The sequence below is a fragment of the Pelobates fuscus genome, chromosome 7 (assembly GCF_036172605.1).
Source record: "Pelobates fuscus isolate aPelFus1 chromosome 7, aPelFus1.pri, whole genome shotgun sequence".
NCBI lineage: Eukaryota > Metazoa > Chordata > Amphibia > Anura > Pelobatidae > Pelobates > Pelobates fuscus.
This window is the reverse complement of record NC_086323.1, coordinates 199,825,709-199,952,569: the sequence shown is the minus strand read 5'-3', so window position 1 is coordinate 199,952,569 and position 126,861 is coordinate 199,825,709. Positions and strand designations below refer to the sequence as shown.

The 126,861-nt window shown below is 44.8% G+C and overlaps 1 protein-coding gene across 3 annotated transcripts; it reads left to right on the top strand.

The window, feature by feature from the left end:
- Nucleotides 1-16,576: 16,576 nt before the first annotated feature.
- On the top strand, nucleotides 16,577-105,412 carry LOC134568451 (oocyte zinc finger protein XlCOF7.1-like). 3 transcript variants are annotated; one of them, XM_063427045.1, is made up of 2 exons: nucleotides 16,577-16,679; nucleotides 103,395-105,412. In XM_063427045.1, exon 2 carries the CDS (start codon nucleotides 103,445-103,447, stop codon nucleotides 105,323-105,325), a length of 1,881 nt encoding a protein of 626 aa, XP_063283115.1. In that variant the 5' UTR covers nucleotides 16,577-16,679; nucleotides 103,395-103,444; the 3' UTR covers nucleotides 105,326-105,412. The 3 variants fall into 3 exon arrangements, with proteins under 3 accessions (XP_063283115.1, XP_063283118.1, XP_063283119.1); XM_063427048.1 differs by having other exon boundaries at nucleotides 16,577-16,689; XM_063427049.1 differs by lacking the exon at nucleotides 16,577-16,679 and adding an exon at nucleotides 102,582-102,818.
- The last annotated feature ends 21,449 nt before the right edge of the window (nucleotides 105,413-126,861 follow it).

Here is a 126,861-nt window from a genome sequence, read left to right as displayed (position 1 = left end):
ATTTGATGATAGCTGACTTACAATAACATGCTGTCTATTAATCAGCCAGGATTTATTGATCACAAGTCACATATTATGTTCGATCCCTTTGTTGATATACACATTCCTGCTGTAACATACACCCAACATGGCCGAACTCCATACACACACTGGGAAGAGAGAGCAAATCTAGGGGGTGTATCCATCCCAGCATGCCTTGCACACTTACTACAGGAGCTGGCTAGGGACAAACTATGCTTTTGGACTGCTGGTATACACCACAGTATCCACATAATAATTCTGAGTATTTATAAACTAATAATACATATGTCGCCCTGTATAATAAAACCGAGTATCTATACACTGATAATAAACATGTCGCTCTGTATAATGATGCCAAGTATCTATACACTGATAATAAACATGTCGCTCTGTATAATAATACTGAGTATCTATATGCTGATAATAAACATGTCTCTCTGTATAATAATACCGAGTATCTATACACTGATAATAAACATGTCTCTGTATAATAATACTGAGTATACACTAATAATAAACATGTCGCTCTGTATAATAATACTGAATATCTATACGCTGATAATAAACATGTTGCTCTGTATAATAATACTGAGTATACACTAATAATAAACATGTCGCTCTGTATAATAATACTGAATATCTATACGCTGATAATAAACATGTCGCTCTGTATAATAATATTGAGTATCTATACGCTGATAATAAACATGTCGCTCTGTATAATAATATTGAGTATCTATACAGTGATAATAAACATGTTGCTCTGTGTAATAATACCGAGTATCTATACGCTTATAATAAACATGTCGCTCTGTATAATAATACTGAGTATCTATACACTGATAATAAACATGTCGCTCTGTATAATAATACTGAGTATCTATACGCTGATAATAAACATGCCGCGCTGTATAATAATACTGAGTATCTATACGCTGATAATAAACATGTCGCTCTGTATAATAATACCGAGTATCTATACCCTGATAATAAACATGTCGCTCTGTATAATAATACCGAGTATCTATACGCTGATAATAAACATGTCGCTCTGTATAATAATACCGAGTATCTATACGCTGATAATAAACATGTCGCTCTGTATAATAATACTGAGTATCTATACGCTGATAATAAACATGTCGCTCTGTATAATAATATTGAGTATCTATACACTGATAATAAACATGTCGCTATGTATAATAATACTGAGTATCTATACGCTGATAATAAACATGTCGCTCTGTATAATAATACTGAGTATCTATACACTGATAATAAACATGTCGCTCTGTATAATAATACCGAGTGTGATCAAAGGAAGGTGAGGAAATTGACCTCACAAGAAGCTAAATCCGGATTGGAGGATGTGACGAAGTGCCCTTCGCCCCTTGGTCCTGGAGAGGCCTGCTTGCCAGCCTCCTCCCCTGTGACTATGACTCTTTGATGTATTTGGCTTCAAAGCCCCTATTCTACGTTCAGACAGACTATTTATGTAGGTTGCTTTATTTCTCTTATGTTTTAGTCACCCTGTACCCATTATAGATGCAGGGTGTGTGTAATGTAATTGTTTATAGTGTGTGTGTGTGCTGTGAAATGTATTGCCTGCTCTCTTGTACTGCTGAGGATTGCTACCAATTAGGTGGGTTTGGCTGTGGAGCTTGTCTAGTGCCCTCTGTTAGTAGCAACAGCAATATGCACTACCTGAATAGCATAGAATTTGCATATTTGGGTAGATTTGCATATTGCTAATTCTGCAGGCACGTGATATATATTCTGTTGAATATGCCATTGTGTTATAATAAGTCACTGTATGTTGCCTGCTATGATTTGGCTGTTTGTATTTGTAGCGGATGGCATGGGACTGTCCGTCTGGATTATATTGTAACAGACTGTTCGTGTATTTAAACTACTGTATATTGAAAATGGTATGTATATTTGTGTGTTGGTTCGGTAGTTTCATTCATAGTTCATACGAATGGAAACTACCGACTCCATAGACCACCTCAGAGAGAAGTGTGCACCTCGTTAAACCTTTCTCACTTCTCTAAACGCAGTTAATTGATGTTATATTGCCGCATCTTACGCACAAACTCTCAGCGGTGTTTGGTCGTCGAGTGTCTGGAACTAAAATCGAACACTCAACTGCCCGAACACCGCTGAGACCTCCAGAGCTCCAGAACTCACGAACAGAGAGGCAAATTAACTCCTCATTCGGTGAGTTCAATCTACTGAACCAAGGGATTCGGGCGAACACTGTATTATCTATGGATGGCAGGGATTTATAACTGTTTTACCTCCCGAACGTAGACCGACCGCAAGGCCAAAACACATGGAACTCTTTTCGGCTACATAGCCGTGTGCGGTTGGTCAAATCGTTTATTCCCCATAACTCTCGAACCCCTGGTCTGATCTGGGTGAATTTTGAGTATGTTGGTCACCCAGATCAGAGCTACCAGGGCCACTTAAGTCCATGTACGCCACAGTTTTGGGGTACATCCAAGAAACATGAAAAAGGTGCCAGCATTAAGTGGATTAAGTGTCACTCTGAGGAGAGGGAAAGTAGGGGAGGGAACCTCTGTATTATTGGTAACTGTCATAATTACTGGAAATCCCTCCCTTGCATGGGAGAATCCTTTATAAGGAACTGCTTTGAATAAAAGTTTAGTTCTGCTCCTGATGCTGTGTGTCGTCCAGTCATTGGGATTGCGATTGGGGATATTGTTGGAGTCTTTCTGCCTGCTGGAATTATTACTCTGTGGATTTATTATACTTGTTCCTGAGCCTTACTGGGATCTAAAGTGGAGATAGGCTGTGTAATACCAGCTCTCCGCTACATTGGTTGGCAGCGCTGGGATCCAGACTCACAAGGGAACAAGGACTAATGGAATACGGATGGAGAGTGATTATGCTAAGCTGAAAAGATCCACGCTAAAAGATCTCTTAGAAGCAAAAGGTATTGCAGCAAGCAACAAAAGGAAGGCAACCCTCATTGCAGAGGTGATGGCAGAATATCAAAACGAGGACAGGGCAATCCCTGAACAGCAGAGTTCAGCAGATGGATCTGAACAAGAAGAGTTTCAAAGGCAGCTGCAGTTTTATGGAGAGAATCCAACGGCGGATAATATATCCAGGACAATGACCGAGGTGCAGGAGTTTATACTACTCCAAAGACCACTACAAAACGCAGAAAGGAATACAACCACAACTCCCATCACACAGGGTAAGACAAAAATACCCTACCAAGCATTTAAAACATATGTAGAGGCAGAGGAGGACAGAGATGCATTTCTCCAAGATTTTGAGAGACTGTGTGCACTGCATAATAATAGTCCAGAAGAGTGGGTACATATTTTGGCAGTTAAGCTCACTGGGAAGGCCGCTGAGGCATACAGAACTGTACCAGATGAGGAAATTTGGGACTACCACAGGGTTTAGGCACCTGGACATGGACAAAGTTCTCCTCTACCCAGGTGTAGTAACCATTTATTGTGGGTGGGCTGTATTACTGATTGTGTTTTGTGGGTGGGCTGCTGCACTAACAAGGGCAGTGACCAGCAGGAGGTCAGATACCCTGTTAGTCTGTTTGGAAAAGGGGAGAAATGTGACGAGACCAATCTCGCCACTGTGCATTGGAGGAGCCTGGTTGCCCGCCTGCTGCCTTTAGACTATGGCCCCATGTTGAAACGCTGGATTTTCCCCTGCGAAGACACGAAAGGGGGTCATTCGGTGCTGGCCCTGTTTGAGCGGTGATACCCCAGATAGCTATGCCATGGAGCCCATTCGTATAATGAAAGACTATGGGAAAGACTTTGGCTCCATGGCAATTGAACTGTATGTATGTGATCTGAGCGCCATTCAGTCATAATGTGCACTCAGATCTGAGCTATCTGGGGATATGCTGAATGTACCTGTTTTGTGCAATGGCTGCACAGTTATATATTTTTAAGTGTTTTATTGTATTTTGCTGTCATGTGTTCAATGGAGTTTTGCCTCTGTCCTGGGAGATAATTGGATTACTTCCCAATTATCTCCAGGATAGAAGACTCTGTGGAACTGGTTTTGGGCAGAAAAGCCATGCTTCATTTGGTCACAAAGGACTTCGATCTATCTTTTGAACCAATGGACCAATTTGGATGATTTTGGCATATGTTTGTATTTGGAGTATGCTGATTCTGAAAATGTGAATGTGATGCATACTTTTCAAGTTATGAATAATGTGGAAAAACGGTATTTCTCTGCCGGTGATAATTACATTACCCATTGTGTAAGGTAATTATATCACAGGCAGAGGGGAGGATTTTGTGTGGGAGTGTCTGAGTGTATTGTATGTGTTTATTGGTTGCTTTCCAAAACCCTGTGGGTGGTAATAATGTGTATATAAGAACAATAAACCCACAGCTCTGACTGTTCACTGCTTGACCCACAACACCGAGCTTTGTCTCGTTCTTGGGGGGATTTACTGTATGCTGTTAGAGACTGATTGCCAGGAGTGTAAGCCGCTTGGGTGCTTTTCCTGTTCAGCTGGTAGCAGCTATTCGTGAGGTTCCAGTTCGGGAATTTGGAGTGCTACTTGGTATCCTGTTCGGGAGTTTGGGGTTCTGCAGTAGCTGTGCCTGTGTCTCTGGAAGGGGAAAATCTACTAAACAGCAGTTTAACCCTTTTATGCTGAGGGTGCCGTTACAATTAATTCCTAAATATAAATGAAGAAGAAAACAGACAATGAAAAGTTATTGAACAGTTATGAGTATTAATACCAAAGGAGTATTTATAAATGTGTAACACATAAAGTAAAATTATGAAATGATAGTATTATGAAAAGAACTATTATATTATAACCTATACATAAGATAAGATGAGAAGTATCAGAGGTAGATAGAATATGAAGTTGATAAAATAAGGATCATGGTTACTTATTACTACAAAGATTGAGTGCAATAGGATTTCATAGATTCACAAGAATGAGTAATTTGTTTATATCGAGGTGAAGTAAAACAAACAATGGTAGCAAAAGGAAGAACACTAAGGAAGGATAATTTATATTAATTAATGTGAAGAAATCCCCTATTCCCTATGTTATTCACTTATTGCATTCTCTTTTTTACCTCTATTATCTGCCTATTGCATTCGGTAGATGGAACTACCGAACCAAGACCACCCCTCAACTTTTTTTTCTTTTTTTTGTACAATGAAATTTAGCATTTATTTCAAAAGATATCCTTAAAAAATAGTGCAAATACACAGCATGCAATGCACCCTACAATGCAAAATAAAGAAAGAAAGCATACGTCCCCAGAACAGCCGCCTAACGCGTTTTGTGCCACATGGCACTTAATCCTAGACACAAACAAGCTGCGAAACCACATGGATATTTAAACCTCTGATTAACAGTCAGGTAATTAAGATGATGAGTTAACTAATTCAGAGAAGTACACAACACCTAAAAAAAAACAAAATCCCACCCAGTGAAAAGCAAAATAACATTAGAACAGATGAGTGTTGCAAAAACAAAATATTACAATAAAAAGAAGAATTGCATAATAGGAAAAAAGGCAGACAATGTTTCACATGTATGTGCTTTTTGGAACATTAGTGTGACACCAGTGCAGTATATCTTTCTGTTATATTATTAAAAAGACAATCTAAGAATCATAACAAACTATACTCTTTGACAATGCTATTGTGCATGGTTTGCAGATTTGCTGAGCTATAAGTTCACCTGTCCGTGACAGGCATCACAGGATGAAGTTTTGCTTACTTCTTTAACCGTACAAGTTCTTGTAGAGTTTGTACTGATTTATAGAAATCTCTTCCTCTTCTTACCGGCTCCTTTAAATCTTAAAGAGGCTGCAGCCTCTTGAAGGTCCTGTAGCTTCTTACAACTAAACAAATAGTAGGTATCTTTTTATTTTACATTCCATGTGTTTCAGTATTTTTGGATAAGACATCCATCTATACAATAGATTAAAAATGGTACTCAAATAGATTTAGACTTTCTTTTTTTTTTATATATTTTTTATTTTTTGCCTTTATCTTTTTCAGACACAATACATATACAAGGTATAACATTGTAGTAAACTGTGTGATTCATGAATTTACATGAAATATATCAAATATAGGTACATGTCATGAAGATGTTGAGCAAAGTTTAACATATTAAACAATACATATAGAATTGTAAGTAAATAGTAAAACATAATAACTTAACATTCTCCTGAGTAAGATATGATCTATGAGGTCTAATAGCTGTGGTAGATATATATAAGAGCCCTAGCAGCTCACTTTAAGTTGTGCGCGAAGATTCCTCCTATGGTGTCAGTGTGCCTGTCAGAAACCGTTTCCATGGTTGCCAAATATCTTGGTATTTGGGGTATTTATCTAACGCTCCCCACCTTAGTTCTTCCATCGTGTGGAAATGTTCGATTTTACTGTACCATTCTTTTTTGGCTGGGGTTATAGGGGTTCTCCAGTTGTTCACTATTGTATGTTTAGCTGCCGTCAGCATGAAATACGTAAGAGACAGGGCCGTCTATAATATGAATAGGACCCTGGGCAAAGCATTTTCTTGGCCCTGCCCCTCCACTCCCCTCCAATTACGCCCAACCCCAATCACACTGACAGACCTTCTGACACATACAGACAGACAAATATATTAAAACATTCGCAGATACATACTGACACACATACACTGACACACAAATATATACTTATATCCATTCAGACATACTGACACACACACATACATACATACAAACACACACAGACCCATACACTGACAGATATACTGAAACACACACAGACACATACACTGACAGATGTATTGACACACACAGACATTCTGACACACACACAGGGATACTGACACACACAGACATACTGACACACACAGGCATACTAACATACACACCGACAGGCATGCTGACACACACACACACACACACTGACATACACACAGACATACTGACATACACAAACACACAAAAATACTGACACACACAGGCACACAGACATACTGACATACACACACACTGACATACACACACACACAGACATACTGACATACACACACAAACATACTGACATACACACACACAAACATACTGACACACACACACACACAGACATACTGACATACACACACACACACATAGACATACTGACACACACACACAGAGACACTGACATACACACACAGACATACTGACACACACACACAGACATACTGACACACACACACAGACATACTGACACACACACACAGACATACTGACACACACACACACACACACACACACAGACATACTGACATACACACACACACACAGACACACTGACACACACACACACACACACATACATACTGACACACACACACAGACATACTGACACACACACACACAGACATACTGACACACACACACACACACACATACTGACACACACACACACAGACATACCGACACACACACACACACAAACACACAGAGACATACTGACACACACACACACAGACATACTGACACACACACACACAGACATACTGACACACAAAGACACATTTAGCCACCCTCCAGGTTCTTACCTTTTCCTGGAGGGTGGTTTCCCTGGGGTCCAGTGGCAGGCTGAGGCAGATGGGAGTTCTCCTCTGGAATTCCCCTCCTCCTGCCTTTCTCCTCCCGCGCGGCTATTATCTCCGGTGGGAGGAAGTGACGCGCGGCACTCACTTCCTGCCAGCCGGTACAGGAAGGGGCCCGGTCGCGCTGTTTAAGCGTCACAGCGCCCGACCGGGCCCCTGCTCACACATGCTTACCGGGTGGCCCTAAGTGCATGGGCCACCCGGGGGGCCTCCTTAGTTGGCGGGCCGGTGCGGCCGGGTACATGGGGGCTGCGCAAATCGCGGGGCCCACGGGGCAGCTGCTCTGGGGCCCCCCAAGAGCAACTGGGCCCGGGGCAGCTGCCCCGTTTGCCCCACGTTAAAGACGGCCCTGGTAAGAGAGTACCTGAATTTGTCTTGTGGCGTGTGTAAATGTAGCAAGAGGAGTGCTTCTATGCTAAATAGAATGTTTAAGCTAGTTCCTAGGCGTACTGCATTCCACACCACTTTCCAGAATCCTGTAATCAGAGTGCATGACCACCATATATGTTGGAATGTACCTCTCTCAAGTTTACATCTCCAGCACTCGGGAGACTTAGTCGGGTCGTATCTATGTACATCTACCGGTGTAGTGTACCAATTTGATATACATTTGTAATTTATCTCCTGTAAAGGGACACTAGAATGTGCATGGAAACTGGTCTTAAATATAGTGTTCCATTCTGCCTCCCCTAGCTCGGTGTGTAGGTGTGTTTCCCACGTTCTGTGAAATAAGGTAGTCGGGTGTGCGTTTGATCTTGGAGCAATTCGTAACATGTTTGTTTGGGTGGGATTTTGTCTTGCAGGCATAGTTGCTCAAACTTCGTCCTCTTCCTAGGGGTCCAGCTCAGTAGGGCCTGTGCTCTTAGAAAGTGTCGTAGTTGTTCGTATTGGAAGTTTTGCATTAGAGTAGGTGGTGTACTGGCCATCAGAAGAGATAGATGGGCTAATTGTCCATCTGCTATGACCTCAGCTAATTTTATAGGGCCCGCAGGGTCCATGCTATTTTGAGGTTTTAATACTAAACCGCTTTTCCCAGCCGGGAAGTTCGGATTGCCTGTTATTGGGTAGTGTGGTGAGGGAGTTGGAGCTATGTCTTTACCGGAGAGAATCTTCTCCCATACTTTAATGGTGGGAGATATGGTTGGGTGGTTTGGAACTTTCCAGTCATTGGGAGCAGTTAAAAGCCATGGCAGCGTCCGGAGTGATATCCCTAACTGGGCCTGTTCTATAGGTATCCATAGCTTGGATGGTAACTGGTGTGACCAGTCGATTACGCGGCCCATATGTATGGCTTGATAGTACAGCCAAACGTCTGGAAGACCTATCCCTCCTTTGTCTTTAGGCCTAGTAAGAATAGTATAACGTAGTCTTGGCCGTTTGTTAGCCCATATGAATTTGGTAAAAAGGGTCTGTATTTTCTTGAAAAACATGCGCGGAATGGAAATTGGGAGAGTGTTTAAAAGATAGAGCAGTCTTGGAAGCCCCTCTGGCTAATTTAACATCAAAGTTTGGGTGAAATTGCTACTGTAATGGATCACCTGGCATCCCGACTGGGTACCTCCGTTGAAGGATACTCCTAGCACTTCCTGAGGACTCCAAGCACTGCAGCAGACCCCACAACCATAAGAATGAATTCTCTCAAGCATATAAATGCCGTAAGCAGCTGAACAGGAAAAGCATACAATCAGCTTACACTCCTGGCAATCAGCATACAATCCAATTCCATCAATAACGAGACGACACTTCGTTTTGAGGTCAAGCAGAACTGACTGAGCTGTGGGTTTATTGTTCTTATATACACATTAGTACCACCCACAGGGTTTTGGAAAACAACCAATAAACACGTACAATACACTCAGACACTCCCACACAAAATCCTCCCCTCTGCCTGTGATACAATTACCTTACACAATGGGTAATATAATTATCACAGACAGAGAAATACAGTTTCATAAAACACATCACAGGGACCCCAAAACATGCAATAACCACATGCAATAAATATATCCTTGGAACCGGGGGATCTGGGTGAACCACATATCCAAAATTCACCCAGATCCGTTCAGTACTTTGGAAGATACAGCTTAATGCAGATTCCACAGAACATATGCAGGCTATATGAAAAACAATTACTGTATAATGTGTCCCCTGTTGTATAGTCCAAAACCACCGCACGATGTCTCTGTGCACCAAATACTGGCGAGATGGCACCGTGTTGAAAAGTCCAAACAGTGTCTGTGAGTTAAAATGGCCGCCATCCATTGTTCTCACCATGTGCTTCATCCATTGTTCTCACCATGTGCCTCTGATACATGAAATGGTGGCCACCCAGTAACTCCACAGTATGTCCCAGATGGTTCTTAAAGGGCCAGCAGCAGCACAACGCAAATCCATTATGCCCAAATCATGTATTTAAAGGGAAATACATCCCAGGGGCCATAGTCACATGGCAGGAGGCTGGCAATCAGTGTTTTCCAATGCCCAGTGGTGAGGTCAGTTTCGCCATAGCTAGCCCTGTCTCTGCGGCCAGCGTTCGTTAGTCGAACGCCACGTGGCAGAGAAAACCATGGCCATCTTTGTTCATGCGAACAAAGGCAGCGGGACCTGGTCATCAAGTGCATGGAACTGAAAACGGGCACTCGACTTCCCGAACACCGGTCCCAAACAGAAGAGCACTATTTGGTACTTTGGTGAATTCGACAGAGGGGAACGAACGCTGCTAGGAGCCAGAGGGATCCATTCGGTATTTTTATTAATTTTTATGTTTTTTCAGTCACAAGAGACTTCCATAAATTTTGCGAACCCCTGAACCGATCTGGATGAAATTCGGATATCTTGGTCACCCAGATCAGGGCTATCAGGGGACACATAATGAATTATCTCCTGGGCTAGGGGAGGGAATTGTAGGTGTGTGTTAACGTTTTATGGCCTGTCATTGGTTATTGTTTGTCCCTCCCTGAGGGCTGTCCCCTTGCATGGGGACTTGCATAAAAGCAGTGTGTACCCATTAAAGGAAAGTTCATTTTGTACCCTTATTCTTGACTTCGGCTGATGTTTGGGGATTTGTGTGTTTCACCAAGGGAATCGTCTTGTGGAACTGGGGGAATTACTATTGAATTTGTCTACCTGATCTACCGAACAGAGAGGTATAATCACTAGGCTCTGGCGGTTCGGGAGGAAACTACCATATAAGGTTTAAATACACTTGGTTTCCTTACAACTGGTGGCAAGCGGCGGGATTCGAATCCCGAACGGACGTTCCAAACAAGCAAAGGAATGAATGGCTCAGCAGTACCAGCGACTTAAGAGAACCACGCTGAAAGACAGGAAGCCTAAAACTGTGGAGGAAGCAGCCATATTGGCAGATGAGCACCAGGATAACAGGAGGCGAGAACAAGGGGTGAGCCAACCTGCTTTTAAGCTCCCCTACCCAGCACCAGCAACTTCTGCACCACCTAGAGCTCCCCTAAGTAATCCACCACACAGCTCAGCAGCAACACCACGACCTCCTGCAGTGTGCCATTATTGCAAACAACCTGGACACTATAAAAACCAGTGCCCTCGTTTGAACCGGGGAAGCTGGGAAAGGCAACCTCCACAGCAACAACCCAGGGCCGCTGCTCATTGTGTACAGCAGGAGAGTGCACCTTTTGTTCCTAACCATGAAGAACAGTGGAGTGTGTTACACGAGGTCAACCCCATGCAAGCTGGAGGCGACAACCGGGACCACCACCGTCAGTGAATTACAGTAGAATTACAGTAGATGGTGTGGGGGCCCGAGTTTTGAGAGACTCTGGGGCCACCCTAACCATGGTACAACCACACACAGTCAAGGCCCAGACTCGCACCGGTCGCACTGTGGCTGTAAGAGTAGCCAGAGGTGCCATCCACAGATTGCCTACAGCAAAGGTCCTTGAGGATTGGGGTTCAGGGTCGAAACAATTGGAGGTTGGCATTATGCAGGAGCTGCAAGCCGAAGTACTGTTGGGGAATGATGTGGGCTGTTTAACCTCCCAATCAGCACGAGACACTTCGTCCGAAGCATACCTGGTTACCACCCGAGCTCAAGCCAGACTGGACAGGCTACCTGACCCCCCTTCCACTTTCTTGGACATGCCCCAGGGGATTGAGCAGGAACAGAGAACAGACCCCACTCTAGACGGGTATAGGAAGACAGTAGATGGTAATAAGGGAGACAACCCACACGAAAGGTTTGAGTGGCACAAAGGACTGCTGTATAGGGTGACAGAAGGGGTGGGACATGGGACCACGCAGGTTACTAAAAGGCAGCTATTAGTACCCCGCAAGTTTAGAGCCGAGTTATTAAGGCTCAGCCATGATATTCCCCTAGCAGGACATTTGGGGGTTAAGAAAACCAGAGACCGGTTGACCCAAACATTCTTCTATATTCTATACTATATATTCTTCTATACTCAAGATCTTAAATATTACTGTAGGACATGTGACATTTGCCAAAAGATAGGGAAACGGGGTGACAACCAGAAAGCTAAACTCCACCCGTTGCCCATTATTGAAGAACCTTTCCACCGAGTAGCGGTAGACTTAATAGGACCCCTCAGCCGGCCCAGTCAGTCCGGCAAAAAGTTCATCTTTACCGTAGTGGATTATGCCGCTATGTACCCTGAAGCAGTAGCCCTTCCCAATATAGAGGCAGAGAACGTGGCCGAGGACCTAGTCAAAATATTTTCCCGGGTAGGTTTTCCCCAGGAGATCCTATCCGACCGGGGGACTCAGTTCACAGCTCTCCTGACGCAACAACTGTGGCAGAGCTGTGGAGTGAAAGCCCTATTTAGCGCTCCCTATCACCCCCAGACCAATGGACTCTGTGAACGTTTTAATGGCACGCTCAAACAAATGCTGAAAACGTTTGCAGAGTCCTGCAGGAATTGGGAAAAGTATCTTCCCCATCTTCTGTTCGCCTACCGTGAAGTGCCCCAGGCATCCACGGGGTTTTCCCCCTTCGAACTCCTGTTCGGGAGAAAAGTTCGGGGCCCCCTGGATCTCGTACGGGAACACTGGGAGGGCAACACAGATGATGGGGGAGTCCCTATCGTTCAGTACGTCCTGGAGTTCCGAAACCGACTGCGGACACTCACCGAATCTGTTCGGGAGAATCTGCAGGCGGCTCAGGATTACCAGAAGTGGTATGACAGGGGTGCCCGAGATAGGGTCTTAGACATAGGCCAGAAAGTGCTAGCCTTGAGACCCGCAAAGAAAGATAAGCTGCAGGCGGCCTGGCAGAGGCCCTTTAGGGTGGTAGAGAGGATAAGTGATACCACCTACATTGTAAGTAAATGTTCAGATTAAAGGCTGACCAAAGCCTTTCACGTAAACATGCTCAAACCTTACTACTAGAGAACTGAAGATGTGGGCGCAGTATGTGCTCCCTCCATGGAAGATAGTGAGGGACTCCCCCTCCCCGATCTGTTAGACCCCTCGCCTTGTAGCATTGACCAAGTCAGCTTGGGTCAGAACCTTAACCCCCTAGAGCGAGGGGAAGCATCGCAGCTGCTCCAGGAATACCATGTTTTCAGCCATCCCAGGCTATATCTCCGCTGCGGTACACCGGGTAGAAACCCAGGGAGAAACGCCGCTACGGCAGCAGCCCTATCATATTCCTGAGGCAGTTCACGAAAGTATGCTCGCTGAAATCAGAGATATGCTCAAGTTAGGGGTAATAGACCCCCCCCCCCCAAAGTCCTTGGGCTTCGCCGGTAGTCCTAGTACTGAAGTGCGATGGCACCACGCGCTTCTGTGTAGACTATCGGATGCCCAGAATAGATGAGTTACTTGACTGTATGGCTGGGGGGAATTACTTGACCACCCTGGACTTGTGCAAGGGGTACTGGCAGATCCCCCTGGAGACTGCAGCCATACCAAAGTCAGCATTTGTCACTCCTTTTGGGCTATACAAATTTAAGGTTATGCCCTTTGGGATGAAGAATGCTCCAGCTACCTTTCAGCAAGGAAAGGAATGATGTATAATACTTCTGTAGGAGAATTAACTTGTCTAGGGCAAAAAGCTTATGATGATGATACAAAGAATACAACTTGGTGGTCGGCTTCAAATGTCTCAGAACCATCTAACCCGTTTGCTAGATACGCCAATTTAAAGGATGTGTGGTTTGATCTATCCATCACATCTACCTGGAGAGCCCCAGCAAATTTGTACTGGATCTGTGGTAAGAAAGCCTATTCGGAGTTGCCACAGGACTGGGAAGGGGCATGTGTGTTGGGTATGCTCAAACCATCCTTCTTCTTGTTACCGATTGAAACAGGTGAGACTTTAGGTGTTAAAGTGTATGATGTGAATCATAGGAAGAAAAGGGGACCCATAGAGATAGGTGCCTGGGAAGATAATGAATGGCCTCCCCAGCGTATTATAGATTACTATGGGCCAGCCACGTGGGCAGAAGATGGTACCTTTGGTTATAGAACCCCTATTTATATGCTCAACCGTATTATAAGACTACAGGCGGTGGTTGAGATTATTACTAACGAGACATCACAAGCGAAGCATAATACCAGGATGAGGACAGCAGTCTACCAAAATAGATTAGCCTTGGACTACCTTTTGGCAGTAGAGGGAGGTGTATGTGGGAAGTTTAAGCTGAGCAATTGCTGTCTTCAAATAGATGACGAAGGGCAAGCAATAGCTGAGCTTACTAGCCATATGGTTAAACTAGCGCATGTGCCTACTCAGGTATGGAAAGGGTATAATCCAAGTAGTTGGTTTGGTAGCTGGTATGAGTGGTTTGGAGGGCTTAAGGCAGTGGTAGGTGGAGTCCTACTGATTTTAATGTTGTGTCTACTCCTGCCGTGTCTTATACCCTTAGTAGTTAGGTCTGTGCAAAGCCTGATAGAAAATATAGCAGAGAGGAAGGCTGCTGCACAGATAATGGCAATTTATAAATATGAGGCTCTAGATCAGGGAGAACCAATGCAGGAAGATGAGTGTTGAAGATTCACATCATAAGTTAAGTCTGGTCTGGTTCAGGGTAACTTGCGGTGTATGCAAACTAAGGTTAAGTGATGCCTCAAGTAATTGTGAAATATCAAGAGGCATCAAAGGGGGGAATGTGGTGGAATCTCGGTAAAAATAAATTTAGTAGGCCGAGATTACCACGTGGCATGTGTACGTGCATATGCTGACGTATCGATCAGTTGGTTGCACGAGGCAAGATATGATCAGTAGTGTACGGAGCATGTGCAAGAATACAGGATGTAGTATTCCCCTCCTCCATTGTGCTGGACAAGCCATGCGGTCAAGCAGAAAGTTAATTCTTACTTGTATTGATTGGTCAAGAGAATGTGCGGGTGGAGTTTAATATGGGAGGAGTTATGTGCCTATATAAGGAGCCTGCACTATTGTCCGGGGCTCAGAACTTGTGGTATTTTGGTGACGTTAGTCCCTCTGAGTCCCGATCGGTGATCCAATAAAGAATATCTTCCTTCCTGAAGAAACCTGTGTCCATCTCTCTGTGCTTCGCTTCCGTCAGTTTCTCCGGTATCATTATTATACAGAGCGACATGTTTATGATCAGTGTATAGATACTCAGTATTATTATACAGAGTAACATCTTTATTATCAGCGTATAGATACTCAGTATTATTATACAGACTAGTGATTACATTATTATGTGGATACTGTGGTGTAAACCAGCAGTCCCCTCTAGGGAAGCTTTGCACAATGCACAGTTTTTCCCTAACCAGCTCCTGTAGTAATTGTGCAAGGCATGCTGGGATGGATACACCCCCTAGATTTGCTCTCTCTTCCCTGTGTGTGAATGGAGTTCGGCCATGTTGGGTGTATGTTACAGCAGGAATGTGTATATCAACAAAGGGATCGAACATAATATGTGACTTGTGATCAATAAATCCTGGCTGATTAATAGACGGTATGTTATTGTAAGCCAGCTATCATCAAACATAACAGCTACTCGGTATCATTATACAGAGCAACATGTTTATTATCAGCGTATAGATACTCGGTATTATTATACAGAGCGACATGTTTATTATCAGCGTATAGATACTCAGTATTATTATACAGAGCGACATGTTTATTATCAGCGTATAGATACTCACTATTATTATACAGAGCGACATGTTCATGATAAGTGTATAGATACTCAGTATTATTATACAGAGCGACATGTTTATTATCAGCGTATAGATACTCAGTATTATTATGCAGAGCGACATGTTTATTATCAGCGTATAGATACTCAGTATTATTATGCAGAGCGACATGTTTATTTTCAGCGTATAGATACTCTGTATTATTATACAGAGCGACATGTTTATTATCAGCGTATAGATACTCAGTATTATTATGCAGAGTGACATGTTTATTATCAGCGTATAGATACTCAGTATTATTATGCAGAGCGACATGTTTATTATCAGCGTAAAGATACTCTGTATTATTATACAGAGCGACATGTTTATTATCAGCGTATAGATACTCGGTATTATTATACAGAGCGACATGTTTATTATCAGCGTATAGATACTCAGTATTATTATACAGAGACATGTTTATTATCAGCGTATAGATACTCGGTATTATTATACAGAGCGACATGTTTGTTATCAGTGTATAGATACTCAGTATTATTATACAGAGCAAGATGTTTATTATCAGCGTATAAATACTCAGTATTATTATACAGAGTGACATGTTTATTATCAGCGTATAGATACTCAGTATTATTATACAGACTAGTTACTACATTATTATGTGGATACTGTGGTGTATACCCGCAGTCCCCTTTAAGGAAGCTTTGCACATTTCACAGTTTGTCCCTAACCAGCTCCTGTAGTAAGTGTGCAAGGCATGCTGGGATGGATACACCCCCTAGATTTGCTCTCTCTTCCCAGTGTGTGTATGGAGGTCGGCCATGTTGGGTGTATGTTACAGCAGTAATGTGTATATCAACAAAGGGATCGAACATAATATGTGACTTGTGATCAATAAATCCTGGCTGATTAATAGACGGTATGTTATTGTAAGTCAGCTATCATCAAACATAACAGGTACTCGGTATCATTATACATAGCGACATGTTTATTATCAGAGTATAGATACTCAGTATTATTATACAGAGCAACATGTTTATTATCAGCGTATAGATACTCATTATTATTATACAGAGCGACATCTTTATTATCAGCGTATAGATTCTCAGTATTATTATACAGAGCGATATGTTTATTATCAGTGTATAGATACTCATTATTATTATACAGAGCGACATCTTTATTATCAGCGTATAGATTCTCAGTATTATTATACAGAGCAACATGTTTATTATCAGTGTATAGATACTCTGTATTATTATACAGGGTGACATGTTTATTATCAGCGTATAGCTACTCGGTATTATTATACAGAGTAACATCTTTATTATCAGCGTATAGATACTCAGTATTATTATACAGAGCGACATGTTTATTATAAGTGTATAGATACTCAGTATTATTATACAGAGCGACATGTTTATTATAAGCGTATAGATACTCATTATTATTATACAGAGCGACATGTTTATTATCAGCGTATAGATACTCAGTATTATTATGCAGAGCGACATGTTTATTATCAGCGTATAGATACTCAGTATTATTATGCAGAGCGTCATGTTTATTATCAGCGTATAGATACTCAGTATTATTATACAGAGCGACATGTTTATTATAAGTGTATAGATACTCAGTATTATTATACAGAGCGACATGTTTATTATCAGCGTATAGATACTCGGTATTATTATACAGAGCGACATGTTTATTATCAGCGTATAGATACTCAGTATTATTATGCAGAGCGACATGTTTATTATCAGCGTATAGATACTCTGTATTATTATGCAGAGCGACATGTTTATTATCAGCGTATAGATACTCTGTATTATTATACAGAGCGACATGTTTATTATCAGCGTATAGATACTCGGTATTATTATACAGAGCGACATGTTTATTATCAGCGTATAGATACTCAGTATTATTATACAGAGAGACATGTTTATTATCAGCGTATAGATACTCCGTTTTATTATATACAGAGACATGTTTATTATCAGCGTATAGATACTCCATTTTATTATACAGACGGACATGTTTATTATCAATGTATAGATACTCAGTATTATTTTACAGAGCGACATGTTTATTATCAGTGTATAGATACTCCGTATCATTATACAGAGCGAGATGTTTTTATTATCAGTGTATCACTACTCAGTATCATACAGAGTGATATGTTCATTATCCGTGTATAGATACTCAAATTATTATACAGAGCGACATGTTTATTATCAGCGCATAGATACTCAGGATTATTATACAGAGCGACATGTTTGTTATCAGTGTATAGATACTCAGTATTATTATACAGAGAGACATGTTTATTATCAGCGTATAGACACTCAGTATTATTATACAGAGCGCCATGTTTATTATCAGTGTATAGATACTCAGTATTATTATACAGACTAGTTACTACATTATTATGTGGATACTGTGGTGTATACCCGCAGTCCCCTTTAAGGAAGCTTTGCACATTGCACAGTTTTTCCCTAACCAGCTCCTTAGGAAGTGTGCAAGGCATGCTGGGATGGATACACCCCCTAGATTTGCTCTCTCTTCCCAGTGTGTGTATGTAGTTCAGCCATGTTGGGTGTATGTTACAGTAGGAATGTGGATATCAACAAAGGGATCAAACATGATATGTGACTTGTGATCAATTAATCCTGGCTGATTAACCCCTTAACGCCGTTACGCCGTTCTATGTCAATACCATTTAAATGGGCTTTAAAGCCGTTATGGCGGCATAGAATGCCCCAAGGTCTCTCTGCCCCAGGAGCCTCCAGCTTCTCGCCTCCAACGCGATCCTATTCGGGAGGACTGCCTGAGAGCCCAGGCAGCCCTCCCCCGGCAAATATGGCAGTGGATCTGCCAGCTGGGTGACTGTCTGAAATGTCACAGTCTGGTGGGAAGAATAATAAAAACAAATTATTACACATGTTAAAATTAAATAAAAGTGAGTGTGTGTGTGTGTGTTTGTATATTTATGTATATATCTAAAATATACATCTTATATATGTAATGTGATACGTAATGTATTTTAATGTTAATATAAGTACGTATATTAATCTTAAAATACACTTAGAATGATGTTACATACATATATATAATATATATTTATGTTTTGAGAAATAAAAAAAACGGGATGCACTCACATATCTTCATATAGGTGAAAAATTGTGCTTTATTAATACATGAGGTGTATACAAAAATCGACCGGCGTTTCGACTCTGCCGGGTCTTTTTCAAGATCACTGAATACAAGTCATAAATGTGCTTATATATAAAATATGAAAAGTAACACTTACCAATAGTGATGTCGCGAACTTGCCGCGAACGGTTCGCCACGAACCGTTCGCGGTGAACTCCGGTCAGCTGACACATCCCTGCCAATCTCCGGCAGACCCTCCCTCCAAGACCCTTCTACTTCCTGGACAGCATCCATGTTGAAGGCAGCTTCAACATGGATGCTGTCCATGAGGTGAGAGGGTCTGGGAGGGAGCGTCTGCCGGAGATTGGCAGGGATGTGTCAGCTGACCGGAGTTCACCGCAAACAGTTCGTGGCGAACCGTTCGCGGCAAGTTCACGAACGGTTCGGGACATCACTACTTACCAATCAATAAGGTGAAGTGAAGTGTCTCTGCCCGTTACCACCCGGAAGTGAATGGAAACCGCTGGTGACGTCACGTAATCTAGACGCACGGCGGGGTTGTGTGGTTACCATAGTGACAGTATAGAAAACTGTGAACGAAGTGATTATTGGGTATAAGAAGACCACTATGGAGGAAGAAAATCGATATGGTATAAAAGAGAATAATCATGGCAAATAATGTAAAATAAAAAAAAAATTAATAAATAAGAGTAGACTAAAATCCAGTGAATGTGAAAAAGTGCAAAACATGACAAAATAAAAATGATCAAACCATCTCGTGCGTAGTGGCTTAGTGAAAAAGGGCATGTGAAGTCTACTCGAAAATAAATCAAGCGTATTCAAAAAAGAGAATCATAATACATGAATAGGTTACGACTAAATAGTACAAAATGCTAGAACAGGTAAGACAAATCAATTTACATCTTGCAAAAATCAGTCATAGGCAAGACACAATGATATTGTGAATTAAACCAGTCCATAATGAATGCGGCGGCGAGGCTCATCTTCCTGTCCGCCCGCACCTCCCATGCCTCACCCTTCTGTCAGTCCCTACATTGGCTTCCTATAAAATATAGAGCTCAATTTAAAATTCTGGTTGTTGCTCTCAAATCTCTACATAATGCTGCTCCCACCTATCTATCCTCCCTTATACACAAGTATGTCCCATCTAGGCCCTTACGATCTGCTGAAGACTTACGTCTATCGTCTGTTCGTACACCCACCTCTGATACTCTCCTTCAAGATTTCTCGAGGGCTGCACCGTTCCTGTGGAACTCGCTTCCCTCCTCCGTTAGATGTTCACCCAGTCTCCACTACTTCAAAAAATCGTTAAAAACCCACTTCTTCATAAAAGCGTATCAATTAAACTGTTAATAGCTCCTAACTGATTCCTCTTCTGCAACTGTCATTAGTCTAATACTATCCTTACCTTTTTGTGTCATTTTACCCCACTCCCTCTAGCATGTAAGCTCATTAAGCAGGGCCCTCAACCCCTCTGTTCCTTTGTGTCCAACTTGTCTTGTTACAACTACATGTCTGTTTGTCCACCCATTGTAAAGCGCTGCGGAATTTGACGGCGCTTTATAAATATAATAATAATAATACACTTACATGACATTCTATATATATCTATATATAATATACAAATAACTGCAAATATTTCTATATAGATAAATATATATAATTACATAAATAACTACATAAGTATACACGTAGAATTTAAATACATATATATACATACAACCCAAGGTATTGCAAATGGGGTATGTCCAGTATTTTTTAGTAGCCACTTGGTCATAAACACTGGCCAAAGTTAGTGTGAATATTTGAAAATGCAAAAAAACAATTTGAACGTCAATTTTGGCTAATGTTTGTGACTAAGTGGTTACTACAAAAGACTGAACATACCCCTGGATTGTCTACTATTGCAAATGGTATGCCATCATGGCGGCCTAGGTCTAGAAGCTGGGGTAAAAGGAAGTCTCTTCCCTGGCGTCCTCCTCTTCTCCGCCTGGGTTCTCCATTTGGATCTTTGGGGAACAGCCTGTGAGGGACCCTGGGGCCACGGGTCATACCAATTTTGCATGTCCATCTGTGGAATATCAAATAACTTGAGGAATTCGGGTATATCACGCACCGTTGTAATGCAACCTTGCGTTCCATGGTGCGATGCTGTAAGGGAGAATGGATATCCCCAGCAGTATCGGTTCTCTTTCGCCTGTAAGGCTTGTGTGATCGGTCGTAAGGCCCTCCTTCCCTCCAATGTTTGCCAAGCCAGATCAGGTAATATTTAGATTTTTGTGGGGGTTGTATTCAGAGCTGGAGAGTTTCATGCTTGGCGTAAAATATCTTCTTTTAAATTGTAGTAATGTATTCTACAAATAATATCTCTCGGAGCTTATTGTGAGAGACCCCGTGGTCTCACTGCTCTATGAGCTCTGTCCATTAATATGGGTGTTTCAATAGGACGTTGTAGGATATAATTGAATAGAGTTTGTAGTATTTCTCTGATATTTTCGGGTTCCCCTTGTGTCTCTGGAATACCCCTTATACGGAGATTATTTATTCTGCCTCTATTATCGAGGTCTTCTGTGTGGCGTAACATTTGCACAATTTTTGCGTCTTGTGCATCTTGTCTCTGTTTTAAGTTATATATTCGCAACTGGATGTTATCTCTCTCATCTTCTAAATCTCCTACCCTCTTCTCCAATGCCCAGTGGTTAGGCTGGTTCCGCCACATTTCTCCCCTTTTCAAAACAGACTAACAGGGTATCTGACCTCCTGCCGGTCAGTGCCTGGTTAGTCCAGCAACCCACCCACAAAGCACAAACAGTAAGACAGCCCACCCACAATACATGGTTACTACACCTGGGTAAAAGATTAGCTTGTCCATGTCCAGGTGCCTCACCACGGCTGTTTGGGGTACTGATAGGCTGCCTTGGTGGGTTGCTGAGTGGGCAGAGACCCGCGGTACTCTGCCCTGGTGCCAGCGCTACCACGGGATTAGCCTGGTTGGAGCCATGCTGAAAAGAAGAGTTGGTAGGCTCCTCTCTCAGGATCTGGAGGGGGAGACCGACTGTCTCCCCTTTGGTTACATAGTCCTGCTGCTGGTGGACAGGCCGACTGTCCCTACCCCCAGTGGTGCATGTGCAGAGACCACAGTCCCATCTGCGCTGTTGTGGAACTTACTGTCTCCCCTTGGTGGGCTAAGCTGCCGCTGGGGAGAGGGGATAACAAGCTCCTCTCCCTGACACACTCTCTGCTGTTGGAGAGGGGGACTGACTGTCTCTCCTTTCAATATATTGTCCCGCTGCTGGGGAGCGAGACCGACTGTCTCTGCTCCCTGCCGGAAACACTTCTGCTGGGGAGGAAGGACGGCACCTTCGGCTCCCTGGGACTCGCTTGACTGCTGGGGAGAGGGACTGACTGTCTCCTCTCCGAAGAACTCACTCTGCCATTGGGGAGGAAGGACGACACCTTTGTCTCCCTGTAATTCATTGGACTGCTGGGGAGAGGGACCAACTGTCTCCTCTCCTAAAGACACACACTGCCACTGGGGAGGAAGGACGACATCTTCAGCTCACTGTAACACACACTGTCGCTGGGAAGAAGGACTGCACATTCGGCTCCCTGGGACTCACTGGACTGCTGGGGAGAGGGACCAACTGTCTCCTCTCCTAAGGGGACACACTGCTGCTGGGGAGGAAGGACGGCTCCTTTAGCTCCCTGGGATACATACTGCCCTTGGGATCTGGGCTGACTGCCCAGCACCCCTGTAGGGCCGGTAGAGAGACCTCGGTCCCATCTCCACCTGCCAGCTGGGTGTCTTCACAGGACAAGTCAATAAGGTCTTTGCGGCTGTAACGGATCACCTGGCACCCTGACAGGACTCCAAATTGAGGGTGAATTAGAACTATCTAAAACTTTATTTTACTTGGGACTAGCCCATATGGTCATTACATTAACATTGCTGTGAAAACTCAATAAAATTACAAACAGTCAAATCATAGCAGGCAACATACAGTCACTTATTATAACACAATGGCATATTTTTAAAGAGGTGGAGGAGACAATAATTTACAGAAAATACCTCAAGTGCCTGCAGAATTAGCAAATTGCAAATCTACCTGAATATGCAAATTACCAGTCGTGCTATTCAGGTAGTGCATATTACTGTTGCTACCAACAGAGGGCACTACACAAGCTCCATAGCCAAATCCACCTAGTTGGTAGCAATCCTCAGCAGTACAGAAAAGCAGGCATTACTGTAGCGGAACACCAATATTAAATCCACGAATTCCGCTGGTTCAGGAAGTAATCCACAGTCAAGCGCTGGAAAAAGCAAGGCAATATCCCAACACCTCCCAGTAACCGGACGAAACACAGTTCTGAGAGTCAACTGAGGTCTTTATTTTCAGCTCCACAATTTATACAAGTCCCCATGCAAGGGGTTTCCTGAGTCCCCTCCCAGGGGCATTCCCAGAGGGGACTACATGGGGGACTTACAATACAGAGCATTTCTCCCATCAGGCACTGCTGCACGAGAGGGATCCTCCCACAGGAATGTACCGTTAAGTGGATTATCCCTCCGTGCAGCAGAACTGACAATTTATATTAAAATGCATAACTGTGGTAATATACGTTCATTTAAATGGACGTTCGGTAGATAGCTGGGGTCTGAGCGCATCATTCGTGAGATTACCGCTCAGATCCCAGCTAAACCAACCGAACGCCGCACGAAAAACACATTCATTAAAAGACATGTTCAAAATACCGATTGCCTTCCAGGGAACCAAATACCGAATGGCCTGGAAGCTCAGCGGTGTTCGCGCCGTCGAGTAGCCATTTTTAGTACCATGCGCTCGATGACCAAACACCGCTGAGGGAACAAAGGATCCAAGATGGCCGACCGCCACATGGTCGGTAGTCGAACGACGGCCACCTTGGATAGCCTCTAATTACCGATTGCAACATTGTTGCAGTCGGTTAACAAGCGCCACACGTCGGTTAACAAGCGCTATTAAAGGATAGTTCATTCGGTTCACGAACGGCCCGCAAAGGTGCCGTTCGTGAAACGAAAGGAAATCAGATATCTGCTTTTGGCAGATAACCAATGCAGGCAATACAGTGTTACACAATTCACATTACATTATACTCTGGAACATACATATCACGAATATCATACAGGCAACCTTTAAAGCGACAGTACTTAAATAATGTCCAAGTGGCTAGATTTGCCACAATGCCCCCCCAGAACCAAGCCGGCATACACGGTCTGATCCCAACGGATCGGCTTGGGGATGTCCGGAGGAGGGCTCACAGATCACTTTTCCAAGTCAGTTTGTCGCGATAACCCGTCGGCGTTACCGTTTTGTTTCCCGGGGCGATAATGAATAGTAAAGTCAAAAGGTTGCAGCTCCAAACTCCAGCGCAGCAGCCTGGCATTGTCTCCAGCGCCAAACTCCAGCGCAGCAGCCTGGCATTGTCTCCAGCCACACAGTTCAGCCACACCAACGGGTTGTGATCTGTGAGCAAGGAAAAGGGTTGCCCGTAGAGGTAAGGTTGCAATATTTTCAGGGCCCACACCATGGCCAGGCATTCTTTTTCGATGGCGGCGTAGCTCACCTCCCGGGGTAACAGTTTCCGGCTTAAATACGCTACGGGGTGTTCTCCGCCATCTGCCCCAACTTGGCTCAGTACTGCTCCCAATCCAAACATTGAAGCGTCTGTGTGGACAAGAAAGCGTTTAGTTAGATCAGGAGCAGCGAGTACAGGTGCGTTAGTCAGAGCCGTCTTAAGTTGGGTAAATACCTGTTCACACTCTGGGGCCCAGATAACTTGTCTGGGTAGGTTCTTACGTGTCAGGTCGGTCAGGGGTTTGGCCAGGGCACTGTAGTTGGGTACGAATTTCCTGTAGTACCCGGCGGTACCCAGGAATGCGAGGACTTGGGTCTTAGTCCTAGGGGTGGGCCACTGCGCTACGGCTTCATTTTTTGTTTGCTCAGGCTTTTGTTGCCCACTTTCTACCCGGTGGCCCAAATATTGCACCTCCGCCATCCCTATGTGGCATTTACTAGGCTTCAGGGTTAACCCTGCCTCTCTGATGCAATCTATTACAGCCCCTATGTGGCGTAGGTGCTCGTCCCAGGTCTGGCTATAAATGGCGATATCATCCAGGTATGCTCATGCATAATCCTGGAATCCGGACAGTAGCCGATCTACCATCCGCTGAAATGTTGCGGGGGCGTTCTTCATCCCGAATGGCATGACTCTAAACTGGTACAAGCCAAACGGGGTGACAAACGCCGACTTGGGTATGGCATCCTCGGCTAGTGGGATTTGCCAGTATCCCTTACACAAATCTATCGTAGTAAGATACTGGCCTCTGGCCATCCTATCCACAGCTCGTCTATCCGGGGCATCGGGTAGGCGTCAGACACTGTTTTGTCGTTCAGCCTCCGGTAGTCCACACAGAATCGGGTCGTACCATCCTTTTTGGGGACCAGGACTACCGGTGATGCCGGTGATGCCCAGGGCTATCTGAGTGCTCGATAACCCCTAACTGCAACAACTCCTCAATCTCCTTCCTCATATGTTCCGGTACGGATTCCGGAATCCGATATGGGGTCTGCCGCATCGGTAGCTGTCCAGGAGTTTCTACTCGGTGGGTGGCTAGTGGAGTGTACCCAGGTAAGTTGGAGAAAGTGGCGCTTTTCGACGCTATCAGCTCCTGTACTTGGGTTAGCTCTTGAGAGCTTAGCCGCTCCCCCCGTTGAACCCCCTTGCAGGGCTCTTCCTGCTCTAGCAGATCAGGGAGGGGCAGATTCTCCTGATCTTCCGAGGCGGGCGTGCATATGGCAGCCACGTCCTCGGTCCGCTCGTGGTACGGTTTGAGCATGTTCACATGGAGCATGCGTCGCTTCCCTACCCCGGAGCATGGGCCGATCACATAGGTGGTGTCGCATCTCTGCTCTACCACCTGGTATGGGCCCTGCTAGACGGCCTGCAGTTTGTCTGTGCGGACAGGTTTGACGATCAACACCTTTTGTCCCACTTGAAAACTACGGTCTTTAGCCCCCCTATCATGCCAGTGGCGCTGCCGTTGCTGGGCGGCCTGGAGGTTAGCTCGTACTGCCTGGGTCAATTCCTCCAGGCGGTCCCTGAACGCCAGCACATATGGCACAATAGGGGTTCCATCTGCACTACTCTCTCCCTCCCAATGCTCTCTAATCAGGTCCAACGGTCCCCATACCCGTCTCCCAAACAACAGCTCAAATGGAGAAAAGCCTGTAGATTCCTGGGGTACTTCTCTATCCGCAAACAACAAATGGGGAAGGAATCGTTTCCAGTCCTTATGGGTCTCTCCGAACGTACGGAGCATCTGTTTTAGGGTACCATTGAATCTTTCACATAATCCGTTGGATTGGGGATGATAAGCAGAGTTTATGATTGGCTTAATGCCACATATCTTCCATAATTGCTGCGTGACCTCGGCTGTAAATTGGGTCCCTTTGTCAGAGATTATCTCCTGAGGAAATCCTACCCTAGAGAAGATTTTCTTCAGGGCCTCCGCTACTGTTTCAGCATGTATATTAGATAGGGCGATAGCTTCCGGGTACCTGGTGGCGTAGTCCACCACGGTTAGGATATACTGCTTCCCAGAGGGACTAGGCTTGGGTAGCGGCGCCACTATGTCTACGGCCACACGGCTAAAAGGTTCCTCAATGATGGGAAGGTGGCACAGTTTCGCTTTGTGGCGGTCCCCCCTCTTACCTACTCGCTGACACACGTCGCAGGAGGTACAGTAGTGCCTCACGTCCTTGGAAATTCCCGGCCAGAAAAAGGCGTGTGTCAGCCGGTACCGGGTACGGGTCATACCTAAATGGCCAGAGAGAGGAATATCGTGAGCTATCCTCAACAGCTCCGGTCTATATTTTTGGGGAACTACCAACTGCTTGGTCTTCACTGTGACAGAGCCCCCTATCACCCTCTCGGCTATCCTGTACAATAGCTTTTTCTCCCAAATGTACCGCTCCCCCTCCAGCCCGGCCTGATCATTACTTACTCTATCCCTGTATACCTGTAACGTGGGGTGTGTCTGGACCTCGGCTTCAAAGGTGGTCGGGGTGTCCCAGGTCATATAGGTTAGGGGTGAGTCATGGTCTCTTACCTGAGCCTCAGAGTGTGTTGGTGGAACCATGGTGCGAACCTGTTGTCGAGTAGTCACTGGGTGTGCCTCTTGCAGAGGGGCCTGAGGTACAAATGCAGACGTAATTCGGCCCAAGTAATTCCCCAATACGACATCCGCGGGTAATTTTTTCATAATAGCCACTTCCACGACCCCCTCCCCAGCACCCCAGTTCAAATGTACCTTCGCAGTGGGTAGGCGGTACATGGCTCCCCCCGCCACCCGGACTGCCACAGATCCGCCGGTGTGTACGCGGTATCTGGTACCAAATGAGGGGCCACCAGGGTCAAGGTAGCTCCCGAGTCCCGTAGTCCCTGTTCTTCTTCCCCCCCCACAAACACAACTTGGCGATGATGCTGCCGGTTGTCGGTGGCTTGGACGGACATCACTTCATATAAAACGCCCAGGGGTTCCTCGGTCTGAAGACTCAGCAACTCTTGGGTGTCAGGTTCCACCTGGTAGTGATGTGCAGCTGCCCTTGGGGTGGTGTTCTGCCTCACTTGGTTCCACGCTTGTCTGCTCCTGTTCTGGGTGCACTCTCGGGACATATGCCCCAACTGCCGGCAGGTATGGCACTGAATATTTGATCTGCCGTTGTAGCAGGAGATGGGTGGCGGGTTCCCTTGTGCTGGCCTAAATGGAGTGGAGTTAACTGGTGCGGAGGGGATCATGTGGGGTGGTGCAGGTGGTCTCGGGTAACTCTTACTAATGTTGGTCCGCCAATCTAGCGGCTTCCGGTAGGGTGAGAGATTTGCGGTCCCTCACCCATTCTTGCGCTTCTGGGGATAGTCCATTAAAAATTGTTCTAATAGCATAAGTTGGCACAGTTCCTCCATGGTGGTTGCTTGGCTTGCCTGAATCCACCCCTGCTAGGCTTGGTCCAACTTGTGCGCCCATTCTGGTTTTTTTTTTAACCCTTACACTGCCTGGGTGGCCGCCGCGTGGGGGCAATAGCGAGATATAGTAATAAGAATACAAATTTATTTCCCTACTTTTCTTGATCAGCTCATCAGCTCTTTTGGCTTCTGATATCACTACTATGTGGAAGACTTGCAAATCTAGCGGTCATCTCCTGATCTCTTGCCATCCCTCTTGACTTGTTTCTGACTGCCTCTCTGCTATTTCCAACCAGGTGGCTTTTCACTTAATCTCTCCAAGTCAATGGCCAGAGTTTAGAAGAGGAAGAATATGAAACAAATGATAAGGTAATTAATGGAAAAAGAAAAGTTTAATAGAAAAGCATAGTAGTGAGAAAGGGGGGTGGACACAGTGAAAAATTAAGTTGGTATTCCTCCAAGCTAGCAAGCGCAAGGTGAGGACCCAAGTCCCCAAAGATTACCCATGTGTAAATCAATCAGGCCAAAGGAGTGGGGCACCATATTATTAGCCTGGTCAAAGCCAGCAAGCCCACAGGACAGCCACTGTGTCTAGTGTAACCAGATGGAGTTTGACAATTATGCAAAGCTGACTGAATCTGCATGTATGGAATGGATATCTTCAACTCTTTGAATCCAATCTTGAGGAATATAGCTTCAAACTGCACAGACTGCATTATATTTAGTTACATAGCTGAAAAGAGACTTGCGTCCATCAAGTTCAGCCTTCCTCACATATGTTTTTGCTGTTGATCCAAAAGAAGGCAAAAAACCCAGTCTGAAGCGCTTCCAATTTTGCAACAAACTAGGAAAAAATTCCTTCTTGACCCCAAAATTGCCGTTAGATGTTTCCTTGGATCAAGGAGCTATTACCCCACTAATTAGAAATTATATCCATGTATGTTATGTTTTTGCAAGTATTTTTAATCATCTGTATGGATAAAACCACCTCTTCAGGCAGAGAATTCAATATCCTTATTGTTCTTACTGTAAAAAAAACTTTTCTTTGCCTTAGATTAAATCTCCTTTCTTCCAGCCTAAATGTGTGTCCTATGTATTTATGAATAGATTGTCAGATAATTGTTTATACTGACCCTGAATATATTTGTATAATATCATATCCCCTCTGAGGTGCCGGTTTTCTAAACTAAAATGCTCCATTCCTTTTATCAATTTTGTAACTCGTCTCTGCACTTTTTCTAGTGCCATGATATCCTTCTTTAGAACAGGTGCCCAAAATTGCACAGCATAATCAAGGTGTGGTCTTACCAGTGATTTATGAGGAGGCAAAATTATATTTTCATCCCACAGAATTTATGACCTAATTTATACATGACACAACCTTACTGGCCTTAGCAGCTGCAGATTGACATTGCATATTGCTACCTAATTTGTTGTCTATGACAATTCCCAAATTGTTCTCATGTGTGGTGTGGCAAACCTAGCCACTTGTAGGATGCTTGACTATATGTATCAAAAGGTTGTCTGTACTAACCGCTGTAAAATATGTGTAACCTGGATCTATACTGGCTTTTTGCATAGAATTCGTATGCTTGCAGCTGAAAGCCGCTAGCATTCATGTCTTTCGTTTCACGAACAGCCACTTTACGGGCTGTTCATGAATCGAATGAGCTACCCCCTAATAGCCCACACATAGAGGGACGTGTGGCACCCATTAACCGATTGCAACAATGTTAATTAAAGACTTTCCTAGGTGCCCGTCGTTCGGCTACCGACCACGCGGCGGCCTGCCATCTTGGATCCTTTGTCTCACCAGCGGTGTTTGGTCGTTGAGCGTGTGGAGCCGAAATCGGCTACTCGATGGCACGAACACCGCTGGACTTCCAGGCCATTCGGGAGCTCCAGTCTTTCACTATTGCGGTTACCCATCGGTGTTTGGTACTTTTAGGCGAACTCAATGGCAAATTGTATTTTGTGCGCCGTTCGGTTGTTTTAGCTGGGATCTGAGCGGTATTCTCACGAAATGTGCGCTCGAATAAATAACTCGAATATTATGAAAGTTATGGATTTAAATGTAAAATGCTGTTCCTGCTGCACGGAGGGATAATCCACTTAACGGTATATTCCAGTGGGAGTATCCCTCTCGTCCAGCAGTGCCTGATGGGAGAAATGCTCAGAATGTTAAGTCCCCCATGTAGTTCCCTGTTGTATTACCCCTGCTATGTCAGTAGGGAAACCCCTTGCATGGGGACTTGCATAAATACTGGAGCTGTGAATAAAAACCTCAGTTCCACAGAACTGAACTGTGTTTCGTCAGGTTACTCGGGGGATTTGGGATATTTCCTCACTTTTCAGTGCTTGACTGTGGAAAACCTTCTATACCAGCGGAGATCGTGGAAATTAATATTGCTGCTCCGTTACATGTGGGTATCCCTAATTCACTACAATTTAGTGTATAAGTTGCTTGTGCATTCTTGACCCCGAAGTGCATAACTTTGCATTTCTCTACGTTAAATTTCATTTGCCATTTTAGTGCCCAGTCCCCCAATCTATCTAAATCCCTCTGCAGCAATTCTCACATTTTATTACTGTACAAAGTTTTGTGTCATCTGCAAACACTGAAACATGGCTTGCAATGCCTATTGCAAGATCATTTATAAATATGTTAAATATAAGCGGTCCCAAAAAAGAACCCTGAGGGGACACCACTTACCACTTTTGTCCAGCCTGAAAATGTACGATTAACGACAACTCGTTGTACTCTATCCTTAAACCAATGTTCTACCCAAGAACAAGAATATTCATCTAGACCAAGCATGTCAAACTCAGTCTGGATCGGGCCACATAAACAAGGTTTAAGTTAATGTGGGCTGCAAAAAAACCCCATAAATTTTCATTAAATGTAGGTTTATTTAAAAGAAAAGTACAGTATAACCCCCAGCATCCCCCTCTACTAAACCACAACACCCCCTTTAATAAAACCACAGCCCCTCCTTTACCACCCTGTGCCAAATCTGATCCTCCCGCTGACACACACACACACATTCACTGACACACACATTCACTGACACACACATTCACTGACACACACATTCACTGACACACACTGACGGACACACACATACAGACACACTGACGGACACACACATACAGACACACACACACACACTCACTGACAGACACACACACATACTCACTGACAGACACACACACATACTCACTGTAACGGCAACCCCAGGCATAAAAGGGGTTAACAGCCATTTAGGAGATATTCCCTTCCAGATATACAGGCAGCTACTGTTGACACCAATCCACCGAACCAGAGAAGCATACGGTTGCTCTCAAACATACGAATGCTGTAAACAGCCGAATAGGAAAAACCATATGAAAGGTTTACACTCCTAGCAGTCGAACTGGAACAGCATCCCTTTCTCCACCCCCACCCCCCCCCCCCCCCCGCAAGAACGAGACAAGGCTCTCTCCAAGGACAGAGGCAAAACTCCATTAAGCACATGGCAGTAAAAAATACACAAGGTTACACTTATTACATAAAATATAGACATGCAACATATCTCCAGATAGCTTAGGTCTGAGCGCACATTATTACTGAATAGCGCTCAGACCACACACATACAGTTCAATTGCCATGGAGTCAAAGTCTTTTATTACACGAATAGGCTCCATGGCATAGCTATCTGGGTTAAATGAGTTAATTCAGTAAATCCGTGAATGAACTGGCAGCGTTTGGCTGCCATCCAGTGTTCAGGATGCGTAGCAGCGGCCACCCAGTATAGTCAATTAAGCTGTGGTTTACCGCAGCTACTGGGTGGTTAGTTGATGGCACACGCTTGTTAAGCCGCGGCTTCTGGGCAGTCAATTGGCGTTGCTCGCAGGCTTCTGTGCGGCCAATTAACGGCACCTGCCAGCTAACCGCGCTCCAGGGAGGCCACTAGATGGCTGTTTGTTCGGTAGATAGAATCTACCGAACGCCCGGCAGAAATACACGAATAGACCTTTCTTCATAGGAAAATAAAGTATTTAAATGCCGGTCCAAAATCAAAAGGCAGCAGGTAGGCAACCAAGCTCATTCAATGCACAGTCACGAGATTGATCTCGTCACACTCACTGAAAGACACACAGAGACACACATTCTTTTCTTTATTGTCCCTTACCTTATGGAGCCGATGTGGAGCATCCTGCACCTCACTGCTCCCTCGCGCGGTTGTGTAATGCTGGATGCCGAAATATGACGTCTTATTCCGGCGCCCGGCTTCACCTCAGACAGCGTGCGTAAGGGAGCAGGAACACTGAGCTACCTCGCTGGCCCTCCTCCCCAGCTGGGTAAGTTTTAGCAGAGTAGGCAACTGCAATATGGGGAAAGCAGGTGCCTACTCTGCTCTAACACCAGCATACACTCGCGGCTCGCTGGGCTGCAAAGATGGTCCTTGTGCTTGATTTAGACCAATTTCTTTTAGTTTGAAGACTAACCTATTGTGAGGAACCGTAACAAATGCCTTGGCAAAATCCAAGTAGATCACATCCACTGCAACACCCTGATCTATACTTCTACTTATTTCTTTGTAGAATGCAATTAGGTTAGTTTGACATGACCTATGTTTCATAAAACCATGCTGATTATTGCTAATTACAAAGTTATTTCCAATTAATTCCTGAATATTATCCCTTAATAGCCCTTCAAATATTTTCCCAGTCACCGAAGTTAAGCGCACAGGTCTATGATTTCCAGGCAAGGACTTTGAACCCTTTTTAAATACAGGAACAACATGTGCCTTCTTCCAATCCTCCGGTACAACACCAGAAACAAAAGAATCTTGAATGGTTAAATACAAAGGTTCACATATTTACCCACTTAGCTCCTTAAGAATACTGTCCGGCCAGGAGCTTTATTTACATTAATTTTCTTTAACTGCTGTAGCAACTTGTCTCGAGTTATCCAATCATAAGTTATCTGCAAGTTTTTTTCCAGCAATAATTTGCATATATCTTTACATTTACATATTAATATATACTGAAGAAAAATAGTTATTTAAAATTTCTGCCTTTTCCATAGAAACATAGAATGTGACGGCAGATAAGAACCATTCGGCCCATCTAGTGTGTCCAATATTTCAAAATACTTTTAATTAGTCCCTGGCCTTATCTTAAGTCTAGAAGAGCCTTATGCGTATCCCGTGCATGCTTAAAGGACCACTATAGTCACCCAGACCACTTCAGCTTAATGAAGTGGTCTGGGTGCCAGGTCCAGCTAGGGTTGACCCTTTTTTTTTTTTTATAAACAAAGCAGTTTCAGAGAAACTGCTATGTTTATAAATGTGTTAATCCAGCCTCCAGTGGCTGTCTCTTGACAGCCGCTAGAGGCGCTTGCGTGCTTCTCACTGTGAAAATCATTGTGAATGCTTTCCTATGGACTGGCTGAATGCGCGTGTGGCTCCTGCCGCGCATGCACATTCAGCCGAAGAGGAGGAGGAGAAGAGGGAGGAGAGGAGGAGGAGAGCTTCCTGCCCGGCGCTGGAGAAAGAGGCAAGTTTACCCCTTCCCCTCCCCAGAGCCCCGGAGGGAGAGGGTCCCTGAGGGTGGGGGCACCCTCAGGGCACTATAGTGCCAGGAAAACTAGTATGTTTTCCTGGCACTATAGTGGTCCTTTAAACTCCCTCACTGTGTTAACCTCTACCACTTCAGCTGGAAGGCTATTCCATGCATCCACTACCCTCTCAGTAAAGTAATACTTCCTGATATTATTTTTAAACCTTTGCTCCTCTAATTTAAGACTATGTCTGCTTGTTGTGGCAGTTCTTCTTTTAAATATAGTCTCCTTTACTGTGGTGATTCCCTTTATGTATTTAAATGTTTCTATCATATCCACCTTGTCTCATCTTTCCTCCAAGCTATACATGCTCAACAAGCTATAACAGATCATCTGGCACCCTGACTGGGTACCTCAGTTGAAGGATGCTCCTAGTGCTGCTTGAGGGCTCCAAGCACTCCACTTGACACCGTAAGTATTGCAGACCCCACGAACCGCCGTAGCTTGGTTGGGGTCTCGCCGTCTCCTATTCACCCTGGACCCACGACAAGGCTCCAGGTTCCAGTGGGTGAACCTCTCTTTCCCCAGAGAGTGAAGGAACAAGCTGCGTGATTATGCAAGTGAATATGCAGAGCATAGCAATACCTTGTAGCAGATTCCCCCAATAAGAGACAGGACTCTAAATTGAGGGTAAAGTAGAACTGAGGTTTAATGACACATACTCTGCTTTAATGCAATTCTCCCATGCAAGGGAGACACCCACAGACAATTAGGAATTATCCAATCACCAACTGGTTACAACCCACACATCCTCTCCCCTTAGCCTGAGAGATAACATAATTAGCCATACAGTTTAAGCACACACTTTTACCCAATTTCTCTAACTTTAAAACTATACATCACATTTGCATACAACCTACATTTTCTGAATCAGCATTCATGGGGAACAAACAACCAAAAATCATTGAAATTCCTTCAGCAATTCGGGAGTTAGCTGGAAGTCCTATTTTGACCAACCGCACGCACATTTTCATGCCCAAAACCGTTCCATAGATTTGGACTGTGCAGCCGGTCTATTCATCCCAATGCAAATGTCATTTGATAGCATAAACAGGTGCCATTCGTGCAAATACCAGTGTTAATGCGGCGTTAGAATTGTCGAACGCTGTTTGACTCCATTCGAATGGGAAAGTTCCAAAGAAGGTAAATCGTCAGCTGTGTTCGTGTCGTCGAGTATCCGATTTTAGTTCTATGAACTCGACGGCAAAACACAGCTGACCGCGTTCAGCTGGATTAAAATGTCTGCTGCCACGTTTTCGTTTGTCAAATGGCGCCCACTTCGACTACTTCGGCACTTCGGCTGCATCCGAAGTGCCAGCTTAAAAGTATAGATCCTTTCTAAATGCTAAACTTGGCAAATTATTCCACCTTCATGTATGGGATGTGGAACTGTATATTTCCTCAGCTAAATATGATTTCAAAGGTTTGAAATCCGATCAGCATTATCCAGGTATATTTCTTCTTTTATAAAAATGTATTAATGTAAATTAGATTAAATTAAACCAGCATGTTTATCACCTCTCGGTAGAAATTCTTTAGGCTTGGAGCAATAATCCGTGAATGGTGAATGCAAGAGTGTGTTTAAATGGAGATTGCGTATTTGAAAAAAATCTGATTAGGGGGACGGGGCCTGACTGGCATGGTGGACGTTCACACTCTGCAGGAGCTCCCTACTAACCTACTCTCTCAAGCGACTCACTGGGACTCCTGCCGCACACAAACTGACCCAACTATGGGCTTACCGACCTTAGATGACGGCTGGAGTGTTCTGTCGTGGATCAGCGGAAGGCCAACTGTCGAAGACTGGGTGCGGCCTAGCGGAGGCCTCGGGCGGAGGAGGCGGCCGACCTTCCATCCCTTGTCTCCCCTGCTGACAGGACCACTCGGGGCCCCGCACTCCCCCCCACCGGACCGGGGGGGATATCCAGGTCCATCACACACAACATGAGGCTGGTCACGAACCACACACAGGCGATTACCAGAACCGAATGACTAAGGGGGCAGTGCAAGCCACGTGGACACTCGGCAAAACAGCGGCTGAACTTGGATACGAGGCCAGGCTGGAGAGACTCTTTCACGAACTATGGCGCAAACTAGAGGTACTGATGAACCGTCTGGCCCAAACCCACGTAAAAGCCAGCCTCCCACATGAGTGCCTGCCCGACTCACGACGAAGAAACAAGCGACCTGTGACAAAACGAGTCCCAGCATATCAGAGGGGTAAAACAAGCCTGAATAAGGCGGCACCCCAATCTTGCACTCTTGAGGATTAAGCAAGACGACGGTGCCATCTATTCCATCCTACTGGACCACGCTATGGACCTACCTAGCAGCGGCATAGGCGGCATAGGCTAAACCAGCCTCTTGGACTGGCAGCCCGATTTGTAACACTCACTACCAAGGACTTGGGGGGACCTGGCCCAATTGGCTTGCATGAACTCCCCTCATTGGACGTCCACCCACGGACACACTTAGCACATGGCTCGCAGTGTTTGGCAGGAATGTGGTGGCCACATACATATTGGCTAACACATGATATGTTTAGGCAGTCAACTGTTATGACTCTCGATTGACTAATAGGTCACATGTGTAAAGCACTAGGTTATTCTTATACTTCTCACTCACATAGTCAGCCAGCACAACCTATGTTTTACCAATTACAGTGCTACCGTTTCACTGACCACTACCTTGTTCAAGCCTGATGTCTCTAATGTAAAAATGTGCTTGTTGTTTACTTTTTTCTTGTTTTAAATGCACATACATTTAAACAGCTAGCCTGATTTACACCCTAGGCGCAATTCGCAATGCTCTATGTGTGTCTGGCTTCACAAAAATTGAAGCTAGACAAATATACATATATTTTAAGCACCCTGTCAACGTAATCCGAATGGGCCTATTACCTCAGCAAGTTCCGGGCGTATGTCCTAGCATACCATCTTAGGAATCAGCTAGCCACTAGTGACCCTGAACCTTATGCCTGCTCTGTGTTAAGCCTAACCTGCCTAGGCCGCATGTTTCTAATGTTAGATAGGACTGCCCAGTATGTTTATTTACAGTTATCTCATCTTTTTTTTTTCTGCTTTTGTGTTCCAAACATGTGCCTTACTGACCCCCTTCCTGCTCAGATAACAGACGTAAATGTCAGTACCATATGTAGTTGGGACATGCAGGCTGAGATATATAATTGCTCTGTTCATATATGTTATTACGCTACTTTAAACAAAAAATAACAGTGCAATATGCTTTGAATTTTTATACTCACTAACATTGTCTTATGTCTATTACCGATGTACCTATGCTTATCCATACCATTGTCAAAGGATGTACTCACTACTACACTGTCAAAAATAAAAAATTAACAACAAAAAAATATCTGATTAGTAAAGAATTTTAACAAAGTCCTCGATTAAGATAGAAAAGATAGAATGTTAGGTTTTCAAAGTCCCAGAAATTCATTTGGAAAAGACAGATGTGTCCAGAGTTTGCCTTTAGCTGGGTCTTCCTCCTTTGCTTTTTGCTTATTGTTTTGCCCCACCTCCACTCTTCTTAATTTAAAGAAAACCTTATCTTACGTTTCTTTACATCACTAATTTAAAGTGACCACTGGGATTAGATGGGTGTACCTTCTTCTACTGATTGTCTTATAGACTTTGATCAATAGATGGCATTGTAGCATCACAAAAATGTATCCTTACAAATTCCCACTACCACTTTGTATAATGGGTTAATGTAATTTCATGATGTATTTGACGTCACAGTTGTCTTATCACTATGACACATCAATCAAACTAACTACCAACTTCACAGGGATGTTGGTCTTTTTTAGCAGACTGAATGTCTCCTTTTTGCGCCATGAAGTATGATTTTAACGCATCTGGACTTTGGTCAAATTTTATCTTACCTGGTTCCTTCTTGTAGGTGTACATTAAATTTAAAAAGTAAAATTAATTTCTTAAGTATATATCTAAAATATATATATAAAATGTGTATGTCTGGGCTGTTTCTACTCCCTTGGTGTGTTTCATTTGGTGTCTGGCTGTTGCTAGATGTGTAGTGTTAGTGGCAATTAGTGCACCTAGGGAGATATTAAAATCCCCACTTATGAGTAACGTACCCACTGTATTATTTTGTACTAAGGACATTATGTGAAATGTTTCATATTGGTTTCTGTTTGGGATGTAAAGTGCGACAAATGTTATCTGGAAAGAACCTATAAGACCCAGCAGTATAATGTACCGGCCTCGAATCGTCTGTAAAATGCTCTGTGTAGGTGAAGGGTATGCGAGACCCTATTAGGATAGCTACTCCCTGTGATTTACTTCTGGAAAAGTTGTTGTTGTAAATATGAGCTATTTTTTTCCCCTCAGGTGTGTTTCTTGGACAAAGACAACGTCAGCCTTTAGCCGTGTTATTTTTTCCAGTGAATGAACGCCTCTGACATTGTATGACCTAATGTTAAGGTAACCTATCTTGTAGACCAATTGGGCAACCACCCCCAGCGAGACTGACACACAATGAACTATATAAAGCGTTATAACTTAAAGTAAAATAAAATAGGTTAAGACACAATAAACTGTGATTCACTGGACTGAAAGAAAATAAAATAGAACAAAATAAATAAGGCTCTGGCAAAATGTACCGATTTTGTGGAACCACCATCCTCTATGCCTAAGGTGAGCAAGAGTGCACCCCAGGACAAAAAAGGACAAGGTGAGGCTTAATAGAAAGCAGTTGTTGTTTGGGTATTCTATCTTAAGAGGTGTAGAGTTGAACAATAGTGGCTTTGTGAGATGTCTTCTTGGAGCTACTGCTCACATAGACAGGAGACGTATTTGTAATATTGTTAAGCAAGCAAAGCAGGAATGGGAATTAGATGTATTTGTCCATCTTGAGAGAAATGATTTGGCTTGTGTGGCGAAACCAACTTCGCCACTGTGAACTGGAGAAGCCTGGTTGCTAGCCTCCTGCCCTGCGACTATGGCCCCTGGACATATTGCACTGTAAAAACTATATTTGGGCATGTAATAGTTTATATTACTGCTACTGTGCCTTTAAGGGCCATCCGTGGACATATTGGGACTTTTGGGACTACTGTCCCTTTAAGACTGTGGAGCATATTCCAGTATACTGCCTTTAATATTACATATGTATTTATGTGTTGAGTTTAACCTGGGATATGTATGCAGCATTCAACTGATTGTTCGGTAGAATCACTCCCTTCAGTATATTGAGTGAAACTACCGAACAACCAGACCACCCAGGAATAAGTGTGCCTCCAATTACCGGTTGCAACAATGTTGCAAACGGGTAATTGGCAATCAGTGTAATATATTCTTTGTCCTCTGGGTGGCCGCCATTCGGGAAACTAACACGTGGCGGCGGCCATCTTAAACTACCGAACAGCGGTGTTTTGCCGTCGAGTGTCTGGAACTAAAATCGGACACTCGACTAGGCAAACACCGCTGAGACCTCCATACTTCCAGAAATTTGTATAGAAATTACCGAATGGCCCGCCGTTCGGTAGAAAGAACCCCACAAACAAGGGAATTCATTCAAACCCTCTCCAGGCTCTATAACACAGGCAATTCGCCTGTTTCTATTCCCTTGTTTGTGACCGACCGCAGGGCCAAAATGCATGGAACTGTTTTCGGATACTTTACCCATGCGGTCGGTCAATACTTTAAAGTCCCATAACTCCCGAACCGTTTATCCGAATGGGCTGATTTTAACGTATGTTGTTCCTCCAGACTAGGGCTATCTGGAGATATTGGATTTGTGGATGTACCCCAAGTATTTAGGGTACATCCAAAACTTGGGTAAAACTATGTCCCTGTTAATTGTGTTAACAGATATGTTGGAGGGAGGAGATGTGTGGGTTGTACCTTAAACTGGATTGGTGTACTGTAAACCCCTCCCTTGCATGGGAGAATCTCATATAAACCTGTGTGTGAATAAATCAGTGTTGTTGCTGTTTAACCCTGAAGCTGGAGTGTTGTCTCTTTCTTGGGGGAAAGGGGACTGTATGCCGACTGCCAGGAGTGTAAGCTGTTCGTATTGCTTTTCCTGTTCGGCTGCTTCCAGGGTTCGTGTGTCTGCTGTTAGAGAGTTGGTGAATCCGGGTGTTTCCAGTTCGGGAGATTGGTGCTTACAGTAGCTGCTGGTATATCTAAAGGGGATTATCGCCTAAATGGATTTTATTCCCTTTTATGCTGAAACGGTCCGTTACAGCTTGTAATGAGGCTTCTGAGGTAAAGGAAGGGTTTTGTGTTCTTGCCAATGATATACGGCAGGTTGCTTCCACACTGTCATTCTCTGAAGTTCTGCCTGTGCATAACACTAGGAATGACAGGTGGATGCGTATTAGGGACTTTAACTTGTGGCTTGGTGAATGGTGTCGGGAACAAGGATTTGGCTTTATTTCTCATGGTAGCTCTGTTTGGAATGGAAATAAACTGTACAAAAAAGATTGTTTGCATCCTTCTGAAAAGGGAATAAAGGATTCTCAGCGAGCAGTTCAGAGGTTTTGCTAGGAAGTATTTAAACTGGGGGGGAGGCAAAAGGGTGACAACACATCAATCCAATTGCCCCCAAAAACAAAAACAGAAAGTAACTGTAACGAGTGTGTTAAAAAATGATATGCTTAGAGTCATGTCTACAAATGCTCGCAGTTTAGAGAATAAGATCCATGAACTTATATTGGCAATTGATAATGTAGATTTAGTGGCTGGTATGAGGAAAAATGACTGGGATATAGCAATACCAGGGTACTCTTTATATAGAAAAGACAGAGAGGGCAGTAAAGGGGGAGGGGTGGTCCTGTATGTTTAGGATAGCATAAAATGTAGCCTAATAAAAGTTAGTGAGGCGAACATAGTCTGTTTGGGTTGTATTAGAATTTGGTAATCACACAGTAAGCTGTCAGAGCGAGCACATGTGCTGCAGGGACTTACCATCCACCTCCCTGCACTTCCGGGTTCTGTGTGAAGTGCAAGGAGACGGATCAGTGATGATCTGCTCCCTGTAAAAAAAATAAAGTTTAGATAAACTCCCACCCCCCTTTATACATTTTAAATAAAAATTAACCCCTTCACTGTAGTCAGTGATCAATTGGCAGGGATTACATTTTACTGACATCTGATTTTTTATTTTAACCCCTGAGTTTTATTTTGTATTTTTTTTCTAACCCTCAGGGGTTAAATTTATTTGATTAATTTAAATATTTTAAAATTTATATATTTAGCTAGCTGGGGTGGGTGGAAGTTAGTGGGGAATTGGGGGATTTTGGTATTAGGCCAACTAGGGGTTAATGTTAAAACTAAGTTTTAAAATAAGCTTTAAAAAGTTAAAAAAAATTCACAAATGTTTTAAGAACGTTTAAGTAAAAAACCAAACAAAAAACACACACTTTTATCCAGTCCAAATAAAAATAAACCCCTTCCCTGCCAGTCGATCAGTGATCAAAATACAGATCACAGCTAATTTAACAGACGAAAACGGGAGCACACGGGCAGTTACCTTCCCTGCAGCTGGTCACAAACATATGGGCCAGAAAACAAAGGCGGATCTGGCACCCCATTAAACCAAATTCCTGCTTGGCCCTCAATACAGAGCCTCGTCTCGTACTCGGGGGGGGGGGGGGGGGGGGGGGGTTTATTCATATGGCTTTACCTGGTCGGCTGTGTGGAGTGGGTATTATTATTATTGTTATTATTATTATTGCCATTTATATAGCGCCAACAGATTCCGAAGTGCTTTACAATATTTTGAGAGTGGGGATGTAACAATAAATAAGACAATTACAAGAAAACTTACAGGAACAATAGGTTGAAGAAGACCCTGCTCAAACGAGCTTACAGACTATAGGAGGTGGGGTATTAGAAACATTAGGACAGGAAATATCAATTAGGAGTGAAGCAGAGCTGGAGGAGAGAGCAAAGCACTGTCCCATAGGAGAGAGCAGGAGACCGGTATGTAAGGTAGAGATTACTCTGGGAGGCCATAAGCTTTCCTGAAGAGATGGATTTTAAGGGTATCATTCGTATACTTCCTGTTCGGCTGATTGGAGTGTTCGTAGCTGCCTTTATATTCGGGCAGGGAGCATCTTTGGCGGCTCTAACCCCTTCTATTAACCCAAACTGAACCGGTTTTAAAAAGTGTAACACGTATGATAATAGACATCTTAGAACTCAGCAGCAATCACCAAATATGTGTAAAACAATCCAATATCCAGAAAAATATGTATTGCTTTAGAGTATTACTATGTGTATATAGTAAGCCTATATTTCACCAGTAAACCTTCATAAAAATCATCTGAAAAGATACATATATAGACAATATAGTGCAGACCATCTGATTTTAAAATATTCTTGCAGTGCACACTTAAATAGAAAATTGGCAGTTCACACTTACATTTTCCAGAGCCTAATGAACCCTGGCTCTGGGTGGGATAAGCTTCGATGGAGAAGGAAATATTCCCACAATCTGGTTCCTTGGAGACACCAAACTTTCTTCTGCAGCACTGTATGGGAAACCGAACCAGCAGCACACCAATGGCACAGTATAAAAATATATATTTATTGTGAAACAATTAAAACCGCTTACTCAGCAAGATGTGGGCTTGTGACAAACAAGTTCCCACTAAAAGCGCTTGTTTAAAAGTCAATTGCTTCTGTCACTTCCTTGTTCCTGATCCTGGCTCTGCCCCCTTATGACATAACACGTTTCACCAATGTGACCTGGGCTTCCTCAGACTCCTGATTGTGGATTCACACAGCTTGGAAGTCGCTCATCTCTTGCTCACATTTGTTCATCCTAATGTAGCTCTTATGATTCTAACCAGTTACAGCTCACCATATATACATCTCATCCATTAACATAATAAGTATACACATGGAAATAAAGAAAAACATAATTATTCTTTAGATAAGTACATTGTTCTCTACCGTATATTGCAGTCACCAATCTTATATTAACATTTGTCTTTTCTTCTTATATTCCTATTGGCTTTAGGGTATTGTCATAGATGGGCATATTGTATTTTTTCAATTTGTCGCTATGAGATTTCTGGCTGCCAGGGAGATTAATGCTATAATTTGTTGGTGGATTGGTTGGACCTTAGCATCTGGTAGCATTAATATGCAGTTGGAGATGGATGGCGAGAAGGCTGGGAGCCCCAACTGCCTCAAAATTGTTTGGACATCCTCCCACAGGGGTGTAATGCCCGTACAAGACCACCAAATGTGTATCATCGTACCCTACTCCGTCCCACATATCCAGCACAAGGATACACCGTTGGATATTGTCATGCCAAAAGCATGAGTTGGTGTTTGATGTGTGTTGAGATATGTTGAAAGTTGTTTTTTTGTAAACCTTGGGATGACATTTATTGTGGTCTTTGATCTTGCACCAGGCTTAGACCATAAAACATCTAGATAGCCATCACCAGAGTTGGACACAAGGAACTGCATAGAGTGGGCAATAAACTGCCAGACCAACCCCCTCTTATAGTTTTGATATATAATGAGGGTGCTGGACTATCCAGGGAGTTCAGTTATTCATTTTGTTTTGTCAGCAGCTTCTAGGAGACCTATACCATCTGAGACCCCCACATTAATTCTATATTGGGTAACTACATGTAATTAATTTCTTGTGTTTTCTCCTATTTTATTTTATGTACTGTTTTGCAATTTGTTATCTGTATGCCATTTACCGTATTTTTCGCTCCATAAGACGCACTTTTTTTTCCCCTCAAAAGTGAGGGGAAATGTCTGTGCGTCTTATGGAGCAAATATGAAGCTTTACTTACCTGTCTTGCAGCGTTGGCCGGCAGCACAGGGCGCACCGCGATAGTGGAACTTGAATTTCATGTTCCGGTTTCCGGCGGGACTGAAAGGAAGTGTGCACAAGCTGAGTGCGCACTTCCTTTCAGTCCCGCCGGAAACCGGAACATGAAATTCAAGTTCCACTACCGCGGTGCGCCCTGTGCTGCTGGCCAACACTGCAAGACAGGTAAGTAATTATGGGACAAGGGGAGGGGGACAGTATGGGAGAGAAGAATATGGGGAGGGGGATGAAGTCTATGGGGAGGGGGGGAGATGAAGTCTATGGGGAGGGGGGGAGATGAAGTCTATGGGGAGGGGGGGAGATGAAGTCTATGGGGAGGGGGGGAGATGAAGTCTATGGGGAGGGGGGGGGATGAAGTCTATGGGGAGGGGGGGAGATGAAGTCTATGGGGAGGGGGGGAGATGAAGTCTATGGGGAGGGGGGGAGATGAAGTCTATGGGGAGGGGGGGAGATGAAGTCTATGGGGAGGGGGGGAGATGAAGTCTATGGGGAGGGGGGGAGATGAAGTCTATGGGGAGGGGGGGAGATGAAGTCTATGGGGAGGGGGGGAGAGGAAGTCTATGGGGAGGGGGGGAGAGGAAGACTATGGGGAGGGGGTGGTTGAAGACTATGGGGAGGGGGAGATGAAGTCTATGGGGAGGGGGTGGATGAAGTCTATGGGGAGGGGGTGGATGAAGACTATGGGGAGGGGGTGGATGAAGACTATGGGGAGGGGGTGGATGAAGACTATGGGGAGGGGTTGGATGAAGTCTATGGGGAGGGGTTGGATGAAGTCTATGGGGAGGGGGTGGATGAAGTCTATGGGGAGGGGGTGGATGAAGACTATGGGGAGGGGGTGGATGAAGACTATGGGGAGGGGGTGGATGAAGACTATGGGGAGGGGGTGGATGAAGACTATGGGGAGGGGGTGGATGAAGACTATGGGGAGGGGGGGAGATGAAGTCTATGGGGAGGGGGGGAGATGAAGTCTATGGGGAGGGGGGGAGATGAAGTCTATGGGGAGGGGGTGGATGAAGACTATGGGGAGGGGGGGGGATGAAGACTATGGGGAGGGGGTGAGTGAAGACTATGGGAGAGAGGAGAAGACTATGGGAGGGGGGGACACTATGGGACAGGGGAGAAAAAAAATATTCTGTACAAACTGTCCCATAGTAAGAAACATTATGGGACAGTTTGTTCAGAATATTTTTTTTCTGGGTTTCTTCCTCTAAAAACCAGGTGCGTCTTATGGTGAGGTGCGTCTTATGGAGCGAAAAATACGGTATTTCTGTATTTTGTACTCAGCACTGTGAATCTTTTTTTTTTGTCAGATTAAATGTTTACTTAATCAGCTTATGTCTCTGTTCTCTATGAGCTTCACTCTCCAGAGGAACGCTCAGGTAAACACGTTACCAAAAAGAGTTAACTATATGTGTTTGATCAGTAAAAGTAGAACTGTGATACTATAATTCTCCTGTGTGTGGAGTAACCTAAGACGCCCGGGTTTAAAAGTCTTGGTGGTGGCAGTAAAGTGTGTACTAGGGGGTTAGTGTAGAAGGGATTGCAGGGGTTAATTGAGTGGTTGCTGGGACTAGCAACAGGTAACCAGGGGTCTGGTGTCATTAACCCTGTCACTTCCACACTCTCCCCACTGTCTCGGCTGGGCCTATAGCCCACCCTTGTGACAAACTGGTGGCAGCTGGTGGGATATGTTTAGAGATTTTTAGTGCTTGCTAGATTTTACCTGTAAAGGGAGTTTTAGCACTAAAAGAAATTGCATACTTGTTTTTGTGTAATTTCCAAAGACCAAGCTCAGTGCTGATTTAAAATACATACAAAGTGCAAAACAGTTCTCCCCTCCCATCTCTTGTTTTTCTTTATCTATCCTATTTGTGAATATGGAGGCCTATCGCAAACAATCGAAAGAGGCCTTGGAATTGTTATGCCAGGAAAAGGATTTACCAACTTTTGGCAAAAATAAAGCACAACTTATTGCTGACATGTTTTCCAGCCAGAGACGGACACTGAAAGGGTTACTGAGCTCCCTACTACTGCAGGATTGTTGCTCACTGGAATGCCTGGTGGTTGTACCCCTCAAACCATTAAGGACATTTGCTCAACGGATTTATTTCGGCAACTGATGGCTGCAAATCCTCAGGAGGCCCTGCACGTGATGATCCAACAGCAGGCTGCAGAAAGAGAATCGGCAGAAAGGGAGGCGCAAAGGAGACATGAGCTGGAACTTGCTAAACTGCAATTTACCCTTCAGTCCTCACTGAACAGCAATGCATCAGAGTCCAGCACACGTAGGCTCCGTAAGGAAGATTTTCCTTCCCTCGAAGAAGGGACGGATTTGAATGTATTTTTAAAAGGTTTTGAGAAAGTATGCAGGCAGCATCAACTACCCTCAGACCAGTGGGGCAGATATTTAACTCCACAATTGAAAGGTAAAGCCTTGGATGTGTTTGTGTCCCTTCCCCCAGAGACTGATAACAACTATGAGGCAATCAAATCTGCATTGCAAAAAACTTTTAACCTTACTCCTGAGTCTTACAGGAAAAAGTTTAGGAGTATGCAGCAATGCCCATCATCCAGCTGCATTCTATATGTTGCACAATTAGAAACCACGTTCCGGCAATGGGTAACAGGAGTACAAGCTACTACCTATGAAGCCCTCAATGACTTAATGGTCCTGGAGCAGTTCTTGCAGACCAGGAGCCCTAATGTACGAGAGTGGATTTTGGAAAGAAAGCCAAAAAATGCTAGGGCTGCTGCAGACCTGGCAGATGACTATGCCGACATCCATGCACCCACATCCAGGCGTGGACTTGTGTCAGCTGCTACTTTGACCTGGAGAGAAGCTACAGTTCAATCACCACCTGTAAGATCTGCAGTGAGAACTTCACCGCAGACTGCCAGCGTAGCCGGGGCTATGTCAAGTGAGTCAGATGCCCTCCGTTTTCGATGCAACCAGATTGGTCATCTGAGCAGGACTTGCCCCACTAGGAATATACCCTCACCAGCCCGTGGGAGGGGCACCATCAGTTTTGCTTGTGGGTTGGCATGTGGGTAAACGAGAGGATAACCTGCAGCGTGTAATTGTGGGTGATCAAGTGACCATGGGACTGAGAGATTCTGGAGCTTCATTCACCCTGGTGCGCCCTGAAGTGGTGAATACGGAGGACATAATCCCTGGAAGAACCATGTCCTTCAAAGGAATTGGGGGTGTTCGCCCCGCTGCCTTTGGCACGTGTGTACCTTGATTGGGGTGCGGGCAAAGGTTTGCGGGAAGTGGGGATTTCGGAGGATATCCCTGTTAATGTTCTGTTGGGGAATGATTTGGGCAGGATGCTCTGTCACTATGCTCCAGAGGATACTGTTCGTGAGCCTGAAGGGCTGACTGCTCCACCTAAGGTATTGTGTGAAACTTTGGGAGACATTGTGAACTGTGATTGCTGGGAGGGAGAGCAGGGTGTGGATAAATATCTACCTGTAACTGAACCAGTGATGTCTACCAAATGTGAGATGGGGTGAGTAGTGATGTGCCTGTATCAAAATACTGCGAGGCTGGGATGTCAGAGAGTAAGGGGGAGGAGGAAGGTGAGAGCCAGGGATGTGTACCACTAGTCGCAGTGGTAACAAGTCAGCAGTGGGTTAGGGCGGCAGCAGGAGAGTCTCAGGGGCTATGTGAGATTGTGAGAGGATGGCCTGCCTTGGAGAAGAGATTAGGTGTGTGTGCAAAATTCTGTATCTGATCAAGGGGGGTCAAATGTGTCCTGTGAAAATGTATGGGAAAATCCTTCCAGCGAGAGGGGGCTGAATGAATACATGTGCCAATATGTGCCTGCAGCAGATGTAGGTGATGCACTGGGTGAAAATCTGAAGGGACAGCAAGGCTATGAGGGAGGGCAGAGGGTGTGTGAGCTTTACTCTGCGCCAGACTTAGCCAGTTTCCAAAGTTCTGTATGTGTGATGACCTGGAGTGAAAGTGAGGGGCACGGACAGTTTATCACAACTCACGCATACACCTAAGCAACTTTCTGATTGTGAACCAAAGGTTCAGAGTCTGATAGTGCAACAAGCCCAGCAGACAGACCCCAAAATTAAAGAGATGATGGGTGTTGATACAGCACATCTATCCTGGGAGTTTTCTCTGTCTGCTTTTTTGTGTGCTTACCGGGGAGTGCTGCAGAAATCCATTGGTTTCTTCCCCTTACAACTACTACATGAGCGCAGTGGGTGTGGTTTAAGGGATGTTACCAGAGATCGATGGGAAATTGAAACGGGCAAATCAGGCATGTTTGTTGAGGGCGTAGCTGTGATATGGACTGATCACAACCTGCTGGTGTCAGGTAACAATGATAAACTTCTCCATTGGAGCCTTATCCTCCAACAATATAATTACACTGCCCAGCACAAAAAGGGCAGCTTGCATGGGAATGCAGATGGCCTGTCTCGGCAACTAGAGGGTTAATGGTAGACAGCCTGTGGCTGAATTTTTCGGTCCACCATCTTAAGGGGGAGGTGTCATGCCAAAAGCATGAGTTGGTGTTTGATGTGTGTTGAGATATGTTGAAAGTTGTTTTTTTGTAAACCTTGGGATGACATTTATTGTGGTCTTTGTTCTTGCATCAGGCCTAGACCATAAAACATCTAGATAGCCATCACCAGAGATGGACACAAGGAACTGCAGAGTGGGCAATAAACTGCCAGACCAACCCCCTCTGATCCCGTTTAATCTTGAATTGCCTGCAGCACTAGGGGGCTGGACTTCACCTGGCTCAGACCTGTCAATCACTCTCCAGCTGAATCTGATACCTAATCAACAAGGTATAAGACACTGCCCCTCCCTAAGGGCAGTGTCAGTTCAATGACTCTGGTTAGAGTATTGCTATTCCACGTTCCAGTATTGTCCTGACCTTGGATTGCTACTCGTTTGTACCCTGATCTCTGGCATACCTTGACCTCGGCTCGCTACTCGTATCTCCTGATTTCTGGCATCCTCTGACCATTGGCTTACCTACGACTATTCTCCTGGATTTCCTTTTCAGTACTGCGACTTCAAGCAATCACCTGCACAGCCCCCGTGCACAGATTCACAGGCCAGGTGAGTTCTACCTTGACCACCTTGGCCTGTGTCTAATTGCAAGGGTGAGCATATCTCTGCATATTGGACTCCCAGCAAGGTAAGCCTGACATGGACTATCCAGGGAGTTCAGTTATTCATTTTTTTTTGTCGGCAGCTTCTAGGACAGTGATGGCGAACCTATGGCACGCGTGCCACAGGGGGCACGCCGGGCCCTCTCTGTGGGCACGTGGCCATAGGTTCACCATCAATGCAGAGTAGGCACCTGCCTGCCTGTTTTGGGTAGGCGCCTACTCTGCTTCCGTGTCGGGAGGCAGGGGGAGGGATCTGTGAAGCAGCTCCCCTATCCTCCCGCACGATGCTGTGTGGAGCGTTGCCGAGCATTACCGTGGCAACGGGGGGATACTGACACACAGCACCCCTACCCCCCCAGAAGTACCCTTACCCCCAGAAGTACCCTTACCCCCAGAAGTACCCTTACCCCCAGAAGTACCCTTACCCCCAGAAGTACCCTTACCCCCAGAAGTACCCCTACCCCCCAGAAGTACCCCTACCCCCCAGAAGTACCCCTACCCCCCACAGCACCCCTACCCCCCCCCAGCAGTACCCTACCCCCCCAGCAGTACCCCAACCCCCCCACAGCACCCCTACCCCTCCACACACAGTACCCTACCCCCCAGCAGTACCCCTACCCCCCAGAAGTACCCCTACCCCCAGCAGTACCCTTTCCCCCCACCGCACCCTACCCCCCCACCGCACCCCTCCCCCCCACACAAAGTACCCCTACCCCCCCCCAGAAGTACCCCTAACCCCCAGCAGTACCCCTACCCCCCCTCAGCACCCCTACCCCCCCACACACAGTACCCCTACCCCCCGGCAGTACCCCTACCCCCCAGCAGTACCCCTAATAAATATAAGCTTAATTTTATCTATTTATATCATTATTTGAAATTTGTATCATTGAACTCTCTGTGTTCTTTTAAAACAAAAGTTATTAGTTCGGACAACAGTACGAGTTGTTTTTTTCTAAACTTGGCGCTGGGGAGCAGCGCCAATGGAACCAAAAACCTGTCAATTCTAGAATAACAATGGTGTGCTGCAGAGTGGCACGGAAAATCTACATAGTTATGTACCATGAGAATGCGCCTAATGTGAGCAATTAGTTTCCCACTTGCTTTGATGGTCTGTCTTTGCAAGGATTTCTGGTGTGAGGAATCTAAATCACTATCTAGTAAAAACAATTGGTATCTCCGCCTGCTATTACCTCTCCAAATGCATGTTTCAAACACAACATTAAAAAGCAATTCCAAAAACTCAGTTTGTCGATCATTAGGGTTATATACATTAATAAACGTATATGGGTGGTTATTTTTTTTTTTTTTTATATTCTTTATTTTTGATAGTGCATAGCATAACAATTAGCTAGATAATGACAAGAGTATAAGTATAAACATTGCATAAGCGGATAGTGGTTAGGAAATGTCAGCATTCAGCACATTTTTTATTTTAGATTTAAACCGGCGGAATCATAGGTCTGCGCTTAAGTCCTGAGAGAGAAGTGCTCGCAGATAGCAACCAAGCTTGCTCAATTTTTGAATACGCTGACATAGTGTCTAGGCACAAACTTATACATTTCTATGTTTCTAGTGCAGCCTGGGGTGTGTACTAATCTAACTGGGTCTAGACATGGGATATGCTTTTTTTGTTATAAGATAGGTGTTCAGGCTCTATATGTTGTAAGCTGTACACATTCAAAATATACAGGCTGTGTCAGTGTGCCTGAGCTTAATGCCACTGGGTCATAAAGGCAACAAATAATAACGCCATTGGGTTGTGAAGGCAACAAGTAGTAAGAGAAATCATTTGTAACTAAAAAAAAAAGAACAAAAAAAAAACATGAGGTATCAAACATTCAGTCCACTCTGATCAGCCGATGCCGGCTCTGGAGGCTTGACAGGTGGGCCAAGGGTAGTAGCAGAGCTGGTGCCTCGGTAAGATTCAATCTCCGATGGGCCCTGGAGGGGCTCTCAGTCTGCGTCTTTCACCGGTAGGAAGCTGTGCTGCATCCCGGTGAGCTTCGTGGCTGCCTGCATGAGACCGTGAGTGCGGGATTGCGCTTCGCTGGTCGGAGGATTCCATATGGGCCGGCATCTGCGGGCCGCGGGCATGGAGGCCTCTGGAGTCCCAGTACTTCCCCTTTCGGGGGGTACGGAGTGCCTTGTTACTCCTGTGCCTTTTGCGGCGGACAGCCCTCCGTCTGAGCGGGTGATGCTGTAGGGTTGTGCCCCTGGCGGCCCTCGGCCCAGGTGGGCTACTGTAAGTGAAGGTGGTTCCCGTGTTGAGGGTTCTGCCTGAGGGGGATCTGCTCACCTTTTGTCTGGCTGTCAACTGTGTACTCTTATGATGCAGTGTAGCAGAGTCCGCCGGTCTCTCGCTTCTCCTGTACCCTTTTAGGTTCTGTTGTGCAGTAGCTGACTGGCGTGCCTCCAATGTTTTCCAGAAGCGCTCAAAGATGTCGTCGAGCCTTTGCATGAGGTAATCTGCGGCATGCGAGTGTCCCAGGACAGATGAAGGCTTTGGCAGAGTGGTACTGAGTTCAGACGCCATCTTGTGTGATAGTGCCTTTTGGGGCTTAGTGAGTGTTGCCGCTGCGATGGTGCAAGCTTCTTGCCAGTGGGTGCCGGGATAACCCCCCGGTCCGGGGGGGGGGGAAACGGGGCTGTGAGGTTAAAGCTTGAAGGCGCAGTGGTCCTCAGGTCGGGAGAGCGGCCGCCTCTTCCGCCGAGTAACTCCACCAGGCCTCTCCTAGATTACCGCGATGAGCATGGAACAATATCAGAACGGCCGGCTCAGGATTCATCTACCAGCTCCTGGGACGGGTAAGTCCCGGTTTTAGGCTTTGAAGTGGGATGTTTAGCATAAAAGTTAGCTTAGAAGGGAGATCAAGCCCGGAGCTCAGCCAAAGCACGTCCAGCCGCCATGAGGCTTCAAGCCCCGCCCCCTATATGGGTGGTTATTGATGTAACATTGTAGCACTACATATCTACCTTTCTTGTCCCCAATCTTGCGGACTAATGAGAAAGCCACGTCTTTGCTTATTAAAATGGACACTCCTCTCTTTTTTTTTTTTTTTGCGTAGCAAGCATGAAAATCTATTGGGTATGCTATTGAATTAAATTGTGTGTGATGGCCCAATGTGCGTTTCTTGGAAAAGTGCCACATGAGCATCTAGGGATTTGACCTCTTTTAACGCCAGGCGCCTCTTGTGTGGAGAGTTAAGCCCCTTGGTATTTAAAGAACAAATATTAAGCACCATGGTTTATGGTTATTGATCTCGTGTCACAGGAGGGAGGGATAAGGTCTGTAAGTGTCCCTTGTGTCCCTGGGTCACCCCATAGTCTGTGAGTACCTTAAGAGGGCCCAAGGGCCAACAGCAGTGTTTTAGTATCCGACCTAGGTCTTGAACTGCAAATCTGACACCCAGGGTATATTGATTAACGGAGTGGGGAGGTGACCCATGCGTCTCTGGAATTGCTAGCATAAGCCTTATAGACATGACATATAGGCGTAGCTGTCAAAAAACAAAAATAAAGGAGAAAAGATAAGCATAAGAAAAAACATGCAAACTATGTACATAAAACCGTTGCCCGAAAAAAAAACCTGTTACATTTGTGGCTCATACTTAAGCCACCTAGGGGGGTGGGAGACCAGTGTCAGATTCTCTAGGTCTACGTACAGTGATAGGTCCGTATTGGATTAGGTACTCCACACGGTGTTACATCTGCTATTATCTAAGTAAGGCGTTAAAGATTGATAATCCTCTTTCTAACATGGAACAAATTAGCTTGTAGAACACATATTAAACATTGCACATGTGTATACGTATTACCCCTCCGCAGAGTTCAAGGAGATTTGTGTGAGCGGACATGCATCACTTTAGACCAGTCTCTATTTAGTTTCACTGGTGATGCTTTAGAGTGTGGTATGGAAGTTGTCTTTTCAGTGAAAGGAATGTCCCAATCTTGTAACATCTTCTTTCCGTCTTCTGGAGACAAGATGCTGGAGTCTGCCCCATTCTACTTGAATAAAAGTCTGGTTGGGAAGCCCCACTTATATGGGACATTCCCTTCTTGTAGCGCTGCTGTGATGGGGGCAAAGGCTTTCTTCTTCATCATTGTTGATGCAGTTAGATCTATGAATAGCTTTATTTGTTTAAAGCACCCAGGTGGGGGAGAATTCCTTTGTGCCGTTTGCATGACTCTGTCTTTAGTGGTAAAATAGTGTAGCTTGGTGATGACATCCCTGGGAGTTAGTTGGCCCAGATGTTTTGGCTTGGGCAATCTGTGGGTTCGATCAAGTTCTGCCAACTCTGGTACATATACCTTGAATATTTCCTGTACATAGGATTGCAGCTCTTGAGATGTGACAGATTCCTGTATCCCCCTTAGCCTGATATTATTGCGCTTTTCCCTATCTTCTTGGTCGGCCATTTTGTCTTCCGACCTCTTGAGATTGTTTTCTAGCTCTGTATAGGCTTCTGCCAGAGTATTGTAGGCATCTGTTATTTTGTCTGCCCTTTCTTCTAGTTTGGCGGTTCTGTCACCCACATGTTGAATACCTGACCTTATATCTGAAGCCACTTGCAGCAGATCTGTATGGAAGGTGTATTTCAGGTCCGCAAGTAGTGATTTGAGAGTGGCTGTTGTGACTGGAGTAGTTAAGTCAGTTATGCTGTGAGCAGTGTCACTTCCTTCTGAGACAGAAGCTGGTGAGCTCGGGCCATCGGCGCCATCTTGTCCTGTCAACTCCTGCGTGTTGGTTGAGGTAAGGTGCATTGGAAGGATTTTTGCTTAATTTTTTGGCAGGTTTTTGCAGTTATTTGTTTCCGTGGGGCAATACAAATATACCATGCAGTTTCTGGGCCGTTTGTGGCCAGGTAGATGCTGTAACTTTGGTGAGAACACAGTGTACTGGAGGAGCTCGGCACTCACACGTCCGTTCTTGTCTGCCTCTAGGACATGCCCCTTAATATTTACTATCATTATTTTTATACAGGCTTTTTTTGCTTTTGACCACCAATTTTTGGTTATACTTTGGGGTTGGTTTGATAAGCATTTATTTATCTATCTCTTTACAATTATTTTCTTTTGCTAATTTAGATTTCCAGCTGACACTCTGTAACGGACCGTTTCACTTACAAGAGGATAAAACCCAGTTTAGGCGATAATCCCCTTTCCAGATGCACAGGCAGCTACTGCAAACACCATTCTCCCGACTGGAGACACACGAACACTGGATCCGAGAAACCTTTTAAATTCTCCCAAGCATATGAATGCTGTAGACCATTGAATAGGAACCATACGAATAGGCTTGTACTCCTAGCAGTCAACTGGAACAGCATGCAATAAATCCTTCCCCCCAATAATGAGACGACACATCACTTTGAGGGTTAAGCAGGAACTCTGGACTGGGACACCCAGCCTGGCTTTTATTACAATAATCCACATACAGGCCACACCCAGGGGGAGGCATAAAATAACCAATCACATACATGGGTTCAGCTCACACATCCCCTCCCCTCAGATAACATTAAACCCAATTATCCGGTACACTTTTCCAGCCAAGTTCTGGATGTACCCCAAAAACAGGGGGTACACCTTTAAATCCAGCATCGCTGGATAGCCCTTATTCAGGGGGGAAACATATCCAAAATTCAAGTCATTCGGATGAACAGTTTGGCAGATATGGGTTTCCAAAGATTTGACCGACCGCATGGGTAAAGTATCCGAAAACAGTTCCATGCATTTTGGCCCTGCGGTCGGTCACAAACAAGGGAATGAAAACAGACGAATTGCCTGTGTTATAGAGCCTGTAGAGGGTTTGAATGAATTCCCTTGTTTGTGGGGTTCTTTCTACCGAACGGCGGGTCATTCGGTAGTTTCTATACGAATTTCTGGAAGTATGGAGGTCTCAGCGGTGTTTGCCTAGTCAAGTGTCCGATTTTAGTTCCAGACACTCGACGGCAAAACACCGCTGTTCGGTAGTTTAAGATGGCCGCTGCCACGTGTTCGGCTCCCGAATGGCGGCCACCCAGAGGACACAGAATACATTGCATAGATTGCCAATTACCTGTTTGCAACATTGTTGCAAACGGTAATTGGAGGCACACTTATTCCTGGGTGGTCTTGTTGTTCGGTAGTTTTACTCAATATACTGAATGGAGTGATTCTATCGAACAATCAGATGAATACTGCATATCTATATCCCAGGTTAACTCAACATATAACTACATACAGGATATTAAGGCAGGGTTAAAGTACCATGTTCCACAGTCTTAAAGGTACAGTATCACAAAAGTCCCAATAAGTTCACGGATGGCCCTTAAAGGCCCAGTAGCCGTAATATAAAATATAGTTTGTATAGAGCAATATGTCCAGGGGCCGTAGTCGCAGGGCAGGAGGCTAGCAACCAGGCCTCTCCAGTTCACAGTGGCGAAGCTGGTTTCGCCACATTTCTCCCCTTTGCCAATTAGACTAACAGGGTAACTGACTTTCTGCCGGTCAGTGCCCTGGTTAGTCCAGCAACCCACCCACAAAACAAAAATAACAGAGCAGCCCTCCCACACTAACCGGTTACTACATCTGGGTGAGGAAGAATTTTGTCCAAGTTCTGGTGTCTCACTACTGCTGTGTGGGAGACCGGTAGGCTGCCTTGGTGGGTTGCTGAGGGGGCAGAGACCAGCGGTACTCTGTCCTGTTGCCAGCACTACCACGGGAGTAGTCTGGTGGGTGCCGGGTTGCTGGGGACTGACTGTCTCCCCTTTAGGTGCACATCTCGGCTGTCGGAGGGAGAGACCGACTGTCTCCCCTTTGGATACATCACTCTGAGGCTGTGGAACATGACCGACCGTCCCTACTCCTTGTGCTTTAAGTGCAGAGACTACGGTCCCATCTGCACAAGTGTGGGGCTTAACATCTCCCCTGGGTGGGTTGGGCTGCCGTAGGAGAGAGGGTACAACAAGCTCCTCTCTCTGGACGGTGAACTGCCGCTGGGGAGAGGGTTTAGCAGGCTCCTCTCCCTGACACTCTCTCTGCTGGTGGAAAGGGAGACCAGCTGTCTCCCCTTTCATTCCCTTGTCCTGCGGCTGGGGTGCGAGACTGACTGTCTCTGCTCCCTGCAGGACACACTGCCGCTGGGGAGGAAGGACGACACCTTCAGCTCCCTGGGATACCCACTGCCGCTGGGGAGGGAGGACGCTGCTCTCCTCTCCCTTCACTTCACACTGCCTTCCTGGCACATCACTTTGCTGCTGGGGGGCAAGAACAACAACCTCTGCCCCCTGTAACTCAGCCTGCCGCTGGGGAGGATGGACGACACCATCAGCTCCCTGGGGTACACACTGCCGCTGGGGTGGAAGGACGACACCTTCATCTCCCTGGGGTACACACTGCCGCTGGGGAGGAAGGACGACACCTTCAGCTTCCTGGGGTACACACTGCCGCTGGGGAGGAAAGACTGCACCTTCTGCTCCCTGGGGCACACACTGCCGCTGGGGAGGGAGGATGCTGCTCTCCTCTCCCTTCACTTCACACTGCCTTCCTGGCACATCACTTTGCTAATGGGGGGCAGGAACAACAACCTCTGCCCCCTGTAACTCAGCCTGCCGCTGGGGAGGATGGACGACACCATCAGCTCCCTGGGGTACACACTGCCGCTGGGGAGGAAGGACGACACCTTCATCTCCCTCGGGTACACACTGCCGCTGGGGAGGAAGGACGACACCTTCAGCTCCCTGGGGTACACACTGCCGCTGGGGAGGATGGAAAACACCATCAGCTCCCTGGGGTTGCTCACAGGACCAGTCTAGGAGATCTGCTACCTCAGGTACTGCTGGTTGCTGTTGGGCAGGAGGACCGGTTGTCTCTTCCCAGGCCTCATTGATGAGTCGCAGGTAATCCCCCTCCAGGTTCCATTCCTGGGTAACCAAATATAGTAGGTCTGCCTCGAGGTCAATAGCGCCAAAGAGACCCAGCATGTTCTCTCGGACGTCGTCCAGGTCCCAAAAGTGAGAGTCGGTCACTTTCCCAAAGTCCATATCGCCACTATTATCCCAAAATAGGCCGGGGCCAGTGTAATCTCCGCCTTCTGGGAACTCATACTCTGCCATCCTGGGGACACACTGAGCCGCGTACCACTGTAGCGCCTGGTACGCGTCGTCGAGCATCAGTTCTGCGTATACTAGAATCTCGAGTCTAGTCACCCACTTTTCCTCGGCCTGTGTTCTCAGGAGGGGCCTCCGCTCTGCCATTCTAGCCAGGATTCGCTGCCTTCTGCTGCGGCGCCGATCCCCTCGTGAATACTGTACTTCTTCTAGGGCTTCGTCCCATAATCTGGCTCTGGCCGTCTCTCTGTACCTCATCTTGTGCTCCTCTGGGACTACTCCAGACCCCAGGCGTACGTAACTGTACACTGTATCTTGAAGCTTCTTCTCCATTTTCCCGAATTCCTTTGTAGATAGGGTCGCTGTACGGATACTAGCGTTGCCCTCATCTTATCTACCGGAGACTTTTTACCGTACAGACTCCCACTGCGAACTTCGCAATTAGCACTAGTTTGTGCTCCATGGACCACCGTATTTTGGCCCCTCCTTCTCTTATCTCCAGCAACCAATGAGATTTGTGAGCGGGCTTCTTAAACCTGACGAATCAGGGAAGACTTCTCCCCCTGATGAGCCTCCTTACACAGGCGAAACGCGCGTCGGGCTGAAGTGTGGCACCTATTATCGGTCTCGGGTCTGACACCAACCCGTCCACCTCAAGGTTACCCTGACTCCTCGGACATTACTACGAAAATCTCTTGGTTGACCAAAACCTTATACTCGAGCGATACCTCTATTATTATCCAGCATCCCGGCTTACTACCTCACACATACGGGATGCTTAATTAGGTTCCGGACTTACCTTTGAAAAGGAACTATTAGGGCAAACATTTATTACATACCCTTCCTTCTTCCTTGTCTCCTACCACTTTACTATACCTGGTACCCACGAAGGCACCATTCTACCCTCCCTGTACTATAACTTTCTGCTTATCATACAGATATATATACATTGAATAGGGGGCCACTTGGTATCTTCCACTGATTATCAAAACACCAGCAACGATAGTCAATTATAGCAAGGTAGTCGAGCAAGGATACTTTTTGTCTCGATTTTACAATCGAGTTACCACCTTGGTTTGTCCGACACCGGCAACCATAGGTCAAAACAAGTTAGTCTAAGAAACAGGCCTAACCTGTGATACTAAAATTTATTTACTCCTATAGTTTGCCTAACATCGGCAACCATGGGTAACAACCTCGACCTTTACCTTCATTGACCATAATTTTTTATGGGTATGTATGCTTATCCCGGAGGGAGGCACACTGTAATCCGACATCCCTCTAGTCGGTATACGGCTCACCCCCTCCGCTAAACCGATACCCGGCTACTCTTTTCTCACTCACACTGCCCACTAGGATTGTATACCCTAGTGTATAAGCTCCATTTTGGTGACCAGTGGTTTGAGCTTAAGATTGGTCGGTGGCACTCTCCATGCCAATACATGGCTTTCCTACTCTCCAATTGAGATTCCTTTGGGGACATACTGATTCTATGTAGGATATCGGTACTGTTTCATTTTAATAACTAAACATATACTACTATAATTACCACAAGATATTTGTTTTCCCTTACTGTTATCTGCCTCATCTACTGTTGGGTTACTATCACTTGTCACTACACCGATCATGGTCACCGTTGTGGTACTAATTACCAACATATAGACCAATTGCGGCACTTACAGTACTTGTCTAGTTGTATGACATTAGGGCACCAATAGTAGTTACATGTATTATTTAGTTATTTTTTGACACACTAATCTTTCCTTTTCGTGTGTGTCTTTGCACTCTCCTCTTTACCTTTTTCGTTTAATTGGTTCTCACCATATTTACCCCATTTTATTAAAGGGTATTTTAACTGTTCATTACCTATTGCACATGCTGCGAGCTATATCCTATAGGACAGATTTCTCTCTTTTTTGTTTAATTTCAACTTCCACTCACAATGGGATCTTGTTAGATATAGAAAGTAAAATTTAATTATTTAATCTTCTCTGTCACCTATGTCTGGGTTTAGAATTTATTCTATTCCATTAGCATTTTAGACAGTCTCTTATCACTTGGTTTGTTTATACTACACATTCCATTCAGCTCTGGTAAAGTTTTAGAGAAAGGATAGAAATTTTGTGTCTCTTTGTTAACTTGGAAATAACAAAATGGAGTCTGGTCTGTTTAGATTGACTTCAGAATATACACTTTGTATTTCTATCATAGCACAAAATGTCTGCCGATATAAATACCCTGACAGGACTCCTACCAAGGTGTACACTAGGGCAAAGTATTCGGCTTTAGGTAAGAGAGTGATTTCAGGGTTACAATCTGCATTAAGGGTGTTTTTAACATCTCTCCTGTCTCTCAGCAATTTGTGTAGCTGGGTGGTTTTAGTGATCAGGTCAGATTTAGAAAACATGGTCATGGTTAGGCGAGAGATTGCACAGGGACCTCCTGTAATGTTACCTGGGACATAAGTGTAACGGACCATTTCAGCAGACAAGGGGTTAAAATCCGTTTAGGCGATATGCCCCTTTCTGAGAGACAGGCACAGCTACTGCAGAACACCAAACTCCCGAACTGGATACAAAATAGCACTCCAAACTGGAACCTCACGAATAGCTGCTAGCAGACGAACAGGAAAAGCATACATCAGCTTACACTCCTAGACAGCATACAGTGAATCCCCCCCAAGAACGAGACAAGGCTCCGTGTTGAGGGTCAAGCAGTGGTCTGAGGTGCTGGCACACCCAGCCTGGTTTTTATTACAGTCAGGTAAAACCGAACACACCCAGGGGGAGGTATAAAACAACCAATAACATAATAGTACAGCCCACAGTTTCCCTCCCCTCTGCTTGGGAGATAATTGAGTTTCCTACGTACACATTTTTATAACTTTAAAACCATACATCACATTCACATAAAAATACATATCCACAATCAATCCATTCAGGGGAACAACATATTAAAAATGGCATGAATCAGACCAGGGGTTCAAAAGTTAGTAAAAGTATCTTTTGTTCCCCTGGCTGGCAGCATAGCAATCTGGCTCAAACAGGTTTTACAGGGGCCTCTATCCTGGAGACAAAGGGGAAAGTAATCCAATTATCCAGGGCTAGAGGCAGACTCCATTGAACACATGGTTGCAAAAAGACATAAAACACTTTAAAATACATAAAGTCACCTTTTACACATAACACACAGACATTTCACATATCCCCAGATAGCTGGGATCTGACCGCACAAAACTACCGAATAGCGCTCAGATCCTTTTCATACAGTTCAATTGCCATGGTGCTAAAGTCTTTCCCATAGTCTTTCATTATATGAATGGGCTCCATGGCATAGCTATCTGGGGTATCACCGCTCACACAGGGCAAGTACTGAATGACCCCACTGTATTTAAAGGGCCAGAATGAGTGACATGCACTCTGTTAGGGCCGGATACTGTTTTTAAAGGGCCCAATCTCCCAGGGCCATAGTCCAAAGGCAGCAGGCGGGCAGCCAGGCTTCTCCAATGCAATGTGGCGAGATTGCTCTTGTCACATCTCTCCCCTTTTCCAAACAGACTAACAGGGTATCTGACCTCCTGCTGGTCAGTGCCCTTGTTAGTCCAGCAGCCCACCCACAAAACAGAAACAGCAATACAGCCCACCCACAATAACTGGTTACTACACCTGGGTAGAGGAGAAATTTGTCCATGTCCAGATGCCTCACCATGGCTGTGTGGGGGACTGGTAGGCTGCCTTGGTGGGTTGCTGAGTGGGCAGAGACCAGGGGTACTCTGCCCTGATGCCAGCACTACCACGGGAGTAGTCTGGTTGAAGCCTGGTTGCTGGAGACCGACTGTCTCCCCTTTAAATACACCGCTCTGCTGCTGGAGACCGACTGTCTCCCCTTTAGTTACACAGCTCTGCTGCTGGAGACAGACTGTCTCCCCTTTAGTTACACAGCTCTGATGCTGGAGACAGACTGTCTCCCCTTTAGTTACACAGCTCTGCTGCTGGAGACAGACTGTCTCCCCTTTGGCTAAACAACCCTGTCGTGGGGGGGCAGGACCGACCGTCCCTACCCCCTGTGCTGGAAGTGCAGAGACCACGGTCCCATCTGCACAGGTGTGGGGCTTACAGTCTCCCTCTGGTACATTAAGCTGCCGCTGGGGAGAATGGTAACAAGCTCCTCTACCATACATACTTCCAGTCTTTGCGGAGGGAGACTGACTGTCTCTCCTCCCAACACAGAGTCCTTCTGTTGGGGAAAGGAGGCTGGGCTCTCTATTCCCTGCTGGATACTCTGCCGCTGGGGAATGGAGACTGGGCTCCCAATTCCCTGCTGTATCTTCCGCTGGAGAATGGAGACTGGGCTCCCAATTCCCGGCACATCACTCGGCCGCTGGGGAATGGAGACTGGGCTCCCAATTCCCGGCACATCACTCGGCCGCTGGGGAATGGAGACTGGGCTCCCAATTCCCGGCACATCACTCGGCCGCTGGGGAATGGGGACTGGGCTCCCAATTCCCAAAAAATCATGCTGCTGCTGGGGGGCAGGAACAACTACCTCTGCCCCCTGTAACCCAGCCTGCCGCTGGGGAGAGAGGACGCTGCTCTCCTCTCCCTGCATTTCACACTGCCTTCCCGTCATATCACTCTGCTGCTGGGGGGCAGGAACAACTACCTCTGCCCCCTGTAACTCAGCCTGCCGCTGGGGAGGGAGGACGCTGTTCTCCTCTCCCTGCACTTCACACTGCCGCTGGGGAATGGAGACTGGGCTCCCAACTCCCAATAAATCACACGGCCGCTGGGGAATGGAGACTGTGCTCCCAATTCCCTGCATATCACACTGCCGCTGGGGAATGGAGACTGGGCACCCAATTCCCTGCAGGACCGGTGGAGAGACCTCGGTCCCATCTCTACCGGCCACCTGGGGTTCTTCCCAGTAAAGCTCTACAATATCTTCCCAGCTGAAGGGGTCTGTCACGATGCTCTCCTGCTGGGTATCCTCGATGGAGCGGAACAGGTGTTTGTAATCTTGCTCTAGTTCCCACTCCAGGGTTGCGAGGTGTACCAAGTCTGGTCCCACTTTGTGGGGGTCATCCCAGTCTTGCATACCCTCCCTCCAGTCAAAGATATCATGGAACCGAATCTCTGCAGGGCTCCCAAAATCAGGTTCTGTGAACGCCTCCCACAGCAAGCCAGGGCCATTAAACTCTTCTCCCTCTGGGTTATCGTGCTCCACTGTCCAGGGTGTATACCGAACCGTATACCACCAGAGTGCCTGGTAGGCATCCTCTAGCCACAGCTCCTGCCATACCCGGTGCTCGAGCTCCTTCACCCATTCCTCCAGGGGCTGCTCTCCCAGGAAGGGCATCCGCAGGGCCACTTGCTTCTGCAACCGCTGCTCTTCACTGGGGAGACTCTCACCCCACTGGTATTGTACATTATCCAGGGCCTGGTACCAGATGCCTTTCCTTAATGCCTCCCGGTCATCCATGTCACCCTCATCGTACTCCACTGCTGGTTCCATCCTGGTGCTGTCAGGGTCGCTGTACTCAGACATGCGTAGCCCTCAAATTGTAAAATCCAAAGAAATGGTGTTTTGTAGCTGTCCTTCGGGCTGTAGGAACGATCCCGCCGCTTGCCACCAATTGTAACGGACCGTTTCAGCAGACAAGGGGTTAAAATCCGTTTAGGCGATATGCACCTTTCTGAGAGACAGGTACAGCTACTGCAGAACACCAAACTCCCGAACTGGATACAAAATAGCACTCCAAACTGGAACCTCACGAATAGCTGCTAGCAGACGAACAGGAAAAGCATACATCAGCTTACACTCCTAGCAATCAGTCTCCAACAGCATACAGTGAATCCCCCCCAAGAACGAGACAAGGCTCCGTGTTGAGGGTCAAGCAGTGGTCCGAGGTGCTGGCACACCCAGCCTGGTTTTTATTACAGTCAGGTACAAACCGAACACACCCAGGGGGAGGTATAAAACAACCAATAACATAATAGTACAGCCCACAGTTTCCCTCCCATGTGCTTGGGAGATAATTGAGTTTCCTACTATATCTACTCATTTAACTCCAAGCTAAAACGTACACATTTTGACCAGAGGTTCAAAAGTTAGTAAAAGTATATTTTGTTCCCCTGGCTGGCAGCATAGCAATCTGGCTCAAACAGGTTTTACAGGGGCCTCTATCCTGGAGACAAAGGGGAAAGTAATCCAATTATCCAGGGCTAGAGGCAGACTCCATTGAACACATGGTTGCAAAAAGACATAAAACACTTTAAAATACATAAAGTCACCTTTTACACATAACACACAGACATTTCACATATCCCCAGATAGCTGGGATCTGACCGCACAAAACTACCGAATAGCGCTGAGATCCTATTCACACAGTTCAATTGCCATGGAGCTAAAGTCTTTCCCATAGTCTTTCATTATATGAATGGGCTCCATGGCATAGCTATCTGGGGTATCACCGCTCACACAGGGAAAGTACTGAATGACCCCACTGTATTTAAAGGGCCAGAATGAGTGACATGCACTCTGTTAGGGCCGGATACTGTTTTTAAAGGGCCCAATCTCCTAGGGCCATAGTCCAAAGGCAGCAGGCGGGCAGCCAGGCTTCTCCAATGCAATGTGGCGAGATTGCTCTCGTCACAATAAGCATAAGTCATATTTCCACAGGAGAAAGTCCATCCTTTAGGAAGATAGACATTGTAGTGGTAACTCATAACTTGGTGAGTTTTGGTACAATTCATAGTGGTGCTCAGGTCTCTACAATTTGTGGTATTTTTCCACCATGTGGGGCAAAACAGGGATTCAGTATTAGGGTCTCTTGAACAATTACATGAAAAAGAACAACATAGTTCAGTGCCTGTCACATTAATTGTCTTCAGGGCTAGAGGAGGCTTGCCTACCAGTGGGTTGAAGGCATAAGAATATATTTGTAGAGATTTATGGGGTCTATGGGTATGTAGGTACTTCCTCAACAGTGATATGGGGGTAGGGACAGCTATAAGACAAGATTCTATGGCGTTTTCTGTACTGAGGAGAGGGTTGAGGCAAAAGGAGGTTAAATTAAAAGCCTTTGCTATCTGCAATTATATATTTCCCTGCTATGCATTATTATCTTCTGGTCTCAAGTCAGAGTAGCATATCCGTACACAGCATAAAATGGTAAAGGATAAGAACAGCTTCATGTCGGTGGATCAGTCGGAGTGACTTGTTTACAGTGACTGGCGTGTATCCACGTGGCTTTTTCTTCTAGTTTCACTGAGGTAGCCGTAGTCACGAGCACTTGGAATGGACCGTCAAAGCGTGGTTCAAGTCCTTTCCTCACATTCCTCTTTATCACCACCCAATCACCAGGTTGCAGTTTGTGAGTTGCAGAATCAGTCTGGATCTGGAATAGAATCAAAGACTTGTTTATGCATCCTGCCTAATCTTTGGTGTAGGGCCTGAACATAGGCAGTCATACTACCATGCTGCATCTGGAGGGTTTGGGGAAAATAGAGGCCTGTCTTTGGGGCACATCCAAACAGGATCTCAAAAGGAGATAGGCCATGTCTGGAATTGGGGGTGAATCTCATAGAAAAGAGTGTTAGGAGAAGGCATTCAGCCCAGGGCTTCCCTGTGTCTTGCGTGGCTTTTGCAATCTTGTTCTTTAAGGTGCCATTTGCCCTTTCTACTTTCCCACTACTCTGGGGGTGATAGGGGGTGTGGAAGGCCTAACTGATCCCTAAGGCTTTCATAATTTCTTGCATTATTTCCCCAGTGAAATGGCTACCTCTGTCACTTTCAATCACTTTAGGTACTCCATATCTACATACCAGTTCCTTCAGAAGCTTACTTGCTTTGACCTTCGTTGTGGCTTTTGACACTGAGTAGGCCTCAGGCCAACCTGAAAAGAGATCAATGCACACCAACACATATTCATACACTCCTACCTTAGGTAGTTGAATATAGTCTATCTGCAGTCTTTGAAACGGGTAAAGTGGCCTTGGTGTGTACTTACTTGGTGTTTTCACAACTTGTCCTGGATTGTTTCTAGCACAAATCATGCAAGCTTGGGTGTGTTTAGCTGCTACAACAGTAAATCCGGGTGCTACCCAATGGGTGTTTACAATGCTGTTCATGTGCATCTTGCATAGATGTGTAGGTCCATGAGCAATCTGGGCCATCATGGGGTACAACACTCGTGGTAAACAGTCTTTTACCTTTCCTCCACATTCTGTCATCATCAGGTTCTGCATCTTGTTTCCTCCAGAGGTCATGTTCTTCATTGCTTGCCTGTCTTTGCAAGCTCAACAGTATATTGTAATCAACTGCGTCATCTGTAAGAACAACTTGTAGGAAGGTATTACCTGTAGAGGGATGAACTTGAATTGCTGCTTGCTTGGCAGCTTCGTCTGCTCTGTGGTTTCCTCTTGAAATTTCATCTGTGATCTTCACGTGAGCTGCCACCTTGATGATGCCTACTTGAGTGGGTAACAGGATAGCATCCATAAGTGCACTCACGGCTTCAGAATTCTTGATTGGAGTTCCTGCTGAGGTTAGAAAATCACGAGCCCGCCATTTAGGGCCAAAACCATGAGCTATACCAAAAGCATAGCGAGAGTCTGTATAAATATTAGCAGTCTTACCTGAAGCCTTTTCACACGCTTCAGCGAGTGCCTTCAGCTCTGCCTCCTGTGCAGAGCAGTGAGGAGCGAGTGGTTCAGCTTTTATTACCTCATGTGCAGAGACTACAGCATATCCAGTGTGGAAATGACCCTTCTCATCAGCATATCTGGAACCATCTACAAAAAACTCAAAATCTGCATTAGATAATGGAGAATCAATTACATGCAAAAAAAACTGCTGTCTCTTGTGCCATTAGTGCTGCACAATCATGGGGTACCTGGGCATCAGCTAACTCATCTGGTGAAAGTGAATTTACAAAAAGATCAGAAGTACAAGTACCATTCACACTATCCCCACTCCCCTCTTTTAAATCCAGGGGAAGCAATGTAGATGGATTTAACACCATTTAAGAGTAACATTAGGTGGCATAAGCAAGGCACATTGCATTCTAAAATGCCTTGCAGTATGTATGTGTTTTGGTTGAACTTGTGAGAGTATGCTGTTGATATCATGTGGTGTGTATATGGGCACCGGATTATATAAAACAATATCAGTGGCTTTGTCCAGGAGGGCAGTAACAGCCGCCACTGCCCTAACACATGAGGGGGCACCCCTGGCAACAGGGTCCAATCTGGTGGAGTAGTATGCTATTGGTTTTTGTTTACCACCATGATCCTGTGTAAGGACTGATGTAGCATAACCTGATTGCTCAGTACAGAACAGGTTAAAATTTGTTCTGTAATCTGGGACACCCAGTGCCGGAGCTGACGTTACCAGTAACTTAAGGGTATAGAAGGCATTTTCTGCCGCATGGGTTAATTTAAATGGTTTGTTTTCGTTGGCAAGACAATCATACAGTGGTTGCATGTAGATAGCTACGGAACGCAGCCAAGGACGGCTGTAAGAAATCAAACCGAGGAAAGTACGAACCTGGGCTAAACTGTGGGGTGGGGGGGTCTAATATTTTGAACTGCAGTCTTTCTACTTTCCGTGAGATGTTTTATGCCCTGGTGATACCGGAGAAACTGACGGAAGCCAAGCACAGAGAGATGGACACAGGTTTCTTCAGGAAGGAAGAGATTCTTTATTGGATCACCGATCGGGACTCAGAGGGACTAATGTCACCAAAATACAGCAAGTTCTGAGCCCCGGACAATAGTGCAGGCTCCTTATATAGGCACATAACTCCTCCCATATTAAGCTCCACCCGCACATTCTCTTGACCAATCAATACAAATAAGAATTAACTTCCTGCTTGACCGCATGGCTTGTCCAGCACAATGGAGGAGGGGAATACTATATCCTGTATTCTTGCACATGCTCCGTACACTACTGATCGTATCTTGCCTCGTGCAACCAACTGATCGATACGTCAGCATATGCACGTACACATGCCACGTGGTAATCTCGGCCTACTAAATTTATTTTTACCGAGATTCCACCACATTCCCCCCTTTGATGCCTCTTGATATTTCACAATTACTTGAGGCATCACTTAACCTTGGTTTGCATACACCGCAAGTTACCTTGAACCAGACCAGACTTATCTTATGATGTGAATCTTCAACACTCATATTCCTGCATTGGTTCTCCCTGATCTAGAGCCTTATATTTATAAATTGCCATTATCTGTGCAGCAGCCTTCCTCTCTGCTATATTTTCTATCAGGCTTTTCACAGACCTAACTACTAAGGGTATAAGACACGGCAGGAGTAGACACAACATTAAAATCAGTAGGACTCCACCTACCACTGCCTTAAGCCCTCCAAACCACTCATACCAGCTACCAAACCAACTACTTGGATTGTACCCTTTCCATACCTGAGTAGGCACATGCGCTAGTTTAACCATATGGCTAGTAAGCTCAGCTATTGCTTGCCCTTCGTCATCTATTTGAAGACAGCAATTGCTCAGGTTAAACTTCCCACATACACCTCCCTCTACTGCAAAAAGGTAATCCAAGGCTAACCTATTTTGGTATACTGCTGTCCTCATCCTGGTATTATGCTTCGCTAGAAGATTGAGCGCTTGTAATGTCTCGTTAGTAATGATCTCAACCACCGCCTGTAATCTTATAATACGGTTGAGCATATAAATAGGGGTTCTATAACCAAAGGTACCATCCTCTGCCCATGTGGCTGGCCCATAATAATCTATAATACGCTGGGGAGGCGATTCATTATCTTCCCAGGCGCCTATCTCTATGGGTCCCCTTTTCTTCCTATGATTCACATCATACACTTTAACACCTAAAGTCTCACCTGTTTCAATAGGTAACAAGAAGAAGGATGGTTTGAGCATACCCAACACACATGCCCCTTCCCAGTCCTGTGGCAACTCCGAATAGGCTTTCTCACCACAGATCCAGTACAAATTTGCTGGGGCTCTCCAATTAGATGTGATGGATAGGTCAAACCACACATCCTTTAAATTGGCGTATCTAGCAAACGGGTTAGATGGTTCTAGGACATTTGAAGCCGACCACCAAGTTGTATTCTTTGTATCATCATCATAAGCTTTTTGCCCTAGACAAGTTAATTCTCCTACAGAAGTATTATACATCATTCCTTTCCTTGCTATGCAAACATAACCTATGATGGAGGTCTTTAATCTCCACTCAGATTTACCTCTAACACTCATATGATAATCGGCTTGTGTAGATATTAATTGGTCAACTGCCTCAGAACCGGACATTACCTCCTTTGCTTCCCAAGGCCATTGGTCTCCCATGTTAGTACCTCCACACACATAGCAGTTGGTAACATTAAGACTACCGGCAATACTCTCGGCTAAATCAATAAACAGGTTTTTAGCATTATGGGGGATCTTATTATCTATGCTCATCTCTTCATAAAAGGAATGGTATACTTGATGAGTCTGGGAGGATACCGTATCAGTCTCTATCCCTATAAACAATACTGTCCCAGGATCTAAACCCGTCCCATATATTTGAAACCCAAATAAATTACCATATTTATCTAAGAACTTGTCAGGGTTATTTATAAGTTTATGGACTGGATTGCATTCCATAGACTTACAATATGGGCTGGTAGGCAACTTAGTCACAATCATGTCCTTGTCTACTGTCTGTCCCCAAGTTGCCCACCCCACACAAGACCAATATGGGCAAAAGTTATAATCTCTATTTGGGCATCTAGGACTCACATATTTATTTTTACTACTGGGACAAATATATTTATCGTTAGACCCATACGTCCTCTCCCATCTAAGATCCCCACATACATTCCACGGCTTTCTACCACTTGATATCGCCTTACACGCATCAAATAGCAGAACACCCGAAGAATGTACGGATTCTAATACCGTCTTATTAATTAGGGTCCCCTGAGGATCTCCATTCCTGAGAGTCAACCAAATTGTACGAGGTTGATACTCTGGACTGAAGCACTTAGGTTCTCCTACTCCTAAATGGCACACACTATATTCTATATTTAGGTATCTACATCTTGATACATCTCCTTTACACTCGTATTGTGAATGCCAAATTAGGGTTTGGGAAATATGGTTACCTGTTCTTGTAGTCTTAATGCATACCTCACAGCTAGGAGTGTCGGTACCTCTACCTTCCTGAATATAAAAATACACATATAAAAACATTAAGAATACATCTTTCGTCGTCATCCTCAGTCTTCGTCCGTGCGAAGGCACCTCAGCTTCCAGGATGTAAGGGCTGCAGGGAATGGAGTTCTGCTCGTCTTCACAGGGGTCCCTTCGAGACTTTTCCTGGCTTATATACTATACGTCGGTGAGCGGACAGGCTTTATTATGGCCTTCTCACTCACTTACCAAATCTCTGAAACAATAAAATTTGTAATCCACAAGGTTCCTCGTCACTCCGACTGAGTTGTGCGTTTTAACCGGATCTTGCAGGGATTCTCTGGATCTGCTGTAACTTGCCAAGAATCGACTGCTGCTGGTTTAACCCTGGAGTGATGTATCCACGGAGTCACTTCGGCTACTTTTATCGCTGTAGGGGTAGACAAAAGAACAACATAAGGACCTCTCCACTTGGGCCCTAACGGTACATTATTCCACTCTTTAATCCACACTTGGTCTCCTGGGTGGTAACTATGAACTGGGGGATAAATATTCACAGGTAATCTATCTTGTACCCATTTCTGTACCTCCTCCATAGTCTTACCCAACTCTACAACCTGCTGCCGGGTAATTCCTTCTCCCAACTGACTCAAATCCCCCCTTAAGTTACCAAGTACGGGAGGTGGTCGCCCATACATGATTTCAAAAGGAGAGAGGCCCATCCTTCTGGTAGGTGTACTGCGGATTCGCAATAGAGCTATGGGTAAAAGAACGTTCCACTTAAGTTGGGTTTCCTGACACATTTTAGCCAACTGATTCTTAATAGTTCTATTCATTCTCTCTACCTTACCAGAACTCTGGGGTCTATATGCCGTATGAAGCCTCCACTTTATACCAAGCATATGAGTCAGTTGTTGTAGGCACTGATGAACAAAAGCTGGACCATTGTCCGATCCTATAGAGCAGGGTAGTCCATATCGGGGTATTATTTCTCGTAACAGGAATCTCACAACTTCTCCTGCTTTCTCTGTACGAGTAGGACATGCTTCTACCCAGCCTGAATAGGTACACACAACCACCAGCAGGTAGCGATGTCCACCCGATTTAGGCATCACTGTATAGTCAATTTGTAAATCGGACATGGGGAGTCCCCCCATAAACTGGACTCCTGGTGGCTTTACTGGTCCTTGCCTTGCATTATTTTTAGCACACGTTACACATCTTCGTACAATGGCCTGAGTCAAGTTGGACAATCTTGGTATGTAGAAATGTTTTCTGAGAGATTCTTCTGTGCTGTCTCTCCCAGAATGTGTCCCATTGTGATAGTTTTGGACAATTTCTACCGCTAGTGATGCTGGAATGACTATTCTTCCATCTTCTAACTGATACCATTTGTTTTCCAAATACTTTCCAGGTTCAGTCTTTAACCACTCCTCTTCTTGAGCTGTATAAACTGGAGTCCATTGAGACAGTGGAGTTGGTATGAGAGCAGCTATATGCCCCACATACTCCTGTCTTCCCGATTCAGCGGCACGCTTAGCTGTACTGTCTGCCATCCGATTTCCTTTGGTTACATCACCATCTCCTCTCAGATGCGCTCGACAATGTATAATACCGACTTCTCTCGGCTCCCACACTGCTTCCAATAGTTGTAGGATTTCAGCTGCGTACTTGATTTCTTTGCCTTCTGAATTCAATAGTCCTCTTTCTTTATACAAAGCTCCGTGGGCATTAGTGGTTAAAAACGCATACTTAGAGTCCGTGTAGATGTTCACTCTTAAACCTTCAGCCAATTGTAACGCTCGTGTCAGTGCTATCAATTCTGCCTTTTGTGCTGATGTTCCTTTTGCCAGTGGCCGAGCTTCTATCACCTTGTCTATCGTTGTTACTGCATATCCTGCATAGCGGATCCCTTCTTTCACATAACTACTGCCGTCGGTGTAATATTGAACATCGGGGTTCTGGATGGGAAAATCACGAAGATCTGGTCTACTTGAAAATACTTCATCCATTACTTCCAAACAATCATGTTGACTTTCAGTAGGTTGTGGCAAAAGGGTAGCTGGATTTAAGGTGTTTACAGTCTCTAAATGCACTCTTGGATTTTCACACAACATTGCTTGATACTTGGTCATACGGCTATTACTAAACCAATGATTTCCTTTGTAATCCAACAACGTCTGTACTGCATGTGGGACTCGTACATAAAGTTCTTGACCCAGAGTGAGTTTATCGGCTTCAGCTACTAGCAGGGCGGCTGCAGCTACGGCTCTTAGACAAGGTGGAAGTCCGCTGGCCACTGCATCCAGTTGCTTAGACATGTAGGCAACAGGTCTTTGCCATGATCCCAAGTACTGTGTCAATACTCCCACAGCCATTCTTCTTTGCTCATGTACATACAGGTAGAATGGTCGTGTGTGATCAGGTAGACCTAATGCTGGGGCACTCATCAAAGCCTTCTTCACATCTTCAAATGCCGTTTGCTGTTCTTGAGTCCATAAGAAGGGGTCGTGCTCTGTACCTTTGATAGCTGCATACAGAGGTTTTGCCAGTATCGCGTAGCTGGGAATCCATATCCTACAGAAGCCTGCTGCCCCCAAGAATTCTCGCACTTGTCTTCTATTCTTGGGTATCGGTATTTGGCACACAGCTTCTTTTCTCTCTGGCCCCATAATTCTTTGACCTTCAGAGATATGGAATCCCAGATATTTGACAGTTGGCAAACACAACTGAGCCTTCTTTCTAGACACCTTGTATCCTGCCTACCAGAGAATGTGTAGTAGATCGTGCGTTGCTTGCTGACATATTTCCTTTGTAACTGCTGCTATCAACAAGTCATCTACATATTGTAACAATACACACTCTCCTGGGAGGGACTCGAAATCCAATAAATCTTGACTTAGAGCTGAACCAAATAGGGTAGGTGAATTTTTAAACCCTTGGGGCAGTCTTGTCCAGGTCATTTGGCGTTTTGAGCCCGTTACAGCGTTTTCCCATTGGAAAGCGAAGATACATTGACTTTCTGCAGCAATTCGGAGGCAAAAGAAGGCATCTTTGAGGTCTAAGACTGTAAAATAGGTAGCCCCGCCCGGAATTAAAGCAAGCAGGTTATATGGATTGGGCACAACTGGATGTATACAAACAACCGCATCATTGACTGCTCTCAAGTCCTGCACAGGTCGATACTCATCTGTACCGGGCTTTTGAACAGGCAGCAATGGGGTGTTCCAGGGGGAAGTACAGAATTTTAGGATACCATACTGTATGAACTTATCCAGATAAGATTGGATGTTCTTCTTAGCCTTCTGCGGGATGTGATATTGTCTTAGGCTCACTGGATAAACCCCAAGTTTTAGTTCGATTTTAATAGGTGGAATATTGCGGGCCAGTCCTGGTGGGTTGTTCTCCGCCCAAACTCCTGGTATGTTGAATAAGGACTCATCACTCCTAGGGTTTTGGCTAGTCAACGCTGTATAAAGTCGCCACTCTTCTTCCTTTGGTACGGATAATGTCATAATACCTGAAGGTCCATTAAACTTTAAGGATGTTGTTCCATTTGGTAGGAACGTAATCTGCGCTTGTAACTTAGATAGCATATCACGTCCCAGCAATTGGACTGGACATAGAGGCATATAAAGGAATTGATGTTTTACTACGTGGCCTCCCAATGTACAGAGTCGACTTTTAAGAACCGGTTTTGCAGCACTTCTTCCAGTTGCTCCTATTACAGTAATAGTTCTTCCAGATGGAGGAGCAACTAGGTCAGTCACCACCGAATGTTCAGCACCAGTGTCGATCATGAACGCACTCCTTTTTCCCCCTATTGATACATCGACCATAGGCTCCGCTCGACCAAGGGGGATGGAGCCCGGTCGGTATCAATAGTCCTCCATGACCGTGTCAGCCAATCCCACAAAGTCCCTACCTTCTCTATCGCGGGACCTTTGCGCTGCTGGATAGTACCTGTCTTCCCTTACACTTCCTCTGTTCCCATTACTCCCTCTATTACCATTGCTCCCTCCGGGGCCTCCTCTACCTCTCGCTCTGCCTCTAAAGTTTCCATAACCTGTCCTAGGTCTCTCTCTCTCATACTGTTCTCTTCGCGGACACTCATTTCTCCAATGCCCTTCTTCCCTACAGTATGCGCACTGATTTCTACTCAGAGGTTCCTCATTCCACTTACTATCGCCTCTATCTGGGCCCCGTCTATCTACGCCTGTGATCGCTACCGCTAACATATCTGCCTTTCTACGCATCTTGCGCTCTTCCTCTTTCTTACTTTCTGTTTCCCTGTTCATATATACTTTATTCGCTACCTCCATTAGTTGGGTGATTGACATACCTGCAAACCTTTCTAACTTCTGTGGCTTGCGCTTAATATCTCCGTAAGCTTGGCTGACAAAGGCGGAGTTCACCATTCGGGAATTATCAGCGTCTTCCGGATTAAAGGGGGTATACAAGCGGTATGCCTCCAATAATCGGTCATAAAAGACACTGGGCGCTTCATCACTTTTCTGAATCACCTCAACTGTCTTCGACATATTAATGGCTTTCTTCCCTCCGGCTTTCATGCCAGCAATTATAGCGTCTCTATAGGCTTTAAGTTGGACCATACTAATAAAATACAATAAAAAGGGAAAAATTGATACACAGTGCTCAAATCACCAAAATGTGAATCACTCCAATCACACTAAAAGTGTATAAAACAATATAAACAAGGTAGTATGGTGAGAGCAAGTATTAATACACCAAATAGAAGATAAATAGAGTATATAAAAACAGGTAATATTACCAACAGTCTTGAATGTCCTAAAAATATAAAATAAAGGACATAGTATAGCCTGTATAAAATAGTGACACTTAAAATAACTTTTAAGATTGTCCACTCACGTGGTGCTGAGCCTTAGACAGCGGCTCAGACTTCAAGCGCCTTTATAATGATATTGTGGAGACCGCAATGCTGGTTAAAATGATCTCTGTCAAAATCCCCTTGTACAAATTTGGTAGGAGCCAAGTCGGGAAATGCAGGAACAAATTTTATTAACAAAGCATAAAATAGGATCTTCCAAGTATTTGCACTGACGCGTTTCGACCGTTATGGTCTTTATCAAAGTGCTATGTGATCAACCACAATTTACGGTTTAAATACACTTACAAACATCAAAATTTTAAAAAAGGCGCGCATTGTAATTTCTTCGTCGGTCTACTTCCGGCTTCCGGTTATGATTCGTCCTCGTCTAATTTCCGGCTTCCGGTCACGTTGCGTGTCACGCAGTGTTTCCGGGTCAGCGGTCAAGTCCCCTTTGCGTTCCAGCAGAGGCTCCGATCCCGGTCAGCGGAAGTAGTAAAATTTCTCTAAATTGTCTTTTAGATCATGTCCATAATATAAATAAACAGTATAAAAGACATTCATTTGGTAGGTGTTTATCCATTCTTTATATCGTTGTTTGGAATATAATAAAAGAAAACTTTTCCTAACATTGGACTCTTTCATATACAAAGGACTATAAATCATATCTTAGTCATATGTTTTAAAACAGACAATTCCACGGGTTAAAAAATGTGGTACATCCAAATATAGTGTAAATACATAATACATAATATAATAATTTTACATAATAATAATAATTTTATAATACATAAAACTCAATAAGAGAAAAAACGAAAGGGAATAAAAAAGAGAATATATGAATATTAAAACGGATTATAGGAAACCTAAAATGCATGTAATAACATTTAATATAAAAATTATAAAAATTCATATCATAAAAAAGAGAGAGAAATTCATATCATAAAAAAGAAGTAGTTTCAAAATCCACGTTGAGGCCCTCGGGAGTGAGGGTATTGAGGTTAAACATCCACCTCATTTCTGCTCTACTTAAAATTTTATCTTTGCACCCTCCTCTCCAATGGACTTTTATTCTTTCTATGCCTATGAACTGAAGACCTTCTGGATTTCCGTTGTGATGTTCTAAAAAATGTTTGGAAACACTATGGTTAATGAATTTTTTCTTAATATTATTGATATGTTCTCCTATTCTAACTTTTAATTTTCTTATTGTCTTGCCCACATATTGATAACCACATGGGCAAGTAAGGAGATATATTAAATTTGTTGTATTGCAGGTGATTAATGAGTGAATTTTATATTCTTCCTCTGGATTTTTATTCGAAGAGAAGGTTTTTTTATATTTACTTGTGGTTTTTTTAAGTCTACATCCAGTGCAATCTCCGCAATAATAAAAACCTATTTGTCCTCCTAAAAAATTACTGGTTTCCTTTCTTTCTTTATCTAAAAAACTGTGTGTTAAAATTTGCCTAAAATTTCTTGCTCCTCTAAAAATAAATTGGGGTTTATCTCCTAAATAAGGTAAAAGATCTTTATCCTCTTTTAGTACATGCCAGTTTTTTCTAAAAACTTTGCATAAGGGTCTGTTATTAGTGCTAAAATTAAGGATGAGGGGAATATGTTCTTCCTTTTTTATTTCTTTATGTTTATATTCTAGCAATGACTCTCTATCTCTTCTGCCTATTTCATCTCTGGCTTTCTTAATTAGAGAAGGGTCATAACCTTTATCCTTGAATTGTTGCATAAGGTTACATGATTGGTTTTGGTAATCGTTAAAATCTGTACAGTTCCTCCTTAAACGGAGGAACTGGCCTCTTGGTACATTTTTGAGCCAAGGCTTAAAGTGACAGCTTTGCAGGTCTATAAAACTGTTTACATCAACCTTCTTAAAATGAGTTCTACTTTTAATTTGGTCCTGTTGTATAAAAATATCCAAATCTAAAAAGGTGATGTTTTCATTACTAATATTGGAGGTGAGTTTAATATTCCAATCATTGGAATTTAAAAACTCTAAAAACTTTTCAAGGGAATGTCTGTCCCCCCTCCATATAATAAAAATGTCATCTATGTACCGCTTATAAAGGACCAGGTTTGCCCCCTGGTCCACACTTGGGAGGACAAACGTCTCTTCCCAGTGGGACATAAATAAATTAGCATAACTGGGGGCAAACCTGGTCCCCATAGCGGTACCTTGGGTCTGCAGATAAAATTGTTCTTCGTACCAAAAAAAGTTATTTTTTAATATGATTTCAATTCCCTTCAAAATAAAATCTATCTGTGCTTCATTAAAATCTCCCAATTTTTGTAAAAAGTATCTTGCAGCCTTACAACCCCTCTCATGTGCTATGTTAGTGTATAGGCTGCTGACATCACATGTTGCCATAATATATTCTTTTTCCCATTTAAAATCTTTTAAAATTTTTAAAAGACTCATTGTATCCTTCAGATATGTCGGGCACTGTTTAACGAGATCCTGTAAAAATCGGTCAATATACTGGGATAAATTAGATAAAAGAGATCCTATACCAGATATAATAGGCCTGCCAGGTGGATTAAAAATATCTTTATGAATTTTCGGCAATACATAGATAACTGGGATTCTTGGATATTCCACTTTTAAAAATTTATATTCTTTTTTTATTTAAAATCCCTGTTTCTAATCCCTCCTTGATAAAATTTTCATATTCATCCTTTATCTTAGTTAATGGGTTCATATCTAATTTTTGATAGGTGGTAGCATCCTCTAATTGATTCTGAATTTCTTTTAAATATCTGTCTTTCTGCCAAATTACCACACCTCCTCCCTTATCGGCCGGTTTTATTATCACTGACTTATCTTCTTTTAAATTTTTTAATGCTATTTTTTCTTTTTTAGATAAGTTTCTTTGGTATTTATTTAAAGGTTTTAGCTTTTTTAGATCCCTTAAACACAGTTTTTCAAAAACCTTCATTGCCTCCGATTTTTTATTTACTGGATAAAATGAAGATTTTTGTTTTAAATTAGTATGTTTATAGTGGTCTTTTTCTACTTCTTGTTCTTTTGGTGTAAAATCTTTAAAAAAAAATTTTAAACATAATTTACGTAAAAATCTGTTAAGATCTAAAAAGCTGTCAAATTTATTAGCCTCACAGCTTGGTGCAAATTTAAAACCCTTTCTCAGAACAGACATATGTGTGTCTGTTAAAGTTTTATCTGATAGGTTAAAAATAGGGATGGGTTTTTCGTCTATCTCCTCTTTATTCTCTCTTCTCTTTTTCTCTTTCCCTCTTCCTCTATTTCCCCCTCTTCTATTTCCCTTGTTCTTTTCAATGGGGTGTTCAATTTTCTCCGATTTAGATATGCTGGTCCTAAAAAAAAATCTTGACTTTCTTCTCTAAGTTCCCTTAATTTGTCAAATCTATTGGAAGTGGTAATTTTCTGTGGGGTGGTTCTTCTAAACGAACTACTGGTTTGTGATATAGGGTTTGTGGATTCCCTTCTATAGATGTGGTTTTTCCTTTTAGGAGTAACCTTTATCCATTGGTTTTCTCTTTTGGGTGGGGTCCTCTTTCTAAAATATTCCCCCCTGTTTTTTTCTTCCCTTCCCATTTTATTTTGACGGTAATGAGGGATGTTTCTATTCTCTTTTCTTTCTATATTGAGTTTATTTTGATAGTTTCTTTTTGTTTGGTTATTCTCTCTGTTTCTTTCTGACGTCGAAAAATTCCTAATTTTTCCTTGGGCATAATCCTCCATATCTTGTTTAAACTTTCTTCGTTTAGTTTCAATAATCTTCCTTTCTAATTTACTGATTTTGTCTATCATTCTTTTATTAATATTCTCAAACTCCTCCATTAGGGTAAAGGGTTCTAATTTAGTTTGAATGTCTTTGATATTGTCTTCTAATTGATGTAGAGTCTGACCCCTCTGCTCAATTATTATTCCCATCATGTGGAATGAGAAAGATTCTAAAGAATCATCCCAAATTTTCATAAATACATCATGATCTTGGTCGAAAGTAGGGAGTTTCTGAAATCTCAGACCTCGTGGGGTTATTTTTTGGGTGGTATATCTCTCTAATGTAAACACTTCCCACTTCATTTTCATTTCCCTAATTAACAGTTTCTCTAATTGTTCACATATGATGTCTAAATCATCACTGCAGAATACATCATTTTTCTGTTCAATTATTTTATCTTCAAATCTTTTATCCATATCCTTTTGCCATACTTTTCTCCATATCTGCGCCATTAACATTCCAGTCGGGATCGGTGTTAGGGTAATGTGTTGCGGCCCATGCTGCTGGATTGGCTTGATTCAAAGCACGGGCTCTATCCTCTAGCGCTTTAATGGCCGCTTGATTAATCCTTGTCCTTTCCTCATTATTGAACAATGTCATTAATAACTGCTGGCAATCAGCCCATGTCGGGTTATGTGTCTGAACTATCGAGGTGAACAGATCGGTCATAGCTTGTGGTTTCTCAGTGTACGAGGAATTGTGGGTCTTCCAATTCAAGAGCTCGGTAGTCGTGAACGGGACATATACGAAGACTGGGTCAGCATGTGCCATTTGACCTGCGGCATCGATATAGGCTGACCCGGGATTCAGACGAAGAGGCATCTGATAATGCTTAAGTTGTTGGGTACCGGTCAGTTGTCTGGTTAGTATGGGGCTACGTGGAGGGGCGTCAGTTAGAGGTTCCAGTTGGGGGGAAATAGGGCATGAGGATGTGGGAGCTTGATTTTGGGAAAAGTTAGTAAATAGAATACTCCCAGCCGAGCTAGAAGAAGCTTGACCGGAAGTTTGAAGTGGCGCCAAATCAGGATATTTAGATCTAACGGGGGTTGGTTCTGGTTCCGGAAGGGGAGGTTTAATACGAGGGGGGGTGGATTCTGTACTAGAGGAGGAAGCGGAAGTGGATGGGGGCAATGGGGGAAGGGGTGCAGAACTTCCTGCATTCGCGTCATTTCCTCTTAAAGGGAAGTAAGGGGGCGGCAAAGGGATCTCGGACTCAGGGGGCGTGTCCAAAATGGGCCTAACCACAGTCCTAGTGGACAAACAAGTCCTGGCCACCATGAGGCGACATTGCTCCTCGTGGCATATCTGAATCCATTTTGGCGAGTCGTTTACGGCCTGTCTCCAACAATCAATATATGGAAACTGCCCGTAAAGTTCAGGCCTACCTGACACAGCCACGTGTACACGCTGTATCAGGGTTGGATCCAAACTACCACGTGGCGGCCATGCCGCAACCAAAGTAGGCCACTCCCTAGTGCACAAAGTGACCAAACGTACAGGAGACATTTTAACCCCAAAATCACATGTTTTGAATCCCTTTTTAAAATTCTTTACCATACAACCTAAGGGATCCGGAATCGTTGACTCCGACGCGCCCATACTTATCAATGGAACGTCGTTGACAACGAATACTATGCACGCGTTCTATTCAACAGTCACACCCGTTTCCTCTGGCAACAGCACCACGTGGTACGGTTACCAAGTGAAACGTACACAATAACACAATAAACACTCAGGGAATTCCCGTACACACACAGCTGTTACACCAGTCACTAAATAATCAATATTATGCCCTTTGGCGAAACTATACAGTCACCCACGCTATAATTTTCTATATATGAATTACCCGTCTATAACACACCCCAGTAACATCGTCTTTTACAAATAGCGGTTACAGTACGGTTAGCATAGGTCAAAGCACAATTTAAGGTCACAATACAATTATTAGTGGTTATGGTGTTAAACATGCAATGGACGACAGTGATTAGTACTTATATACAGTGTCAGTAAATATACAGGGTTATGGTACCGTGCACTATTATACAGCAACACACTATTAACACTCTCGCTCGACGGCTCAGCTTGCGCTATCTAACAAGATTTACACTTTACTAACAATCTTTAACACATTTACAATTCCCAACTAAACTATTGGCCAGTACCTTGAATGGACTACCTAAAACTATCTACATCCGTTTTGGTTAGCCACACTGCCCAAGCACCACATATAGCGAGCTAGAGGACCGAATTTACACAGACGCCTCTTAGTCGATTACTATCAAAAATCTAGTGGGTTCCAAATTTACACGCCTTCCCACTTAGCCAAGATAGGTTGAGAGCTAGCGAACCGAATTTACACAGACGCCGCTTAGTCTCCCAGTCCCTCCGACCTAGCGAACAAAATATACACCCTAGAACGCTAGTCTAGACAAGACACCGGTGTCCGGCTAGGGCTATTTACACCAGAACCCCGCCTGACTAACCAAATCAAACGGTCTTACTAAAGAGCGTTCGATTGAGCGGTGTGCCTTCACTCCTTCCCTCCGACAGAGGGGGCAGATTCCATACACAATTCAAACCCCTTATGGGCCTACCGCACAATCGGTATACCCCTAGTGGGTCTGCCGTCTAAAACAGCAGTTGTCTTACCTCCTCGTTCCTGAACCTGAGTTCACACTCATCGACGGGGACACCCCAGCACTTCTTACGTAGAGGCAGATGATCTCCTGGACAACAGACCAGTGGCGCCGAGACGAAGGGAGGTCCACGCAGAAGTTCAGGGGTGCAGCCGTAGAGAACGTGGGCAAAGATAGACCGTCTCACGCCTCTGCCTCTCAGCTACCGTTGAACGATGAGCTTCCCGGCCAATGCACCAAATGATACCGGAGAAACTGACGGAAGCCAAGCACAGAGAGATGGACACAGGTTTCTACAGGAAGGAAGAGATTCTTTATTGGATCACCGATCGGGACTCAGAGGGACTAATGTCACCAAAATACAGCAAGTTCTGAGCCCCGGACAATAGTGCAGGCTCCTTATATAGGCACATAACTCCTCCCATATTAAGCTCCACCCGCACATTCTCTTGACCAATCAATACAAATCAGAATTAACTTCCTGCTTGACCGCATGGCTTGTCCAGCACAATGGAGGAGGGGAATACTATATCCTGTATTCTTGCACATGCTCCGTACACTACTGATCGTATCTTGCCTCGTGCAACCAACTGATCGATACGTCCGCATATGCACGTACACATGCCACGTGGTAATCTCGGCCTACTACATTTATTTTTACCGAGATTCCACCACACTGGGAAATGCAATGTCCTAGGAAAATAACTTTCTCTACACATGTCTGCAGTTTTTTTTTTGTCGCTTTTACAGCCTGCTTTTTCTAGTAATTTCAGCAAGGAAAGTGTGTTTACAATACAAGATTCCATATTATTGCAACATAGGAGTAGGTCATCGATATACTGCAATAAAATTACGTTATTTGGCCTTTTCCACAATTCAAGAATCTGAGCCATAGCCATGCTGTACATAGTGGGTGAGTTTTGTGCGCCCTGTGGCAATACTGTCCAAGTGTACTGCTTGTGTTTATGTGTAAATGCAAATAGAAACTGACTGTCGGGAGCCAGGGGGACACTGAAAAATGCATTTGCCAAGTCAATAACCGTAAATACCTTAGAGGAAGCTGGTATTTGTTCCAACAAGGTGTGTGGGTTGGGAACATTAGGGGCAATTAGTTCAGTTACAGCATTAATTGCCCTCAAATCATGTACCATACGGTAGACCACAGGTTTCCCTTTCTCTTGCTTTTTCTTAATTGGGTACAATGGTGTGTTACAAGGGGAGGTGGTCTGACAACTACCCCTGCCTGCAGAAACTCTTGCACAGATTGCGAAATAGCATCTTCCTTTGCTGGGCTTATGGGGTATTGTTTTTGATAGGGAGGTTTGGCTCCGGGCAGGAGATTCACTTTGACTGGGGGCACAGAGAGTTTGCCTGTATCTGTCTTCCCTGTAGCCCATAAGGAATCAGGGACTGAGTACAAGTCAATGGTAGGTTCTGGCACATGGCTGGGCATAGTGAGAGTTGCCAGAACATTTGAAAGCGATATCATTTGTTTGTCCTCCAAAGGCACAGACAATGTTACTTTTCCAGTAGGGCTATACTGGATATTTGCACTAAGAGCAGACAGTATATCACTGCCTAGTAGATTAACAGGGGCATGAGGGCTGACAAGTAGCCTTGTTACAAGGGCAGTAGAGTTGTGTAGCTTCAATTTCAGCTTGTGGTAAGGGGAATGTCATTTTCGATACCATCTACCCCTACACATGATAATACAGATTTAGATTCAGATAGATTTCTTATACGGGAATACATATTTTTCCTGTAACATTGATTTAGCAGCGCCAGTGTCCAACAGGAAAGGGACTATTCAGTCCCCAGGCAGTGTAACATTGATAATGGGTGAGGGTCCTGCAGAGTCAGGGATATTTATGATATTTAGGGACACTGGTTTGCCAATTTCCTATTGGGGGGAGGTGGTGGTGGTGGTTGGCTGTCATGGGAGTTGTCATTAGAATCCTGGGGTTTTCTATTTTTAGGAGGACACTTGCAGTTACGTTTAATGTGTCCTTTCCTGCCACAATTCCAGCAGTCTACCTGTCTTCTGTCTCCACCAGCTCTAGGGAAAGTTACATCCATTAGAGGTGTCCTCCTCTTTCTAGTATTTAGATTAGCTTCCACTCCCCTAGCCACCTTCACCAGATCACCATAGGTTAAACTTCTCCACTCTAGCATTTTGGAGACCAGTCCTTATGGGTATGTGGATTCCATCCATGAAGCAGTTAATAAGCAGTCTGGTGGAAGTGGTTACAACATCAGTGTAACCCAATGCCTCCCAAGCCATTTGTAGTCTGGTGAAGAATGTTTCTACAGATTCATCTTTCCCTTGTAGTATATTTCCTAATTTATGGGCTAGTTCTTCTGTCTCTACCTTAGCCCATTCTCTCATTGCATGCTCCAAATGCAGACTTGGTTCTAAACCATTCATCTGTTTGCATGTTGCTTTTTCTGAGGTTATCTTCTGTGGGTATCTGTATATTTAGCAATTATTCTAGCCCAAATGGGGCCAGCTTTTAGTGCCACAATCTGTTTTAAATCCATTCAAGTACACTGGATAGAGACTAGACTAGAGCTAAGGGGGCCTTTTCAACATCTGCCAGCTGCTGTATTATTGCCAGTTGTTCACTGGGTGTCCAGGGCTTATTTTCTTCCCAGTATTGGATACCTGAGCTCGGCTGTCTGTGCTCATGGTATACACTCTCAACTTTGGGTATAATGGGAGTAGAAAATTGTAGAGCTAATGGTCCCACTGGGGTGTCTGTGGGGGCAACTAGGGCTTCCTTTAAGTCTGGACTACCTTCCTGCTCTAATGAACCCATAGGTCTTACTGGGACACCATATGAAGTCCCACTGCATAATATTACTGGAAAGAGAGGTTTTGATCTCCGTAAAAGGTAAATCACCTTGTCTTTTGGGACCAAAGGAGTCCCTGCAGTATCCTGGTAAAGGGGTGGGTTTACAAGATTTTTCCCAGGATCTTGCCTACTCTGGGACCCTAGAGGTCCAAAACATTGATAATATGGTACATCTTTCCTGGTGGTTTCTCTACAACCACAATTAGTTAATCCAACAGCAGAATCATGCCATGTTTGTGCAACTTCTACTAAGTCATTATCTTCTAACCAACCTCTGTAATTTGCCATAAATTCACTCCATATATGTGGGTCTAGAGTGCCTTCTGAGGGCATGCCAGCTTTCTTAAGTAACCTCTTAACATTCTTAATTGCTCCTTGTCCTTTGTGATGCTTGACAATAGTCAAAGCCGTAAATCCCCCTTGGTTACTTTCAGAGCTACCATCTTAAAACGTGTAAGGGTTCCTTACACAAGACAAACTGTACAAAAACAGTGTATTTGACACTTAGGACCGCTGCAGTGGAATTTTCCCAGTTTTGTCTTCTAAACACAGATCAGGAGATCTGCCCTTGGAGGATTCTAACTCAATTATAAAACAAATGACAAGGCAAACAATAAAAATAACGTACAACCCACAGATATATTAAACTATCTCAAGATTCCTTTCACAAGACATAACACAACCTCCACCGGAATGTAACCATAATACCACAGAAAACAAGTTCTTTAGATCAGATGTTTTTAAGTCGTTCTTTACCCAGACAGACTAGTAGGAGTCCAAATTAGCCAATTTTAATATAGGATATCATTATATGACACCTATAAGCTTGAGCCTTGGAATCAAGATAAATGATATCACATATGTGTCTCTGTGTGGGTGATGAGCATATTGTTCTCAACCATATTTGCTGTTATTAAAAAGTAATTGACGAAAAGTAATTTTGCAAGGCAAATTAAGTGTTTAAACAATTTTTATAATGAAGGAGGGAATTAAAGCACACTATATATATATATATATATATATATATATATGTGCGTAGCCTGTAATTGTGGGAGGGGTTACCTGGCTATAAAAGCTCAGGCCCCCGCTAATTCAGCACTGGAATCGCTGGGTTCATTCAGAACCTTTGTACTTCCGCTCCAGTCTAAGTGCTAAACCCTGATCGGTACAATCCCGGCGTTCTCCGTGCCCGGCATCAAGCGCTCCAGCCCGGCTTACTACCTGGGTCCCGGCGAACTCCCATCCCCCTCAGCCATACCCACGGCGGTTGCAGTACCCGGATACATACTTACAGGGGCGGGCTGGGCCGGGGGGCAGGGAGGCAATTGCCCCCCAGGCCGCCCTAAGTAATTAGAAAAATGGCCACTGCAGGGCCGGTCCTGGGCGCCAGGAGGGGGGGGTGCCGCGCGGAGCAGGCTGATAGCCTGTCACAAGGAGCCCAGCAGGTGGCCAGCTGGCCACTTACGGTGCCCCAGTAGCAAGGCAGAGTAGGCACCTGCTTGTCCCAGATGGCAGGTGCCTACTCTGCAGCAATATACCGGCCGGGTGAGGAAGGAGGCATGCAGCAGCGAGGGAGCTCTGCTGATGATCTTCCTGCTCCCTCGCGCGCCCTCTCTGTTGATGTCGGGAGCCGGAATATGACGTCATTCCGGCCCCGCATCACTAAACTGCGCGAGGGAGCAGAGAGGAGCAGGAATATCATGGAGGAAGTCACTGGACCCCGGGAAAAGGACCCAGAGCACTCCTAAAGGTAGGAGCAACAAGAAATAAAATAAATTTGTGTGTGTGTGTCTGAAAGTAAGTGTGTGTGTGTGTGTGTGTCTGTAAGTGTGTGTGTGTGTGTGTCTGTAAGTGTGTGTGTGTCAGGAAGTGTAAGTGTGTGTGTGTCTGTAAGTGTGTGTGTGTCTGTAAGTGTGTGTGTGTGTGTCAGGAAGTGTAACAGTGTGTGTGTGTGTGTGTCTGAGTGTGTGTATGTGTCTGGAAGTGTGTGTGTGTGTGTAAGTGTGTGTGTGTGTGTCTGGAAGTGTGTGTGTCAGGAAGTGTAAGTGTGTGTGTGTGTGTGTCTGGAAGTGCGCGTGTGTGTGTGTGTGTCTGGAAGTGTGTGTGTGTGTCTGGAAGTGTGTGTGCGTGTCTGGAAGTGTGTGTGTGTGTGTAAGTGTGTGTGTGTGTGTCTGGAAGTGTGTGTGTGTGTGTCTGGAAGTGTGTGTGTCAGGAAGTGTAAGTGTGTGTGTGTGTGTGTGTCTGGAAGTGTGCGTGTGTGTGTGTGTCTGGAAGTGTGTGTGTGTCTGGAAGTGTGTGTGTGTCTGGAAGTGTGTGTGTGTGTGTGTGTGTGTGTCTGGAAGTGTGTGTGTGTGTCTGGAAGTGTGTGTGTGTGTGTGTCTGGAAGTGTGTGTGTGTGTGTGTCTGGAAGTGTGTGTGTGTGTGTGTCTGGAAGTGTGTGTGGAAGTGTGTGTGTGTGTGGAAGTGTGTGTGTGTCTGGAAGTGTTTGTGTGTGTCTGGAAGTGTGTGTGTGTGTCTGTCAGGGACGTCTTTCCGCATGGGGCCCTACCGCGCTGCCCAGCATGCCCGGCCGACAGGGGAGATCCTTTGATCTCCCCTGCCAGCCAACGGAGAGGTGGCCTTGTTTTCTGGCCTTGTGCCGATGAGGGAGATCTCAATTCAATCGGGGAGAGAGGAAGCTGCCTAGGACCCAGGGCTGCAGGAGAGGCCGACCAGTAAGGCAGATCGTTCCTCCCGCAAGCAGGCTGTGTGGAGCGTTGCAGCGCATTACCATTGCAATGCTCCACACAGCATTCTGCGCGCAGTAGGACAGGAGATAGCCTGCAGCCAGACAAGCTGCAGGCTGTACAGAATTCACAACTGGACCACCAGGGCTGGCTGTGTCCCAGCCTCTTTCACCAAATGTAAGAAGAAGGGTGGGGGGACATATAGATTTTATTTAACGTATAGTAGTATTAAAAAACAAAAAATATTTGCTACCTGCACCCCTCAAACACACACACAGCACCCAACACACATATAGCACTCCACTCACACGCAGCACCCCACTCACATAGCACTCCACACACACACACACACACACACACACACACACACACAGCACCCCACTCACATAGCACTCCACACACACACAGAGAACCCCACACTCACATAGCATTCCACACACACACAGCACCCCACACACACCGCACCCATACACACAAACACATACACTGCACCCCTCACTGTTGTGTGTGTGTATTCAGCCGTCTGTGTATGTATTCAGCCGTCTGTGTGTATGTTTGTGTATGTTTGTATTCAGCGGACTGTGTATGTATTCAGCACTCTCTATGTGTACTCAGCAGTCTGTGTGTGTGTGTGTGTGTGTGTGTGTGTCTATTCGTCAGTCTGTATGCGTGCATTCATCAGTCGTCGTGTGTATGCATTCAGCAGTCTGTGTGTATGTATTGAATGTATGCATTGCATTTGTTGGAGGTACTTCTAAATATAATCTTCGTTGTATCTATAATTTAAATTTTTATTCCTGTAAGTTGTGTAGGCAGGGCCCCAGTGCACTGCTTTGCCCGGGGACCCATAATGTTGTTAAGATGGCACTGGTGTCTGTCAGTGTGTGTGTGTGTCAGCAAGTGTGTCTGTCAAGTAAGTGTCTGTCAGTGAATGTGTGTGTGTGTGTGTGTCTGCCGGTCAGTGTGTGTGTGTCTGCCTGTCAGTGTGTGTGTGTCTGCCTGTCAGTGTGTGTGTGTATGTGTCTGCCTGTCAGTGAGTGTTTGTCAGTGTTTGTGTGTGTATGTTATTGAGAGTGAGGGCCAGTGTGTCTGTCAGCAGGGCCAGCCTTTGAGGTATGCAAGCTGTGGGGAGGCGCCCGGCGGCCAACACAGCTCACAAGTTTTGGACACCAGCATATTTAATTTAAACGATTCCCTGGTGGTCCATTGGTGCGCACCAGCAGTAGGTGCAGTCAGATCATATCCCTTGTGGTTCCGGTGCTCAGTTAGTGAGTCAGGGCACAGGCTCAGAGATTCTCAGCCTGCGCTCTAACAACATTGAAAGTCGGAGCCGCAAAGGAGTGGGTATGGCAAAGAGCTACTAATTAGCATAATATCAATATCCGTTATAAAACAAGGAAAAGGTGGCCATGGATGGTGAGCTAATTCAGGGGTGCAATGGGCCACTTGACTGGATTTGCCCCCCAGGCCTGAGGCTGCCAGCCCTCCCCTGCATACTTACCTACTCCAGGGCCCAGAACCGTGAGTCTCATCCACACCACTCTCAGCCAGATGCATGGCGTCCATTCATACTTCACACACCTGTTCACAAATAACTTTCATTCATACTTACCTTACCGCTCGGTACCGCATTTACCTTACCGCTCGGTACCGCATTTCACGCAGACACATTCTCCACCCTGGCACTTACCCTCCAACGCTGGTCGGTAAACCGGCCACCCGGCTTAATTAACAATTCATTTTCATACTGACAAAACGCATGTCTGCTCACGACGCCCCCTGGTGGGGAAAAAGATTAAAACTCTGTTTTGTTTTCCCCATACACAAACGGCTGCTCAGAACGACACCTGGTGGCAATACATCATAAGACACAATGTTAAATGCATTTAAAACAAATGTCTGACCCTATTTCCCTCGCTTTTCCTTTCTGCTTTGGCACCTGTCTATGATATTACCATATCATGTTTATCGATTATAATATGTTTTATTTTAATGTTTATTTTAATATGTCCCACATTAGCAACACCTATTTACGTTACCTGTCACCTATACAGGTATTTTCTAAAAACCATACCCCGACCACCGCCACACCTGAACCGCCTCAGCCTTACACCTGCCAAAAACACACTCCGTCTTTGTTCACACGGTAAGAAATAGCTTACCCCATACCAGGGGTTGTCCTGACCATTGTCATGTTCTTCATATGAGATTCATGACTTAACTCCTTACGTCCATCTCCTCAGGATTCACTCCTGGCCCATTCGAATCCATTTTGCAACACCTCCCCTGAAACTTGGAGCTATCATCGGACTCCCATTCCTAGCCTACTACAGGTAAAAGATTTAGAATTTACGCTTCACTTTATCCTTAAGCCGTATATTTATCGAAGAGGATACAAAGGATAACTTTTAGCTTTATCCTCAGATAACTACCCCAACTGGCGTTCAAGCTATCATCTAGACAGCACCATTATTTACAGCATTACCAGGTAAAAATAAAAAAATAAACAAAAATTAAAAAATACAAAAATAAACAATTTTCTTTTTTCATGCCGAACCACTTTTAGCCGCCCCTAACCACCTGTTTTTTTTCACAGACTTCAAAATAAAATATCCTCCAAATTCTACGTTGGAAACTCGTACATTAAACAAATGGGTACGGTCGCACGACTATTACTCCCCCCGATCCAAAAAAAAATTAAAAAATATTATATATAGGGCAGTCAACTGGTGACAACTAGCGTACAGCCCCTAGCTAAAATATTGTAAATTAAATTGTTCCTAGGAGGCCAACACCCATCCTCATCGGAGGTATACACCCCTCGGCCCAATGCATAGATAGAGCCTCACAATAACCGCCATTGGTTGCCAGTTAGGGCCTCACCAGTCACAGCCAATCTACTTTCTCTTGTTACAGTCACCGAGAGGCCAACGTTCCCGCCACTTCATTAAAGTGGTCCCCGTCCAACCGGCCCTCCGCATAGATAGAGCCTCTCTTGCCACTTGGCACTAGTAAGGCCTCACCTTCCTCATAGAATAGATAATGTTTCGCTGGATTGGCATAGCTAGCACCAGTTGACTCAGGCAACTTCGCTCATAATCAAACTCCGTCTCTTACCCTGTTTTCATTTTTAGTATGTCTCAATCCCATGACCAAGAAGAAGAGCTGGCCATACCTGAAACCCCAACCAGACCCGCCACTCCGGCTGGCCCAAGCACACCCACAGAGAACCTAGAATCAGCCAGCCCATACGCTCTCCGGTCATGGACCATCTCCAAGCTCGCGGCCGAATTACGTCGCATGGGGGTCCCGTTTCCAGCTACAGCCCGCAAAGCCGAACTATACAAACTTTACATATCTAACACGTGTACTCCCCAACCAGGAGTAGTTCTGCATTCGGAAAACTATAACGAGATCAAGGGTCTGATGTCTTCCCTCTTGGCCTCAATTACTACGATCAGAACTAGGCTGGATAAACTGGAAACCCCTCAGACTGCGACAGTCACCTCGCCCATACCAATCCTCACTTCGGCTCTCCTCCCTCACGGTAATGACACTCCCTTAAACCCAATACCAAGCACATCCACCCACATCATCACGCCTGCGCATTTCGTACCCCCGACAATACGCAAAGACATTCTGGAAGGCAAGGACATAAACCTTGTATCTCTGCTGATCGCATCACAAGATGTTGTGGAAAACAAAGCATATTGCTACGGTGATCTTTCGGTCGTGCTAAAAGCCAGAGATCCCAGGCTCATCTGAAAACTCACCATACCTGAATTCGTCCTTGCCTTCGGCCTCTACCGTGACGTAATCTGTTCCACTTCCCCTCACCGTAGGGAGGAATTGGAATTGTACATGCACAAGTTGGTGGACCTAGGACACAAGTATGGGGTTTTTTCCTTCTATGATTATCACAAATCCTTTTCGGCCAAGGCGGCAGCATCCATAACTCAATTCAACACTCATACCAACTGGAGTAACCTGGATACAGAACTTTTCTGCCGCCATTTCGCTAGCCAAAAACCTCCATCCTGTGCCCTATGCGCCACTATCTCACACTCCACCAACTTGTGCCCAGTCGATCCTAACCTTCCTACCACTAGTCGTGCTACCTTCGGTTCCTCCACTGCAGAACACAGAGGATTGAAGGACAAGTTGGGCAGACAGATAGTATACCTTGGGAAAGCGCAGATCTGCAACAACTTCAATTCAGGAAGTTGTGGATTTAGCTCATGCAGACTGCTGCACGTCTACTCAATTTGCTTCAGGGCACATGCAAAAACGATGTCCCCCAATCGTCTGTACCCTAAACAATGACTAACCGAAGTTAGCATTGACAACCTGTCATTTTACCTCCAGGCACACCCTTCCCTTGACTTAGTCAACTTCCTCATTCAAGGCTTCACTGAGGGTTTCCACACGGGTCTAGTCACACTTCCCACAGGTATTCTAGAATGTCCCAACTTACAGTCAGCTATCCTTGACCCAATCACCACACAGTCACTACTCAAGACCGAACTGACTAACGGGTTTATCGTGGGCCCCTTTGCTCACCCTCCAATCGCCAGCTGGCGTACCAACCCTATAGGTATTGCCACTGGGAAGTCCAACAATAAAAAAAGACTTATTTACGACTTGTCCGCTCCTCATTCTTTAGCAACCCCCAGCATCAATTCATTAATACCTTCGGAAGAGTTTTCCCTGCAGTATACCACAGTAGACGATGCCATTCAATCCATTCTTAGGGCAGGGGTGGGAGCCTGGTTGGGAAAAAACGATATTTCCAACGCTTTCAAGCTCCTACCCATCCACCCATCCCTGTAGCACGTGCACAGCATCAAATGGGAAAACAAATACTACTTTGCCACCCGCCTTACCTTCGGAGCAAAAAGTAGCCCTAAATTATTCGACATATTTGCTGACACTCTATGCTGGCTACTCCTCAATATCACTCACTGTCCCGCAGTTCTGCACTATCTGGACGACTTCCTTACAATAGAATAACCTCAATCCTCACCAGTTAGTCTCCAGAAGACCTTGGCCCTATTTACAACATTGGGGGTACCACTGTCTCAAGCAAAGACAATAGGCCCTACTACAAAACTTACGTTCTTGGGTATTCACCTAGACACCGTTACATTACAGGCTAGTCTACCACGGGAGAAGGTGCAACATATCATTGAAATGGTAAAGTATTTTCTGGTGAAGGACACGTGTACCAGGTCAGACCTACAATCCTTACTGGGCACGTTGAACTTCGCCATGAAAATTATTCCTCAAGGCCGGGCGTTCATCTCAAGATTGTTGTGCCTTCTCCCGTTACTCAATACTGACTCCAGCACGTTATCAATAGATACTCACGCAAGGGCAGATCTACTTATGTGGCTACGGTTCCTAACTCATTGGAACGGGATAGCATGTTCATCACTCCTTTATCAGATTCCTCACCCGTCATCTGGACCGATGCAGCAGCTCACACAGGGTTCGCAGCAATCTATCACAATGACTGGTTCAGAGATTCATGGCCAGTAGAAACCCTAGGTTTACCCTAATTTCCCACTACATCAGCCCTATTCGAGATCTATCCGATTGTGGCAGCCGCAAGAGTATGGGGACACTTATGGCGGGGGAAAGCGGTAAAATGCTTTTCCGACAACAAACCAGCCTGTGACATAATAAACAAGGGTAGATCCTCCTCACTCACCATCATGAAATTGATCCGAAGGCTAACTTGGTTAGCAGCGACACTACAATTCCACATCACATGCATCCACATTCCAGGAAAAACCAACACAGCCGCTGATGCATTGTCTCGATTTAACTTACAGGTTTTCTTCAGGACACACCCCACAGCCAACTCCAGACCGGTCAGCACCCCTCCATTCCAAGACCTCATCCTGGACTAGAAAGACTGCTATCTCACAGCAGATACCTAGCCGGAGCAGCCCTATCCACAAACACATCCCGTGCATATAATCGAGCGTTTACCATATACACCAAATTCACGACAGACCATCAGATAACTGACACTCATTCTTTAGATTCCATTATTGCATTTATTTATTTCTGCCACCTCAACCTAAAATTATCATTGAACACCATTAAACTATATCTCTCGGGTATACAACATCACATCATCAGTGCCTACCCTAGTTCTAAACCCTTCATGTCTTCCTCGTGAAAAACATATTAAAAGGTATACTAAGATTAGACTTACCCACTACCTCTTCCAGACTTCTGATAGACGGTCCCAAGTTTCGCGCACTCTCCAATATTTTGGACTCCAAACCTTTTGAAACCCATACCAACCTAGTTATCAAGACAGCGACTTACCTAGATTTCTATGGGTTTTTACGTCCAAACGAGTTCACCACCAATAGTGTTTCGTGTCATCATCAGCTCCTCAACATTACAAATCTTCAGAGACACACAGATCACTACGTACTCACCTTAGGTCACACAAAAACTAATCAAATAGGCCCACCTACCAAGATCTGCTACTATCCCACCGGCAATCAGTGGTGCCCCGTCACAGTATTTGACACCTTTCTGGCTACTCTCACAGGTCTCAGTCAAAACGCCCCACTACTCGCATTACAAGGTTTACCCTTAACAACTGCCAAGTTCATTCAGTACATCAGAACTCTGTTCATCCGACTCTGCCTCAACCCCACAGGGTTTTCTGGTCACTCTTTCAGAATTGGAGCCGCTTCGGCAGCCTCAAGTCACAACGTACCCTCTCACATAATTAAAAGATTAGGCCGGTGGAAATCTGCGGTCTACGCCACTTACATTCCACAACCAGAAATAGAACTAAGATCAGCATTCAAAGGTCTTGCTATGTAACCTGTGTATAATAAAGTGAATTGTTTACTCCAACCTTTTTGCCCTCTTTTATTACAGGCCTACCCCATACGTCGGTTCCGGCACACCACAACCAACTTTCATATTCTGGTATAATCATTATACTTACGGCTTATGTCCTGGACTACAAATAGAAAGGCGTAACCTGTAATTGTGGGAGGGGTTACCCGGCTATAAAAGCTCAGGCCACCGCTAATTCAGCACTGGAATCACTGGGTTCATCCCTCCCACCACAACCCTCTATAACCATTCTTGGGTGGGCCCTCTTTTATCACAGGCCTACCCCATACGTCGGTTCCGGCACACCACAACCGACTTTCATATTCTGGTATAATCATTATACTTACGGCTTATGTCCCCGACTACAAATATATATATATATATATATATATATATATATATATATATATATATGTTTAAGGCTGTTTGGCCTTTATTTGTGGGAGGGGCTTGAATTAATTCACTCCCCTATATAAGGGACACCCCTTACCTGACTCCTATCGCTTGAGGTCAGCATCAGAATGATTTCCACTTCCGGGTCATCCAGACGCCATTTTACCGGATTACTCCATGAGGTTTTCTAAGCTGAGCTGTGTCAGGAATCCAGCCACAGGCTTTTCCGGCCTACCACCATCTTTCTTCAATCTATCGCCTTGTAAGGTGTCCAAGTGACTCACAAACCATAAGTCGACCTGGCCGTTAAGCCAGGCATCAGTCCCACGGCACCATGCACGGGTCAGGTCCTCACTTTACGGCTGCATTTTGTCTAAATCTGTCCTAAAACCATTGCATGTTCATGCATAGCATTCGTTTAAACTCACTTGTTTATATCTGTCACTGGCTCATTTCCAGCATTAGCATACTCCCAAACGGGAACACATTCTGTTTCAATTGCCTAAATATACTAGGCAATTCTGTGCGTGCATTCTCACTGCTCGTTTCGTTTCGTTTCCCTGACATACCAGGCTCACGGTTCGTGCAATTTTCTACCAAACGGGAACTAGTTCATGCATTTACTATTGTACTACACACACGTTTCGTGTGTTTACAACCCACGAACAGAACTTTGGTTTATTACAATGACTGTTACTAAGATATTATGTTCACTTATTGTATATTGTCAAACAGGCACTGTTTGTTTCCCTGTCATACAACTATAATGCTGGGGCATTGCTCACGAACAATGTTTCACATAAACCACACTGACCCCTACAGGTCACTCTCAAAATCTCATGTTAACCTTGCATTTGGATTAACCCCTTAAGGACCAAACTCTGGAATAAAAGGGAATCATGAAATGTCACACATGTCATGTATGCTTCAGGGGTTAAAGGGTATTTTACCATACAATCAGAATTTCTGACCCCTACTGGTCAACAGCAAAACTGTCTTCACATGTCATATACAATTACCAGCCAATATAAATTACACATAAGATTGTTTTAAACATAACCATAAACCATAAATTAAACTCCAACACTGGCTCAACTTCAGGTTTAATTCACAATAATTTACATTTCACATCAAGACTAACAGTGGTTCTATCAATACTGCCACCTACAGGTCTGTCAAGTACATTGACAATTTTCATGTGGTTTTTCATGGGGTTTTACAAACACAAAAACACTGACCCCATATAGGTCAACAGACAAACAACATTTCACATACCAATCAGTATCAACTACACTGCCACCTATAAGGCACTCGGCAGATCTCCAGTGCACTTGCATTTTGCAACACCATGTTCAGTGACAATTCAATAAGGCATACAACAATTCACATAGCAAGCAGTATATCAACATCTGTTATAAATACACATATTATTACACAGTAGCACACGCATCTGTATATACGTAACTGGTAATATGGTTCACATACATACAGCACTTAATGGGTTAAGATTGATACATATTTAACCAGTATGGCTATGATGTTTGATATTTACATATCACGGCACTTTACTTTCACATATACGTATGTTTTAAGATAAGCTTGGTCTATGCCATATTTCCTTATGCCATACGATTTTATCCGTTCAGGTTACAGTTACTACTAAAAAACCTATACGGATTGTCAGGTTCAATACCATACTACCAGGTACGTACACCTGCTCACGTAGTTATCCATCTCTTACCTTCCCTGGAATAGTAATAGTGTACTGGCAATTAGGGTTCTAGGGACCAATAGGTATTATCCCCTTTTTTCTATGCATTATGCTTCGGTTAGTGGTCCAACGAGGCCAACACCCCGCCTCACACTCGGAGGCATACACCCCTCCGGCCACTCGTGAGCTAGCCACCTCGCATTGTATCATAGAGAGGTCCTCACCTGTCACTCCCCTTCCTATTTTTCTGGTTACTGTCACCGAGAGGCCAACATCCTGCCAAAACGTTAGTTGTTCACACAAAATCCCCTCGCGCCAAGCATAGATAGAGCCTCTCAAGCTACTTGGCAACTAGCAGGGCCTCACCAGTCACCCAAAAACACCAAGCCTTACGGCTTAGCTAGCAAGCCGGTACAAGACCCCTGGGTGCAAATATATAATTGCAATCTTTATTGTTATTTAAGTATTTCTCAAAAAGATGGTGAAGAATCACCTCTTCCTGGCACCCGGCTAGAAGTGATACACCTTCAAGCAGAGGAGATGTGGCTCGGACCTAAGGAGGCGACACATCCCCTACCCTGCCACAGCAAGGAAAGCAGAGTTATTCAAACTCCTCCATACATCAACGGACAACACGGAGGCAGGGGATGGCCCAGCAACACCAACTCAGGTGACACCCAGGCCATGCTAGCCTCACTCATAAACTCATGAGCCAAAATAAAATTTACAACAGACTGGCATTCTCGAGTCGGTCACAGCCCTCACAAGGCTGGGCCTCACGCTACTGTACAACCAGCACCAACCGAAACTCTGTTACCTGGTACAATCAATTCTTGGTACAAGACGTTAACCCTGCACATATGATCCCGGCACATTGGGGAAACAAGGCATAAATATGTATGATGATGTATCTATGATGGTCAGACCCAGGGATTCTAGGTAAATCAGGAACTGACCATCCCTTGGTTGTGTTGGCATTTGGAATATGTAGAGATGCTTATTTGTGCAGGTACCCATACAGAAGGGATTTTCTCCCAAACAAACGGACGAGCACTCTCAGGCTCCAGGTACCAGCACCTCTGAACTACCAGAGACAATTGGTATTAGTAGTTGCATTGCATATAGACTGTTGCATATATGTTCAAATCATTCAGGGCACATGACAAACCATGTGTCCCAATACAACTTACAAATAACGTACTCACCATCTGTACACACCAATGCATTTTCAACACTACTGACTCATCACCCTTCCAGACTTGTAGCAGATTTACTAAGGCTCTGGAGCTTCAAAGGGCTCCCATACAGGTATCATAAATAAACCCTCAAGGAATATAGCATGCCCTCACTTACAGTCAGCACAACAGAACCATCGACTGTAAACACACTAATAGCCGAGATTTGCAGAGGGGTTTTAACTTGGGTTTTCCAATCTCCACCATTTACAGCATGGCGCCAAACACATTGGTATTGTCACAAGGGAATCTTCCCTTAAACAAAGACTAACCATAGACTTATTGGCACCACACACCTTCGCTACCCCAAGTCTCAACTCCCTCATACCCTCCGAGGAGTTTCCTTACTATACACTCACCATTGATCTACCTTTACAGCTATCACTCAAGCATGGGTTGAAGCTTGGTTAAGTAAGACCAATATCAACGCAGTAAACGGCTACCATCTACCCTACAAACTGGCACTTACATGGCATAAAATGGGCAATCCTTTCCCCGCTAAAAGCAGCTGCTGTGGCATGGGGTAAATCATGGTCAGGGTCATCAATCCGTTGTTACTCAGACAACTAAGCACATGTCATATCATCAACAAATGCCACTCATCATCCATACGATCATGGTATTGCTGGGGAACTCACTTGGTTGGCCACTTACCACATTTCTTTTACTTTCATGTACCAGGCGGGGGTATACATCCCTGCCGATAATTGTCTCATTTATATTCCAGGCATGTTCATCATACGAGAAAAAGTGTATATAGTGGAGCGCTGATTCAAATAAAAATAGATGAGATTAGGGTAAAATAGGAAACCTAACAACCTATATGATAAAAGGCAGATGCATAAATAAAAATAAAATAAACCCTTCTCCCTTAATAGGTCATGGAACTGTTCATCATACGCTTCCTACAGCCGCCCATACAGTCACGGCCACTCTTTCGTTCCAGAGACAAATCATGGATTAGACATACTCATGCAGCATAGCATGCACTATCCCACCTAGCACTTTCATCCCATACTTATAGAACGCATAACACAGCTATTCACCTGGCTTTAAAAAATCTCATTGGAACACGACATAGCTCAACCTGTGTCATAACATTTCTCCTAGGTTTTGCTTCATTTTTTGCCACCTTAAACTAAAACCATCTCACACACCATTAATTATATATTTTACAGGCATTCAACAACACAGGATAACCTATGTCCAACTACCATAACTTCATGCTATCATACCAGACAAGAATATACTCAGAGGTTTTCAGGAATCCATCCCTCCACGTTCCTCTCAGAGATTACCAATAGCCATCCAACTTTTCCATCCTTATCGGACCTATTAGAGTTACAACCATTCAATTATACTACCAAGTCGGCCATTACCAGCCATGCGCACGGCCTTTTATGCCTTTCTCAGGCCAGAGAATCCACTACCATAACCACCACTCAGACAGATCATTGTCTTCAACGATCCCACGTATGTAAACACATATATCATTACCTATTGGCTCTACCACATTCTTAAATGAGTCAACACGCACCAACAGTAGAGATAACATACTATCCTACCCACAACAAATGGTGTCCAGTTGCGGTCCTAGATTCCTACCTTCAAAATCATTAAAGGAATTAAATACCGTAATGAATTTAAGGAAATGTCTGGTTAATTTGTATATATTGTTGACTGTATTAAATCTTTGATTATTCTTTTTGCCCTCTTTATTTACAGGCCTACCATATCGTCGGTCTCGGCACACCACAACCGACTTGCTCCCTTTATACTATCCTACGCTTATGCTGGAACCTTACTCCATATACGGCTATTTGCCCCGAACACAAGTTTAAGGCTGTTTGGCCTGTATTTGTGGGAGGGGCTTAAATCAATTCACTCCCCTATATAAGGGACACCCCTTACTTGACTCCTATCGCTTGAGATCAGCATCAGAATGACCCTCCCACCCACTCCTCATTTCAACACTTTCTCTTTTCTTTCCATTTACTTTACTTACTTACTCCTTGGTGGGCCCTCTTTATTTACATGCCTACTGTATCGTCGGTCTCGGCACCCCACAACCGACTTGCTCCCTTTATACTATCCTACGCTTATGCTGGAACCTTACTCCATATACGGCTATTTGCCCCGAACACAAATATATATATATATATGTGTGTGTGTGTGTAACAATACGTGTAACAAAAACACCCCAGTTAGGCAGAAGGGAGCAGACGTGTGCTGCTGGAGCTCCAGCGGCCACGCACAAAACGACCTAAAATTCGCGATACGGAACCTGCGACCTGACCCACACTGGCCAATAATCGACTCAGGGCACCGAGACCGGCAGAATGACACCTCTCCCGAGGCTGTACGCCAAAGTCCTGAATACCCAGCCGTTGCGGCCTACTCACGAGGCGGACACGGGGGAGGCGGCCGCTCTCCCGTCGTCGCAAAGCATTGACAAACCCAGTTCCGGCTCCCGTTCCCCCCCCCCTATGGACCTGAGGGGGTTATCCCGGTCCCCACCAACACAGCGAGTAAAGAGACACTGATTGCAGCTGACTGCCCAGACTGGGGCCCTGGAAAGGCCGGACCCAGCAAGATGGCGGAGGCTGCATCCCAGCCTCCATTCATGCTGCCACAGCCGACCAACCTGGACCGGATATTCCAGAACTTCTGGGCCCGACTGGAACGACTCCTAACCGGGTCCCCAAATGGAGAGGAGATGAAGGCGGTGAGGAGAAGGGGAAGGAGTGGGCTGACCCCGGGTAAAGCTTGCCCCTCAACACCCACTGTACCCACTAAATCCCCACCTGGGCCGGAGGTCCCACGGAGACATCCTCCACAGCTTCAGCCACCACGTCGGAAGCCCGCCCGCCGGCGGCGGCGGCGAAACATCAGGGCCACCCACGGCGCCCACCAAGGGAAAGACGCGGCTCACATAGACGCCCGAGTCTGTGGCAAGAAGAAGCCGACCCCACAAGAGGCCTGGGGCTGGGGAAAAGCCCTCCCTTCCTCACGATCTCTCAGCACCGACCACACGTCGAGAGATGTCACATACAGTACATCCTCCACTCCAAGAGCAGCCATATACAAGCTTGATGACCCACCTCAACGACTCCCATCACGCCCAGGAAGCCACTGCATCAAATTGCCGTCCAGAGAACCCTCAATGGGTATTGACTGCACCCCCAGAACCCGGGACCGGAGGCCCCTGATTTCAGCCCCTGCCGTCTAACGCCCCACAACTGCTTCAAGGAGATCCAGAGCACTGGTGTCGGCTGAACGCCAACGACATCGAGTGAGGACTTAAGCATACCCGGTGCCCGACTACCAGCTTGGAACACAATGGGACTGACGATGCTCTGATTGCCACTGCTAACATGCATACTTCACTGATGTCAGACCTTTCCGTTTAGACTTTATTTTATGTTGGACGTTTAAAATGTTGAGATAGGACATGCAACGATCCTTAGTTTAACCGTATAACTATTTTAATGAACTACTTGGACTTCCTAGCTGCCATGTTAGCTTAGACTGTACAACGACCTAGGGAAATGCAGCCGACATTAGTTTGCGTTCACTCTATAGCGACACTGTGGTTTATAGATTCCGTGTACACATCTTGAAATAGTTCTCAACTAGCATGTACTGATGTTACTGTCTCTAACACGTTTATTGTTTTCAGCTGGAATAAGTTGTAAATGAGTGAAGCGTCTCTTAATGCGACTACCCCCTTCGCCTGGTCAGCCAGTTCATGTTCAAGATAGGAAAGTCGCATGCTCAGTACAGTGTAAAACACTTAGATTACTGTACATTAATGATCGTATTAAGCCTGTATGACCTACCTCTTACTAACATATGATCGCCAGCCTGTTGTGTTCTAGGCCTTACTAAACAATCTATGGTTCAGCCTGTCTCTTTAAATCTTTAAATGGAAAAAACGCAACTGTTTCATCTGTCATGGCACTACATGCGTAGCTGATCTAGCACTGTTCAGCAACAAGTACCTTTATTATTATTTTATTTTAATTTTATTAACCAAGCCTGTATTAATCTGTTTATATGACGTTTCTAAAAAACAAAAAATATGGCAGTCTTTCTTAGAGGTGTATTGTTCACTATCTTATTATCGTCAACTCGTGTTACCCCACAATGCCTCCTCTTTCTATTCTGTACCCCGTATCGCATATGCCATAATAAAAGAAATATTTACAAAAAAAAACAAAAAACACCCCAGTTAACCAGTATAATGGCTGCTTTTATTATTTGATCCTGAGGAAAGTTTTTAAGGACTGAAACGTTGATCGCTGGATTTTTAACCCATTTACAATACATTTTGACTTTTTATGTACCATGAGTGCAGCTACCTATTTGGAGGGCATCTACCGAACCTCCAATCAGCCTAACAAGCAATCATACGAATAATCCACACTCCAAACAGCCGAACAGGAAAAGTATACGATATGTGAACTCAGACTGTTGTTTGGCCTTCAGTAATTGTTTATTTGGGCTCATGGACTTTTAAAAGACCGTTTCTGGCACTTTAACTACCTTGGGAAAAGACCTGCAGTTTCGAATTGCACTTCGGATGCAGCTGAAGTAGTTGAAGTGGCCGCCATTCGAAAATTTTACACGTGGCGGCAGACATTTTGATTAATTCGAACGCAGTCAGCGGTGTGTGCCGGCAAATCTATGGAACTATTTTTGGCTACCCAATTGCACAAACACCGCTAACCTGGACCTTCTACTCCCCTACGACACTGCAGCTGGAGACTAAGTCCCATTTTTTTCAGGGTAAATTTGACCGACCACACATCCCAAATCTATCGGTCCAAAGGGACTTTTTACTATCTTTGGAACCCCTGAACGGATTTTTACAAATTCTGGATATGTTTGTCCCTAGGTTATACTGGTTATAAAAAAATAAGTTGTATTCATGTACAATATAAAATCAAGAAGTTATGAAAATATATAAAAATTTCACTTTTCAGCTTGGAGATAATTTAGTAGATTCATTTAATTATCTCCTAAGCAGAGGGGAGGAATTCACTGTAACTGCTGGGTGTGCTCTATTGTCATCTTGTGTACGATTGGTTGCTGTAACTGTATTGTCGGTGCCCCACAATGTGGGGATATTTATGGGATAATAATTTAACAGAGAGAATTACCCACTATTTTTAATTCTCAGATCCCAAAGAATGTTTATCGTTATAAGTGAAATGTATATCATATAATAAAATCACAATTTGTTATAAAAATAGATACAGTTTATTTTTATATTCAAATAATAATAATAATAAGTAACATGCGTGATAATAATCAATGGAAATTCAGTATAACATGAGTATGCAATACAATATGGTAATATAAAAGCAAAACATCTAATGACGAACGTAGTTTAGAATCTACACATTAGCCGTCAAGAAGATTTATGATGGGCTTCACAGAGACAAAGAAAAAGTTTCACAGAGATACAGAATTCCTCAGCGTGCAGCATAGAGCAATAAAACTTAGCTGGCAGTTAGAAATAACCCTTTCAATGCTGGCTAGACCTCTTCTAGGCATTAAGATCTACTCTTATGTAATTTGAAATAAAATAACATTTAAGCAGTCATTAACCATTTCCTTGAATTTATCCAATGAGAATCTACCTGTTCTATAAGCTGATATTTTTATTAATTTGCCTAAACAGATATTTAATCTTGTATTAGAGCAAATCAATACAGCTGGATAAATATCACGATATGATATGTCACATAAATACAGAATTAGTGTTTTATCTGCAGAATAAAAGTTTAATAATGTATTTCTTATTATTAAGATTTCTAAATATCGAAATTTGACTGTGATTTTATCCAGTCATATATCATGCTATTAATTTTAATTAATTAATGGAAGCCAGTATATTTACCAGTTAAGTAGATATTTTCTCATCAGATATTATCAGGTAGCTAAGTGTCAAGGAATGTTTCTCTCTTGCTCTGCATGGAGTGTCTTGCCCCTGACTGCTTCAATCTTTGAAATCCCTGAATCTCCTGCCCTGAATTTGAATGACCCTCTCTCCTTTCTCTTCATTTTTTCATGGGAAAATTCTCTGTTTGTCACTAAGTTAATAGACCAATAGCAAACACTGGGTGTGGTTTATCTTCTAAATCATGAATTTAGTATTTGGTCTCTAGATGGCAGTCTTGTCCCACTAAACATACCTATCCAGGAAAGAGTTAACTTTTCCTGGTGGCTATTTTGACGTCATTTACGTTATCTTTATGGTTGCTATAACTCAATTTTGTCCTTTCACTTCAAAGGGTCTTCTCAGACTATGCGTCTCCATTTTCTGTAGTAATTCCTAAAATTGACAGTTCTTAAACTTTATTTCAACTTCGACTATAATGGGACGTTGTACATATAGAAAGTAAAATTAATTATTTAATCTTCTCTGTCACCTATGTCTGGGTTAAGAATTTATTCTATTCCATTAGCATTTTAGACAGTCTGTCCACCCCCCGTTCTCATGTCTTATCTCTTTGGTTTGTTTATACAAGACATTCTTAGCCCTGGCTCAGTTTTAGTGTAACAGAAAGGATAGAAATCTTGTGTCTTTTGTTAGCTTGAAAATAACAAAATGGAGTCTGGTCTGTTCAAATTGACTTCAGAATATATACTTTGTATTTCTATCATAGCACAAAATGTCTGCCGATATAAATACCCTGACAACAAGGTCCAGTGGGTGGTGTCTAACCTGTAAAATCCTGCATAAAAGCAGCAATAAATGCTCAGTGGAGTCAGTTCTTCTTCACCCTTCAAAACGTAGCTGTGTCTCGTTGTTGAAAGGGAATTTGCAGCTTAATCACTAGCTCTTTTCAGAGCTCTGCCTCGCTATTGCTCCAGGGATCCAGCGGATGGACTTAACCTCTCCCCTACAGCCCAGCATCTTGCCCGGAGGAAGGACATTGCCAACGGCAGATACCCCTCATATTTCATAGTCATATTTCTTGTCTTTCATAAAAATATTGTCAGTTTTTCTAAGTATGGTAAACCATAAATAAGTTATAGACAGATTTCCTTTAACTCCCACTACATTTCCACCGACTGGTCAAAGCAGGTATCTACTACAGTTTCAATAGCACAACCTTCTAGTATAAGTGGTAGAGGCTTGGAGTGATATAAAAATAGTAGTACATACTTGGCACAACTTTCCAGTGGCAGAGGTAGGGGGATAACAGTGAAATTATGTGTTGCATGTGTTTAGAATATGTGATTAGAATGTATGTGATATACACAGTATCCATAATTTGCTCCTCTAGCATAAATGCAGATATTTGAGGCTTTATGGGCTAAATCTAATTTTGAAAAGCAAATGAAAGTAAAAAAAAAAAAGAGTATATACAATTTTGCTAGTAAAGGGGTTAATGCACACAAATACATGATTTCTTCACAATCATCATGACACCTGATGGTCGTATATCTTATATATTATGCAAATATTGTCTGTTTTTCTAAGTATAGCAAACAATTTATTGTGATCGATTTCCTTTAACACCAAATATCTTTCCTTCAGGTGTAATTGTCTGGAGTGGTGACAAGAACATAAATACATGAAGCAAAACTATGAAGAAATATTTTAATAACAGAACCAAGGAGTCTAACTCTGAAAAATCAAGCATTTTCTCAGATTCCTATATGTTCTCAAAGGAGATCGTAAACATAAATCCCAAGCCTTTCTCGTGTTCTGAATGTGGAAAATGTTTTGGGCGACATTCAACTCTTGTCATTCATCAGAGTACACACACAGGAGAGAAACCGTTCTCATGTTCTGAATGTGAAAAATGTTTTGTCACCAAAACGCATCTTGTTCGTCATCAGAGAACCCACACAGGAGAAAAACCGTGCTCATGTTCTGAATGTGAAAAATGTTTTGTCACCAAAACGCATCTTGTTCGTCATCAGAGAACCCACACAGGAGAGAAACCGTTCTTCTGTTCTGAATGTGGAAAATGTTTTTTCACCAAAACGCAGCTTGTCTGTCATCAGAGAACTCACACAGGGGAGAAACCATTCTCATGTTCTGAATGTGGAAAATGTTTTGTCAAAAATTCAGAGCTTGTCAGTCATCAGAGAACTCACACAGGAGAGAAACCGTTCTCGTGTTCTGAATGTGGAAAATGTTTTGTCACCAAAGCGCAGCTTGTCAGTCATCAGAGAACTCACACAGGAGAGAAACCGTTCTCGTGTTCTGAATGTGGAAAATGTTTTGTCACCAAAGCGCAGCTTGTCAGTCATCAGAGAACTCACACCGGAGAGAAACCGTTCTCATGTTCTGAATGTAAAAAATGTTTCAGCACAAATGCAGCGCTTGTCCGTCATCAGCGAACTCACACAGGAGAGAAACCGTTCTCGTGTTCTGAATGTGGAAAATGTTTTGTCACCAAAGCGCAGCTTGTCAGTCATCAGAGAACTCACACCGGAGAGAAACCGTTCTCATGTTCTGAATGTGAAAAATGTTTTGTCACTAATGCAGAGCTTGTCAGTCATCAGAGAACTCACACAGGGGAGAAACCGTTCTCATGTTCTGAATGTGGAAAATGTTTTCGGCAACATTCAACTCTTGTCAGTCATCAGAGAATTCACACAGGAGAGAAACCATTCTCATGTTCCATATGTGGAAATTGTTTTGGGCGACATTTAACACTTGTTAGACATCAGAGGACTCACACAGGAGAGAAACCGTTCTCATGTTCTGAATGTGGAAAATGTTTTCGCCAACATTCACATCTTGTCTGTCATCAGAAAACTCACACAGGACAGAAACCGTTCTCATGTGCTGAATGTGGAAAATGTTTTGTCACCAAAAAGCAGCTTGTTTGTCATCAGAGAACCCACACAGGAGAGAAACCGTTCTCCTGTTCTGAATGTGGGAAATGTTTTGGGCGACATTCAAATCTTGTCAGTCATCAGAGAACTCACACAGGAGAGAAAGCATTCTCATGTTCTGAATGTGAAAAATGTTTTGTCACCAAAGCGCATCTTGTTCGTCATCAGAGAACCCACACAGGAGAGAAACCGTTCTCCTGTTCTGAATGTGGAAAAGATTTTATCACAAAAGCAGATCTTGTGAGTCATCAGAGAACTCATACAGGAGAGAAACCCTACTCATGTTCTGAATGTAAAAAAATTTTCAGCACAAATGCATCGCTTGTTCATCATCAGCGAACTCACACAGGAGAGAAAGCGTTCTCGTGTTCTGAATGTAAAAAATGTTTCAGCACAAATGCGTCGCTTGTTCATCATCAGCGAACTCACACAGGAGAGAAACCGTTCTCGTGTTCTGAATGTGGAAAATGTTTTGTCACTAAAGCGCAGCTTGTTCGTTGTCAGAGAACTCACACAGGAGAGAAGCCTTTCTTATGTAGTAATTGTGGGAAATGTTTTGCTAGTAAATCAGAGCTTATCAGTCATCAAATAACTCACACAGGTGAGGTGATTTTATAATGCATCTATGGATTAACATTGGAATAAAATATCTTGTATTGTGATGTTTTATCATGCTCACACAATAAATAGTAACTTTGATAGTAACAGTCAATGTACATATGATGCATTGGTATTGTGGCACCCCCATGCCATTGCCCGTATGTGCCTAACCTGCATTGCCAACTCTGCTTCACTTGGTTGCAAACTCACCAGCAACCCAGGATACATTGTGGTTGTATGTCCTGGCTGTTACAGAGTATACTAAATAGCTTGTTCCACTGGTAATACATTTCAATGAAAATGGTTGTTTAGCATGACATTTGTATGATTCCAACCAAGACCTCAGCAAACAGACAAGACACATGATTCTTGATGGCAACTTGTAGGAACACTATTTCTGAGCTCCAGCTTTTATTAAAATACTACAGCACACACATGAAATGTATTTACAAATTATACCAATACAAATATGAACTGGGATAGAAGACCAGAGCTCTGACTGAGGAATATAAATTAAGCTAAGCTAATTATTCCCTGGGGTCCTTTATTCTTATCCCAGGACACAAAAACCTTGGACATTATAAGAGAGAGGCTAGTTTCCCCAACCCACATGTTAATACAGACTTCAAGCAACGGTTATGTTTATTTCTAATTTTCTCGTTTTTTTTTCCCTTAGAGATTATAACTAATTTCCTGAGATTATAACTAATAAATATACCAATTTTGGCAAATGTGGCAGTCAAACATGCATAATTTGGAGTCAAATTTCAGCCTTCTGAAAAACATTTAATGAGCTTTAAAATATCTGATGTGTCGTAGGATTTTTATCTTTGTAATATGATTTATTATTCTTGTATTGGTTGCAAATAATATCATTTCAGACTTCTTTCATACACAGGATCTGGTAGGCCCTACCTAGACCTAGACATCTAATATTAATTATCGGACATATATCCATTGTATATCAATGGTCAACACATATGGTTTTTGTTCACATAGATTGATGAAGGCCCACTGTTGTTATAACCTTTGACCCAGCCAGACTCCCATGTGTATTAAGAAGGGCCTCTTTCTGAATGTATTAATTTAAACATATATATATATATATATATGTGTAAATGATATGTGTAATTTATATTTTACCCCCAAGTATAACCATTTTTTACAAATACACAAGTCCTGCGCTTAAACTCCCATTACTCCCAGGTTGCAGCATCATCCCTAATACATACAGTAAAAAACAAAGAAAACAAGTTAGCCATTTTTTATAATGTATGGCTTTAATCATAGTATGGACAGAATGGTTATTAAGCTTCAAACCTTTTTACACATTTTTTTTAAAGAATTAAATAACCGTATACTTATGTGTACACCTCCTAATGAACTGATTTCTTAGACTTAGAACAAATTTTTCAGATAGATATACACCAGCAATACGTAACATCAAAAATGGATATTAACTTGAAGTGCATACATATTGCTGTAATGGTACAGATATATTCAAAGACTGTTATTTTCGGATGTCGTGCACATTTGAATAAAAATACATTTTAAGACTGCAAGGCAATCGGATTCAGTTATTTGAACTCTGATGTGACAAACAAACATCTTAGGATCAGCTAATTTCCTACATTTAATGTTGGAGAAAGCATGGGCAAAATTTAAGTCTGAATTATTACTGGCTGAATATCTAAAAAGGTTTTGCTGCTAGAAGATTGCAAGAAGATAAATGTAGAAAAAGTCAAACTGTTCCGTGCAACGTTAACAAAAACAGTGGAGCGCTATATAAATATAAAGTGATAGAGGGGTCCACTTACTCCATAAATTTAGTGTGATACCACACTTGGGAATATACACTTAAAAACACATATAAAAGGAAAAATAAAACAAATATATGGTGTAGATTATTTTTTTTAGCAATAATGCATGATAAAAGTAAATAACTAGACCCACTCACATGATCTGGTGCCTATATGGTATTGGCTCTGTAAACTAAACATTTTTGCTCTTTGGGCAGCAACACACCACTTCCTCAATGATGTTGTTACGGTTACCCTTAGGCTAGCTGAGAGCTGGACCGTTTAGTTGTCTGGATTCCTAGTTGCTGAAGAGGGGAGAGCCGAGTTCCATAGTATTCCATGCGAGTCCTGTAAGTGTGGAAACATCCCACTAGCTATAGCATAGCTAGGATACCTTTTCTACCCACAAAACGAGTCAAAGCAGCGATTTGAGGGTCAAGTAAGAACTGAGGACTGGGCTGACCAGCCTGCTTTTTATTGTGGTTACATGTAAACAGGATACTCCCAGGGGGAGGCATAAAATCACCAATCACATACTGGGTACCTCCCACACATCTCCTCCCCTCAGATAAACAGTTAACCCAATTATACAGTACATAGTTTCAACCAAGTTCTGGATGTACCCCGAAACCAGGGGGTACCCCTTTAAATCCTACACCGCTGTACAGGTCTTGTTCAGGGGAGCAACATATCCGAAAACCAACCTGTTCGGATGAACGGTTCCGGAGTTAGGGGTTTTCAAAGTTTTGACCGACCGCACAGACTTTCTGGCCGAAAATAGTTCCACACGTTTAGGCCTTGCGGTCGGTCTCCGTTCGTACGGGAAAACCCCACGAACCCATGGTCATCCATAGTTATCCTGGAGGTCGCTGTACTCCCCTTGCGGAGAGTAATCGTCCTACCGAACGGTGGGCTATTCGGTAGGTCCAGCACGAAGTTATGCTATCCTGGAGGTCTCAGCGGTGTTCGCCTGGGTGCGCCTCCGTTTTTAGTTCCAGACGATTGCTGGCAAACACCGCTGTTCGCACGTAAGATGGCCGCGAACACGTGCAAAGTCCCGAAATGGCGGCCACCTATACGCTTACACAAAGGATTCGTGCTGAACCATACCAACGACTGCACATAAGACAGAAAGGTGAAAATAGCATTGAAAAGTACACAGTGCAATAAGGTTTTTGTAACAGTTTTGTAACAGTGCTCCCTTTTTGTGGAACACTCTGGCAGACACCGTCTGACCCCTTTTCGGGGCAGACTAAGGCTGTCCAGACCGCTGGTTATGCTGGGCTGAGGTCCGTTTGTCTGGACAACCCGTCCGCATTGCCATTCTGTTTCCCAGGTCGGTAGGAAATGGTGAAATTGAAGGGTTGTAATGATAAGCTCCAACGTAATAACCTGCCGTTATCTCCAGAGACCCGGTTTAGCCACACCAACGGGTTATGGTCGGTGACCAGAGTGAACTCTTGTCCATATAAATAGGGAGTCAATTTCTTTAATGCCCATACCAAGGCCAAACACTCCTTTTCAATCGCTGCATAGCTGACTTCGCGGGGCAGGAGCTTCCGGCTGATGTAGGCCACTGGGTGCTCCCCTCCATCTTCACCTACTTGGCTAAGGACGGCTCCCAGCCCGAACATGGAAGCGTCTGTATGGACGATAAAACGTTTGTTAAGGGCTGGGGCCGCCAGGACAGGAGCATTAACCAAAGCATTTTTGAGGGCCTGAAAAGCCGTTTCACAGTGGGGAGACCACAGGACCTGTCGAGGTAAGTTTTTCTTGGTCAAGTCAGTCAAAGGTTTGGCAAGTGTGCTGTAGTCGGGTACAAATCGTCTATAGTACCCTGCTGTGCCCAGAAAGGCTAAAACCTGGGTTTTTGTGATGGGGGTGGGCCAGTTGGCAACAGCTTCTATCTTGGCCGGCTCTGGTCGCTGTTTTCCGCACCCCACCCGATGACCCAGGTACTGTACCTCGGCCATCCCAAAGTGACATTTTTCTGGTTTCAGAGTCAGGCCAGCCGCCCGGATCTGATCCAGAACCATTCCTACGTGAGCTAAGTGGTCCTCCCAGGACTCACTGTGAATCGCTATGTCGTCCAGGTACGCACAGGCAAAACCCTGGAAGCCATCCAGGAGTCTATCCACCAAGCGCTGGAATGTAGCGGGGGCGTTCTTCATCCCAAACGGCATTACCTTAAACTGGTATAGGCCGAAGGGGGTGACGAAGGCCGACTTGGGGATAGCCTCCGGGGCCAGGGGAATCTGCCAGTAACCCTTACAGAGGTCGATAGTGGTCAGGTAATTTCCCCTGGCTATGCGATCAAGTAGCTCGTCTACCCTGGGCATAGGGTAGGCGTCTGTTACTGTTTTTTCATTGAGTCTCCTATAGTCTACACAGAACCGGGTTGTCCCATCTTTCTTGGGTACCAGGACAACCGGGGAGGCCCAGGGACTATCGGAGGGCTCAATCACCCTGAGTTGGAGCATCTCATCTATCTCCTTCTTCATTCCGGCTCTAACGGCCTCGGGGATGCGATACGGGGGTTGGCGTAAGGGTGTTTGTCCGGGGGTATCGACCTGGTGGGTAGTTAAGGTGGTGTACCCTGGCTTCTGGGAGAACGTGAGGTGCTTGGACTGGAGGAGTGTATTGAGCTGCTCCCTTTCAGTGGGGCTAAGTCGGTCTCCTATCTGAACCTGGGTCACTACCCCTGGGGGTGGACTCTTTTCCAGCAAGTCGGGAATGGGTAGACTGTCGGGGTCTTCCTGGGGAGGGCAACATACGGCGGTCACGTTCTCGGGGCGCTCCAAGTATTCCTTGAGCATGTTTACATGGAATGTCTTCCTGAGGTTGTTGTCGTGACAACTGGCTATAACATAAGTGGTGTCGCCCCTTTTTTCTACGATCTGGTATGGGCCCTGCCATGATGCTTGTAACTTGTCGGTCTTTACCGGCTTAAGTACTAACACCTTTTGTCCTACGGTAAAGATTCTCCTTCGGGCCCCCCTATCGTACCATACTTTCTGTCTTTTCTGGGCCGACTGGAGGTTAGCCTGCACTGATTTGGCTAGCTGCTCCATGCGGTCCCTGAGTTCCAATACGTATGGCACAATAGGGACACCGTCCGTTTCCGTCTCTCCTTCCCAGTGTTCTCGGATCAGGTTTAGGGGGCCCCGTACCTTTCGTCCGTAGAGCAACTCAAAGGGAGAGAACCCTGTCGTTTCCTGGGGCACCTCCCGATACGCAAATAGGAGATGCGGCAGAAAGCGTTCCCAATCTCGGTACTCCTGTGTGAACGTTTTGAGCATTTGCTTGAGGGTTCCGTTAAACCTTTCACAAAGTCCGTTCGTTTGGGGATGATAGGGTGAACTCAGGAGGGATTTAATTTTGCACACCTGCCAGAGTTGTTGGGTCAATTCTGCTGTGAATTGGGTGCCCCGGTCGGATAGAATTTCTTTTGGAAATCCTACCCGGGAGAATACTTGTACCAGGGCATTCGCTACTGTATCCGCTTGGATGTTGGACAGGGCGACTGCCTCGGGGTACCGGGTAGCGTAGTCTACTACGGTAAGGATGTAGCGCTTACCGGAGGGACTAGGGGTGGCCAGTGGTCCTACTAGGTCAATAGCAACCCTGCTAAAGGGTTCCTCTACAATGGGCATATTGACTAGATGCGCTTTAGGGTGATCGCCTCGCCTTCCCACTCGTTGACATACATCGCAAGTATTACAGTAATTCTTAACGTCAGCGTGTACTCCTGGCCAAAAGAATGTGTGGGTAATGCGGTGTAGCGTACGTGTTATAGCTAAGTGACCTGCCAAGGGGATGTCGTGTCCTATTTTGAGGATTTCCTGACGGTATTTGTGGGGTACTACCAGCTGTCGCCTACGTTGTCCCTTTTTCTCTGTCAAGCGGTATAGTTTCCCTTTTTCCCATAGAAAAGTTTCGTTATCTGCCCCGCTCCCCCCTGTCTCTGCTCGTTCCCGGTATTTTTGTAAGGTCGGGTCAGTCCTAGACTCGGTCTCAAAGGTAACTGGGGTGTCCCAGGGTATGGGGTCTAACAGGTCAAGAGAAGTCGGAGTTGGTCTTACCTGGGTCTCCCGCACTGGTGAGGGTTCTCGGTCCGTCCGGGCTTGTGCCCGTGTAGTCACTGGGTTCGCTTCGTTGTTATATACTGGTGCATAGGCTGAAGTCATGGGGCCCAAATCATTGCCCAGTAGTACTTCAGCAGGTAAATGGTCCATTATACCCACGTTTACAGCTCCTTTCCCCGCTCCCCAATCAAGATGTACTTTAGCGGTCGGGACTTTGTACACATCCCCTCCCGCCACTCTAACGGCTACGGTCTGCCCTGACCTTTTGTGTTCTGGCACCAAATGACTTTGTACCAGTGTTATGGTAGCCCCTGTGTCTCTCAACCCCTCGGTAGATCGCCCTTCGAGCCATACCTTCTGCCGATGGTGCTGTCGGTTATCCGAAGCCGCATATACCGGGTCTGCCTCGTGAAGCGGCCCCAAATATTCCTCCATAGGGGTCTCCTGGTTAACACAGAGGGCTCGGGCAGGACGGTAGGGCCCAGAGGGGTAATTGTAATTCCTGGGCGTCTGGTGTGTGCCAAGCGGGCAGTTGGCCATGAAATGTCCTGGTTGCTTGCATCGGTGGCAAGTGGGCCTAGGACGATCAAAGTTGTTATTGGATGACCCTGAGTGTCTGGGGGGCCCGGCGGGTACTGGGGCCCGGAACTCCGTACGAGGAGGTGCACGGTAAACCTCTCTGGGCTCAACCCGTGCTGGAGCCCGGTAGTTTGTGGACTCGTGAAGACGTGAATCGTAATGTTCATCAGCTAATTTGGCCGCTTCTTCTAGAGTGGAAGGTCGCCTGTCTCGCAGCCACTCCTTCCCTTTTTGTTCCATGCCATCGTAAAAATGTTCTAAGAGGAATAATTGTAAAATTTCCTCACCAGTCACAGCTTTACTTCCGCTCATCCAGTGATTTACCGCTCTCCGCATTCGGTGCGCCCATTCCATATGTGTATCGTTAGGCTTCTTTTTCGTGCCCCGAAACTGCCGGCGATACGTGTCTGGAGTCACCGCGTATCTTTTTAGCAGAGTCTCTTTAACTCGTTCATACTGTGTCACTTCCTCAGTACCCAAAGTACGAAAAGCTTCCAGGGCTCGCCCAGATAGTTTCCCAGACAAGATCGTGGGCCACTCTCTGGTGGGAATCTGGTGCAGGGCGCATTGCCTTTCGAAGTCTGCCAAGTACTCATCAATTCCTGTCTCGCTCTCCAGGAAGGATCGGAATGCCGCAAAGGGTATTTTAGGCTTCCCAGCAGTTTCAACAGGAACGATTACTTGTGGGGCTTCAGCAGTGCGTTGTGCGTTGGCCATTTCAATGTTGTAGGCTCGGGTCTTTTGTAAATCTGCGTCTGCCTCCACCATCAATTGCTGTATCAGTTCTATAGATGGGTTTGGCCCGTATAAGGGAAGCCTCCCCCGAACAATTCTTGCCTTTGCATCATCATCCGTGATTGGTGTTTCCGCCATGGTGGAGCTTTGATCCAGTTCTGTCAATTCTGCGATCAGTTCCCTCTTTGGCCGGTTGCTGGCTTGCCTTCCTCTGCTTTCTAATAAATCTTTCAGGGTTGTACGTTTCAATTTTGCGTAGGTGCTCTCCATCCGTTCCGTGCCTCTCCTAGGATATCCAGAATCGTCCCACCGCTGCCACCAAATGTTACGGTTACCCTTAGGCTAGCTGAGAGCTGGACCGTTTAGTTGTCTGGATTCCTAGTTGCTGAAGAGGGGAGAGCCGAGTTCCATAGTATTCCATGCGAGTCCTGTAAGTGTGGAAACATCCCACTAGCTATAGCATAGCTAGGATACCTTTTCTACCCACAAAACGAGTCAAAGCAGCGATTTGAGGGTCAAGTAAGAACTGAGGACTGGGCTGACCAGCCTGCTTTTTATTGTGGTTACATGTAAACAGGATACTCCCAGGGGGAGGCATAAAATCACCAATCACATACTGGGTACCTCCCACACATCTCCTCCCCTCAGATAAACAGTTAACCCAATTATACAGTACATAGTTTCAACCAAGTTCTGGATGTACCCCGAAACCAGGGGGTACCCCTTTAAATCCTACACCGCTGTACAGGTCTTGTTCAGGGGAGCAACATATCCGAAAACCAACCTGTTCGGATGAACGGTTCCGGAGTTAGGGGTTTTCAAAGTTTTGACCGACCGCACAGACTTTCTGGCCGAAAATAGTTCCACACGTTTAGGCCTTGCGGTCGGTCTCCGTTCGTACGGGAAAACCCCACGAACCCATGGTCATCCATAGTTATCCTGGAGGTCGCTGTACTCCCCTTGCGGAGAGTAATCGTCCTACCGAACGGTGGGCTATTCGGTAGGTCCAGCACGAAGTTATGCTATCCTGGAGGTCTCAGCGGTGTTCGCCTGGGTGCGCCTCCGTTTTTAGTTCCAGACGATTGCTGGCAAACACCGCTGTTCGCACGTAAGATGGCCGCGAACACGTGCAAAGTCCCGAAATGGCGGCCACCTATACGCTTACACAAAGGATTCGTGCTGAACCATACCAACGACTGCACATAAGACAGAAAGGTGAAAATAGCATTGAAAAGTACACAGTGCAATAAGGTTTTTGTAACAGTTTTGTAACAGATGTTCCTCCAGAAGACACAAAAAGAAGAGAAATAGACTAGATGGGTAGTACTGTGCAAAATTACAGTATATATACTTATGATAAGTATTGTGCTCACCATATTGAGAGCCATACGTTCCTTGCTCTGAGAATGTTAAGCAGTGTGCCAATTTCTTGGGATGTCACTCCCCCCAAAAAATCCTGGAGGCTCCAAGGACTTGAATGAAATAAAAAATGAATGTATTGGTTCCTGTAACAGCACACCGAGTATAGAAGGGGTTAAAGCCGTTTAGGGTATTCCCTTCCTGAACACAAGGGCATCTACCGAACCTCCAATCAGCCTAACAAGCAATCATACGAATAATCCCCCTCAAGTACGAGACAAGGTTTTGTATTGAGGGTCAAACAGAAATCTAGTTGAATGTGGGCTACCTACCCGGTATTTATGCAGGTCTCCCACCAAGTGGACACCCCCTAGGGGACATGGTGGAAAACTGTGACAAGAGTAGTACAGAAGCCAATCACAGGGTTATAGAAAGAAACACTCTCCTTTAACTGTATAAGACCCGCCTCTCTATCCTGGAGATAATTGGGAAGTAACTCAATTATCTCAGAGAATTAAGGAAAACTCCATTTTATTAACATGGACAAAAATACATCAGAAATCTGTTACAATTTACCGAATGTAACCCCCATATGGAACATATCCCCAGATAGCTTAGATCTGAGTGCATATTATTACCGAATAGCACTCAGATCACCTACATACAGTTCAATTGCCATGGAGCCAAAGTATTTCACATAGTTTTTCGTTGTACGAATTGGCTCCATGGGACAGCTATCTGGGGTGACTCCGTTCGTGAGGAAAAGTACCGAACGGTACGGCGTTCGTATGATGAAGGAACAGAGGAAGGAAGGTTGGTGGCTTCAGCGGTGTTCGTGAGAAATAGTATCCGTTTTCAGTTCCATGAAATAGTCGACGAACACCGCTGGGAATTCGTATGTCCAAGAAGGCCGCCGCCACATGTTCGTTTATACGAACGATGACCACCGATCCGACCTTTGACAATTAGGAAGTTAATGCGGTTAATCACAACATTCTAATGGGGCCAAGAGGTTAACAAGCAATGCACTTCCATGCTGGGTGGCAGGCCGTTCGTCAGTTCCTTCGGTAAAACAGGAGAATAACGTAGGGACTGTACGGACAGGGAAATAGCCGAACAAAAAGACAAATGAAGGGGAAATAAAAGTAATTTACAAACAGGTGGGTCTGTCACAGTTCCAAAGTAAAACACAATATTCAAGGTTTTAAGCTATAAAATAAAATCTGAAATGTAGTATAAAAAGTACAAATCAGCCAAAACGCGTTTCATAGAAACATAGAATGTGACGGCAGATGAGAACGATTTGGCCCATCTAGTCTGCCCAATTTTTAAAATACTTCCATTAATCCCTGGCCTTATCTTATAGTTAGCATTGCCTTATGCATATGCCATGGATGCTTAAACTCCTTTACTGTGTTAACCTCCACCACTTCAGCTGGAAGGCTATTCCATGCATCCACTACCCTCTCAGTAAAGTAATACTTCCTGATATTATTTTTAAACCTTTGTCCCTCTAATTTAAGACTATGTCCTCTTGTTGTGGTAGTTTTTCTTCTTTTAAATATAGTCTCCTCCTTTATGTATTTAAATGTTTCCATCATATCTCTCCTGTCTTGTCTTTCCTCTAAGCTCTGCATGTTAAGTTCCTTTAACCTTGAACCAGTTTAGTAGCCCTTCTCCGAACTCTCTCTAAAGTATCAATATCCTTCTGGAGATACGGTCCCCTGTACTGTCTACGATATTCCAAGTGAGGTCTCACCAGTGTTCTGTACAAGGGCATGAGCACTTCCCTCTTTCTACTGCTAATACCTCTCCCTATACAACCAAGTATTCTGCTAGCATTTCCTGCTGCTCGATTACATTGTCTGTCGACCTTTAAGTCATCAGAAACAATCACCCTTAAATCCCTTTCCTCAGATGTTGAGGTTAGGAACGTATCAAATATCCTGTACTCTGCCCTTGGGTTTTTACGTCCAAGATGCATTATCTTGCAGTCACCCACATTAAATGTCATATGCCACAACTCTGACCATTTTTCTAGTTTACCGAAATCATTTGTCATTTGGCTTATCCCTTCTGGAACATCAACCCTGTTACATATCTTAGTATCATCAGCGAAAATACATACTTTACCATCAAGACCTTCTGCAATATCACTAATAATAATATTAAAGAGAATGGGTCCAAGTACCGATCCCTGAGGTACCCCACCGGTGACAAGCCCATGCTTCGAATATACTCCATTGACTACAACCCTCTGTTGCCTGTCACTCAGCCAATGCCTTACCCATTCAACAATATTGGAATCCAAACAAAGATTGCAATTTATTGATAAGCGTTCTATGTGTAACAGTGTCAAAAGCCTTACTGAAATCTAGGTAAGCAATGTCTCCTGCACCACCCTGATCCATAACTTTAGTTCCTTCATTTTCATCTGTAAATACTGAACAAAAACATTAATTGAGTCAGTCAGCTAGACCTTTATCCTCTTCTACATACCTTCCTTCTTTTGTTTTGAATCTAACTAATCCTTGCTTTACTTTCCTTTTCTCATTTATGTATCTAAAAATGTTTTGTCCCCTTTTTTTACTAGCTGTACTATTTTCTCTTCTATGTGTGAGTTGGAAGCTCTTATAACATGCTTAGCCTCTTTCTGCCTTATCTTATAGATCATTCCGTCTTCCTCACTCAGGATTTTTTTTTATATAATTCCTAAATGCTAATTTTTTGTTTTTTTACTATTTTGGCCACATCTGCTGAGTACCACAGTGGTTTCTTGAATTTTTTGTTTTTACTGACAAGCCTAATGCAATTTTCTGTTGCCTTCAGCAGTGCAACGTTTAAATCCTCCAATTTCTCTTGGACTCCATTTAAATTGCTCAGTCTGATAATGACTCCTTTACACATATTCTAATTTTAGAAAAGTCCATTTTTTTTAAAGTCTTAAACTTTGTTTCACTTGTCTGTGAGCTTCTTCAGTCAGCTGTAATGTAGCGTCAGGAATCTTTTGCTTTTTAAATTTTCAGTCAATTTTTTTTGGTCCTCCTCTTTAAGGTCACACCGTGTGTGATTAACCAATCAGAAGTACAGGTTTGCTGAAATTACTTGTATGACCTAGAAGTACCTGGGGTCGGGAGCCCCTGTTGGATAATTGGGTTCACGACTCCTACTTGTTTAATTAATAATCAATCATTGGTGGTTCAGAGGTATTAAGACCCAGTTTGTGGTTCTCAGACATGACGGTGATATATTGTAAGGCTCCTGATGATTATTGTAGATGCATTAAATGAGTTCTATAGGGTCAGGAACACAAACATATATGTCTGACCCTATAGTGTGAAAACCACCATCTAGTACCCCTGGACCCCTCTTGCCTCCCTAAATATAGTAGAATCATACTTGGATTCAAGCCTGAAGCTTCTGGTTTTGTCCCTGTTTCACTCAGAACAGCAAGCTGCCTGCTGATATCATCAGAAGTGTTGTTGTGAGCCAATCACAATGCTTCCCCATTGGAGTGGCTGAGACTGTGAAGGAAACATATTGGGGCAGAGCCAGCAGACGTCAAACACAGCCCTGGCCAATCAGCATTTTCTCATAGAGATGAATTGAATCTCTATATGGAAAGTTCAGTGTCTGCATGCAGAGGGAGGAGATACTAAATGTGTTGAATTGAACTAGGCAACACTGAGATAGGAAGCAGCTCTAGCAGCCATCTCAGGAGTGGCCAGTAAAGTTATCACTAGGCTGTAATTTAAACACTGCATTTTCTATGAAACAACAGTTGTTACACAGTCTCCGTTCCACAGACTAGTTATATTGTTAATGTACACTTCTGTTATTGAGACTCTGTTTAACGGCCTGCAAGCCAGGCGAACGAACTATGCAAACTGTTATAAAGCGTCTTTTGTCGGTGCGAACGTCCGACCACCCAGCTCCAGGCGTGTGCCGCCACTTAACCCCGTCACCCCGCAAAGTGCCGAACGGTCGGCCACCCTGCGAGCAGAGGGTGCCGCTTATCAACCTTCCCTCAGGCATTGCAGTTGTGGTTAACCGCAGGTTAAGGGCCTCTCCTGGGCGGGCTCTATTCGCACCACGAACGGATGGGACAACCAGACAGGTAGCGGGGATTCACATGATTCTGTACCCGGCCTTCGTTACATACATTCAACGTCGAAGTCCCGCTGGCCATTGATGGACCCAAAAACATGGCCGCCATCGAGAGCCTGGAAACCTACAACCGAACAGCTTTTCATACGGTGGAAATATCGTCCTCTGTTCGTGGGAACAGAACGCTATTCGCACACCCAATGCATCTAACGGAGAGCTACCGAATGATATGTAGAAGAAACTATATGCACTATATAATGCCTGAGTTATATATTTTTATGTTGTTTTCTGGTTCATAATAAAGCATGGTCGTTTTGGGCGCTTGGAAATAATTAGATTGCATAACCGTTGGCCTCATTATCTCCAAGCTGGGCAGGTACAAGTTTGAATGATACATTGTATTATGATTGGTTAAATACTTGTACTGGACCTGGGGACTTGCATAAATTGCCATGCTTGTGTGCCAGTAAAGCCAGTTCATTTTTGACCCTCAACTCGCAGCCTCGACTCGTGTTGTAGGGATCCGGGAATACTAGCGCTCTCTTCGCTAGTGGGATATTCTACACTTTCAGATTCTACCGAAGGGAACCACGTTCGACTCTCTTACTTTGGGAACCAGGACATCCAAGCGATCAACCCCCCTGCTAGACCGGGGGCAATCGTAACAATTGGCAGCGGCGGGATCATCCTGGCATTCCTAAGAGAGCTACGGAATGGATGGAGAGGAACTACGAGAAGCTAAAACGCACCACGCTGAAAGACCTGCTTGAGAGCCGAGGTGGGAACGCAAGCAATAGACCCAGGAGAGTATTGATCGCTGACCTGACCGAGATGGACCAGAGCTTAACCATGGCAGAACCCACAATACTACCTAATGATGAGAAGAAAAGAATTGTCCGGGAAAGGCTTCCCCTATACGGGCCGAACCCTTCCGTGGAATTAGTGAGACAGCTGATGGCGGAGGCAGAGGTGGATATCGAAAGGGCTCGAGCCCATGAGCTCAGCTTGAAAACCGCAGCACTTGGGGCCTCCAACAACACACACAGCACGGCTACAGAAACAGCGGGACAACCGAAAATCCCATTCACGGCCTTCAAACCATTCGTGAAGAACGAGATGGGGATCAACGAATTCCTAACCAATTTTGAGCGACAGTGTGCTTTGCATCAAATCCCCACAATGGCCTGGCCGCGGGTACTGGCAGGGAAACTAGCCTGGCGGGCAAGTGAGGCGGTCAGGATTCTCAGCACGGAGGACGTCACTCAATACCAGCTGGTAAAACACACTCTATTTAGACGGTACGCAGTAACCCCTGACACGTACCGAAGGCAATTCCGCGACACAAAAAAGAAGCTGAACGATACCCATGCAGAATGGGCCCACAGAATGCGGAGAGCAGCGACATATAGGATGAATGGGCGTCGGGCGGCCCAGCAGCCGAAGTGTTAGAACTTTTTTATGAGGGACTGGAGCAAAAAGACCGGGAATGGTTAAAGGATCGCCGGCCGAGTGACCTTAACGAAGTCGCGAGACTAGCGGACGAACACCGGGACGCTTGAGTACAAGAATTTAGTAGCTCCCGAGCGGCCACTCGCACTGAATTCAGGGACACGTACCGTCCAACTCCACGAACGGAGTTTCGCACGCCGATGCCGGCGGGTCCTACCCGATATGCCGGACCACCCAGCCATTACCCACAGGAACGATCCCGTCCCACCTGCTACAAATGCAAACAGCCTGAGCATCTTATTGCTAACTGCCCCCTCAACAGCAACTACCCTTCGAGGAGTTACAATGCAGCGTCTTCAGGAAACAACCGCCCAGCCCGAGCATTTTGTGTAGACCAAGAAAGACCACTAGAGGAATATTTGGGACCCCTACATGAAGCAAACCCAGTATATGCGGCGAATGACAATCAACAGCACCGCAGGCAGGAGGTGTTGCTGGAAGGTCGCCCCACACAGGGGCTGAGAGGGGCCCTATCACCCTGGTGCAAGGCCAACAGGGACCTGCCCACGGACGCTCCACGGACACTGTTGTGGTCCGGGTGACTGTGGGTGACATTTACAAATTACCTACGGCTCAAGTACATTTGGACTGGGGCGCGGGGAAAGGAATTGTGAAGGTGGCGATTATGGACAATTTGCCAGCTGAGCTTCTCCTGGGCAACGATTTGGGACCCATGACTTCAGTGTATGCTCCCTCTTACAACTCGGAAGCGCACTCAGTGACTACCCGGTCCCAAGCAGGAAGGACTTGCGACCCTTCACCAGTGCGGGAGACGCAGGTAAGACCAAACCCGACTGTGACCAACCAACCCCCCCTTTCCCTGGGATACCCCTGCAGCCTTTGAAGCTGAAACTAGAACCGACCCAACCCTTCAGAAATATAGGGAGAGAGCCGATACAGGTACCGGGGGATCAGACCAAGAGACGTTCACATGGGAACAGGGTAGATTATACCGACTCACTGAAAAGAAAGGGAACCGTAGAAGGCAGTTAGTCATCCCTCACAAGTATAGGCGAGATATACTCCGAGTAGGCCATGACATCCCCTTGGCGGGACACCTAGCCGTGACTCGTACCCTCAAACGGATCACACATACCCTCTTCTTGCCAGGAGTGCATGCAGATGTGCGTACCTACTGCAACACCTGTGAGGTATGCCAACGGGTAGGCAGGAGAGGAGACCACCCCAAGGCACACCTCGTGAACATGTCTATTATAGAGGAACATTTTAGTCAGGTAGCTATTGACCTCGTAGGGCCACTCGCCACCCCCAGTCCATCCGGAAAGAGATATATTCTTACCGTGGTGGACTACGCTACTCGCTACCCAGAGGCAGTGGCTCTATCCAATATTCAGGTGGACACCGTAGCTAATGCCTTAGTACAAGTATTCTCTCGGGTAGGATTCCCTAAGGAGATCCTATCCGACAGAGGTACTCAGTTCACTGCTGAACTAACGCAACAGCTATGGCATGTCTGCAAAATAAAATCCCTGCTCAGCTCCCCGGATCACCCTCAAACTAATGGGCTATGTAAGAGCTTCAATGGGACCCTAAAACAGATGTAACAAACCCAGGAATATAGGGACTGGGAGCGTTTCCTACCGCACCTCCTGTTCGCTTACCGGGAGGTGCCCCAGGAAACAACCGGATTCTCTCCGTTCGAACTGCTTTACGGGCGTAAGGTACGGGGCCCCCTAAACCTGATCCATGAGCACTGGGAGGGAGAGACGGAGAATGCCGGAGTTCCCATTGTGCCCTATGTACTGGAGCTTAGGGACCGCATGGCGCAACTAGCCAGGTCGGTCCAGGCGAACCTCCAGGCGGCCCAGAAGCGACAGAAGGTCTGGTATGACCGATGAGAGAGAAAAATTAGTTTTTGTGTAGGGCAGAAGGTGATCTCCCCACTGTGAAACCACTGTGTGGTCTCCCCACTGTGAAACCGTGTTTCAAACACTAAAAACTGCTTTAAGTAATGCTCCTGTCTTGGCTGCCCCAGTCCCTAATCAAGTTTTATTGCTCATACAGACGCTTCCATGTTCGGGCTGGGAGCTGTCCTCAGCCAAGTAGGAGACGATGGGAAAGAGCATCCGATTGCCTACATCAGCCGAAAGCTCCTGCCACGAGAAGTCAGCTATGCCACGGTGGAGAAGGAGTGTTTGGCCTTGGTGTGGGCACTAAAGAAATTAACCCCCTACTTGTATGGACAAGAGTTCACTCTGGTAACAGATCATAACCCGTTGATGTGGCTAAACTAGGTCGCTGGAGACAATGGCAGACTGTTACGCTGGAGCTTATCCCTACAACCGTTCAACTTTACCATCACCTACCGACCCGGGAAACAGAATGGCAATGCCGACGGGTTATCACAGCAAACTGACCTCAGTCCAGCCTAATCCTTCGGTCTGGACAGCCTTAGTCTGCCCGAAAAGGGGTCAGACGGTGTCTGCCAGTGTGTTCCACAAGGAGGGAGCATTGTTACACAGTCTCCGTTCCACAGACTGGTTATATTGTTAATGTACACTTCTGTTATTGAGACTCTGTTTAATGGCCTGCAGGCCAGGCGAACGGACTATGCGAACTGTTATAAAGCGTCTTTCTTCGGTGCGAATGACCGACCACCCAGCCCTAGGCGTTTGCCGACACTTAACCCCGTCATCCCGCAAAGTGCCGATCGGTCGGACACTCTGCGAGCAGAGGGTGCCGCTTATCAACCTTCCCTCAGGCATTGCGGTTGTGGTTAACCACAGGTTAAGGGCCTCTCCTGGGCGGGCTCTATTTGCACCACGAACGGATGGGACAACCAGACAGGTAGCGGGGATTCGCATGATTCTGTACCAGGCCTTTGTTCCATACATTCAACGTCGAAGTCCCGCTGGCCATTGACGGACCCAAAAACATGGCCGCCATCGAGAGCCTGGAAACCTACAACCGAACAGCTTTTCATACGGTGGAAATATCGTCCTCTGTTCGTGGGAACAGATCGCTATTCGCACACCCAATGCATCTAACGGAGAGCTTCCGAATGATATGTAGAAGAAACTATATGCACTATATAATGCCTGAGTTATATATTTTTATGTTGTTTTCTGGTTCATAATAAATCATGGTCGTTTTGGGCGTTTGGAGATAATTTGATTGTATAACCGTTGGCCTCATTATCTCCAAGCTGGGCGGGTACAAGTTTGAATGATACATTTTATTATGATTGGTTAAATACTTGTACTGTACCTGTATCCCATCAGGTCCATGGGGGGCTGTCCCTGGACCTGCGGACTTGCATAAATTGCCATGCTTGTGTGCCAGTAAAGCCAGTTGTCTCTGATCTTGAAATCCATGTGTTTTTATGTTTTTAGAAGTTCAACAATCCTATCCTTTAACATGGTTTCCATCACTTTTCCCACTACTGAAGTAAGGCTTACTGGCCTATAGTTGCCCGACTCCTCCCTATTACCTTTCTTGTGAATGGGCACAACATTCGCCAACTTCCAATCTTCTGGGACTACTCCTGTTATCAATGATTGATTAAATAAATCTGTTAATGGGGGCGGAGCCAGCTACTGAACCGACAGGTCGCATCCTCAGAGAGCTCCCGGCGAAATCGACTTTAAAGGCCCTAAATATTGAACAAATCACCCCCCAAAAAGCCACGCTAACTACCCACGTAGGAAGCAGACGTGGGCAGGAAAAGTAAGAAGCTTAAGCCCGACCTACCCCGGCCGGGCACCAGCATAGGAGACCTGTGGCGGCGAGCGCATGGCGCACACGAACCTGACATGGCCGCCTACATGGAGGGCATCGAGGACTCAGACGAATTACTCTCTGAGCCAGAGGAGCTATATCAGCCCATGACACGGGCATCGGAGAAGCCCGATCCGAAGCCTGCCACGCCACTTGACTCGGCCCCGGTCACAAAAGCCGAAATGAGGGAGCTGCTGGCGGAGCTTCGCCAGAATATCCAGGAGGACGTGGCAGGCATGAGGAGGGACATAAAAGGCCTCACGGACCGCATGGAAACCGCGGAGCAAACCGCCAACACGCACACTGGGCAAGTGGCCGCACTCCGACAGGAGATGAATCTACTACAACAGAAACACGTGAAAATGGAGCAAGCCATGGCTGCTATGGAGGACTCACGACGCGCCCAGAATCTTAAGGTTAGGGGCATCGTCGACTCAGTGCCGGACTCTGAGCTTCCTCACCTTGTGCGGCGCCTATTAAATACGATTCTGCCGCCAAAACAGGCCAAAGGAGTAGGCCTTGACGGCGTGTTTAGGCTCCCTAAACCACCAACGGCCCCACCAGCAGCAACCAGGGATCTGATAATAAGATTCCAGAAGCGACAAGACAAAGAAACAGTAATGGCCGCAAGCAGGGGTACCGCACCGTTTAGCTTCGAGGACATGTCATTATCATTTTTTTCAGACTTCTCCAAGGGGACTATGGCCTGGCGCTCTACTTTGAGGCCTTTTACCGCCTTGCTCCGCGAACAGGATGTTAAATATAGATGCCGCTCACCGCACAAACTGCAAGTGTGCCACGGAGACGCCACATACCTCATAGCGGACCTACAGGAGGCGGAGACCCACCTCCCTGCCTTGGGCTTACCGGCAGATGCCATGCAGCGACGCCACACAACCTACAAGCCACACAGATGGAACCCGGCTACCTCCAAGCCCTTCGTTCCGGGTGGACCCATCCGCGCTGCACAGACTGTAGCCACCACCTGAGAGCTCCCGAGGGACTGCGAGGCCTTACTGGCCACTAATACCATTTCATTGCTTTTCCTTCTCACAGGTCTATGGCATTCGTTCAGCTTTTGATTTTGTATATAGTTCTACTTGATTTATTTTTATTTTCATTCTTGCCTATAATTGCCTATGTATGTGCAGATAGCTTTAACTGAGTAGGCTTTTATGAATCGTGAACCCCAAACAATGTTCAAGTATGCCTGTGCACTAACAGCCAGATCCTACCAGCCTTAGGGACCCCTACTCATGGGCCCACAATCTAGGCCTGAACTCTCCTCATACTAAACAGGCCCATACTCTATTTCTTGGTGGGAATAATGCCTAGTAGATGTAACGAGATTACACACACGACGCTTAGCTTATTTAACGGAATAATTTTTACTAGCAGATGTTTACTCATAATAACGTTACCAAGCTATCTTATCGCTATGCTAAACGACATGGGGTACTCGGGCATTAGCATGTACACGCCCGCTAAGTTTATGCTATATTGTTTCAATTCATTTTTATTTTTATTATTTACTCTTTGCATGTTTACGCTCGCAAACCGTACTACTGGATTTTGCTATATCGAACCTTAATGTGTATAGCCTCCCTAGCTAGCACCTACTTACCTTAACCCTAGCAACGGTCAACTCTTGTCGTATTACCTTTTTACAAGTGTGCAGGTCAGACAGGAAAGCCTAAAAGTTAACTGTTATGTCAATATACTGACTACGTTTTATCTCAACAAAACTTAAAATTTGTGCCGTATATTCCTATGCCATGTTTAGATCATTGTATGTTACCGCTTACGACTGCTATCGTGGCTAAGTAAGCCTATTGTAATACCTTGCACAACAAAAATAAAGAATTTAAAAAAAAATCTGTTAATGGTTTTGCTAGTACACCACTAAGCTATTTAATAGCTTTGGGTGTATTCCATCAGGTCCCATTATCTTATTTGTCTTTACTTTTGACAGTTGAAATAGAACCTCTTCCTCTGTAAACTTACATGTAACAAATGACTAATTTGTCCTTTTTCCTAACTGAGGCCCCTTTCTTTCATTTTCATCTGTAAATACTGAACAAAAATATTAATTGTGTCAGTCAGCTAGACCTTTATCCTCTTCTACATACCTTCCTTCTTTTGTTTTGAATCTAACTAATTCTTGTTTTACTTTCCTTTTCTCATTTATGTATCTAAAAATGTTTTGTCCCCTTTTTTTACTGGCTGTACTATTTTCTCTTCTGTGTGTGAGTTGGAAGCTCTTATAACTTGTGTCACGAGCGTGGGCTATAGGCCCAGCTGAAACAGTGGGGAGAGTGTAGAAGTGACAGGATTAATGACACCACACCCCTGGTTACCTGTTGCTAGTCCCCTGTTGCTAGTCCCAGCAACCACTCAATTAACCCCTGCAATCCCTTCTACACTAACCCCCTCAGTACACACTTTACTGCCACCACCAAGACTTTTAAACCCGGGCGTCTTAGGTTACCCCACACACAGGAGAATTATAGAATCACAGTTCTACTTTTACTGATAAAACACATATAGTTAACCCTTTTTGGTAATGTGTTTACCTGAGCTTTCCTCTGGAGAGTGAAGCTCATAGAGAACAGAGACACAAGCTGATTAAGTAAACATTTCATCTGACAAAAAAGATTCACAGTGCTGAGTACAAAATACAGAAATAAATGACATACAGATAACAAATTCCAAAACAGTACATAAAATAAAATTGGAGAAAACACAAGAAATTCCTTACATATAGTTACCCCATATAGAATTCTTGTGGGAGTCTCAGATGGTATAGGTCTCCTAGAAGCTGCTGACAAAAGAAAAATGAATAACTCTCTGGATAGTCCAACACCCTCATTAATATATCTAAACTAGTTGTTGCTCAGTGGGCAGACCCCTGGGGGGGTGGGGGAGGGGGGGATCAGAGGGGGTTGGTCTAGCAGTTTATTGCCCACTCTATGCAATTCCTTGTGTCCAGCTCTGGTGATGGCTATCTAGATGTTTTATGGTCTAGGCCTGGTGCCAGATAAAAGGCCACTATAAACGTCATCCCAAGGTTTACAAAAAAACAACAACTCTTAACATATCAATACATCAAACACCAACTCATGCTTTTGGCATGACAACTTGCTTAGCCTCTTTCTGCCTTATCTTATAGATCATTCCATCTTCCTCACTCAGGATTTTTTATATAATTACTAAACGCTAACTTTTTTTTTTTTTTTTACTATTTTGGCCACATCTGCTGAGTACCACAGTGGTTTCTTGAATTTTTTTGTTTTTACTGACAAGCCTAATGCAATTTTCTGTTGCCTTCAGCAGTGCAACGTTTAAATAATCCAATTTCTGTTGGACTCCATTTAAATTGCTCCAGTCTTATAAAGACTCCTTTACACATATTCTAATTTTAGAAAAGTCTTTTTTTTTTTTTTTTTTAAAGTCTTAAACTTTAAGTTTCACTCGTCTGTGAGCTTCTTCAGTCAGCTGTAATGTAGCCTCAGGAATCTTTTGCTTTTTAAATGTTCGGTCAGTTTTTTTTTTTGGTCCTCCTCTTTAAGGTCACACCGTGTGTGATTAACCAATCAGAAGTACAGGTTTGCTGAAATTACTTGTATGACCTAGAAGCACCTGG

What these genes read in the sequence shown, in the direction of transcription:
- LOC134568451 (XM_063427045.1), top strand. Translation starts at nt 103,445, where the DNA reads ATGAAGAAATATTTTAATAACAGAACCAAGGAGTCTAACTCTGAAAAA.